Source organism: Gasterosteus aculeatus, chromosome 7, assembly GCF_964276395.1.
Source record: "Gasterosteus aculeatus chromosome 7, fGasAcu3.hap1.1, whole genome shotgun sequence".
Taxonomy (NCBI): domain Eukaryota; kingdom Metazoa; phylum Chordata; class Actinopteri; order Perciformes; family Gasterosteidae; genus Gasterosteus; species Gasterosteus aculeatus.
The window spans coordinates 23237378-23379657 of NC_135694.1; the positions used below are offsets into that span (position 1 = coordinate 23237378).

The following is a 142280-nucleotide window of genomic DNA, read 5'->3' on the forward strand; positions in this document are numbered from 1 at the left end:
CTGAACCCCCTCACCACTGGTTACTACCCAGCCAAAAAGAAAGGTAAAACATAGTGAAAAGACAACCAATAGAAGCTTAGCAGAGACGGTATGAATTTCTATATTTGCTGATGAGCAAAATAGGAGTACAGAAATGCTGAAAACATGTTAAAGGTTATTTAAGAACATTGTCTAATTATAGTTTGTCCACCAGAGAGCATTTGCATGCAGTCAGTAGATATCTTAGTCACTGGCGTATCGTTTATTTAATAAAATCTTAAAGGACAATCATTTGCTTTGCGATATATATATATATATATTTATACTGTACATATGAGAGAGAGAGAGAGAGAGAGAGGGAGAGATACTTTCATGTAACAATTTTTCTGACTTAAATATATGTATATTTTGATCATTCAAATTATTCAAAACAATCCTCAGTTTTGTTTTGATTGATCAATTATTGCATCAATAGAGTCTTGTTAAATGATGTCCCCTGAGCAACAGCTGAAAGCTTTATCTCAAGAGATCAATGAGGAACGTATATTTTTCACCGTACACAGTTCAGACACATGGACATCGGTTTGTTGCTCTTAGACTCAGCATCAAATCAAGCTGCTGCTGAACAACCACTGAGAGAACATCAGGTACGACGCTTATGCTGATTGTTTTTTAGCACATGTAGATATATGTGAACTTACTGGTGTTGCATATTGCTATGTTTTCATGTGCTTAGTCAAGAGGAAGAACATTTATTCATGTGTTTTATTGTCACTGTTGAGGTTTAATGTGTAATAACTTGATTTCACTGTTCTGTAGACTGTGGAGCTTTTAAGCAGAGGCCTTCCTCCAGTTCAACTATGACTTTTCTCAGGACTTCTTTAAACAACTCTCTCATCATTCGTCCTCCAGGCTTCTACATAGTCGGATTTGAGACATTACCCTTCATTAGTGTCTACTTCATCTTTCTATCGTTTGTTTACGTGGTTACAGTGATGTTCAACAGTTTGGTGATCTATGTCATTGCTTTCAATCACTGCTTACATTCTCCAAAATTTCTGGCTGTGATCAACCTCGCAGTAATTGATATAGTCCTCAACACGACTACTATTCCTGGCATGGTAAAGATATTCCTCGTTAAGGACAATTTCATTCCATTCAACTTGTGTTTGGTACAAATGTTCTCCTACTATTGTTTTGCATCTATGGAGTCATTTGCACTTGCTATACTTGCCTACGACAGGTTGATTGCAATATGTTTCCCTTTACGTCACAACTCAGTCAACACTTTGCAGAGCATGTCTTGTATTATTGGCTTTACTTGGTCTTTTTCTGTGGGAGTAATAGCATTTTCAACAGGTATAATGACTCAGCTCTCATTTTGTAAATCTGTCAGAGTGTTCAGCTATTTCTGTGACTATGCACCTGTGTTCAGACTTGCCTGTAACGATTACGCAATGCAGTGGTCTGCAGCCTCTTTTCTCTCCTTCATGATACTCGGAGGACCCTTTGTTTTTATCATCCTGTCTTATGTCACTATCCTGGTGACAGTGTTTAGAATGAAATCTTTGGACAGTCGAGTTAAAGCTCTTGCCACTTGCACTGAGCATGTCATCCTTGTTGCTGTATTTTATGTTCCTATCATCACTATTTTCACTCTTGGGTTTTATCTGCGTCTGACTGACCCGGACCAGCGTGTGCTTAGCCTGTCGCTGGCCTCTTGCATCCCACCCTGCATCAATCCAATAGTCTATTCTTTGAAAACCAAAGAGATCAAAATGAGAGCCGTGGCCCTTATGAGAAGAAATGTCATCGGTACGGACCAACGTAAGAGGAAACCTTTGAGGGTTAAAAAGTCTTTCAGGCTCTAACAACATGGGTGTTTTTGTTCCCACATCGGTTTCTATTGGAATAGGTTTAATAAAGCCGCTGTGACTTTACACATGTCCTGTCTTAGTCTGTTACCCTTTAACTTAACCTAAACACAACCTATAATAATATAATAACAAAACAATAATTTGTCTCTGCTATGGATACAACAATACCCGGGTCAAGGCCCTTAGACTATTACTGCAGTAAGAACTATTGTTAACGGGAGGGAAACACTGAGGAGAACGGACTTAAACACAGGATCCACATGTAGCTTTTACAGCTTGAAAATGACTAAGTATTGTCTACTTAACCCCTAAAACTGAAACTAATCTTTAAGTGTCCCATCTGGATATTTTAATCAACACCCTCTGCAAAGAATGTACATGACTTCATTTTTGTTCAGAAAATAAAATACATTTAAGTCCATATATGTGAAGTATGATCCGCAGGAAGAAGAATCCTTTGAGTGTGTTTGTAGTGAAAAGACAATTTGTGATTCATCAACCAATAGAAGCTTAGCAGATACTGTTTGTATTAATTTATATATTTGCTGATAAGCGAAATGGGAGTACAGACATGTTAAAGGTCATTTAAGAACATTGTGTTATTATAGTTTGTCCACCAGATAGCATTTGCATGCAGTCAGTACATATCTTGGTCACTGGTGTATTGTTCATTTAACAGAATCTTAAATGACAATCATTTTTTCTTGCACTATGAGGTGTCTGTGATCTTCTATGAACGATGTCAAGCTTCACCACTATAACATGAGCTAGTGACTCCAAAGAGCACTAAGTATTTAGATGACAGTCAACGTTTTCTTTGTGAGAAATTACAAAGTCCGTCAGAAAGGAGGATGTCACAACAAAGGTAATCAAAATTAAAAGTGTGAATTCACGTCAGTGATTTAAACACCAAAAAAGGCCTAAACATTAATAAATCATAAACTTTGGGACAACAAAATAAGATATTTAGTCAGTCAGAGGATGTTGAATTTGAGACTTTTCACCTGATTTATGAAAAAAAAAGCGCCAGAGGAGATTCAGGCTCTCTTTTGTCTTGCGACCCATCTTACGTTAGTGCCTGCGGGCAATCTCATGAAACCATCCCTCATCAGGGATTTCTCCAACGTTTTCCTGAGCATGCTGGGGCTCGGTCAGGGGGGGAGGGGTACTGTGACGACTCGGAGAGACGGATAAGACTAACTTCCTGTTTTATTCTTGTAACCACTGCACTTCCTGTATATAGTCGCTCTTTTTTGACAAATTGCTCACTACTGTTTGAACTGAATCCTTTATCCTATACGTCACAGAGAGAGCAAGGGTGACCACAGTCATTACCCACTTGACTGGCAGAGCTCGGGAATGGGCCACAGCTGAATGGGCTAAACAGTCACCGATCTGCCAGACATACGCAGATTTTTCATCGGGCCCTGCCCATGGAGAACACCACGAGGTTACAGTTGCCCGAGGCGGTGCGTCAGCAAGTGCTGTCTTTATTGAGCCGATGCAGTTGTCCTGTACCGCGGCGAGCGACAACGCCGGTTCAAAGAGGGGAGTTGCTTTTACTGTGGACAACCTGGCCATCTCCTAGCCCATTGCCCAGTAAAAGACAGGGCTCATCAGTAGATCGGAGAATACTGGTGAGCTCCGCCATGTCCGAACCTCCAAAATCCAGACCTCTTACTCGTGCCCGGGTGGTCACCGCTACCCAGTCACTGAGTCTGTCAGTCTTCATGGACTCTGGGGCTGACGCCAGCTTTATGGACTACAGTTTGCCTAAGGAACTAGGGCTGACTACGGAGCCCCTTCCTCAACCCCTTGTGGCTAACTCACTGGTCCTCCATAGACTGCTCGAGAATCATCTCTACGTCAAGGCAGAGAAGTGCGTATTTCATGTCCCAGAGATGTCATTCCTGGGCTTTATTGTGTCCTCAGGGGGTGTGCGGATCAACCCTGCAACCCTGCAACCTGAACTCGCAAGCAATTGCAGAGTTTGCTGGGGTTTGCTAATGTGTCAGTATGCAGTGATTAGTCCTAATAACTTTCAGCTGTGTCTGGACCACAGCCAATCGCTGCATGACAATGGGGTATAAATCAGGAATCAGGAAACATTTATTACCAAAATATGCCAAACATACAAGGAATTTGTCTTGGCGGTTGGTGTGCGACAGTAGACAATGTGACAATAGACAAAAGACAGCAGTGCACAAGTAATAAAATAAAGTAAAATTAAATGCTAATGCAATGGGTTAGTATAATAAGGCTATGGGTTAGTATAAAACAAGGGAATAAAGTTAAACATTTTAAATATTAAAGTTTAAAAAAGATATATTAAGCATAAAGTGCACTAACGAACAAGTAACAAAGTGACGAGTGACGACAAAGTGATGAATTACAGTTAAAGTGACATGTGCAGTGTGAAGGGGAGTGACCGGTGGAATGTTATATGTCAGTCAGTCAGTGGGGGGACAGGGCTCTGTTGATGAACCCGACTGCCGACGGGAAGAAACTGTTCGTGTGGCGGGAGGTCTTAGTCCTGATGGACCTCAGCCTCCTGCCAGATGGAAGGGGCACAAACAGTTTTTGTCCGGGGTGAAAGGCGGCTTCAGAGCACCTGTCTGCATTTCATTTGCCAAAGGCTCGGGTTACAACACATCCTGGGGTCTTTCCCGCTGCTCTGTGTGGTGACAGGTAGGCTGTCGCCAGCAACTGTATTCCCTCCCACGTTGTCCGTCCAGTGCTCATTTAAGTGTCTTTTGTGTCCCAGAAGCTCACTGGTATGGCTGCATACTATTCTCCAACTGATGCACTTAATGTCTGCCGTTGGTAATTCTCGTGGTAGCGTCGATCCCTCCGACCCACGCTGATTGTCTGAAGCGGCCTGACCGGTATGTAGCGCAGTGGCTTTAGCTCCCTCCTCCAGCTATAGTAAGGCTCTATGTCTGTTTTCCTCTGCAGGGCAAGGATCATTGAGCATCAGCTCTACACCCGCTAACCTGCCAGAGACCACTGCTGCTTTGCCTTTTGGCTAAACTGCTTTGCTTTTCCTTCGTTAAACTCACCCTGTTCGGGTTTGCTTTGTTAAATTAACCCTGTTGCTTTGCCTTTTGGCTAAACTGCTTGCCTTGTGTTGGTTAAAGTAACCCCGTTTGGGTCTGCCTTACTTTTAGCTGTGTTTACCCTGTTTGAGTTTGCTTTGTTTTGGCCTCCTAACTGGGTCAAGACACATTTTAACTGTGTACGAGAGACAGGCCTTACTTATTTGTTTGGATCCTTTGTTATTTGTCTGTTTGTTTGTCAATTTGTTGTTGTTTTGTGATTTTGTTAAGTTTTGGATAAGCCGTTTGTCGGTGTTTTATTAGTATAGTTTTGGTTAACTAATTATTTTCTTTCTGTTTTGGTTCAGTTTCTTATTTTAAACCGGTTGCTCTCATCTTCCCCCCCCATTCAGGTGCTGAGTCTGCGGTGGTGGATTGGTGTCCCAGGTGGTGGTGTCCCTCTTATGTTATGTTTTTGCATGTTTGAGTTTGCTTCACTTTTAGTTGTTTCACGTGTGGTGCTTCTAGGGTCCCCTTTTATTTGGACAGTCCATCATCGTAAGTCTCGGCCCTGATTGGTTCCCCCGTTGCTTGTCCCAGAGTGAAGAGGTTTTTTTACCGTTGTTTTAAACTGTGAATTTAATAAAATTACATTGTGTTTTAGATTAAATCTCTGCCTCATTTGCAACGAACCTGAGTGCCTTCCCTTAGTTTTGTTTGGAAGATTTAAAACAATTCCCTGGGTGTGTCACGGTGTGGTTCACTTCCTGTCTTATTTTGTAGTTTTCTGCCACTCGTGTCCCTGGGTAACTTCACTTCCTGCCTTGTCCTGTCATCCCCTGTGATCGTCTAATAGCTTCCACCTGTGTCTAATCACCTGCACCTCCCTTGTGTATTTAAGCCGTGTGTCTCTTGTGTCACTTGTCGCGTCATTGTTTTTCGTCGTGGATGTTTGTAGTTCCTGTCTGCCGTTTTTCCCCTGGTTCCTGTGTGTTTTTGCCCCTTGGCCTTTTGCTTTTGCCTTTTTGACAATTAAAGTCTTTTGCTTTCCAAGAAGTCTGCGTTTGAGTCCTGCCTCCTCCACGCATCCTTGACAGGGTGGCGTTGTCTGGCAACATTATAATATTTGAATTGCCCTCACCCATCACGACATTATAATATTTGAATTGCCCTGCAGAGTGTCAAGCTGGCCCTAGAGGAGTGGAGGCACTGACTAGAGGGGACCGAGCATCCGTTTTTGGTCTGCACTGACCACAGGAACCTGGAGTACATCAGATCAGCTAAGAGACTACTCCAAACAAACCAGGTGGGCCTTATTCTTTACCCATTTCAACTTCTTTCTTATTGTTCAGGATCCAAGAACACGAAACTGGATGCCCTTTCCAGACTATTTGACCTGGACGCTCCATTGACCGCACCTTCCACCATTTTGCCCCCTTTTTGCACAGTTGAGGCAGTAACATGGGCAGTCGAGGAAGAGGTCAAGGGTGCTCTCAAGAGGGTAAGAGTTCCCAAGGGTTGCCCACCTAACCGCCTATTTGTTTCCAAGTCGCTTTGGTCTCGGGTCATCCACTGGGGACATACCTCAACTTACCTGCCACCCAGGCAGCGGTCAAACCCTGAGTTTTCAACAGCAACGGTTCTGGTGACCCGCCATGATCAAGGATGTGAGAGTATGTTGCCGCGTGCCCTGTCTGTTCCCAGAGCAAGGCCTCTCATCGCCCGCCCAGCTTACTCCAGCCTTTTCCCACCCCTCGGCGGCCATGGTCCCATATCTCCATTGATTTCGTCACTGGTCTCCCAGCCTCTGAAGGTAATACAGTCATTGATCGGTTTTCTAAGATTGCCCACTTCATCCCCCTGAGTAAATTACCCTCCGCCAAGGAGACTGCGGAGGCTCTCCTGTCTAACGTTTTTTGGCTACACTGTCTCCCGCAGGACGTTGTTTCCGACCGTGGCCCGCAGTTCACGTCGCACTTTTGGAAGGAGTTTTGCTCCCTGGTTGGGGCCACGGCCAGCCTATCATCTGGGTATCACCCCCAGTCCAATGGCTGGACAGAGCGATACAACGAGGAGATGGAGACGGGATTACGTTGCATAGTCCCGCAGAACCCCACGGCATGGAGTAAGCCTCTCATTTTGATTGAATATGCCCATAACTCATTGTCCGTTTCTTACCACAGGTTTTTCGCCCTTCCAGTGCGTGTATGGCTATCAGCCCCAACCTGGAGGGGGAGGTTTCGGTTCCTTTGGCCCATGCCCTTGTCCGCAGGTGCTACCGCACCTTGAAAAAAGCGCGGTGCGCCCTAATTTGTACAACGGCGCAGTACCAGAGGCAGGATAACCAACATCAGAGTCCTGCCCCCCATGAACCGGACAAAGGACTTACCTCTTCGGGTGGAGTCTCTGAAGTACATTGGCCCATATCCAATCATCAGGGTGATCAACCTGGCAGCTGTCTGTCTTCGCCTCCCCAAAACCATAAGGATTCACCCAACGTTCAATGTTTCCCGTGGCAAGCAGTCGAGGAGAGTCCACTGGTCCCATCCTCCAGACCCCTCCGCACCCCTGACTCATCGACGGGAGTCCCGTGCATACCGTGAGGCGACTGTTGGCAGTCTGACGGAAGGGTAGGGGTTGCCTACCCTTAGTGGACTGGGTGCGGTATGCCCCAGAGGAGAGGTCATGGGAACCTGCAGGCAATATCATGGACCCATCACTCATCAGGGATTTCCGTTGATGCTTTCCTGAGTATAACAGTATTTTGTTTCTCGCTCGTTTAGTTTGCAATTACCTCCACCTGTATTTAAGCCCCAGTCCTCAGTGTCAGGTTATTTTGTCCTATCCTGAGTGGCATGTCCGTAGTAAAGTATTCCCGGTGTTTGTTTATTGCCAGGCCCTTTTTTCCTTTTTTTTTTTTTTTTTTAAATTTATTTCGAGAGCGTGTGAAGTCTGCTTGTGCCTGTGCTGCCTTTTTGTTTGTCTCGTACCATTGATTCTGCAAGTAAAAAGTTCTAAACCTGGACAGACGTTTGTGTTTGCCTTCTTGGTCTGCGCCTGAGTCTTGACCCCACAGTTAGTTAATAGGTGCATTAGAGATTATTCATTTCAAATTTAAGCGTTAAAGGTTGTGTTACTGCAAAGGTTACCAAGCAGCATCCACTGGTGATTGCATCATAAACTGGGCTCATTAGAACAACTGTGTTCCGTCTCACCAATGATAAACTCACAATGGTGGTGTAACACCCAGACTGGGGATTTTGGCCACAAAGTGATTCCTGTGTATCTTCTGTCAATCACCCTTCTCTCTCATTTCAGACACCGCCTACCTGTATGCCGCCGCCCCCGTGATTACAAAGCCCCACCCTTATTGGTTACACCTGTGTCTCATTCCCCTGTGTATTTAGCCCTTGCCGACACATGGCTCTGTGCCAGTTTGTCTCTTGTCTCCCATGAGCTTACCAGCGATATCCTCCAGTGTGCCTTCCCGTGTTTTGAACCTTTTCTGTCCACCCGTAACCCTTTGCCTGCCGACTTGGATTTATCTGCCGCCTCTGCCTGATTACCCGTGTACCGAACCTCCGCCTGGATTAAAGACAAGAATTGCTTCTAACTACCTCGTGTCAAGTCTGCTTTTGATTCCAGGTCCTTGTGGCCCTAGCTTCCCTGACAGTACAAACTGGCCAACATGGAATCAGCGGACCCAGATTCCCTCCGTCAGGCTGTCGCCTCACAGGGTACCCTCGTGGAGCACCACGACCAACTTCTCCGAGGGATGATGGAGTCTCTTCGAGCTCTTTCTGCGGAGGTGAACCAGCTGGGACAGCAGCTTCGTCAAGCCGCCCCGCAGCCACCCCCCCCAGCCCCAGAGGCGGCTACTCCTCCTTTGCAATCTGCCCGACCCACCTTTTGCTCCCAGGAGCCAAATGTGCCTGCACCGGAGCGCTACGCCGGAGACCTGGGAACATGCAAGTCTTTTTTGATGCAGTGCTCATTAGTCTTTGACCAACAGCCTTCGAGATATGTCACTGATAGAGCTAAGGTTGCCTTCATGATGGGCTGCATGACTGGGAGGGCGTTGGCCTGGGCTACCAGCATATGGGAGAGCCAGTCTCCTATACTCTCTTCATATCAGTGCTTCTCAGATGAAATGCGTAGAGTTTTTGATCACCCAGTTAGAGGCAAAGACGTTGCTTCACGCCTACTCTCTCTAAGACAGGGGTCCCGCAGCGTGGCAGAGTTCGCAATCGACTTCAGAACCATAGCGCAAGGGTCCGGGTGGTCCGATGCGTCACTCCAGGGGGTTTTTCTCAGAGGACTTAACAACCCAGTGAGGGAGGAGTTAGCATTGAGGGATGATTCCGAGAGTCTTGAGGCCTTAACCGCCCTTGCTGTAAGGTTAGAGAGCCGCCTAGGTGAGTTCAAGAGAGAGAGACCTAGCCGCCTGTTTAACTCACCAGCCTCCCGCTCACCCCCTCCCCCACCCCCTAGGAGACATGGCACAGGTCTCAACTGGAACTCGCTCCACAGCGATCCCACTACTGACTCACATGCTCGACACCAGACTTCTCCCGATCACCCCGCACTCCACCACCCAGCCGAGGAACCCATGCAACTCGGGAGGACCAGGTTGACCCCCGAGGAGCGGCAGCGTCGCCTGCGGGACGGTAGATGCATCTACTGTGGCCAGAGGGGCCACCTCATCGCCTCCTGTCCACTAAAAGATCAGGCTCACCAGTGAGGAGGACGTCACTGGTGAGCCGTACCACACTGTCCGTAAGTCCGCCTCGGGTTCTTCCCAGAGTTTCCATCTCCTCTCAAACCGCCTTTCTCAGTCAGAGAGTGCTGGTGGACAACCTGATGGACAGCGGATTGGGATTAGAGAGGCATCCTCTCCCGAAGCCCCTGGAAGCTAGTGCCCTCGATGGGCGCCTACTCTGTAGAGTCACTCACCACACATCCCCTGTGCAGTTAACCTTCCCGGACCACCACACAGAGACTATTTGCTTCCACGTGTTCCAGTCCTCGCAACACCCCCTCATTCTGGGCTTTCCCTGGCTGTCCCAACACAACCCCCATATGGACTGGTCTTCGGGGACAGTGATTGCATGGAGGAGGGAGTGTTCGACGCGATGCTTTTCCACGACACCGTCTCAAACCACCCCACTATCTGCGCCGCAACAGCTGCCGCCATTGGACTCAGACTACCCGGACCTTTCCAGGGTACCGGCATGTTACCACGACCTTAAGGAGGTATTTAATAAGGCCCGAGCCACTTCTCTGCCTCCACATCGGGAGTATGATTGCGCCATTGATCTGCTCCCAGGATCATCTCCTCCTAGAGGGAGAATTTATTCCCTGTCTGCACCTGAGACACAGGCTATGAAGGATTACGTAACCTCCTCGTTGGCGGCGGGCTTAATCAGACCTTCATCATCCCCAGCGGGTGCAGGGTTTTTTTTTGTCAGCAAGAAGGACAAGACACTGCGCCCCTGTATCGATTACAGGGGATTAAACAACATCACAGTCAAGAACAGGTACCCTCTGCCCCTTATTTCGTCAGCATTCGATTTGCTACAAGGGGCCAAGATCTTTACTAAGCTCGACTTGAGAAATGCCTATCATTTGGTCAGGATTAGGGAGGGAGACGAATGGAAGACTGCTTTCAACACTCCCAGGGGGCATTACGAGTATCTGGTGATGCCTTTCGGACTAACTAATGCTCCAGCTGTTTTTCAGGCTCTGGCGAATGACGTCCTCCGAGACCTGCTCAACATTTCTGTGTTCGTATATCTGGATGACATTCTGATCTTCTCCCCCGACGAAGAGACCCACCGGATGCATGTTAGGCAGGTTCTCCAGCGGCTCCTTGACCATCAGCTATTTGTGAAGGCGGAGAAATGTGAGTTTCACGTATCTACCGTTTCGTTCCTGGGGTTCATTGTGTCGGAGGGCAAAGTGCAGATGGAGCCAGGGAAGGTGGCGGCAGTCACAGGCTGGCCCACTCCCAGCGATCGCAAGGCGGTCCAACGATTTTTGGGTTTCGCCAATTTTTATAGGAGGTTCATTAGGAACTTTAGTTCAGTAGCTGCCCCGCTGCATGCACTAACATCTTCTGTGGTCAAGTTCCAGTGGAACCCTGACGCCGACGCTGCCTTCAAACACCTCAAGAAGGCATTCACCTCGGCCCCGATACTTATCCTCCCCAACCCTAATCAGCAGTTTGTGGTGGAGGTTGACGCCTCAGACGTGGGAGTGGGAGCAATACTTTCCCAAAGATCAGAGAAGGATGACAAGCTGCATCCTTGCGCCTTCCTCTCCCGGAGCCTTTCTCCTGCTGAGAGGAACTACGACATTGGGGACCGGGAACTGCTAGCAGTCAAGGTAGCCCTGGAGGAGTGGCGGCACTGGCTGGAGGGTGCTGAACACCCATTCCTGGTCTGGACAGACCATAAAAACCTGGAGTATCTGAGGACGGCCAAAAGACTAAACCCTCGTCAAGCCAGGTGGGCGCTTTTCTTTAATAGGTTCAACTTTTCCCTGTCTTATCGCCCAGGCTCTAAGAACGCGAAGCCAGACTCTCTTTCCCGGCTTTTTGACCCTGTCTCCCCACCCAACCCACCCTCCTGCATTCTGCCCTCGTCTTGCCTAGTTGGCGCCGTCACCTGGGACATTGAGGAGAAGGTGAGACAGGCTGCCGCAAGTATCTCTGTTCCTAACGGTTGTCCCCCCAGCAGGCTGTTTGTTCCCCCTTCTCTCCGCTCGCAGGTCATCCATTGGGCCCACTGCGCCCGAATCTCCTGCCATCCCGGAGTTCGGAGGACAATGTTTGTTATAAGACAGCGGTTCTGGTGGCCCGCGATGGAGAGGGAGGTAGGAGAGTACGTGTCGGCTTGCCAGGTGTGTGCAAGCTGTAAGGTCCCTCGACGCTCCCCGGTCGGGCTCCTTCGCCCCCTGCCGGTTCCACATCGCCCCTGGTCCAACATCTCGCTGGATTTCGTCACAGGGCTTCCCCGGTCCGAGGGCAACACCACCGTCCTCACGGTGGTCGACCGGTTCTCTAAGATGGTCCATTTCATTCCCCTGCCTAAGCTGCCCTCCGCCAAGGGAACCGCGGAGGCGGTGCTCTCTCACGTTTTTCGTCTCCATGGTTTCCCTGCAGATGTGGTGTCTGATCGGGGCCCCCAGTTCGTGTCCAAGTTTTGGAAAGAGTTCTGCAGCCTCTTAGGAGCAACGGTCAGTCTATCTTCTGGCTATCACCCGGAATCCAATGGGCAGACTGAGCGTCTGAACCAGGAGCTGGAGACGGGCCTTCGCTGTTTGGTTTCCAAAGACCCAACCTCCTGGTGCAAGAACCTCATCTGGATTGAGTATGCGCACAACACACTCCCTTCTTCGTCTTCGGGCCTCTCCCCGTTCCAGTGTGCCTATGGCTATCAGCCACCCCTGTTTCCTGCCCTAGAGAGGGAGTCCAGGGTGCCCTCGGCGCTGGCCATGGTCCGGCGTTGCCGCCGCACCTGGGACCGAGCCCGCCAGGCCCTCCTCAAGAGCGCTGCACGGTCGAAGAGGATGGCGGATCGACGACGGACCCCAGCCCCTAACTATCGGGTCGGCCAGAGAGTGTGGTTATCTACGCGCGACCTGCCCATTCGTGTGGAGTCCCGCAAGTTGGCGCCAAGGTTCGTTGGCCCCTTCCCCATCTCTAAGGTGATCAACCCTGCGGCCATGAGGCTTAAAATCCCTAGACCTATGAGAGTGCATCCCACTTTTCATGTAGCCCGGTTAAAGCCAGCCATGGAGAGCCACTTGGTCCCTGCCACCAAAGCCCCACCACCCCCCAGACTCATTGATGGCGGACCAACCTACACCGTCAAGCGGCCCTTGGCAGTCCGACGCCGCGGTCGGGGCCTCCAGTATCTGGTAGATTGGGAGGGATACGGGCCAGAGGAGAGGTCGTGGGAGCCAGCTCGCAACATCTTGAGGCCTAACCTCGTCAGGGACTTCCACCTCAAGTTCCCTGATGAGCCTGGGCCGTCTGGTGCCGGCCTTAGGAGGGGGGGTACTGTAACACCCAGACTGGGGATTTTGGCCACAAAGTGATTCCTGTGTATCTTCTGTCAATCACCCTTCTCTCTCATTTCAGACACCGCCTACCTGTATGCCGCCGCCCCCGTGATTACAAAGCCCCACCCTTATTGGTTACACCTGTGTCTCATTCCCCTGTGTATTTAGCCCTTGCCGACACATGGCTCTGTGCCAGTTTGTCTCTTGTCTCCCATGAGCTTACCAGCGATATCCTCCAGTGTGCCTTCCCGTGTTTTGAACCTTTTCTGTCCACCCGTAACCCTTTGCCTGCCGACTTGGATTTATCTGCCGCCTCTGCCTGATTACCCGTGTACCGAACCTCCGCCTGGATTAAAGACAAGAATTGCTTCTAACTACCTCGTGTCAAGTCTGCTTTTGATTCCAGGTCCTTGTGGCCCTAGCTTCCCTGACAGGTGGTACATCACGCCACACATAGCTACTGCAATGAAAGCACATGGGTTTGTTCCCGTTGATTCGCTTAGTACAAATATTTTTCACAAAATGTCATGTATATGCCTACACTTCTGTAATAGAAACACACATTTGATGTGCTATAATCATTCTGTGGACTCAAACTATGGCCTCGTTAATGATGTATGTATCCATAAAAAAGCTTCACAAAGTGCTTCTACTTTTAAATAGTAAAGTACCAAAAAAATCTGAGTCCGTCTAAGTCAGGGACATATTTATTCAACAATTTTTGTTGCTACTAAACCATGTCAGAAGCCATCAGTGAGTGGCGACGTCATTGTAAGCTCTCACATTGACTGGCCTCTAATTTATGCAGATGTTTGTTTAATGAAAAAGTTATTGTATTTGTAGAATTATTAGTGCACTGCAGAAACATATCCATAATCCAGAAATTGTGTGAGCAGCGGGTGTACTTTGTTTTGTTTAGATAACCTTTCCATATTTTAAAATGAGCGTTGCACGAGGCTCGACTGCTTAATTATTCAAAAGAATCCTCAGTTTTGTTTTGATGGATCAATTATTGCATCAATAGAGTCTTGTTAAATGATGTCCCCTGAGCAACAGCTGAAAGCTTTATCTCAAGAGATCAATGAGGAACGTATATTTTTCACCGTACACAGTTCAGACACATGGACATCGGTTTGTTGCTCTTAGACTCAGCATCAAATCAAGCTGCTGCTGAACAACCACTGAGAGAACATCAGGTACGACGCTTATGCTGATTGTTTTTTAGCACATGTAGATATATGTGAACTTACTGGTGTTGCATATTGCTATGTTTTCATGTGCTTAGTCAAGAGGAAGAACATTTAATCATGTGTTTTATTGTCACTGTTGAGGTTTAATGTGTAATAACTTGATTTTACTGTTCTGTAGACTGTGGAGCTTTTAAGCAGAGGCTTTCCTCCAGTTCAACTATGACTTTTCTCAGGACTTCTTTAAACAACTCTCTCATCATTCGTCCTCCAGGCTTCTACATAGTCGGATTTGAGACATTACCCTTCATTAGTGTCTACTTCATCTTTCTATCGTTTGTTTACGTGGTTACAGTGATGTTCAACAGTTTGGTGATCTATGTCATTGCTTTCAATCAGTGCTTACATTCTCCAAAATTTCTGGCTGTGATCAACCTCGCAGTAATTGATATAGTCCTCAACACGACTACTATTCCTGGCATGGTAAAGATATTCCTCGTTAAGGACAATTTCATTCCATTCAACTTGTGTTTGGTACAAATGTTCTCCTACTATTGTTCTTTAGGTCTGGAGTCATTTGCACTTGCTATACTTGCCTACGACAGGTTGATTGCAATATGTTTACCTCTGCGTCACAACTCAGTCAACACTTTGCAGAGCATGTCTTGTATTATTGGCTTTACTTGGTCTTTTTCTGTGGGAGTAACAGCATTTTCAACAGGTATAATGACTCAACTCTCATTTTGTAAATCTGTCAGAGTGTTCAGCTATTTCTGTGACTATGCACCTGTGTTCAGACTTGCCTGTAACGATTACACAATGCAGTGGTCTGCAGCCTCTTTTCTCTCCTTCATGATACTCGGAGGACCCTTTGTTTTTATCATCCTGTCTTATGTCACTATCCTGGTGACAGTGTTTAGAATGAGATCTTTGGACAGTCGAGTTAAAGCTCTTGCCACTTGTGGTGAGCATGTCATCCTTGTTGCTGTATTTTATGTTCCTATTATCACTATTTTCACTCTTGGGTTTTTTCTGCGTCTGACTGACCCGGACCAGCGTGTGCTTAGCCTGTCGCTGGCCTCTTGCATCCCACCCTGCATCAATCCAATAGTCTATTCTTTGAAAACCAAAGAGATCAAAATGAGAGCCGTGGCCCTTGTGAGAAGAAATGTCATCGGCACGGACCAACGTAAGAGGAAACCTTTGAGGGTTGAAAAGTCTTTCAGGCTCTAACGTTTTTTTGGTGTCAAAAGCGATGGCTCTTTTTGTTCCCACATTGTTTTTCATTGGAACAGGTTTAATGAAGCCGCTGTGACTTTACACATGTTCTGTCCTAGTCTGTTACCCTTTAACTTAACCTGAACACAACCTATACTCAAATAATTTGTCTCTGCTATGGATACAACAATACCCGGGTCAAGGCCCTTAGACTATTACTGCAGGAAGAACTATTATTAACGGGAACACTGAGGAGAACGGACTTTGAAACAGGATCCACATGTAGCGTTTACAGCTTCAAATTAACTTAGAATTGTCTACTTAACCTCTAAAACTAAAACTAATCTTTAGGTGTCGCATCTGGATATTTTAATCATCACCCTCTGCAAAGAATGTACATGACTTCATTTTTGTTCAGAAAATAAAGTTAATTTATGTCCATATATGTGAAGTATGATCCGCAGCAAAAATAATCTTGCCCTGGACTATTAAGTGTGTTTGTAGTGAAAGACAATTTGTAATTCATCAACCAACAGAAACTTAGCACAGTTTGCATCAATTTCTATATTTGCTGATAAGCGAAATGGGAGTACAGAAATGCTAAAAGCATGTTAGAGGTCATTTAAGAACATTGTCTCATTATAGTTTGTCCACCAGATAGCATTTGCATGCAGTCAGTACATATCGTGGTCACTGGTATATTGTTCATTTAACAGAATCTTAAATGACAATCATTTTTTCTTGTGACATATATATAGAGAGAAAGAGAGAGGGAGAGATTCTTTCATATTCACGTTTTTATTTGAACTTGAATAGTAATCTGCCGTTGAAAGATATTTTGATCCACGTTCTTTTTATTTCATTTTATATTTTATAAAGAAAGTGATTTAAGTGAACCAACCGCGTAAACAATATATGAACAGTTTGAACTCCCTTTGTGGTATTTGGCTTGACTGTCTCAGTGAGAAATTTCTGGTCAATAGTTCAGATCTCAACCTTCTTTCAAAATAACTTAACCAAGCTCAAATTAATATCAGGTAAATGTAAGATTTAAGGTGGATAAAAATTGTCCAATGGACATTCACAAACTCCATCCCACTATCATTATTCTTGTTTAACCTGCTCCTTCAATATGCCTCAGTGACTGAATGCACCAAGTTAAGAAAAATCTATCTCATCAGTTAAAGGATTATCTGTCCAAAATAACATTAAAAAAATATCTCCCTCTACCAAAATTTAAAATGCGATCTACATTTTCTAGAAGCACTATGAGGTGTCTGTGATCTTCTATGAACGATGCCAAGCTTCACCACTATAACATGAGCTAGTGACTCCAAAGAGCACTAAGTATTTAGATGACAGTCAACGTTTTCTTTGAGAGAAATGACAAAGTTTGTCAGAAAGCCCTGAAGACGTCATGACAAAGCTAAGCTAAATTAAAACTGTAAATTTAAGTCAGTGATTTAAACAGCAAAAAAGGCCTACATATTAATCAATCCTAAAATTTGCGACAACAAAATAAGATATTTAGTCATTCAGAGGATGTTGAATTTAAGATTTGTCACCTGATTTATGAAAAAAAAAGCACCAGAGGAGATTCAGATTGTCTTTTCTCTTGCGACCAATCTTATGTTAGTTAAAAGGTGCATTGGACATTATTAATTTCAAACTTAAGCGTTAAAAATGTGTTTGTCACTGCAAAGGTCATTAAACAGCATCCACTGGTGATTGCATCATTAACTGGGCTCATTAGAACAACTGTGTTCCATCTCACCAATGATAAACGCACACTGGTGGTACATTACGCCACACATAGCTACTGCAATGAAAGCACATGGGTTTGTTCCTGTTGATCCACTTTGCACAAACACTGTACACAAAATGTCATGTATATTCTTATACTTCTGTAATAGAAACACACATTTCATGTGCTATAATCATTTCTCTGGACTCAAACTATGGCCTCGTTAATGATGAATTTATCCGTAAAAACAAGCTTCACAAAGCACTTTTTAAGTGCTTCTTCTTGTAAATAGTGAAGTTCGGTCCGTCTAAGTCGGGGACATATTAATTCAAAAATGCTTGTTGCTACTAAACCGTGTCAGAAGCCATCAGTGAGTGGTGCCGTCAGTGACGTCATTGTGAGCTCTGTGTCACATTGATACTATTTAACTGACCTCTGATTCATGCAGATGTTTGTTTAATGGCATAAAGTTATTGTATTCAGTGCTACTGCAACATTGTATCCATGATCCAGAAATCGTGTAAGCAGTCGGTATACTTTGTTTTGTCTGAATAACCTTTAATCTATCTGTATTTTAAAATGAGCGTTGCACGAGGCACAAGTAATGAAAACAACCCTCAGTTTTGTTTTGATGGATCAATTATTGCATCAATAGAGTCTTGTTAAATTATGTCCCATGAGCAACAGCTGAAAGCTTTATCTCAAGAGATCAATGAGGAACGTATATTTTTCACCGTACACAGTTCAGACACATAGACATCGGTTTGTTGCTCTTAGACTCAGCATCAAATCAAGCTGCTGCTGAACAACCACTGAGAGAACATCAGGTACGACGCTTATGCTGATTGTTTTTAGCACATGTAGATATATGTGAACTTACTGGAATACGTGTTGCATATTGCTATGTTTTCATGTGCTTAGTGAAGTGTTGTGTCGTCACTGGTTTTATGTGTAATAACTTGATTTCACTGTTCTGTAGACTGTGGAGCTTTTAAGCAGAGGCTTTCCTCCAGTTCAACTATGACTTTTCTCAGGACTTCTTTAAACAACTCTCTCATCATTCGTCCTCCAGGCTTCTACATAGTCGGATTTGAGACATTACCCTTCATTAGTGTCTACTTCATCTTTCTATCGTTTGTTTACGTGGTTACAGTGATGTTCAACAGTTTGGTGATCTATGTCATTGCTTTCAATCACTGCTTACATTCTCCAAAATTTCTGGCTGTGATCAACCTCGCAGTAATTGATGTAGTCCTCAACACGACTACTATTCCTGGCATGGTAAAGATATTCCTTGTTAAGGACAATTTCATTCCATTCAACTTGTGTTTGGTACAAATGTTCTCCTACTATTGTTTTGCATCTATGGAGTCATTTGCACTTGCTATACTTGCCTACGACAGGTTGATTGCAATATGTTTCCCTTTACGTCACAACTCAGTCAACACTTTGCAGAGCATGTCTTGTATTATTGGCTTTACTTGGTCTTTTTCTGTGGGAGTAACAGCATTTTCAACAGGTATATTGACTCAACTCTCATTTTGTAAATCTGTCAGAGTGTTCAGCTATTTCTGTGACTATGCACCTGTGTTCAGACTTGCCTGTAACGATTACACAATGCAGTGGTCTGCAGCCTCTTTTCTCTCCTTCATGATACTCGGAGGACCCTTTGTTTTTATCATCCTGTCTTATGTCACTATCCTGGTGACAGTGTTTAGAATGAGATCTTTGGACAGTCGAGTTAAAGCTCTTGCCACTTGTGGTGAGCATGTCATCCTTGTTGCTGTATTTTATGTTCCTATCATCACTATTTTCACTCTTGGGTTTTTTCTGCGTCTGACTGACCCGGACCAGCGTGTGCTTAGCCTGTCGCTGGCCTCTTGCATCCCACCCTGCATCAATCCAATAGTCTATTCTTTGAAAACCAAAGAGATCAAAATGAGAGCCGTGGCCCTTGTGAGAAGAAATGTCATCGGCACGGACCAACGTAAGAGGAAACCTTTGAGGGTTAAAAAGTCTTTCAGGCTCTAACAACATGGGTGTTTTTGTTCCCACATTGTTTTTCATTGGAACAGGTTTAATGAAGCCGCTGTGACTTTACACATGTTCTGTCCTAGTCTGTTACCCTTTAACTTAACCTAAACACAACCTATACTCAAATAATTTGTCTCTGCTACCGATACAACAATACCCGGGTCAAGGCCCTCAGACTATTACTGCAGGAAGAACTATTGTTAATGGGAACACTGAGGAGAACGGACTTAAACACAGGATCCACATGTAGCTTTTACAGCTTGAAAATTACTAAGAATTGTCTACTTAACCCCTAAAACTGAAACTAATCTTGAAGTGTCCCATCTGGATATTTTAATCAACACCCTCTGCAAAGAATGTACATGACCTCATTTTTGTTCAGAAAATAAAGTTAATTCATGTCCATATATGTGAAGTATGATCCGCAGGAAAAAGAATCCTGACGTAGACTATTGAGTGTGTTTCTAGTGAAAAGACAATTTGTGATTCATCAACCAATAGAAACTTAGCAGATACTGTTTGTATCAATTTCTATCTGACCACCAGAGAGCATTTGCATGCAGTCAGTACATATTTTGGTCACTAGTGTGTTATTTATTTAATAAAATCTTAAAGAACAATAATTTTTTGTTGTGACATATGCCAAGCGACTCCAAAGAGCACTAAGTATTTAGTTAATGTTTTCTTCGTGAGAAATGACAAAGTTAGTCACAAAGCCCGGAGGACGTCACAACAACAAAGGTAATCTAAATTAAAACTGAATTTAAGTCAGTTACGTGTCAGTACTGTCTGTTTTCCCCTTCAGGTGCCAATCTGGCTGCACCTGCGTTCCTGAAGGGAGCAGGCCAATCACCTGAGTGGGCCTTGCTGTTAAAAGGAAGATTGAAAAGTTCTGAGAATGGCGTCCTTTTCGTTGTAATGCACGCACTGCCACCACACCACACGACGTGCAGGTTTGTGGTGAGAGGTTGAGCACAGTAGGCAAGTCTGGAGTGCCCTGTACATTTGTACACTCCCGTAGGTACTTTGTGTCTTGAAGCATTAGGTTATTAGTTGGTGCTCCCTCTGTATTTTGGTGGGCGGTATTAGAGAATTAAGGGAAGCCATTTTGTTTGTTTCTTTCCCAGAGGTAGTTAGCTAGGCCTGATTTTGTTATCTTAATTTGTTTGGCACAGCCACAACTGTCGCAACCTCTCCCACTTAATAGAAGCTTTGTATTTGTTTTGTTAAACATGTGTAAATAAATCTTATTTAAAAACCGCTACTCCGTAACCGTAACTTTTGTCTCTTCACATAATGTTTGACTGTCCTGTGTTCGTCCCCCCCCATGCCACCTACACAGTCCCAAAAAGAGGACATAACAGTGATTTAAATCCCAAAAAAGACCTACGTGTTTATAAATCATAAACTTTACGACAACAAAATGAGATATTTAGTCAGTCAGAGGATGTTGAATTTAAGACTTGTCACCTGATTTATGAAAAAAAAAAGCACCAGAGGAGATTCAGATTGTCTTTTTTCTTGCGACCAATCTTACGTTAGTTAATAGGTGTATTGGAGATTATTTATTTCAAATGTAAGCGTTAAGTTGTATTTGTATTCATTAGAACAACTTTGTTTTGTCTCACCAATGATAAATGCACACTGGTGGTACATCACGCCACACATAGCTCCTGCAATGAAAGCACATGTGTCGTGTAGGGCTCCTAACTTTGCCCTTTTAGTTTAGATCTCCGGGGAGCACAATCACCAGACTGAAGGATTTGGAAAAACCCTTATTATAATAATTCTTACCAATAAAGGGAGCATTGACTTCTGGGCAGGAGGAGTTATTGGTTTAGCCCGTGCCCTCACATACATGACCATGATTTTAGCCAGGCTACTATACCCACTCCAACAACACAGCACCCCAAAGTGCACAACACGTCAGCTCTATAGCACATTAAATGCACAGTAATTCATAGTACAATTATCCGCCCAACAATTCAATAACTAATAAATGGCACGGCAGTTCATGGCAAGAATAATTTGTCCTCTGCCTTTTTTTGGTGTCAGTTATTTTTAATATTGCTTAATGACTCTAAAAACACATTCAGTTGGCCAAATCTAAAATTTATATTAATTCCTACTTGACAGATTGTTTGTTGATTGTACTTTAAGATTTTGTGCATTAAATGTTTGCAATTTAATCTCTGTGTTCTCTGATTTTTGTTCGGGGAAAGAATTGTCTCTCATTTTAAGGAAGCTAGAACAAGCAAAGCTAAAACTTCTTATCATTCACTTATGGCGCTTTGTAAGATGGGGCAGTTTCAATGTATTATCAGCTTCACAAGAACAATATTAATGCGCACATCCATCAGGATGGAATCCAACAGTAAAAGTTTTGGTTTAAGTGAAGTCATTCAGTCATTATTTATTTTATGTGGATTGTTTGTGTGAAAGTCAATAACCACCATTTTCTGGTCATGTCCATACGGTTGTGAAGAAAAACAAAAATAACATAATGAAGACTGGAGAATTGTTATTTCACTAAACCGCTAGTACAAATGGCATCGTTTGCCTTAAAATATTTTGTGTTAACTGTTGTTGAGAGTCAACTGAATGTCGGGAGATTTCAATCAGAAAATCCACAATTCTCGGAACACGATTGACACCCTCCAGGGTTTAAAAAAACAAAACACTGTGTTTGTGTGCGTGTGCGTGTGTGTGTGTGTGTGTGTGTGTGTGTGTGTGTGTGTGTGTGTGTGTGTGTGTGTGTGTGTGTGTGGTAGGAATCCCTCCCAGATTGTTCTGGGGGGTTGGAGACTCAATTCGGTTGTGGGAACTACAACATTAAATAATAGTATTATGATCATTGCCTGCCCTCTGGTGGATGTATGCGTGCATTGCAATAGCACTTGTACAACAGTTATTAATGTACAACAGTTGGCCTTCTGGTCGTTCATAAAACTGTATTGTCAATTATTGTGTCTAGTTCAAGAGTATATGCTTACTTGTGAATATCATCTGTTGGACTACTTCATTTCAGCATACTTTAAAGGCAAAATGAATGTTAGCACTCACTGTGGCTCCAACAACGCAAAATAATATCCCTCTACTTTGCTGTGGGTTTCATGTCACTCAGCAGTGAACAGTACAAGCTCAACAAACATCAATACTATGCTGGGATAACACATAAAAATGGAATCTCTGACTTTACACATGAAAGATAAATCTGATACCGTTCTGCATTCGCTCTGTTGTCGGAAGCCACTTCAAAAGCATAGACCCTTGGTATATTTTCATCCATCTGAAAGTGCGTACAACATAAATAATCTTATCTTCAGCCATTTTACCGCCGTTTAAGACCAAGCACTTATGCTTAACTTGTTAGCCTTTACTGTGGTTCCCCAAAGCGTAGCTGTATGGCCACTGGCAACGAAATACGGTCGTGATATAAACAGCAACACGTCCTGTGTCTCTTTTGTGTGTATACAGTGGATTTCAACTGAAATCCATTATTCTCATATACTCCAAGTACAAACCACTAGATGGTGCAAGCCTACTACCTATAATTGCAGAGTCCTGCGTGTTTGATTTTCAACCTAGAGTTTTGACTGCCTGTTTTTTTATCAAAGTGATTACATCATAATAATTTGTCATCCTTTTCCAAGATTTTTAAAAAAAAAATAATTTCCATTTAGATGTGGTTACCTTTTTTATGCACTACAGGGATTTTTTCAAACCTTTATTTTATGATTTCCTATATTAAAAAAATATTTGGCAACACAGCCACAGTCCTCAAAGTGTGTATATAAGTCAGAACAATTTATCTATGTTGTGTTTTTCACAAACAACGATCAAAAGAAAACATAAATAATACACTGTAAAACATGCAAAAATGTATGAGAACAATTTTAATATATTAAAGATGCATTAAAGAAGGAAGAATAAAATACACAATAAAAACATGAATTAATAGCAGGCGTAGATCATGAATTTTAAGTTACGTTTAAGTTTGTCTTAATATCTGCTGACCGCGTAACGGTCTGAAAGTCATCCTGTCAAATGATATGAATCTTTGCTTGAAAATAGCAAAACGTCTGATCACTGTAACAGATCAAACTCAAGATAAGATTCCAAACTAAATTTCATGTTTATGTAGACTTACCAAATGTCTCTATGAGTGCCCAACCGAAAGGATGTGTAAACTCTCTCACCATTTATTACAGAATAAACACCTTGATGATGTTTTGAATAGGAGATTGTTGTATAGTATTGCTACTGAAGTAATATGAAATACAAACAACTGATGTGGTTTGGTCACATTGCAATGTACAGTAAATAAAACATCACCACTCTTAATCTTTCATCAAAGTAGAATAATAGTGCCTCTGAATGACAGGTAAATAGAGAAAGGTCATAAATATTTATTTTAACACTCCTACATGTTTCATTATAGCAGTGATAAAGAGTTCACCATTTTGTCGTGTTGTTGATCCTGCTTCTTTTACAAATCTTCTTGATAGAGATAATCACTTCTTCTGTTTTTAAAGAGTATATAATAGGATTGAGCAGAGCTGGTATGACGTGTGTCATAGATGAGTTTATGATCCTTGCATTAGGATGGATGTAGGAGGTCACTGATGCTATGTTGGTGCCCATAATCGGTAGGAAGAAAATAGCCACAAGAATCAGATGAGAAGTACAAGTTTTGGACGCTTTGAGTCTTTCTTCTCTTGTTACGATCCTGCTCAGCGCTACGGAAATGCAAACATATGTCAATGCTATTATTATTAAAGGAATACAGAGGACCAGAACAAAAGCAACGTACGCCATTATGTAATTAAAAGAAATGTCATTACAGGCCAGAAGAAACACTGGAGCATGATCACAGTAAATGCTGTTTACCACCAAAGACCTGCAAAAGGAGAGGCGGTCAATAGACCTGACAATAAATACAAGTAGAAGGAAAAAGAAAGCCCACAAAAAAAGCAGCATGGAAGCAATAACTGGCTTAGTCACAATACTGTGGTATCTCAAAGGAAAGCAGATGGCTATGAATCGGTCGTATGCCATTGTGACAAGTGTCCATGACTGAATACATACAAAGAAAAGAATAAAGAACATTTGACTCAAACAAGCCTCATAGGCCATGTATCTCCTGTCAAACACCAGTGTGTCTAGGAGCTTTGGGATGAGAGCAGTGCTCCCACACAAATCTGTAAAAGCCAGGTTAACGACAATCAAGTATTTGGGAGTATGAAGAGTCTTGACAAGGTAAATGATTGACAGAAGGAAGGTATTTCCAAGAACAGTTATGATATAGGAGAAACAGAGGAAGACATAGTAATACTTAATGTGAGGGACGTTGGAAAAACCACTGAGATAGAATTTGGCCGGGCGAACAAATGTGTCATTAAAATTGGAAACAGCTTTCTCCTCCAGAGTCATTATGAGTATATTTTTTCCTGGATATAGAAAGAGAAAACAAGATTAATAAGAGTATGCAACGGCAGATAGAAACTACTGAAACCAAACTCACGCAGCATCAAGTGTGCAGGTCACCAGAGTGAGTTGAGCTGTGAGAGACGCGTCATTTATATCCCACTTTGAAACACAAGTGGCGGCGTCACATGTTCAGTCAAGGAGTGACTGTCTCATAGTTTGGTAATTTAATGGGTTGATGCAGTTGACTCAGTTAACTTAAGTCGCCAGGATAACTGATTACCATGATAAGAAAATATGTTTGTTTGCATCTACACAGAAAAAGTCTGTGTTCATTTTCCGGTGTTAGGCAAAAGTGTTGACGCGCAGAGTTGAAATCATACTGCAAAAAGTTGATTCAACTGTTACAGAGTCAATTGTACGAAAGAGCTGTAGTCATTATTCAGTGTCAAGAACTTGGGTTTTTAACTCTACAGACTGTATTTAACACTGATCAGATTTATTTGTGACACGCATTTAACACTTGTATAATTGTTAACACTTGAGTGTTGAGGGTTGATTTAACACTGACAAGATTGGGCCAATATAAACACCAGCTTAGAGTTCAAATTTAATCTCAGTCAATTTGACTCTCTGAAATTTGCTGTGTATAATCAGTATAGCAAAAAGAATAATCTAGAAAAGTGCTCTCAGTAGAGTGCAGATATGCACCAGGTGTGTCTCATCATCGCAGTTTCACAGGTCAGTTTCACAGGTGCGCCCGCCACCTGAATAGTTTATTTATGCTTCAGGTGCAGCATTTCTCAGTCAAACTTTCCATAAGTTCACAATAAAAATGTTGCAGCAGAATTCTGATATGAAAGAGCCCGGTAAAACATCCAAGCATTTGGATTATACTGTAATGCAGCAATTCCCAAAGTGTGGAGCGCGAATTGGTACTGCAGGTGGGCAATAAATAAAATAAACAATAAATAAATTAAATGTTTTTAATTTTCAATTTTGAAAAGTTTGAAATTAATATGAAAATATTTATGATTTAGATTACGTGTTATTCTTTTATCTGACCTATTTTTGAGCCATTCGCTCGAAACGGCTGCTCTTGTCCGCCTGTCGTTATTCAACAAAAGGCGCCCCCAAACAAAACAATGTCAAATGGGGCGCCCTCCAAATGGGGGGGGGGGGGGGAACAGCAGGCAAGAAACCACGGACAAGAAACAAGAAACCACGGACATCCACGACAAAAGACAATGACGCGACAAGTGACACAAGAGACACACGGCTTAAATACACAAGGGAGGTGCAGGTGATTGGACACAGGTGGAAACGATCACAGGGGATGACGGGACAAGGCAGGAAGTGAAGTTACCCGGGGACACGAGTGGCAGAAAACTACAAAATACAACAGGAAGTGAACCACACCGTGACAGCTGTAATGTAATACTAGAAAAGGGATTATAGTATGACAGTAGTCCAAAACCTTCCTCTTCCATCCACTAGTTACAAAACGTTAAAATGAGGGAGGTCGTAATACAATATAGTAAAAGCCAAAGCGCAGGGGCATCAATGTGTAACGTCACAATGTCTGTGCCTGCTTCTTACACGCAATATATGGACTCTCCCCTCGTATACACCATGGACCACATGTAAAGATGGACGACATGACAGATCCGAAAAAAGTGAAGCCCAAAAATATTGATTGCCCCTTGGGGTCTGGCAGTAGCAGAGGTCTTAAATTGCACACTGCCAAACTAAAGAGGTCAAATATACTTCTGATAATAATAATAATTAAGGTAGTTCTTATCTTGTCTATGTTCTAGTGCTGATTTCATATTGTATAAATTAGGCATTTTATTCCATAAAAGAGGATGAGACGTGATGATTGATCCTGTTATTCCCTTCTTTAGGTAACCTAGTTGTAGAGCTAAATGCTCTGCAATTATTTGTAAATTAATTACTGAATAGATGGAATGTACCTTGAACTTTTACTAACATCACGATTCTCTGTAGTAGAAGACAATCTTAAAACATACGGAAATATTTTGGCTTCACCATTTGTACTGAGGAAGCAGAGACACGTCATCCAGTCCACACTACACACACACAGACACCGCGTTGACAAGTTGTTATTAAGTGGGTATTTTATTTATTATTTCTTTTTTATTCTAATCTTTGATATTTTTTATTAAAAATTCAAATTGGATGGTTGGTTGAAGCTAAAAGAATTATAATTGAATTCAGTCTCACAGATCAGGAAGCATGTTTTAATACAGTCAGTAGCAGATACAAAATGACATTCTAAATTAATCGTGATGCAAAAAAACAACCCAGTCTCACAGCAAAATGTGTAATAGCGACGTTGGTCCAACGTAGTATTGTCACAATTTCTCCTCAAAATTGTGACAATACTACATTTTATTTGCAACTAGGTCACGTGACTATCAGGTTTCCCTCAGATAAAAAAAGAAAATGGCGGACTGTCTGTTATCTGTGAAAAACACAATATTTTAAGAAAGCATCAGCATTTGTATGCATTTCGATGGCATTTCTAGTATGCGTTATATTTCCATAATCTTCTATCAGAGAATGTAGAAGACCTTCCGTTTATTAGTTTCTAGTGACCTAGTTGCAAGGCAATGTAAATAAATGGGCCAAATGAAACATAGTATTTTCACAATTTTGTGGAGGAATCAGGACAATACTACGCTGGACCACCGTATTACACATTTTGCTGTGAGACTGGGTTGAAAAAAACAAATAATAATAATAATTTCAGATTTTTTATTCTGTAATCTAAAAAACAAAAACATTAACCAGATAATTAATAATTACCAGCATATAAAAAAAAACAATAAAACAAAGATCTGTACAATTATTTAATCCACTTTTTACAGGTATCTACATTTTCTTTCATTACATTTGATGTCTTTGTAGAGAAACAAGTTGATTTTGATTGTGTTGATTACCTCAATGATTGGTCTCACAATTCATAATCAATTTAAAAAAAATGTATGACATCATAAATGATTTACAGCGAATGAGTCATGTTAGGGGTGCATTTCTTTATCATTTTGGATTTTCTTCTGATTTTCAATAACTTTTTAACAGATTTTTTGATTTCTTGTGTCTGCAGGACATAAATGATTGGGTTCAATGTGGGAGGAAGAATACAAGTCAAAGACAAGTTCATGATCCTGGCATTTGGATTGATTTTTTCCATCAGAGTAAATGTGATTAACACTGGAATGAAATATATTGCCACCAATGAGAGATGAGCTGTGCATGTTCTAAAAGCTTTCAGACCTTCCTGAACAGTTGCCACTTTAGCCAAAGTACAGCCAATATATAGATAACTTAACAAAATAAAAATGAATGGAAGCCAAAAAATAAGAACAGGGAACAGACAACTAAGAACATAGTTGGGAAAATTGTCATTGCAGGCCAGCCTGTATATCTGACCATGGTCACAGAAATAACTGTTAATAGCCACAGACCTGCAGAAGGAAAGTCTGGTAATAAGACCAACTGCAATTAGTACAGCAGTTGTAGCAAACACCCAGAAAAAGGCAATCAAAGACAGCATGAACCTGTGAGTCACCTTCACTTGATAGTGCAGAGGGTGGATGATGGCAATTAATCTGTCATAGGAGAGTGCAAGAAGATTAAATGATTGCATGCAAAGGAAGGTGTAGCTGAAAAAAAGGAAAGTCAAGCAGTCGTTGTAGGAGATGTAGCGATGGTTAAACAGAAAGATGTCAAGAAGCTTCGGCATCAGAGTAGAGCTACCCAACAAGTCCACAAATGCTAAGTTAAAAACTGCAATATATTTAGGAGTTCTCAGATTATGATCCAAGTATATTACTGCCATCACAACTGTATTTCCAAGCACTGAAACAATATAAACAAAACAGAGAAAGACGTAGTAATGTTTCATCTCCTGGATGCCGGATAAACCACTTATTACAAAATATGCAGGACGCACAAACGTGATGTTTTCCCCGAGTGCTGAGTTGAATAAGTTCATTGTAAAGGTATCTACATCTCAGTTGTATATATCGTAAAGTTACCTCTTCTGAGCTCAGCACCAGCACCTCGTTGCGTCTCTTTCTCTGGAGGCAGAGCTCTGTCAAGCTTTAAAGGATTATCTTATCTTAACTGTTCCAACAGGAGTGGCAACTCAGAGAAGCTCTTTCCCCCTGTGTCTATTGTATGTGAGCAACTCATCATTAGACATTACAACAGTTTGTATCCATCTTAACTCCAATTCACTAGAGCATACCCTTATAGTAATGATATCTTAACTAACAATGTCAATGACCATGCCCCTGCTGATGAACATAACTATGAGCAACATAGAATCTCATAATCATCGCCTGAAGAGTTTGAGCCGATTGTTCAGCTGTCCGGCCACAACTTTACTGTTTTGGTTCACTGTAATCGATCTCCTAACTCTTAAAAACTCACTCGCTTGACTCTCCGATTCTCTGGCCCGGCCTCTTTCGTAATCAATCCAACTCTTAATGTTAATTACAGTGACGTTATTATTGTATTACAACGTGTTATTATAAAGTTGTGTATACATAGTATCTTATTGCATTATATAATAATTTCATGTTGTCATTCAACAATTTATTATGATTTTTCTTATTACCATGATTCTGCTATTACATCCTTTATTTATTTTCACCATAAAATTAAGGGAAAATCTTGTTCTTTCTCTCCACCAATGACTGGGTTCAGCATGGGAGGAAAAGCAGATGTCGGAAAAAGGTTTATGATCCTGGCATTTGGATGAATTTTTTCCATCTGGGTGTATGTGATCAATATTGGGATGAAATAGATTGACACTAGTGAGAGATTAGCTGTGCAGGTTTTAAAGGCCTTGTATCTTTCCTGAGCTGTGGCCACTAGACAAAGCATAACCAATACACACATAACTTAACAGGATGAATGAGAGTGGAAACCAAAGAACTAGAGTTGCTATGAATAAAGCAAAGAAATGGTTGTGTCACACCTGTATGTCAAGTTGGGTTTTTGTCCTGACTCCACGTTTGTTTTCGTGACTTTCTGTTTTATTTTGGAAATTAACTCCTCGTTTCAGGTTACTTGCCCTTCCTGATGTGTCACCAGTCTGATTGTCTTCCCTGATTCCTGATTGTGTCCACCTGTTCCCTCTTCCCCCATGTGTTCATATAGTCTGCGTCTCCCTTTGTCTTGTCACTGCATGAAAAGTGAGATTTTCGTCCCTGTAAACTTTCCGACAGTTTCCGACAATTTGCAACCCGCGCACGTCACGTTTGTCTGTGCCACAAATTGTCGGAAACGAACTATGATGTATGTGGAGAGCTAGCGGAGGTGGGAGTGGCCCTAAATAGCATATGAATGCAGCGAAACCGCGGGTGGCCGAGCCGAGCGGGCTTGAATATCCTTACTCCTTATTGGATGAAACCACAACTTTCAAACAAGAAAAATCACTCGTGATTGGCAGCAAAACCACACCTGGCCAGACCGGGCTTGAGTTTCCTTGCTCATGATTGGATGAAACCACAACTTTCAAACAAGTAAAATCACTGATTGGTTGGAAGATCTGTCGCTATAGGTCACCCGCCTCATTTTATTTATATATATTCATATTATGCTGTATATTCATTTCATTGTTATCCTATGTAGTGTGAGATGCATTTAGTGGTAAAAACATTCTGTAAACAATTGTCTTGTGCTAAAAGCCAGGTCGCAGTGGTTGACCCTGAGATGGAGAGAGATAGAAAGATTTAGGGTTTGCAGCTGTGTTTGGGGAAGGGAGTCATCTCACGGACCTTCGATCAGAGGAGCATTGTGTGTTACCCTCAGCTTCACCTGAGTTCTTATCTCAACTTGATTTGTGGCTTCTCGAAACTGGCGCTAAGAACTGTCTTCAAGTGCATAAAAACTCAGCGTTTTGACTGCTCGGGGACGCCATTACACAGAGTGCTGGAATACGTGCTGGTGTGTTGGACCTCCTGGTTGCAAGCAATAGTTAGAGCCATATATCTGCAGAGAATTGCTCATGTAATCTTTTTCTCTTCTAAATAAATGTTAAATTTTTGACTTTAATTGATCAACGTGCTGGATCCTTCTCATCAATCGACTCCCGAGAGGAGATCCCGACAGTAGGCTACCACACTATTACTAGGATACCATCTAGGACATTAATGAATTAATAGAGGAAATGATCATTTGCCAGGAACATGTTTATGCAAAGAAAGAGCTTTATTAACAACATACAAACAACAACTATATACAAAGTGAGGATCTGCCCACACTTGGGTAAAGGCGGTTTAAAAAATTACAGCTCAGTAAACTGTCCGTTTGCCTCCTCGGGGTTGTAGACTGTCACTGGCGGCGTGTTTTCCGAGGCAGGTCTGTTGTGCAGGCGCCTAGTGTGTGTGGCTCTGTATTTCTGAGTCGCCTCTAACCGGGACTGCAGCTTTGCACACAGTTCCGAGAGCTCAGGCCTACGAAATGGCGGCGACCGTACAATCCACCCTGAGACCCCACCAACAACACCATCCTCTTCGTCCGACATGAGCTCTACGGTGGCGGATTTCCAGAGTTCCACCGCGTCATCAGCCAGCACACTTTGTCCCGATTCCAGCAGCTGTAAAAACAACAATGAATTAGTACTGTGCGATGCGATGCGTACGGACACAACACATCTATCAATGCACCTGAAAAAAGTCAGCAAATAAACTCTTACCCTCTTTCTTCTCGCTTGACTCCGCGCTGAATTCTTCGCAGCTTCCGCCCGCAATGAGTGCTCCTGCGTACTGTCTCAAAATACAAGTCCGTCTTACAGGCGGCTGGAAAACAATTAAATAAGTGTGGTATGAATAAAAAAAAATCAAACGCAAGTCACAGTAACATTTAACAAGGATGGAGAAACAGCAAACAGTGTCACTTACACACAATGACGTCTTTATCTAAATCGAAATCTGGACTTGCAGATATTTCACGAGGTCACTGCCTCATTATGAGGCGAGATTAGTCTGTGAAAACAAAATGTACAGTTATGATCGGTATCCATCCTATGGTATCTATTTCCTTATACCGCAGAATGAAAGCATATTCTTTAAATCTTACCCTTGCTCCGGTTCGTAGCGCCTGTAATTCGTCTCGGAGTTGTGAAGATGGCCCACCGCTTCCTGTAAACGACACGGCAAAGAAAATACACTTTAATAAAGCTGTTTCTGCTCACTTGTAAGGCTACTAGGCTACTCTTAGCTTTCGTTTTAGGCTACGCTACTTTTAGCTTAGCTTGCAGTCATCGAACATATTCTTACCGCTATCTTGGGATTGTGCGCCCGTCTCCTCTTCTTTGAGTCAGTTCCTCCCGCGCAGTTGTGCGACTCCAGAGCCGCCAACCTCTCCTCTATGGACAGCAACCTGGAGAGTACCGAACTCTCCAGTTGAGCAAACCGCTCATTGATATCGGCAGTTTGTTGTTGGAGTTGACGAGAAAATCCACTGAGAGCATTTAGCAGTTTCTTCTCGTCTGTCTGCGGACTGGCTGAAAGTTGCTGACCGCCAAGAGGAGTTGGAGGCGAGTTGAACGCGAGACGTCGTCCAGCCATTATTCACGAACCAGCAAAAACCAAACAAAGGAACTGTGAATGTGAAGAATGGAGAAAGCGGAAAATACCTGAGGGTGCGTTAGCAGACGTATATGATGGACAAGTATGGCAGGATTACCAGTATGTGAATGGAGAGCCTTTTTTAGCACAGCCAAATAATTTGGCATTGATGCTGAATGTGGACTGGTTCTAACCTTTCAAAGATGCACCATATTCAGTTGGAGCCATCTACTTGGTAATTTTGAATCTCTAGAGCAGCCCTGCTTTGTCTTTCATCGGATATCCCCGCAACTCGAAAATGTGGAGGCTTTGTTGGACATGGAGCCTACAGAGGTAATTTAAATATTACTATTAAATATTACATCAACAATAATCATTGAATCAGTAAAATCAATAGGTAAATGTTTACATTGTTTGTTTAATGGATATTAGTTGGTAAATTTCATTAAATCCTGAAAGATGAATGTGTACTACTCAGGATTTGAACGGTCGTCGTGGGAGCCACGCACGTCAAAGGATCACATACACTATGCTGGATTATCCAAAAGGGCAAAAACTAGGGCAGAGCAGAAAAGAATTGAACGGGAGTATGGAGCTAGATGGTCAGAACTTTTCCGCTTGAGTTACTTTGATGCCATCAGATTTGTCGTCATAGATCCAATGCACAACCTTCTCCTTGGTACGGCAGGACATGTATTCAGACTGTGGACAGAACTAGGAATTTTAACAACAAAAGGCCTTGATGAACTACAAGCTAGAGTGGAAAACATCAAAGTACTGTCAGGGATGTTGTGTGGGGAAAAAGGCAGGACTCAAACGCAGAGTTTGCGGGAAACAAAAAGGACTTTAATAGTCAAAATGCAAAAACGCAAAAGGCCAACGGGCAAAAACACACACAGGAACAAGGGGCAAAAAGGCAGGCAGGAACGAGGAACATCCAGGACGATAGACAGGGACATCCGTGACAAAAGACAATGACGCGACCAGTGACATCAGACACACATGGCTTAATTACACTAGGGAGGTGCAGGTGATTGGACACAGGTGGAAACAATCATGACATGACAGACAATCACAGAGGACGACAGGACAAGGCAGGAAGTGACGAGACCCAGGGAGAACAGAGGCAAGAAACTACAAAATAAAACAGACATTAACCCAAACCGTGACAGAACTCCCCCCTCAAGGGCCAAATTCCAGATGGCCCCTAACCAGACCAGTAAACGGCCGTGGAGCCTCCTGGGGTCGGCCCGACGGACAGGCAAACGGCCGTGGAGCCTCCGGGGGTCGGCCCGGCGGATGGTAAGTTGGCCGGCCCCGGAGCGCCGACTGCAGGGCACTGATCGCTCTGGGATGGCCGGCTGGGGAACACGGGAAACCTCTGGCTGGAGGACATGGGAAACCCTACGGGGTCGTCGGCGGCTCGGGGACACCGAACACCGCCGAGTCTCCGGCTCAGCCCCCGCCATAGACACCAAAGGGAGGGTGGGAGAGGACCATGGGAAGGGAGGGAGGGAGCCTGAGTCCGTGAGCGAGTCTCGGGGCCAGTACAGGCCGAGTCGGGGCCATGAGCCTCGGGGCCGGTACGGGCCGAGTCGGGGCCATGAGTCTCGGGGCCAGCACCGGGGTCGGGGGCTTGGAACGTGGGGCCGCTACTGGTCGGGTCGGGGGCATGGAACGTGGGGCCGGTACCGGGGTCGGGGGCATGAATCGTGGCGCTGGCTCGGGGGTCGGGGGCATGAATCGTGGCGCTGGCTCGGGGGTCGGGGGCATGGATCGTGGGGCCGGTACAGGCCGGGTCGGGGCATGGATCGTGGGGCTGGCTCGGGGGTCGGGGGCATGGATTGTGGCGCTGGCTCGGGGGTCGTGGACCTGGATCGGGGCGTCGGTGGCCTGGAGCCGGACCGCAAGGTCCATCATTACCTACAATTCTATATAAGGGCTGGGTAAATGCATTGAACGAAACCACTGGACGTGCCAAAACTTTCTTAGATAACATTAAACAGAAGTCATTGTTTTTGCAACGTATGAACGATTAGAAAGTCAGTGCTGAGCTTCAATTATTGATGTTAAAAACCACAAACCAAGCCAAAAATCTAGGTGTAATTGTAACGGTTATTTGTACCGCTGCACAAAGGAACCCAAAAGCACGACTCAGACAACGATGAGAGAGACAGGTGGATTTACACTGAAAAAAATGATACTTTGGACCAACTTTAAAAAATTGCTCTAATTTGTTACAGGTAAATTTATTAATTTTTCTCAAACTGTATTTTATATTTGGTTTAAACCTAAAATTTTAATTTAATATGAATAATAAATATTTATTTTACCCAAGATAAAAATGTACTTTTATACAAAGTAAAAAGATACAACCGTACACCATTTTAGCTTACCACTTGTTACCACTTGATTTTTTCATTTTGGAAAAACCTAGCATTTAATATTCCATCAAAGTCAAGGTTTTTACTTTAGTGTAGTTAAAATGCCCTTATTTTGTTACAGGCAAATATATCAGCTTTCATCAAGTTAAATTTCTCATTCAATGCAAACTAAGTTTTATAATTTTGTTCTGGCAAATTTATCAGCTTTCATCAAGTCAAATTTCCCATACAGTACAAACTAAAATTTATAATTTTGTTACAGGCAAATTTATCAGGTTTCATCAAGTTAGATTTCTCATTCAGTACAAACCGAAATTTATAATTTTGTTACAGGAAAATGTATTAGGTTTCATCAAGTTAGATTTCTCATTCAGTACAAACTAAAATTTATAAGTTTGTTACAGGAAAATTGATTAGGTTTCATCAAGTTAGATTTCTCATTCAGTACAAACTAAAATTTATAATTTTGTTAAAGGCAAAGTTATCAGGTTTCATCAAGTTAGATTTCTCATTCAGTACAAACTAAAATTTATAATTTTGTTACAGGAAAATTTATTAGGTTTCATCAAGTTAGATTTCTCATTCAGTACAAACTAAAATTTATAATTTTGTTAAAGGCAAAGTTATCAGGTTTCATCAAGTTAGATTTCTCATTCAGTACAAACTAAAATGTATAATTATACCTTAATTTATAAATGTTCTTCTGACATGCAAAGACAGTAGTCCAATACAATTCTATATTTTGCTTTATTTCAAATAAAATTTCACAACAAACTGTATTTTCTGTGATAGAAAAGTCGAATGTCCATAGAAGATGAAACTGAAAACATTTTGTCATAGTCAATGTTTGATCTTGTTTACATAATAGAAATAAAGACAGGAAAATTCTCTTCAAAAGACCTTCAGGTTTACTCGTCTTCCCCGAGGTACAGAATGATGCACTTCAGCAGACACTCCCTTTTCAGATTCACACTCCCTTTTCAGAAGGCTCTACAGTGCAAACACTGTACAATATACAAATAGATTCTTGGAGTTACAATAACCGAGGTTTATAGAGGCTTTCAGCTACTACTGGGAAGTATACTGGTTAATGTAGTGTACTGCTTCTGCACAGTCTAACTGATGCAGTGTTGCAAATAACAATCCACCTGTGCAAAACCAGCGTCCTGCTACATTGAGTTCATAGACATGATCTGAAAAAATGTTTTGTCAGACCTCTCCGCTCTAGTTTGAGCTAACCAGATAAAACCCCTCTCGCAATAGATAATGTGCAGTATATCTTCAAACATGAAAATGAACAAAATTGCTTCTTTTTTAAATTATTATTGATGTGATAATGATCAAGTATGACTTTGTATTTGAACTGAGAGTCAACATCGTCTTGTTTGATCTATACACAGCATTTCCCTTTTCTAACTGCAGTTTTCCAGGCTTTAAGTCACTCACTGAACAACCCTTATGATGAATTTAAGTGTAGTCAGTTCAGTATGTCTGGAGGGCTGATGACATCTTAACAAGTGGCTTAAAAGTGCATTCCAAGTCTTGCAGGCACACGGGCACTTGGCATAGATGCAGGGACAGGATAGATTTTAGAATATATACATTATAAACATTTTAAAAGATATGTGAAGAAAACCTGTCACTAAATGTTCATACAGCTAATTATTTTCCACTAGATTTAAAAATGTGAACTTTTGAACTTAAAACTTAAATTATTGATTACATTTACTTACTACATTAGCAAGTATATGTTGTAGGTTGGAAATGCTACACGTTAGTTGTTATTAAAACACCCCCCCCCCACCCCCCCTTTTTTTCCTTGTTAATAAATGATGCACTCTTTAAGACGTTATATTAAGATATTATATGATCACGTCAGTAGAGGGCGCTGTGGTGCTGCTGTGGATACATTGGAGAGAACGTAGCTACAGGCTCCGCTCATGCGCAGCTCAGAATAAAACTAGCTCTGGCTTGAGCATGACGCTAACGTGTGTCCTCTCTCCATATTAATCCACAGGTATGCTAAAGTTGTTTTATGTCTTTCACTTGGGTTAATATCGAAGGTAAATGCGTGTAAATGTCCCGTAATGTGTTAACATGACTGTAGGTGTGTGACCAGATGTAGTTAGCTGTATTTTGTAGGGAATTGGTCTGACGGATGTTGTAATGCTAACTAGCTAGTTTTGTCCGTGAGCACTACAGACAAATTCATTGCCTAAAGGCTGGCGCATGCTTCTGCGTCGTTGCGTTGACGCACTCGTTTCAATTCATGGTTCGAAAAGTCTTGCGTGTGTTGCAGAGCAAGACTTTGCAGAGCAAGACTTTGTGGAAGTCATTGGTTTGTTTATTTATTTATCATAGACTTTATTGCCCCGTACATCGCCACTGCTTTTCATCGCGGACACATTTGTGCCGTATTTTCCTCCAACTTTGTGCACCTCTTGACTGGCAAACAGGCGTTTGCAGCGATCTCCCTCCATGAATCCAACTCGCTTATACAACCCGCCAATGACGGCCTGTATAAGCGGTCATATATACGCATTTCTTCCGACAAAAGTTCTTAAATCTGATCCGTTCTCTCGTAAACATTCTTTGTTTCAATAATGGCGGTATTGCGCTATGAAAGCGGAAATGTGAGAATCCGTAAAGGATGTAGTTAGCAGACCAATCGCAACCTTGTGCGCTGCGGGAGGCTTGTGTCGCTTGCCTAGAAAAATGTGTCGACACACGCAAGGAGGTGTGAAAAGGCACGCAAGGAGGTGTGAAAAGGCACGCAAGGGACACGCATGGGGGTCTTGCGTCTGCGTCGCTCTGAAAACGCAGAAGCATAAACTAGGCTTAAGCCTTAGATACACTGGTGGTATTGTATTATACTGCATTATCCTGACAAGAATCAATATGAATTCTTATCACTCAGCACTTCAATATATGGAAATATGAAAATTAAGAAAGAAAGTTAAAGTCGAAATTACGAGATAATGTATAGACTTGCGCAGGCTCCTTCGTAGTTTGGTTCATCGACTTTCCAAAACCTCTTGGCGACTTTTTGTCAAAACGACTAGTGACAAATTCAGCGACCTTATCTGGTTTTATTGGAGACTTTTGCGGTGTCTGACGTGGAAGCACGTAATTGTTTCACGTTTAACTAGGCTTCTCACAGCGCGTCTCACAGAAGTCCAGCTGCAGTCAGAGCACAGAGGAGACACACGTCACTCCAGACTGAAAGTCGCATGCGCAGAGCCACCGCTGATCCTGAGTTGGCAACACTGGTTCAATAACATAACTCTCTTCAGGACTTCTCAATCGTCACTAATCACGACTGCTACACAATAAATACCACTCAGAACGTATTTTATCTCCCAATAAGTTGATTTATCAAGGACTCTGAAATACCGAAGATAATTTAGACTCCGCTAAAAGCCTCTACGTCAGACGTCCCTCCTTGTTTGTTTAGAGGTGTGGAGTGAGTGGGTGCAAGTGTCCGAAACTTTTACAGTTCGGTAAAGGTGGCAAGATATTCACAGGCTTCCCGGTTCGTTCAATAGCTCATCAGCGAGACGTTGTAAAACCACGAACCCCACCTCTCTGTGACCGTAGTGACGTCAACAACCAGCCTGCGCATGCGAATATCTTAATCATAGTCATAATTTCGACTTTCAAATCTTTCATTTTTTTTAGCGGCGGAAATGGGCTTCCATAGGAAAACACACATTTCTCAGAAAACAACAAAAAATTGAACTTACCTTATCGAAGGACGTTTTGTAGTCCTGCAGAAGGTGTTCAGCTTCACAACGCAGCTTAGTAAATACGACGGGCAAAATAAAGGAGGATTTGGTGATGTAATTTAGTCACGTGACATAAATCTCTGGTTTAAAGTAAAAAGATACACTTTAGGTAAAAGTATTGCTGTTCATTTACTCTGAGGGGCGTATGTTTTAGTTTCAGGCAAACTGAAAAACCCTGGTGTGAACCAAAAATTACAATTTTCACTTCGACCTAAGTACAAATTCACTTTAAGCCAATGACACGAAGATTTACTTTTTTTCAGTGTACAGCAGTCTGCTAGTTAGCAAGTTAGCTTGTTAATTGGCATGGCATTAAAAAAAAGGTTTCTTTTTAGTTTCAATCATTTTGTGTTTTTCTTTTCTTTTTTAAGTGTCTGTTTAGGCACCGGTGTTGTTTTAAAAGTACCCGTTTAGCATCGGTATTGGAAAAAACCCAAACAATACCCATCCATGGTCAGGGGTGGTGGTGGGTTGCCTTTGGCGCGTGCTGAAATGACAACTGACAGCATGTTTGGAGCATATGTCGACATTGCATCCCTAAACATATGTGAGCATGGTGCTTCGACAAAATACCACAATTGTGGTTTAAACCCGGCCATACATTTACATTACATATTTCTCATATGACTCGTGACATTCTTAACCTGTTGACATCCATATGATCCAAGTCACAGCGCCACAGTATCAACAGGAAGTTAAATGTCCTTTATACCCTGCTCCTCGCAGGTTAATCAGATCTCTCTCAAAAGTTGTCCGAAAAGACTGAATCCCTTGATAATGTGAAAGCTAAAGTTCACAATGCTTCATTCTAGTCGTCGCTCCACGCGGTTAACAACTTCTGACTCACGGACGCTTTGTCCAACAGCCAAAGGCGTTCGGCGGGCGCATTTGTAGCTGTCCGGCCAGTGCCCCAACGTGCCGGTGTAAGGGATTAGGACTGAGACTTTAGGTGCAGAGGAATGAAACTACAAAGGTGTGGGATCTTCAAAGACTAAAAGTTAACTAGTTAAACAAACCAAAAAGTAGCACAAGCGGACTTAACACGCAAAGAAAAAGGCCTGGCAATAAAAGACAGGAACACTTGGAACACTGGTGGCTTGAAACATACAATCTGAGGGTTGTTACTGCAAAACCGTCACTCTTGTGTCATCTGTGTATGACTTGCTTTGAGCTGATCTAATCGGAGAAAGTCAGCCTGCTACAAAGGGTCAGATTGGCTACAGTAGACGAAGAACGGATGACACTTTAACCATCCTGTTCTAATACAATGTTTATTCTATAAGTATAACACAAGAAGCTGAACTAAAAGAAAATTATTTCATAACAATTTACAGTAGGTTCAGAAAAGAGAAGCAGACAAGAAAACCAGATGCTGTGATTTATTAATATGAGATATCCATTGTCCCTTAAAAGAAATTAAATGAAAAATCGGCTTTTTGAATGTGTTGAAAATTATATAAATGTTTTAATGTACAGTGAACATGAAATAGGTCATCAGCTGATGACCTATTTCAAGCCAGTCATCCTAAAAAATGTCATTTAAAGTTTTTTATTTGTGCTTGTGTGCTCTTGCATTTGTGACCCTGCACATGTTGTCTTGTCTGTTTCATAGTAAACAAAGTAGTAACTTTAAAGTGTCATCAGAAAAACAGTTCAACTGACGTACAGAAAAAAAAACAGACCACACGAAAAAAAAACAGACCACACGTATATTGGAAATAGTAAAATCAATAAAACGCTTAAATCACCACAAAGTCTCCACGGAAAAGTTGTTATTGTTATTATCATAAATATTATTTTAATGTATGAAATCACAATCCTCAACACTAAACCAAAAATGTAAACAATCCCCAAAACAATGGTTGTCAGTCATTTCATGATAATTTTCTTCACTTTCATGTTGGATTTAACTCTTGACTTTAAAAAGCTTTTTCACTGTTACTTTGATTTCTTGTGTCTGCAGAACATAAATTATTGGGTTTAGCATGGGGGGAAAAACAGAGGCCAGAGAAAGGTTAATGATCCTGGTATTTGGATGTATTCCTGAACTCATAGTAAATGTTACTAACAATGGGATGAAATGGATTGTCACTAGTGAGAGATGAGCTGTGCAGGTTTTAAAGGCCTTGTATCTTTCCTGAGACGTGGCCACTTTAGACAAAGCATAACCAATACATACATAACTTAACACAATGAATAAGAGTGGAAACATAAAAAATAGAGCTATTAAAAACTTAGCAAGGATATAGCTGGGTGTGTTGTCATTGCAGGCCAGCCTGTATATCTGGCCATGGTCACAGAAGTAACTGTTGATGACAATAGACCTGCAGAAGGAAAGTCTGGTAAGAAGACCAACTGCAACGAGAATAGCAATTATAGCAAGCAGCCAGAAAGAGGCAATCAAAGAAAGCATGAACCCGTGTGTCACCTTCACTTGATAATGCAGAGGGTGCATGATGGCAATTAATCTGTCATAGGAGAGTGCAACCAGATTAAAAACCTGCATGGAAAGGAAGGTGAAGCTGAAAAAAAGGAAAGTCAAGCAGTTGTTGTAGGAGATGTAGCGATGGTTAAACAGAAAGATGTCAAGTAGCTTCGGCACCAGAGCAGAGCTACCCAACAAGTCTACAAATGCTAAATTAAAAACTGCAACATATTTAGGAGTTCTCAGATTATGATCCAAGTATATTACCACAATAACAACTGTATTTCCAAGCACTGAAACAATATAAACAAAACAGAGGAAGACATAGTAATACTTGTTATTAATTATGCCAGAGAAACCGCTTATTATGAAATAAGCAGGACGCACAAAAGTGATGTTTTTCCCGAGAGCAGAGTTGAATAAATTCATTGTAAAAGCTGTGAAGCCTTTTCTGTCCTCAGTGCAGCAGATGATGTTGTCCTCTTGGGTGTGTCGGTTCTAAGTCATCTACGGTCCTGCTTGTGATGATGAAGCCCTGTTGAGCTTTAAATGTTTGGATATGAGTGGCTTATAAATCCTCCTCTGATTTTGTGTCTAATGAGGTCAACAACTACTTGTCAGTCTTAAAAACCTTTTGCACTCATGCAAACATTTAACTTGCTTCTCAGCTGACCTGCTCCGATTACTAAGAAAATATAAAGATAAAGTGAATTATTTGAAAGACTCACATCGTCTCCTTTCCTGACTCACCCCTCTGAGCCTGAAGAGTTGCTCATGTGCCTTTATTACTCTACGGCAGTCTAATAGTTAGCAAGTTAGCTTGTTAATTGTGCCATGCTTTAATAGTATAGAGAGGTTACAGAAAATAAGCCAAATAAAGTCATCACTAATCTGGCTCTAATCAGACATTAAGTTGTTTAATATGACTAATTTACTGTGGCTTTCTATTAGTGGGGCATTAATATTCCAATGCTAATCAGGGTCCTCGCTGGGTTCCTCTCCACTCATCGATAGATTATTCCTTGATCACAATGGTAGTGAATCTCGGCCCTCTACACCATCCTTAAACTAAAGAGTTTGTATTGTATTTTCTGTTTTTTGGTATTTTCCAAGGGCGTAACCACGCATTCTTTGGGGGGTTCGTGAGTCCCCCAATATACAGCAGAAAATATGTGTTCTCCTATTATGAACCCTGTCAATGGATCGGTCTTTTGCTATGTTTTATTTATATTTAATTTATTTCCGTTTGTTACGAAAAACGCACCGGGACCGGCGGACCTTCTCTGAGTGCCCACTCGCTTCGCTCAGCGGGGCAGCTGCACCCCGTTCCCCGCATCTGTTCGTTGCCAGATTGTCTTGTGTGTTTTGCCAGCGTTTTCCTAGTTGCCTCTGTTCTGAACTCGCCTGGCTTTCGACCCCGGATTCCATGCATGCTCCTTTTCGGATATGTTAGCCTCCCTGATTGCCACCTTGGTTTTGACCCTGCCTGTTCTCATCCATGGATTCCCTGCCTGCCCCTCTGGATTTGTTTGCCTACTGACAGATCTCCCGGTTTTGACTTTGCCTGAACTGTTGATTAAATCTACCAGTCTCCCCCATTGTTTTCTGAGTCGTTCTTTTGGGTTCCATCGTGCACCGGTACCAGTAACTGTTACAGTACAATCTTGCCAGAAACATGAACCCAGCCGACTAGGCACGTCCCGAGCCAGACCCTCCGACTCCGACCAGCGTGTTACAACGCCATGAACAGCAGCTTAACCTTATGCCAAAGGTCATGCAGACGATGACCGCCCGCCACAACAACAGCTTGGAGTCTCTCCGCGACCACCTGCAGAGTTTATCTGCTGCGGCACGTAATACGGAATCGCTCCTGCTCCCACCCCGTCACCGGTCAGCAATGGGAAGGGGCTGTCTCTCTCTGGCAGAATGACAGCGCCGCCTGCAGGAGGACCAATGCATATGTACTGCAGCCAAAGCGCAGCCTGACTTAGTGTGATCCTCTCAATCGGTTGCACGTTTGCCGAGCCAGGATGAGAAAGTGGAGCTATGTCAATCCAGGTGTACACAGCTAGGATAAGTGCGCGTTCACGGCTTTCTTAAATAGACCACGCTATGGATCACAGATTTACTGATGCAGAAATGGAGAAGACGCGCGCAGCATATTTTTGACCCGCTGAGCAGCAACTAATCATGGAAACGTATGAGAAGGTAAAGCATATAATATGCAAAAAAGGAAACACAGCTGATGTAATTAAACAGAGAGAAAAAGCCTGGCAAACAATCGCAGACCGACTGAATGCGTGAATTAAAAAAGATCTACTTTGCCTTAAAAGCGAGCAGAGGGAGTTAATGTTCTTCGGGAAATTTACCCTAAAGACTAATTTCAAACCCTTATTCACAATGTGAAAATATGTTTTACAATCAAATCCACAAATCTCTATAAGCTGTGTCACACACACTTCTGACAGTACGGCAAATAGTGCCTTTATTCACAGTTTCGGCATCTCCCCAGCATATAAAAACATGCCGTTTGCCAAAAGAGCGCAGTGCAATACAGACCATCTATTAGTTAGCAAGTTGGCCTGTTAATTGTGCCATGCTTTGATACCATTAATAGTTACAGAAAATAAGCCAAATAAGTAAAGTTGGCACTGATCTGCCTCTAACAATGTGATCCCACGCTGTGACAAGAGGGTGAGGATCAAATATTAAATTGTTTAACATGACATTTTTTTACTCTGGCTTTTTAGAGGTGCAGCACTAATGGCGCGTTTCCACCGAGCGGTACAGTACCGTATGGTAAGGGTCGGTACCCTTTTATTTGTGTCTCCACTGCCAAAAGTTGAGAATAGTACCAAAAATTCAAACCGCACCGTACCACTTTTTGGGTACCCTTCCGTTGGGGTACCTGGCACAGTTGTTTGGTACTAAAGGGTGGAGAGGGTACAGAGCGTTGATTGGTTGAGAGAGTGTTGTCATTTGCGCGTGAGAGGCGGAGGATTGCAGCGGCTTTCTGCTCCAAGTTTCCCTGTATTTTCAGATACAAGCCCATCCCTTTAACAACGACTCGGCCCGAGTGGCTTTTGTAATCTCCCTGCTGTCGGGCCGTGCTCTCCAGTGGGCCCAGTCGGAATTCGAACTCCCAATTAGTGACGTCCGACCTTTATTCAGCACTTCAAGGAGGTTTTCGGGCAGGTGGCGGAAGATCTCAATGAAAACTTTACCAGCTTTGCCAAGGAATGTCGTCTGTGAGTTCCTTGATGCTACCCACCTGTCACCGGCTGAGCATCAACGCCACATACGACTCAGGCTCTGTCTGTAACACTTACTCAGAGACTGCCCTTTCCGTCCCCAGAACACAGCGGTGAGTTCCATTCAACTCCCTCCTAAAGTTGCTACTCTGACCCGTACTCCCGTTCAATTGTTGACTGCATGTATCTGTGTCACAGCGCACAATCTCATCGACTCAGGCTCGGCAGGGAACGTCATCTCCACTCCACTCTTACAAACGTTGGGGGTCCGCACACGGTGGAGCCAGCAAGAATTGAGAGTCCACACCATCCAAGGGAAACCGCTGGGTAAGGGACAGATTCGCCACCTCTCCTCCACACTTACACTCCGCATAGGCAGTTTACACTCAGAAGAAATCACCTTCATGGTACAGGAGGACTCCACTGCTGAGCTCATCTTGGGCCGGCCGTGGCTAATGCAGCATCAACCCACCGTCAACTGACAACTGGAGAAATCCTTCGATGAGGTGAGGACTGTTCCCATTCGTGTATCACACCGCTTCAGAGGATTCCCCAGTCTACCCTTCCTTCTTCATCCACTAGGGATAGACCTTGGTAGGGATACCAAGGTCTAGCCGTCTGTTCCACTTCCATCAAAAGTCCCGACGTCCAATCCTAAGTGACCCTCCTCGTGGAATACAAGGACTACGAGGACGTATTCAGCGAACCATTGGCAACGAGGTTACCTCCTTACTGACCTTGGGACTGCGCGATCGACCTGCAACCCAGAGCCATTTTCCCTATAGGCCGTGTCTATCCCCTCTCAATACCTGAACAGAAAGCCATGGAGGAGTAAGTGAAGGAGGCTCTTCAGCAGCAGTTCATCCGCCCATCCATGTCTCCTGCCGCCTCCAGCTTCTTTTTTGTGGCCAAGAAAGACTGGGGTTTGAGACCATGCATTGACTACCGATCCCTCAATTCCCAAACAGTTAAGTCCAGATATCCCCTTCCGCTGGTTCCGGCGGCCCTGGAACGGCTATGGGGAGCCTGTGTCTTTACGAAGTTGGATTTACGCAGCGCATACAATCTGGTCCGCATTCGTCGAGGAGATGAACGGAAGACAGGCTTCATCATACCCTCATGACATTATGAGTACAGGGTCATGCCTTTCGGATTATCCAACGCGCCAGCGGTGTTCCAGGGATTCATGAACGAGATCCTACGGGAGTTCCTCAACCGATTCGTAGTGGTCTACATAGACGACTGTTACGGCTGCCGTCGGCAACCTCAAGTGGGTAGTTTAAAGATATGCAAAGCAGGCTGTGACATCCCCCACTCATGATTGGAAGATCGAGAAGACCCGCCCAGCAGTCCCGGCCAATCGGAGGATCGCCATCGCCAGGTCCCGCCAGCTCAAAAGGCCTGTCTGATCGCAGCTGAGGGCGGCTGACAGACCAGATTGTGGAAGAGCAGGTTGGAGGGTGAGAAAGCGGGCCTAGGAACAAGAGTCAGAAATACTGATACCACCTGTTGCACTTAACATAATTTTGTTGTCTAGTCCCATTAGGTTCAGGGGTGCTGTGAGTATTGTACCTTCGGTTATTAAATAATTAGTTAGTGAGGACTTTTTTGTCTGTTTTTGTCTGTTTCTTAGACAAGGATAATCTTTTTGAGGATCTCTTTTGGTTGTATTCGGTTTTTGAGATCCACAGCACCCGTTGGACCTATTCTCTTTTTGTAAGCTCTGTTCAGTTCTACCCAATTAACAATAAATATTATTTTACAAATACCAATTCCAACTGGTTTTATGTTTATGTCCGTCTACCCCTAGCTACCGGGACGTAACACGACATTCCCGTCTACTCTTCCTCCCTATCCGAGCATCGACGACACCTCTGCCTGGTTCTGGAGAAACTCTGAGAACAAACTGTACCTGAAACAGGAGAAGTGAGAGTTTCACACCCCCTCTGTGCAGTTCTTGGGATACGTGATTGACCAACACAGAGTCCATATGGATCAGAAGAAGGTGGACACCATCCGAAACTGGCCTCTTCCATCTACGGTCAAGGACCTCCAGCGGTTTCTGGGATTCGCCAACTTCTATAGACGGTTCATTCATTACAGTCTCATCAGCGCTCCTCTAACCTCAGCCCTCGTGGGGCAGCCCAAATCCCTGTCCCGGTATCAGGATGCCATCACCGCCTTTTCACACTTTAAGGAGGCCTTTGTGACCGCTCCCATCCTGACTCATCCCAGGCCAGACCTACCCTTTGTTGTTGAGGTTGACGCGTCCTCCACTGGGGTAGTAGCGGTGCTTTTTCAGCTGCAGGGGATGCCCCTTCGACTCCATCCTTGTGCCTTCTTCTCAAAGAAGCTTTCCTCGGCGGAACAGAACTATGACATCGGAAACCGAAAACTCTTGGCCATAAAACTGACCCTCGAAGAATGAAGGCATTGGTTGGAGGGAGCCAATCACAAGTTTGAAGTGATCACTGACCATCGCAATCTGGAGTACATCAGAGAGGCAAAACGATTAAACCCCCAGGAGCCCTGGAGCAGTTCATCTCCAGGGTTTGGAAAGCTTTCTTCAGGCTCCTCTGGGTTAGTCAGTCTGTCTTCAGGATATCATCCTCAGACTAATGGACAAACGGAACGGAAGATCCAAGAAATCTGACGTCATCTGCGGACATACTTCCACCTGGGCACAATGTGCCCAGAACTCCCTTTGTCAGGCCAATACGGGACTCACACCGTTTCAGAGCATGCTGGAATATCAACCACCTCTCTTCCCCTGGTCGGGCGAACCCTCAGAGGTGCCAGCCGTCAACTACTGGTCTACAGCTCCAACAGGCAGTGTGCAAGCACAAGATACAAACAGACCGGCATCGGTCCGAAACCCCGCTGTATTAACCTGGCCAGAAAGTGTGGCTTTCTACTCGGGACATCCGCCTGCCTTGCCGTGGGCTGAGTCCTCGGTACATCACAATACAGAAGCAGTTGAACGACGTCACCTACAGGCTAAACCTTCCCCCTCACTATAAGATCTCGCCATTATTCCATGTCTCGCTTCTGAAACCCTTCACTGACCCGATCTCTCCTCCTCCCACAGACCCTGACACCATGGTACTTCCTCCTCCCGTTCCCGTCAACGAGGAGGCTACCTATCGAGTCCGCACCATCCTGGACTCACGGCGGCGAGGTCCGCGTCTCGAGTAACCTGGTCGACTGGGAGGACTACGGTCCAGAGGAGCAGTCGTGGGAACCACGTGATAACATACGGGACCCTGATCTCCCTGCCCAGTTCCATGCTGACCACCCTGATCGTCCTGCCCCTAGGTGTAGGGGCAGACCTCGTCGCCGTGCATGTCCCACTTCTCAGCTGTCGGGAGCCGCCTTGGGAGGAGGGGGTACTGTCAGGGTCCCACCTTCACCAGCACTCACTCCTCCCACTCATTCACATTCCCCATCACCCACTCCTCTCAGCCGTTCACTATCGACTCAGTACTAATCACACGCACTTGCACGTTGTCACACCTCATCAGTCACCACCTTTATAAACTGTACTGACACACTCACTCCTTGTCTAGTCTTGTTGGTATCACAACACTTAGACTTCGGGTTAAACTCCTTCGCTCTCTATTGGATTATTGACAAATAAACTTGATTCTACTACCTCCTGTCGGTCTCCTGGTCATTCCGTGACAGCAATGCTATAAAAAAAAAGACTTTGGTTACAATAACAATTAAATTAGTCACTGTACGACCGGTACCTGGTGCTTGATTTTGGTGCCTGAACTTTATCTACACTACTCTGATGACTCCGTCCTCGCAGCCGCTAAAAGATAGCTAGTGCTGTAGCTAGCTAGTCAGTGTTTCCCCTCCATTATTAAATTCTGCAAGTTTTTTTGCAGCGCACCGCACTACTGCCCCGACGAACGCGCGCACACAGGCACGTGCGCGTACACAGGAGAGCATGCGCTCACCAGCCGACACGTACTCCACAACCGTACTAAACAACAAGTATTAAACCGAGGGTGTAGCGTTGTTGCTGCGGTTTTGTTTGTCTTTCAGCCACATTAAGCTGCAGACGCGTGACTCCATGTCCTAACGCGAATGACGCAGATTTTGATTCTTTTCGTCTTTATTTTACGTGCTTACCAGCCCTGCCCCTCCCTCCTCCTCTTATTGCTCGTGGAGTGCTGAGCACCAAACGGCTGCAGCATCGGACACACAGGTTATGACAGTGTTTGTGCAAACCACCGACGTTGTTGTGGTTATTAGTGTAAGGCTGCTTATGTTTCAACAGAAATGGTGGATGGTTCTGATGGTGGTTGTCCCTGCAGTGGTTCTGCCGTACACCTGGCTGGCGACTCACAATTATTTGAATAATTTCTGTTATAGGAATTGAATGTATTGTACATCTTTTACATTGTTCATTCTGTACACATGACATCCATTGTAGTCTGTCCATCCCGAGAGAGGGACCCTCCTCTGACGTTCTCCCTAAGGTTTCTTCCGTTTTTTCTCCATGGAAGGGTTTTCAGTTTTTTCTGTGCCAATGTGAGGGTTTCGGGACGGAGGATGTCGCATTTTTACAGACTGTAAAGCACTCTGAGGCAAAGTTGTAATTTGCGATTTTGGGCTATTTAAAATAAAATGAGTTGAATTGAATTCAATGCCAAGAAGAGAGACTCCAAAAGCAGAAGGACAGGAAAAATATCCTATTGTGTTTATTTATTTTATTACATGAAGAATTTTTGCGATTGGTGGCCTTTTGTCTTGGTTTGAGCACCTCCCACCCAAAATGTCTGTGCACGTTAACTAAAATAATAACTTCTGTCACACGGAAGATAAACGATATGCTCTCGTGCCTCGTGCCGTGTTTGTAGAAACAAACAAGGAGAGTCAATCCAACATAAATGCTTTTCAATATATGTTGCATGAATCTAAAGTTAAGTGATTAATATTCCCCAAATTCCAATGAACTAATAGATCCACTTCAAGCTCTTACAGAGGGAAAACATTAAGTATACTGTTCATAGTTAAAAAGTTCACACTATACACACAGACACCCAAGCGGATTAGGTGGGGCTGGTATTGATAAAGTTGTTTTTATTCTAACCTTTCATATTTTCAATTAAACATTATAATTGAATGTTTGGTTGGAGCTTAAAGCATTATACTTAAATTCAGTCTTACTGTTAAACACATCAGAGAACACAGATCAGAAAGCATGTTTTAATACAGTCAGTAATAGGTAGAAAATTACATTCTAGAAAGGATTGTGATGCATTTTGCAAAATAACGACAAAATTAGTTTTATTGCAGATAAATGATTTCAATGTAGACTGTTTTTTTTATTCTGTAATGCCTTTCAGAAACAAACATTAAACAGATAACATAACTACGAGCAGTAAAATAATTTAAACCACCTTTTACAGGTATCTACATTTTATTTCTTCTATTATTACATTTTATTTCTTTGTAGAGGAACGAGTGGATTTGTGTTGATTACCTCGATGATCGATCTAACAATTCATAATCATTTTTAAAAAATGTGTACGACATCAGAAATGATTTTTCACATTTACAGCGAATGAGTCATGTTAGGGGTGCATTTCTTTATCATTTTGGATTTTCTTCTGATTTTCAATAACTTTTTAACAGATTTTTTGATTTCTTGTGTCTGCAGGACATAAATGATTGGGTTCAACGTGGGAGGAAGAATAGAAGTCAAAGACAAGTTCATGATCCTGGCATTTGGATTGATTTTTTCCATCAGAGTAAATGTGATTAACACTGGAATGAAATATATTGCCACCAATGAGAGATGAGCTGTGCATGTTCTAAAAGCTTTCAGACCTTCCTGAACAGTTGCCACTTTAGCCAAAGTACAGCCAATATATAGATAACTTAACAAAATAAAAATGAATGGAAGCCAAAAAATAAGAACAGGGAACAGACAACTAATAACATAGTTAGGGAAATTGTCATTGCAGGCCAGCCTGTATATCTGACCATGGTCACAGAAATAACTGTTAATAGCCACAGACCTGCAGAAGGAAAGTCTGGTAAGAAGACCAACTGCAACAAAATTAAGAGTATTTGCAAAGACCCAGAAAAAGGCAATCAAAGACAGCATGAACCTGTGAGTCACCTTCACTTGATAGTGCAGAGGGTGGATGATGGCAATTAATCTGTCATAGGAGAGTGCAAGCAGATTAAATGACTGCATGCAAAGGAAAGTGTAGCTGAAAAAAAAGAAAGTCAAGCAATTGTTGTAGGAGATGTAGCGATGGTTAAACAGAAAGATGTCAAGAAGCTTCGGCACCAGAGTAGAGCTACCCAACAAGTCCACAAATGCTAAATTAAAAACTGCAATATATTTAGGAGTTCTCAGATTATGATCCAAGTATATTACTGCCATCACAGTTGTGTTTCCCAGCACAGAAACAATATAAACAAAACAGAGAAAGACAAAGTAATGTTTCATCCCCTCAATACCGGATAAACCACTTATTACAAAATATGCAGGACGCACAAACGTGATGTTTTCCCCGAGTGCTGAGTTGAATAAGTTCATTGTAAACGTATCAACACCTCAGTTGTATATATCGTAAAGTTACCTCTTCTGAGCTCAGCACCAGCACCTCGTTGCGTCTCTTTCTCTGGAGGCAGAGCTCTGTCAAGCTTTAAAGGATTATCCTATCTTAACTGTTCCAACAGGAGTGGCCACTCAGAGAAGCTATTTCCCCCTGTGTCTATTGTATGTGAGCAACTCATCATTAGTCATCACAACAGTTTGAATCCATCTTAACTCCAATTCACTAGAGCATACCCTTATAGTAATGATATCTTAACTAACAATGTCAATGACCATGCCCCTGCTGATGAACATAACTATGAGCAACATAGAATCTCATAATCATCACCTGAAGAGTTTGAGACGATTGTTCAGCTGCCCGGCCAACAACTTTACTGTTTTGGTTCACTGTCATCGATCTAAATTACAGTGACGTTATTATATTACAATGTGGTATTATAAATTTCTGTATCTTATTGCATTACACAATAATTGGATGTTGTTATTTAACAATTTATTATTAAGCCCAGATGGCCCTCAGATCACCAAGGGGAGGGTGGGAGAGGACCATGGGATTGGGGGGGGCCTTAATCGTGGAGCCGGTACCGGCCCCAGGGCCCAAGCCCCCGACCCCGGTACTGGCCCCACGACTCCAAGCCTCGACCCCAGTACTGGCCCACGACTCCAGGCCCCCGACACATCAATTTATAATAGCACATTATAATATGATAACGTCGCTGTAATTAAGATTGATGACAGTGAACCAAAACAGTAAAGTTGGGGCCGGTACCGGGGTCGTGGGGTTGGGTCCTGGAGCCGGTACCGGGGGCGGGGGCCTCGAGTCGTGGGGCCGGTACCGGTTTCGGAGGCTTGGATCGGGGGGCCGATACCGGGGTCGGGGGCTTGGATCAGGGGGCCGGTAGTGGGGTCGGGGGCTTGGATCGGGGGGCCGGTACCGGGGTCGGGGACTGGAGTAGTGGGCCAGTACCGGGGTCGAGGGCTTGGATCGGGGAGCCGGTTTGGGGGTGCAGCTGCTGCGGCGCAGCGCTGGAGGTTGTGCGCTGCGACCCAGCAGGTTCCGGATGTTGCTGCGGCCCAGCGCTGGACGTTGTGCGCTGCAACCGAGCGGGGTCGGGATGACGCTGCGGCCGATCGTGGAGAGTGTAGGTGGCCTGAAGCCGGACCGCAAGGTCCATCACCCGCTCCCAGTGTGATCTGCCTTCTAATTATATTTCTTTAAGTCAGTGTTTCCCTCCGTTATTAAAGTCTGAAAGTGTTTTTACAGCGCACGGCACTGCCGCCCCCGCGAATACAGGCAGGCAAAAACAGAGGCCAGAGAAAGGTTTATGATTCTGGCATTTGGATGTATTCCTGAACCTGATAGATTGCCACTAGTGAGAGATGAGCTGTGCAGGTTTTAAAGGCCTTGTATCTTTCCTGAGCTGTGGCCACTTTAGACAAAGCATAACCAATACATATATAACTTAACAGGATGAATGCCAATGGAAACATAAAAAATAGAGCTATTAAGAACTTAGCAAGGACATAGCTTGGTGTGTGGTCATTGCAGGCCAGCCTGTATATCTGGTCACAGAAAGAACTGTTAATAACCACAGACCTGCATAAGGAAAGTCTGGTAAGAAGACCAATTGCAACAAGATCAGCAATAATTGCAGACAGCATGAACCTGTGAGTCACCTTCACTTGATAGTGCAGAGGGTGCATGATGGCAATTAATCTGTCATAGGAGAGTGCAACCAGATTAAAAACCTGCATGGAAAGGAAAGTGTAGTTGAAAAAAGGAAAGTCAATCAGTCGTTGTAGGAGATGTAGCGATGGTTAAACAGAAAGATGTCAAGAAGCTTCGACATCAGAGCAGAGCTACTTAACAAGTCCACAAATGCTAAATTAAATACTGCAATATAGTTCTCAAATTATGATCTGAATATACTACTGCAATGACAACTGTATTTCCAAGCACTGAAACCGTATAAACAAAACAGAGGAAGACATAGTAATACTTGATATTAGGTATCCCAGAGAAACCTCTTATTACGAAATAAGCAGGACGCAGAAAAGTGATGTTTTTCCCGAGAGCTGAGTTGAATAGATTCATTGCAAAGGCTGTCAAGCCTTTTCTGTCCTCAGTGCAGCAGTTGATGTAGTCCTCTTAAGTCTGTCGGTTCTAAGTTATCTATGGTCTTGGCTGTTATGATGAAGCCCTGTTGAGATTTAAAGGTTTGGAAATGAGTGGCTTATAAATCCTCCTCTGACTTCATGTCAAATAAGGTCGATGTCTGATCCCACGTGTCCATCAGACCAGTGTTTTTCAACCTTTTTTGCGTCAAGGCACACTTCAGACACAGAAAAAAATCTCTTAAGCCTAGTTTATGCGTCTGCGTTTTTCACTTGCGTCGCTTTTCACACCTCCTTGCGTCCTTACGTGTGTCGGGACTTTTTTCTAGGCAAGCCTCCCGCAGCGCACCAGGCTGCAATTGGTCTGCAAACTACGTCCTTTACGGAGTCTCACATTTCCGTTTTCATAGCACAATACCGCCATTATTAAAACGAAGAATGTTTACGGGAGAACGGATCAGATTGAAGAACTTTTGTCGGAAGAAATGCGCAAATATGACCGCTTATACAAGCCGTCATTGGCGGGTTGTAGGTTGGATTCACGGAGGGAGATCGCCGCAAACCCTGGTTGAGAGGTGCACAAAGTTGTGGAGGAAAATACGGGACAAATGTGATGAAAAGCAGCAGTGGCGATGCACGGATGCAAAGTCTATGATAAATAAATAAACAAATAAATAAATAGACGTGACTCTCTAGGTCGTCTTCAACAAAAACACGTTACTCTGCCTGTTGTTCTGGCGGTGAATTGCTCTGCAACACACGCAGAACCATGAATTGAAATGAGTGCGTCGACGCAGCGACGCAGACGCAAACGCAGAAGCATGCGCCAGCCTTAAATCTCACTTTTTTTAAATTGTCGCTTCAGCAAATCTGCTTATTAATTACGCTGCGTACCGCCACCCACAGGCAGAGGGGAGTATTGAGCCTTCTTACCACCAACAGCGCGACGACACACACACACACACACACACAAACACACAAGTTGGCTCTCTTTTTTTTCACCAATGAAGTGACAGTATGTAAAAAATGATTTTTTTTTCACGGCACACCAGTGTGCGGCACACTGGTTGAAAAACACTGCATCAGACACTCGGGATCAGACCAACTCCTCTCCAGTCTTAACATTTTTTGGCATAAATTTAATTTGCTCTGATTACCAACAAAACATAAATATAAAGTTAATTATTTGCTATTACTCCTGCCTGTGCCGGTTCGCATCGATGCATCAGCGTAAAAGCTCACAATGCAATGGCCCGGATCAAAAAAGTGTGCACCGGATACCTTGTGGGATGAATCGCGGTGCATCGTTTCGAACATTTTTGCATCGGTCCAATCCGATGTATTGATATAGAACCGTGTGTAGGCGAACACCATTTAATATTTAGAAATGTGTCCAATGATTTGTGACCAATACTTTTATATTTAGATAGATGCCTCCTCTCTGTTTCTAAGCGCGCTCATCTCCACTGCTGTCAGTGGCCGATTCTCGTGAAGTCTCGCGCGAGTTGGAGGGGAGAGCGTTACCATGGCGGATGGAGAGTTTGCTTCATCCTGATCATGTGGATCAACTCATATTCCTTAAGAAAAACCTCAGAATCGGACAAATGAGTGTGATTTAATAAATTTAGTGTGTGAGGCAGTTGATCCACATGTTTAGAATGAAGCAAATTCTGTTGTGACTGCCAGGTATAATTAAAAAAAAAAGTTACATTAAGAGAACACTTACTTACACACACACACACACACACACACGTTATCTTTTGTCAGAGACCTATAAATCATTATGTACCATATTAAATTGCATAGAATTATATTATTTTGCATCGCATCTCGTTGAATCGCATCGTGTCGAATCGCACTGCATCGCAATAGGGGTGAATCGTATCGTATCGCATTAGTTGTCAGGGGATTGCGGGGAGGTAGGACGCAGAGTTCAAAACAAAAGGGACTTTAATTGTCAAAAAGGTTAAAGCAAAAGGCCAAGGGGCAAAAACTCACAGGAACCAGGGGAAAAACGGGAGACAGACACTACGAACGTCCGCGACAAAAGACAAGGACATGCGTGGCAAAAGACAACGACGCGACAAGTGACAACAGACACACAGCTTAAATACACTAGGGAGGAGTAGGTGATTGGACACAGGTGGAAACTATTAGACGATCACAGGGGATGACGGGACAAGGCAGGAAGTGAAGTTACCCGGGGACACGAGTGGCAGAAAACTACAAAATACAACAGGAAGAGAACCACACGGTGACATTAGTAGCTGCTTTTATGTATCTTTAATGTATTGGATCGTTGGCAGTGCATCGAGATGTGTCTTGCATCGTCCTCAGTGATGGAAATGCACATCCCTAATAAGGCTATGGGTTAGTTTAAAAATAAAGGAATAAAAGTTAAAGTTAAAAAGTAAAAAATGTTTAAAAATTAAAAATAAAGTGCACCAGCGAACAGATAGTGTAAGTGACCGGTGGAATGTCAGTCAGTGGGGGACCGGGCTCTGTTGATGAGCCCGACTGCCGACCGGAAGAAACTGTTCGTGTGGCGGGAGGTCTTAGTCCTGATGAACATCCTGCCAGATGGAAGGGGCACAAACAAGTTTTGTCAGAGGTGAGAGGGGTCGGCTACGATATTGCTGATGGTCCGAGAGGCTGAGACATGTTTCCCCAGCTTCACGTGCTGCTTCCTGTCAGACAGGAAGTCTGTGATCCACTTGCAGGCTGCTACGTGGCATGTCTCCAGGGAGGTGTTGAAGATGTCAGTGAACACCGGAGATAGCTGGTCAGCACAATGCTTCAGGATGTGAGGGGAGACGGAGTCCGGGCTGCCTTACGGGGGTTTTGTCTTTTATAGAGCCGGTTAACGTCTCTCTCCAGAATAGAGAGGGTCATTGTTGGTGGGGGAGGGGAAGGTGATATAGATGTAGAGGCGTGAGCACCTGATGGGGGTGGGGGACTGCAGCAGGCTGGTGGAGCTGTGGGGGGATGGGATTCGGACATTATCTATCGAATCTGCAGTAGAACACATTCAGCTCGTCTGCCAGGCGGAGGTCATTCAAGGAGTGGGTTTTTTTTGGCTTGTAGTTAGTGAGGTGTTTGAGGCCTCTCCAAACCGAAGCGGAGTCACTTGCTGAGAACTGTTGTTGGAGTTTCTCAGAGTACAGTCATCTCTCACCGCCTTGCTAAACTTGTATTTTGACTCTAGTCTGTGTCCCCACTCTTGTCCCCACTCCTGATCCTTCGGCAGACGCAGTGTTCTGAGTTCTGCTGTGAACCAGGGTGTGTCGTTGTTAAACTCACCCTGGTGCATGATGGTACACAGCTGTCCTCACAGAAGCCGATGTAGGAAGTTACAGCCTCTGTGAACTCATCCAGACTGTTAGTAGCAGTCCTGACACCATCCCAGTCTGTGCAGTCAAAGCACGCACGAAGATCCTCCAGCGCCTCACTGGTCTGGTTCTTGAATTCCCTCACCACAGGTTTGCAGAGCTTTAGTTTTTGCCTGTATGCAGGAATCAGATGGACCATGACGTGGTCAGAGTGTCCCAGTGCAGCACGAGGGACGGCGTGATAAGCCCTGCTTTACTGTGGTGTAACAGTGATCCAGCGTGTTCTCCTCTCTGGTGGGGCATTTAATAAACTGTCTGTATTTAGGAAGTTCATGGCTGAGATTTCCTTTGTTAAAGTCCCCGAGGACAATAACTAAAGAGTCCGGGTTGGTCCACTCCACACGCCGTATCTGGTCGGCAAGTGTCCGCTGTGCCTCGTGCACGTTGCCCGCCGGCGGCATGTAAACACTGACCAGGATGAATGAAGCGAACTCACAAGGGGAATAAAATGTTTTGCAGTTGATGAAGAAAGTTTCCAGATCAGGAGAACAGTGTTTTAGCATCACCGTTACGTCGTTGCACCTGCTGCTGTTGAAGAAGCAGATTCCTCCACCCTTTGTCTTGCCGTGTCGCATTCCGCTCTGAGCAGCTGGAAGCCCGCCAGCTGGAGCACGGAGTCCGTTATCGATCCGCAGAGCCACGTCTCCGTGAAGCACAAAACGGAGAATGTAGAAAAGTCTCTGTCTCTCCTCACCAGCAGCTGAATTTCGTCCAGTTTGTTGCACAGTGAGCGCACGTTGGAGAGAAAGATGCCCGGCAGCGGAGTGTGAGAACTACGCTTGCGGAGTCTCACCAACGAGCCGGCCCGTTTTCCTCTCCTACGGCGTCTCACCGCGTGACGAAAGGTGAGCGCACCTTTGACTAGAATGTCCAGTAATTCCACGGAAGCAGGAAAAGTTGGAAGTAACTCCGCTGGAGTTGTTCCTCGGATGTTCAAGAGCTCATCTCTGGTGAAAGAGCTCCGGGAATCGCAACAGGAAACATCATTAACAACAAAACCAACAAAAACCGAAGCGCACCGAAGCAACGTGGCAGCCATCGTCGGCGCCATCTTGATCATGATATCACAATCCTCCGCAAAAAAAATGGTTGTCATTTTATGATAACTTTCTTCAACATTTAACTGCTTCTCAGCTGACCTGCTCTGCTTTCTACCTTTAAAACACGCCTTAAGACCCACTTGTTTACCTTGGCCTTTGGCTGAGTTAAGTCACCTGTATTGGATCTTTTATTTGTTTGCCTTTTACTGTTTTGCTTGTTTGTTGTTTTACTTTTGCTCATATTGTTTATTGCTCCTGATTATTGTTATCCTGTAAAGCACTTTGGCTGGCCATTGGCCTCTAAAACTGCTATAAAAATAAAATTGACATTGACAAATGTAAAGATAAAGTAAAAAATTTGAAAGGCTCATGTCGTCTCCCTTCCTGCATTACCACTCTCAGCCTAAAGTGTTACTAATGCTCCAGCAGAGGCCTTTTTACCATACAGCTGTCTGCTAGTTAGCAAGTTAGCTTGTTAATTGTGCCATTGATACCATAATAGTAGAAAATAAAGTAAATCACTCATCTGCTTCTAACAATGTGATCCCACACTATGACGAAAGGATGAGAATGAACATTACGTTTTTTAATATGACTGATTTGCTCTGCCTTTTTAGAGATGGAGTATTTTTTTTGTGATCAAAAGTTTTTATTGATTTTCAGATATACAATAAAAATCAATATACATACCCCTACATAGAAATGCACATATACATGCATAAATATAGACACAACACACCCTCATATACTCACATGCATACACCGACATACACTCATACCCAGTTGAACATGTAGACAAAACAGAATTAAAAATACCGAATAATAAACAAAATAAAAAACGGAAGAAAATAATAATATCCAAAAATTAAAAACAAAAAAATAGCAGCCAAAATGAGAAAAAAATAATGATAGTAATAATAAAGAAAAATAAATAGTTCCATAAATTTTTCACACCTACTACTCCTTTAAGAGGCTGTAATGTGGGCCATCAGATTTTCCCACATGTGCTTTTCTGGTTGAGGTATTCTTTACCCTGGCTAACCAGATGCTGTGATTTATTATTATGAGATATCCATTGTCCATAAAACTTTATACATTTTTTTTATTTACAGTGAACATGTGCAGGGTCACAAACAAAAGCACACCACCACAAATACATTTTTGTAGGATGAGTGGCTGCAGATAGGTCATAAGGTTTTCATATGTTTAATTGACATACAGAACAAAAAGAGAACACACTCTAAAAAAAGTAGCCATGGACAGTTTGTTATTTGTGTCAATTAGAACAAAGTTAAATTTATGTTTAAATATTCAAAAATATATCCTAAATAATACTCAATGTAAGAATATTGCCATGTTCAACACATAGGCCAAATATAAACAATGTTTGTCATTTAATGATAATTTTCTTCACCTTCCCTTTGGATTCCTTTCTGACTTAATATTTTTTTCACGGATGCTTTGATTTCTTGTGTCTGCAGAACATAAATGATTGGGTTTAGCATGGGAGGAAAAACAGAGGTTAAAGAAAGGTTTATGATCCTGGCATTTGGATGTATTCCTGAACTCATAGTAAATGTGATCAATATTGGCATGAAATAGATTGCCACTAGTGAGAGATGAGCTGTGCAGGTTTTAAAGGCCTTGTATCTTTCCTGAGCTGTGGCCACTTTAGACAAGGCATAACCAATACATACATAACTTAACATGATGAATGCCAGTGGACACAAAAGAATTAGAGCTATTAAGAACTCAGCAAGGAGATAGCTGGGTGAGTTGTCATTGCAGGCCAGCCTGTATATCTGGCCATGGTCACAGAAATAACTGTTAATAACCACAGACCTGCAGAAGGAAAGTCTGGTAAGAAGACCAACAGCAACGAGATTAACAGTAATTACAAACAGCCACAAAGAGGCAATAAAACACAGCATGAACCTATGAGTGACCTTCACTTGATAGTGCAGAGGGTGCATGATGGCAATTAATCTGTCATAGGAGAGTGCAACCAGATTAAGAACCTGCATGGAAAGGAAGGTGTAGCTGAAAAAAAAGAAAGTCAAGCAGTCATTGTAGGAGATGTAACGATGGTTAAACAAAAAGATGTCAAGTAGCTTCGGCATCAGAGCAGAGCTACCCAACAAGTCCACAAATGCTAAGTTAAAAACTGCAATATATTTAGGAGTTCTCAGATTATGATCCAAGTATATTACTGCCATCACAACTGTATTTCCAAGCACTGAAACAATATAAACAAAACAGAGGAAGACATAGTAATACTTGATATTAGGTATGCCAGAGAAACCGCTTATTATGAAATAAGCAGGACGCACAAAAGTGATGTTTTTCCCGAGAGCAGAGTTGAATAGATTCATCGTAAAAGCTGTCAATCCTTTTCTGTCCTCAGTGAAGCAGTTGCTGTAGTTCTCTTGAGTGTGTTGGTTCTAAGTCATCTACGGTCCTGCTTGTGGTGATGAAGCCCTGTTGAGCTTCAAATGTTTTGAAATGAGTGTCTTATAAAACCTCCTCCGACTTCATGTCAAATAAGGTCAATGTCTGATCCCACGTGTTCATCGGACACTCGGGATCAGACCAACTCCTTTTTAGTCTTGATAACTTTTTGCACTCATGCAAACTTCTTCTCAGCTGAACTGCTCTGATTACCAACAAAATGTAAAGATAAAGTGAATTATTTGAAAGGTTCATGTCGTCTCCCTTCTTGCATTTCAAGTCTCGGCCTGAAGTTTTTGCTCTGCGCCTTTTTTTTACTTCTACAGCAGTGTCGTAGTCAGCAAGTTAGCTTGTTAACTGTGTCATGCTTTAGTGGTTATAGAAAATAAGCCAAATAAAGTCGTCATTAATCTAGTTCTTACAAGGTAATCCTATGCTGTGACAAGAGCGTGAGGATTAAACACATATTGTTCATTATGATTCATTTACTCTAGCTTTTTAGAGCTGCAGTATTAATATTCCACTCATAATTCTAGTTCATACATTAAAATGTTAATTTGTGTGTCAGCTCTGTGACTCATCTGATCTAGTAAGAGGAAGTCAGCTTGCTACAAAAGGTTACATTGGTTACAATACACATAAAGAACGGATGACACTAACAACCCTGATATGTTTATTTAAATAGTAATGTTGACATGAAAGCTGCAAGGAAAGTATTTCATAAAAATCTGGTTACATCAATAATAATGTGCATACTTGCTGCAATGACAAAATAGAAAGACAAAGAGTTTTACAATTGGATTTAGTAGTCATTATTGGATTGCATACCTTAATGACAACTTCTCTTTGTCTTAATAAAAATTTCAAAAATTTGTGAAAATGTCCATTGTTCATCTTTGAATATTTTGAAATATAGGTATTTGGCTTCGAACAATCTGCCAATTCTGTAGGTACCTCAAAACATAGTTGTTTAATAAAAGTTGGTACGTCCTTGAATGGTTGGAGAAGTTTAATGGGAAGGAGAGTTGAGATAAAACAAACTTTACAGTGGTTCAAAAAAAAGAAGCAGAAAACAACCAAGATGCTGTGATTTATGAAAATGAAACATATTTTCAATGAAATTAAAATCAATGAAAAATCTGCTTTTATGAATGTGTTGAACGGTAAAATGAAAACTTTTCTTTGTGTCCATGGTCTCATTATCTTACTGTCTGATGTTATGCACTAACCGCCAAGTCAAATTCTTTGTATGTCTAACATATTTTGGCAAAAATTTTCCTGATTCCTGAACAAATTATTTTAATTTACAGTGATATGCAGGGTGAAAAACAGAAAAGCACAACAGTACGAATAAGAAAGAAATATGTAGTTTTTGAGGATGAGTGCCTTGAGATGGGTAATCAGATTGTGATAATAAACTAAGTAGAAATGTTAAAGGGTCCACAGACAGTTTAACTGACATAAAGAATTAAAACACACGTATATTGTATGTGCCGTGGAAAAGTTTGTATTAGTGTCACTTGAAACAAGCTTACATTTATTTTTAATTACTAAAATTAGGTCCTAAATATTATTTTATTATATAAAATTGTAATCCTCAACACAAAGCCCAAAGTATAAAAAAAGGGTGGCATTTGATGATAACTTTCCTCACCTTCACTTTGGATTCAATTCTGACTTTTAACATTTTTTTCACTGATACTTTGATTTCTTTTGTCTGCAGAACATAAATGATTGGGTTTAGCATGGGGGGAAAAACAGAGGTCAGAGAAAGGTTTATGATCCTGCCATTTGTATGTATTCCTGAACCTGCAGTAAATGTGATTAATATGGGGATGAAATAGATTGCCACTAGGGAGAGATGAGCTGTGCAAGTTTTAAAGGCCTTGTATCTTTCCTGAGCTGTGGCCACTTTAGACAAAGCATAACCAATACATACATAACTTAACACGATGAATACAAGTGGAAACCAGAGAACTAAAACTGTTAAGAACCTAGCCAGGACAAGGCTGGGTGTGTTGTCATTGCAGGCCAGCCTGTACATCTGGCCATGGTCACAGAAATAACTGTTAATAACCACAGACCTGCAGAAGGAAAGTCTGGTAAGAAGACCAACTAAAACGAGAATTGAAATTATAGCAAACAGCCAGAAAGAGGCAATCAAAGACAGCATGAACCTGTGGGTCACCTTCACTTGATAGTGCAGAGGGTGCATGATAGCAATTAATCTGTCATAGGAGAGTGCAACCAGATTAAAAACCTGCATGGAAAGGCAGGTGTAGCAGAAAAAAAGGAAAGTCAAGCAGTCGTTGTAGGAGATGTAGCGATGGTTAAACAGAAAGATGTCAAGTAGCTTCGGCACCAGAGCAGAGCTACCCAACAAGTCCACAAATGCTAAATTAAAAACTGCAATATATTTAGGAGTTCTCAGATTATGATCCAAGTATATTACTGCCATCACAACTGTATTTCCAAGCACTGAAACAATATAAACAAAACAGAGGAAGACATAGTAATAGTCGATATTAGGTATGCCAGAGAAACCGCTTATTATGAAATAAGCAGGACGCACAAAAGTGATGTTTTTCCCGAGAGCAGAGTTGAATAAATTCATTGTAAAAGCTGTCAAGCCTTTTCTGTCCTCAGTGCAGCAGTTGATGTAGTCCTCTTGGGTGTGTCGGTTCTAAGCCATCTACGGTCCTGCTTGTGGTGATGAAGCCCTGTTGAGCTTTATATGTTTCGAAATGAGTGTCTTATAAATCATCCTCTGACTTCATGTCCAATAAGGTCGATGTCTGATCCCACGTGTTCATCGGACACTCGGGATCAGACTAACTACTTGTCAATCTTAAAAACCGTTTGTACTGATGCAAACATTTAACTTGCTTCTCAGCTAACCTGCTCTGATCAACAACAAAAAGGAAAGATAAAGTTAATTATTTGAAAGGCTCATGTCGTCTCCCTTCCTCCATTTCAACTCTCAGCCTGAAGTGTTACTTATGCGCCTTTTTACTATACAGCAGTAGAATAGTTGGCAAGTTAGCTTGTTGATTATGCCATGCTTTAATAGTATAGTGGTAACAGATAATAAGCCAAATAAAGTCACTAATCTGGCTCTACGCTGTGACAAGAAAGTCAGAATAAAACATTAAGTTGTTTAATATTACTCATTTACTCTGGCTTTCTATAAGTAGAGCGTTAATATTCCAGGGTCCTCACTACAACTAGTCGTAGAGGAATTGTGTTATTAATATTATTTCATATTATATTTTGTTCTCTTTTAGGGGTCTTTGTTATTACGTTTTTTTAATTTTATATATTTCGGGTCTCGTATTTGGGTATAAAAAATGTCTCTTTGGCTTTCCCCAGAAATTTGGCACACATGTGCTCTTGATTATGTTCTACAAAAAAGTAAATTGTGGCATTTAAATTAGATTTTCCACCCTTTTGAATCTTGTGAAAAACAGATTTTGGCCCACTCCTCCAAATTATGAGTCTGATTCTTACAAAATTTTCTCTGGATCAATGAATATTGGTTCAATGTCATCAGAAATCATAATAATGTTGTTGATATCTCATTGTAGACCAATTAACGTCTATGGGGTGTGGCTTAATATGTCAAGACACATAACTTCACTTGGCCAGCTCTCACCAAATTTGTAGCACATGTCAATATCCCATCCCTAAACACATTTTTTTACCAAATTTAAACACTGGGGTGTGCTGCAGTTAATTTCTCAATATCAGCATTTTTAGCCTAATTCTAACCCATTTTCATCGTTTTATGGAGTCGTAAAGAACAAACTCCTACCAGAGATGAATCCAGAGATTAATCAAACATTTGATAAAGATTGAAAAAATACTGAACTATGTGAGCGTGGTGCGTCGACAAAATACCACAATTCAGTATGACAATTGAATTGGTTTAAAGTCGTTCATGCGTTAGTTAATCTGCTCCATCTGCTTCCACTTTAGTACGACAAAAGATCTGTGCTCTTTCACACTGAGGCACATGATATCCTGGGTCAACCTGATAATCAAGATGTTTGTGAGTCGATGTTTATAATCTTGTGGTGCCAAAGATGATTGTCTACATCCGAGGTCGACGACCAGCACTTAGCCCCTCCCCAGTTTTAGCATGTTTATCTTCCAACTATATATTCCTTCTCCGAAGATGAAAACCTTTAGCCTTGATGCATGATTTGCATGTGTGTCAACTTTCAAACAATAAATATTCTGTTTTGATGATTTTACACCGGTGTCGTTACATGTTTTTTGTTATCTGCCCCATCACAGCACAATCAGATCTTTCTCAAAAGTTGTCAGAAAAGACGGAAGACCTTGATAATGTTTAAGATAAAATTTGCAAATCGTCATTCCCGGCATCGCTCCACGCGGTTAATCATTTCTGACTCCCGGAGTAGCAAGGACAGTCACTGCTCAGCAGCTTTGATTCTAGTTGTTACTGTGTCACAACCGGGGTCTTAGGTAATGACAACTATGGCGCAGACACCACTGTTAATGAGAGTTTATTTTCACTTACAGAATGAAATAGTTAGCGTTGTGGAGTGTGGAAATTAGTAATATCAGTCACGTCAACATGCATGCTTGTGTAAGAAAGTGTAACTGTCAGCAAAGCCAAACTCAAACTCAAACTCAAACTCAAAGTCTAAGCCAAAACCAAAATAACAACCAGCAGTAGCCGGGTATCATGCCGGAGAGAAACCCCACCGAGCAACGCTGGATCGGTGCTTTTATGCCCCTCAATGGTCTTGGACCTGGTGCTCCGCATCAGCCAATCTGCTCCCTAGGAACAAAGGGACAAAAGCATACTGGCCGTGATTAGAGACAAGAGATGTCACAACTGCAAAACCGCCACTCGTGTGTCATCTGTGTGTGACTTTCTTTAAGCTGATTTAGTCCAAATAAGTCAACTGGGTACAAAAGGTCTGTTTGGCAAGAGTACAAATAAAAAAGGACGACAATCTAACCATCCTGATATATGTATTTAACTGAAAATGTTTGTTCTATTCCAATGTTTCTTCTATTAATATAACACAAGAAGCTATGAAAACCGCAAGAAAAGTATTTCATAACAATGAGGTTGCTTCATAACAGCCATCGAGGCATAGAAAATAATTTATAATACAAGCTGCAATTAAATAACAAAAAGAAAGAGTCTTACAATTGACTGAAAATGTAGGTTTTCACCTTAAAAAAATCTGCCATTTGTGTAAGTGCTTCACAACAAAGTTCTTTGATAATAGTTAGCACGTCCCTAAATGGTTGGAGAGGTTTAATGTGAAGCAAGGTTTAGATAAAACAAAATGTACTGTAGATCAGAAAAGAGAAGCTGACAAGAAAACCAGATGCTGTGATTTGTAACTATGAGATCCATTGTCCATAAAATGAAAACAAATGAACAATCTGCTTTTTGAATGTGTTGAAAGACGAAGCTACAGTATATACATGTTTTAATGTACAGTAAACATGTGCAGGTTTACAAACACAAAAGCCCCCCAGTACAAATAAAACATGTGAGTTTAGTCTTTTAGGACGAGCGCCTTAAGATGGGTAGACAGGTTTTTATAGTAAACAAAGTAGAAAAATGAAAGTGTTAATAGAGAATTAGTTTAACTGACACAGAGAACTAAACAGACCACATATATATTTTAAATAGTAAATCAATGAAACCCTTAAATCACAACAAAGTAGCAATGCAAAGGTTGTTATTGGTGTGACTTAGAAAATCATCCTAAATATTATATTCATGTATGAAATCACAATCCTCAACAAAAACCCATAATATAAACAACAGTTGTCATCTAATAACTTTCTTCACTTTCATTTTGGTTTCAATTCTGACTTTTAATAGTTTTTTCACTGATACTTTGATTTCTTGTGTCTGCAGAACATAAATGATTGGGTTTAGCATAGAAGGAAAAACAGAGGTCAGAGAGAGGTTTATGATTCTGGGATTTGGATGTATTTGTGAACCTGCAGTAAATGTTATTAATAATGGGATGAAATAGATTGCCACTAGTGAGAGATGACCTGTGCAGGTTTTAAAGGCCTTGTATCTTTCCTGAGCTGTGGCCACTTTAGACAAAGCATAACCAATACATATATAACTTAACACAATGAATTCTAGTGGACACGTAAAAATTAGAGCTATTATCAACACAGCAAGGACATGGCTGGGTGTGAAGTCATTGCAGGCCATTCTGAACATCTGGCCATGGTCACAGAAATAACTGTCGATAACCACAGACCCGCAGAAGGAAAGTCTGGTAAGAAGACCAACTAAAACAAGATCAACAGTAACTGCAAAGACCCAGAAAGATGCAATCAAACACAGCATGAACCTGTGAGTCACCTTCACTTGATAGCGCAGAGGGTGCATGATGGCAATTAATCTGTCATAGGAGAGTGCAACCAGATTAAAAACCTGCATTGAAAGGAAAGTGTAGCTGAAAAAGACAAAAGTCAAGCAGTCGTTGTAGGAGATGTAGCGATGGTTAAAAAGAAAGATGTCGAGAAGCTTCGGCACCAGAGCAGAGCTACCCAACAAGTCCACAAATGCTAAATTAAAAACTGCAATATATTTAGGAGTTCTCAGATTATGATCCAAGTATATTACTGCCATCACAACTGTATTTCCAAGCACTGAAACAATATAAACAAAACAGAGGAAGACATAGTAATACTTGATATTAGGTAAGCCAGAGAAACCGCTTATTATGAAATAAGCAGGACGCACAAAAGTGATGTTTTTCCCGAGAGCAGAGTTGAATAAATTCATTGTAAAAGCTGTCAAGCCTTTTCTGTCCTCAGTGCAGCAGTTGTTGTAGTCCTCTTGGGTGTGTCGGTTCTAAGTCATCTACGGTCCTGCTTGTGGTGATGAAGCCCTGTTGAGCTTTAAATGATTGGAAATGAGTGGCTTATAAATCCTCCTCTGACTTCATGTCAAATAAGGTCAATGTCTGATCCCACGTGTCCATCAGACACTTGGGATCAGACCAACTCTTTTTCAGTCTTAAAAACTTTTTGCACTCATGCAAACATTTATCTTGCTTATCAGCTGACCTGCTCTGATTACCAAGAAAATATTTAGATAAAAGGCTCATGTTGTCTCCTTTCCTGCATTACCACTCTCAGCCTAAAGTGTTACTGATGCTCCAGCAGAGGCCTTTTTACTATAAAGCAGTCTGTTACTAGCATGTTACCTTTTTACTTGTGCCATGTTTTGTTACTTTAGTAGTTGTGATGTTCATGATGTAACCACCTCACCTGCGGATATAGACGCCCAAGACACGTGAGCAGGACAGTAACGGTCTAAGCAAGAGCCAGAGAATAAACGCCCGTGGATATGAATCAAACTGTGTTAGGTCTAGTGTTTAAACCCATATAACGCAAACACTACATTGCCGACGAGGAGTAACTGGAAAGTCACTCGAAGAATCGACCCGGACAGCGTGTTTTTCTTTCTTATTTTCGGGAGTGGAAAAAGAAGAGGGAGGAGAAAAACGGACACGAGGGTGAGAAGCTAGCTAAGCTAACGCGGACAAACGTGAATGGCACTCGGCGCGCCGCAGCAAGCATGGCAGGAAACACCGCTACGCTCCCACATTTCGACACGGAAACTGATCCTGGCTCTGTTGGACCTCGCTGGAATAAATGGGTGCAAAGGTTTGAAAATTACACCACTGCAATGAACATTACTGGAGATGCTAGGCTCAAAGCATTTTTGCTACATATAGCAGGAGAACGAGTGCATGATATCTACGAAACATTATCACCAGAAGATGACAAGTATGCAGAGACGAAGCAGAAGTTATTTGGATATTTTTCTCCTAAGAAAAACGTACAGTATCGAGTATACATCTTCAGAGAAACGGTACAGGAACTAGGAGAAAATATGGAGAGTAATCATACGAGGCATACAAGGATGTTAGCTAGGAACTGTGAGTTTTGCATATGTCGACGCAGAGATTAAAACGCAAATCATACAAAGCTGCGCATCATCCAGGCTGCACAGGAAAGCGCGAAGGGAACCTGGACTTGGCTTAGAAGAGCTTCTTGATCATGGAAGAACACTTGAGCTGTCTGAAATGCGAGCGACCGGCATAGAAAGAGGCACAACAGCTGCAGTCAACATGCTGGATCAAAAGACCGTGCAAAAGCATCCAAACAGCAGACGATGGTCAGAAAAACAACGTTCAGACAACAGCTGCAGGAACTGTGGAGGTAAATGAAGGAGAATGTCCTGCTGGAAGCAAACAATGCAGAAAATGTGGTAAGCTGAATCACTTTGCTAAACAATGTCGCTCTAAAACCAAGGACATTAGCACAAAACAACCATAGTACAAGGCAAACCAACACCATACAAAAGTCCATCACATAACAAGGACAACAGGTGAAGAACAGAAATGCAACTTTTCTAGCAGAGATGACGCTTATGTGTTTGTAATAGATGATGAAAAGATCACAGAGCTGCCACAGACACACATCAAGTTAAATGGCAGTAGCATGGTAGTTTTAATTGATTCAGCAGCCTCTGCAAACTGTGTTAGCGAAACAAGTTCCGATAAACTGATGCCATGTCCTCAACTGAACCACACCAGCACCAAGATTTACCCGTTTCGCTCCAAAGTTCCATTACCACTCAAAGATAGTGTAGGATATTAGAAACAAATTGACGATCCGGTTCATAAAATTAATAAAAATGCATATAGTGTACACCAGAATACAGCCATGATTCTGGAACTGTGTAATCAATAAAGTAATGACAATATTGTAAAACCACTGTAATTCTGCAACTGTAATAGAATAATACCAATGTACAGTTATGATTGTATTTAATGTAATGTAATCAACTGGAATGCATGCATGTAATACTTGCACAACAACTGATATTGAGTATGGGCCATTCGAAATCCCGAGTTACATTGAACTCACCAGAAGACCACTCCCAGAGGTGTGGACACTAACTTTCACACCTTTAAGCATTGTTATAAATACCTGTAGGAACCATTGTTCTCGGGTTCGCTTGTGGAGGCGACAAACGGGCACTAGGGATGGTCAAAAGGACTGACCTGGGGCCTGTTGGTTGCTAAGACCAGCGGCTCCTCAGCTGAGATGTTCTTTTTACCACAACACCATCTCTTTTATTAAATACATTTGATTTTAACCTTTTGATCAGCGATCACCTCTGTCCGTCCGGCGTTTCTTCATTTTTGAACACAACAGTAGTTTCAAGTGCAGTGTGGAGAAAGGACAGGAAAAGACAACATGCATATTCTTTGTAGTTAAAGGGGATGGATTCAACGTGCTCAGCTACAAAACACCCAAAGCACTGGGACTGAATAAAATAGTCACATCCGGAACGGTTTCAAGGGATCGGAAAACTAAAGGACTTTCAGGTAAAGTTTCACATAAATCCTGACATCAAGCCTTCATGCCAACCACATTGACGTGTACCGTTTCACATTCGCCAGAAGTGGAAGCTTCAGAAACTCGAGGCAGAGCAGATGACATCATTAAGGAATTTGAAACTGTGGGTCTCACCTATCGTTGCACCTCCCAAGCCTAAAGACCCTGACAAAGTCAGACTTTGTGTTGATTTGCGCCAAGCTAACACAGCTATAGAGAGAGAACGGCACATAACTCCCAGCATGGACGACGTGATACACAAGCTAAATGGAGCAATAGTGTTTACCACCAGCTAGAGCTTCATCCAGACAGCAGGTACATCACTACCTTCACCACACACATTGGGTTGAGGCGCTACAAGAGACTGAGTTTTGGTATATCCTCTGCTGCGGAAGTATTTCAAAATGCTATATGCCAGACACTTCAAGGTCTCTCTGGTGTGAAGAACCTCAGCGACGACATCATTGTCTACGGAGCCTCCCAGACTGACCATGACAACAACCTCCGAGCACTGTTCCAGAGTCCTCACACTCAATCGAGAAAAATATGAGTTCAATAAGTCAAGGCTTGAGTTCCTTGGTTTCATCTTCTTAGCAGGGGGTGTTTCAGCAGATCCCAAGAAGGTGATTGCAGTTCAGCAGGCTGCAGACCCCCAGAATCCAGGAGAAATCAGGAGTCTGCTGGGGATGGCTAATTACTGCTCCCGGTTCATCAAAGATGTCTCCTCAATCTCAGAACCGCTGCGCAAGCTGACCAGACAAGACACATCCTGGGTATGGGGCCCAGACCAGAAAGTTGCATTACAGACACTGAAAGACTAAAGTCTTTCTAGTCTTTCTTTACTCTAGATTAAAATGGCTCATTTGAATTCTGCCGAAGGCATTTAGAATATGTGTGCTACCCAAATAATTACTAAAAGTAAGTCTTTGAGAACAGGTTTCTCAACCCAGGTAGCACATTAGACCAGGGGCGTGCTGGTCATGTATTCTCCTCATGATAGTTTGCCTAGCAGGTAGTTTATAAGATGGATCACCTGTGGCCGCCTGAAGAACAAGCTCGAGCCCGTCATCTTCTACCACGCTGATGGGCCGGCAGCTGGTGGCAATCCACTGAGCGAGGAGATTCGTTAACTTGGCCGATAGAGCTGTGCTGATGGGCTTGCCTCGGTTGCACTCAAACATAGTAGTTTGACGACGACTCTTCCCCTGCGCTACATCAGTGCTTGACCCGGCATCTTCCGCGTTAGCTAAGCGATGCTTTGCTTTGGTGGTATTTGAGACTTGAAGAACTTCTACAGTAAACTAATTCCTGTTTGCACAAGGTGCAAACAACCTTCGTCTTGTCGAGGTTTCCGTTGGGAAGCTTCTTAAAAATAAATTTTCCCTGAAGCAAACCTGGTGACTTCGTAGCTGCATCCATGCTAGCACGGCTCGTTCTCGCCCCCTACAGTGCAATTTGGCTAGGTAAACATCCGCGCTCGTAGGTATACATCCGCGCTAGAATATCAAGGTGAAAATCCTCATAGCTTGCGTAGTATAGACCCAGCTCCCAACCCAACTTTGAGAATAGATTATCGGCGCTATTTTTTCTTTATTGCCGATAAGAGTCTCACCATAACGCAGCACGTTACCACCGATAACGGCCCACCACTATTATTTACTTTTAATTTGTTCATTTTGCACGGATTTTCTTAAAAGCTAACATTTTTTAATTTGGCAGTTTAAGCTGTTTTAGTTCAGAATTCAATGAAATTACGTTTTTAAGTTCTTTGTATTCTTACAATGTTATAGTTTTCCCTATATTTGACAGCACACGTGTTCATGTTTATGATCGGTCATATGATGCAACCACAGCATCTATCTGTGAACATGCTGATAACCAGATTGAGAAACCCAGTGGGGGGGTTGTACGGGTCAATTAAGCCAGAAAACCAAAAGATTTAAAGCTTGCTTCTCAGGCCTCAGGTATAAATCAAATGGTTATGTAAACTAAATATGAATGATATATTGAGATGCACTATGTGTACAAAGTATATTGCAGTATACACTGCATGAAAAGTGGGATTTTCGGCAGTATGCGGCACTGTAAATTGTCGTGGAATTTCAGGTTTGCGGCAATTTGCGGGCAACGCCGAAAACTGCCGTAAATTGTCAGAAATTGACGTGGGCCTCCCTTGGCAGTTGTCCCCCCATGACCCCCCTCCTCCTATTTCTAGGGGAGGCTTTGACATGTAAATGAAAATGCTGTGAGCTATACAAATGCAAATCAGGGTCGCAGAGGGAGTTTTAGCCCAGGTGACATTTTTTTAAAAGGTAAGAAAATCTCTGGTACAAATAGATCAGGCTCAGTAGCCTAATTATAGACTCTTACATTTTAGCTTGAATTGATTAATTTAATTCAAATATGCTAGATTACTGTGTACGCCATTAGCAATGGCAAATGTTATGTAAAAAAGATACACAAAATAACTTCTTTAAAAAAATTGTTTTAATCAAGGTAAAATGAGCATTTCATGCAAACAACATTTGAATCAGCATGAGGGGTCTGCAGAGATCACAGTCTCCTAGAGCTCAACTACAGTGCGTAGTGGCAGGACTACAGTGACCTTTTCTTTGGTCTTAAATGCACAGAGGATGTATTAACCACACTCCTTCTAGCAATGCGCTCAACTGGCAGAAATGATGCTGGGTATGACGTGTCTGTTCCCTGCAAGGCCCAAACTTCTATTGGCTTTCCATAAAAATGTCTGTCCGGGTGGGGATGAAGCCAGGAAACTTGTGCAAGAACATGTTTAAATGCCGTACCCTTTGACACAACATTAACAACTATAATATGCTTTATAATGGCTGGTCGTAGTTCTGCTAGAGGGTCAAGGACGGGTTCCTCAAAACTGTTAGTGTTTCCACACCACTTAGCATAAATATACGCTGACCTTTCTGCTCTGCATCTATCGATTGAGTAAGTTACATTCATATATGTTACCCGTTTACATGTCATGGCAAAACATTCAACCTCAGTGACACAAGGGTACATCTGATGATACATTGTCAACACTGCATGTCTGTCAGACTCAAGATTGTCTGGTGGAATGGAGAAAGAGGCACCACTGTACAGTTTTCTAGGGAAAGTCGTTCTGCTGACACCAAAACAACCCTTTGTCTTCCTAAAATACTGGTCCTTCCGTATAACAATAACCTTGTATGTGATTGGAGGACCCTTAGACTCCTCGTCCAATCACGTGTGAGGTCATAGGCATGACTCAGACAGCAGTACTTGCAAGACGAGCATACAAACAGACACGCGTGTGTTACTATAGTCAGAAGAACTGTATCTCCAGTTCCTTTGTTTGGTTTTTGCTGCTTCGTGAATAATGGCGGGACGACGTCTCGCGTTCAACTCGCCTTCAACTCCTCTCCGCGGTCACCAACTTTCGGCCAGTCCGCAGACAGACAGAAGAAGCTGCTGAATGCTCTCAGTGGATCGTCTCGTCAACAACAAACTGCCGATATCAACGAGCGGTTCGCTCCACTGGAGCGTTCGGGACTCTGCGGGTTTCTGTCCATGGAGGAGAGGAACCGACTCAAAGAAGAGGAGACGGGCGCACGATCCCAAGATAGCGGTAAGAATACATTCGATGACTGCAAGCTAAGCTAAGAGTAGCGTAGCCTCAAGCTAAGCTAAGAGTAGCCTAGTAGCCTTACAAGTGAGCAGAAACAGCTTTATTAAAGTGTGTTTTCTTTGCCGTGTCGTTTACAGGAAGCGGTGCGCCGTCTTCACAACTCCGAGACGAACTACAAGCGCCACGAACCGGAGCAAGGGTCAGATTTAAAGAATATGCTTTCATTCTGCGGTATAAGGAAATATATACGTATAGATACCGATCATAACTGTACATTTTGTTTTCACAGACTAATTTCGCCTCATAATGAGGCGGTGACCTCGTATTTGCTCCGGTAAAAGTCCAGATTTAGACGACGTCATTGTGTGTAAGTGACACTGTTTCTCCTTCCTTGTTAAATGTTACTGTGACTTGTGTTTGATTTTCTTTTTGTATTCATACCACACTCATTTAAGTGTTTTCCAGCCGCCTGTGAGACGTATTTTGAGACGGGACGCAGGAGCTTCAGGTTCAGGCGGAACACTCATTGCGAGCGGAAGCTGCGAAGGATTCAGCGCGGAGTCGAGCGAGAAGAAAGAGGGTCAGAGTTTATTTGCTGACTTGTTTCAGGTGCATTGATAGATGTGTTGTGTCCGTACGCATCGCACAGTACTGATTCATTGTTGTTTTTACAGCTGCTGGAATCGAGACAAAGTGTGCTGGCTGATGACGAGGTGGAAATCCGCCACCGTGGAGCTCACGTCGGACGGAGGGGATGGCGTTGTTGGCGGGGTCTCGGGGTGGATTGTACGGTCGCCACACGCACACGAGCCGCCTGCACAACAGACCTGCCTCGGAAAACACGGCGCCAGTGACGGTCTACAGCCCCGAGGAGGCAAACGGACAGTTTACTGAGCTGTAGTTTTTAAACCGCCGTTACCCAAGTGCGGGCAGATCCTCACTTTGTATGTAGTTGTTGTTTGTGTGTTGTTAATAAAGCTTTTTCTTTGCATAAACATGTGGCAAATGTTCATTTTCTCTATAAATTCATTGATGTCCTGGTTGGTATCCTAATAATAGTGTAGTAGCCTGCATAGGATAACCATGAAATGAATATACAGCATAATATGAATATATAAATAAAATGAGGCGGGTGACCAATAGCGACAGATCTGCCAACCAATCACGAATGATTGAAAGTTGTTCATCCAATCATGAACAAGGAAACTCAAGCCTGGTCTGCCCACGTGTGGTTTTTCTGCCAATCACGAGTGATTTTATTTGTTAGTAAGTTGTGGTTTCCTCCAATAAGGAGTAAGGATATTCAAGCCCGCTCGGCTCGGCCACCCGTGGTTTCGCTGCATTCATATGCTAATTCGGGCCATTCGCACCTCCGCCAGCTCTCCACCTACATCATGGTTCGTTTCCGGCACAGACAAACGCGACGTGCGCGGGTTGCAAATTGTCGGAAATTGTCGGAAATTAGGGAGATTTCCGGGCGTTTACGGGGACGAAAATCTCACTTTTCATGCAGTGATAGCCGAACAATACTGGTATACCATCTTCATATCGCCAAGCCTACACAGTGCACAGTCCAGTGCAAGTCATCATAGTCAGAAAAGTGAAGTACGTCAAGATTTTGTTTGTGGATGAGCTCAACAGGGAGCTTGGGATTCGCAGGTAAATTGGTGGAGTCTAATGCTGCAGTGGACTTTCATCGTAAAATGTGATCCAACAGTTGTTTAGTTCCTGCTAACAAACTTTTACCACGTATGTGTTATTACAAACTACTCTGTATCCATAAAGTCAGAATGCAAAGTCATAATTTCTTTTTTTCAAACTTTCATTTCTGATTGTTTTGATTCTCGCAGTCCTCCAGAGTGAGAAGTTCGCAACTGAAGTGTGCTGTACTCCCTTGCTGAAAGCTGGAACATCTCAGTCTAATGAGGCTGTTAATGAGTTGTTAGTCGACACTGCTCTTGCAGGATCACGACATATCCCGAACTGTTTAGGTTAACATTTTGTCCCAAACATTTGTATTACTGTTGTTATCTGAATCATGAGATAACAACTCTGAATTAAGTATTCGCCAATGGAGTAAAACAAAATGTTTACTTGTTTTACTCCCCATGTTAAAACACAACTAACTTTAGTCCCTGAACTGGGGTTAAATGGATTATGTAAAGGAGGCATTTGCATTTATTAACATTGAGTAAAAAATGTGATTGATAGATACCAAAAATAGATTCTGGTAATTAAGTGCATCGCAACATTGTAAAACCCTGTAAAAATCCTGTAAAACCATAAATCAAAGTTTATACATGCCGTGATCCAATTTTATATTAAACAAGCATGACGTTACCATTACCATGTTAATGAGCCAGTTCTAAAATGTGCAGTTAAATAAATGTGATGTTGATTCTTGCTCAAAAGTTGAACAATTTTTCACACCTACCCTGATTACCAACAAAATGTAAAAATACATTATAAGTTTAGCATCTGAAAGTCTCATGTCGTCTCCCTTCCTGCATTACCGCTCTCAGCCTGAAGTGTTACTGATTTTAACGACAAGCTATTGAACCGGGAAACCCAAATCTGTGAATATCTTGCAAACTTAACCAAACTAAGACGCCATCGCATGGATGCTACGCCGTGTTTCCAGTTGTATGTGTAAGTGCATAACTTCAGAGATTCATGTGTGGTTGATGAATGGTAGAATCTGAGATAGTTGATTGCTCTTATTCTGTGGTCATGGCGAGTAGGGTCCAAAACAGCTTGCTATCCAGAACTTTGTCACTAGCGTTTGGCGATGGTTTTACATCAAAATTCCAAATATAGTGTATATAAAATGTTGATTCATAAGTCTCCCGTTGACTACATTTCCTGAAGGCAACGCTGTTGCGGAAGGTTTTCAGCCTTATTTGTTAAGCTGTCACTCATGATTACACGGCCCTCTCAGTTGTTGCTACACCCCCTACACTAGGGCCAAAAGTCTAACTTGTGTCATCTCCCTTCCTGCAATATCACTCTCAACCTGAAGTGTTACTGATTCTCCAGCAGAGGCCTTTTTACTATACAGCAGTCTGCTATTTAGCATCTTAGCTTGTTAGTAGTGCCATGCTTTAATACTATAGTAGTTATAGAAAATAAAGCAAAATAAAGTAGCAATTCATCCGGCTCCAACAGTGTGATCTTATGCTGTGACAAGAGGGTGAGAATCAAACCACAAGTTGGTACGTCCCTGAAGAGTTGTAGAGGTTTATTGTGAAGGAAGGTTGAGCTAAAAGAAACTACAGTAGTTTGCAAAGGAGAAGCAGACAAGAAAACCACATGCTGTGATTTGTTAATATGAAATATACATTGCCTATATAATTAAATAAAATGTAAAACACGATGTGCTGAAAGATGTTTTAATGTGTTACAAACGCAAAGAAAACAGCCATCTTTTAAGATGGTTAATCAGGTTTCCATAGTAAACGAAGTAGAAATCTTTATAGTGGAAACAGTTTAACTGCCATACAGAACATAAACAGAGCACACGTAAATTTTAAACAATCAATTTAACATTTAAATCACTGGAAAGTAGCCACGGAAAGGTTGTTTCTAGTAGCAAATAAAACGTTCTTAAATTCATGTTAACTGAAATATTATTCTAATGTATGAAATCGAAATCCTCAACATAAAGCCTAAAGTATAAACAAAGGTTGTAATTTGATGTTAACTTTCTTCACTTTAATTTGGGATTCAATTCTACCTTTTACTATTTTTTTCACTGATACTTTGATTTCTTGTGTCTGCAGAACATAAATAATTGGGTTTAGCATGGGAGGAAAAACAGAGGCCAGAGAGAGGTTTACGATTCTGGCATTTGGATGTATTTGTGAACTCATAGTAAATGTTATCAACAATGGGATGAAATAAATTGCCACTAGTGAGAGATGAGCTGTGCAGGTTTTAAAGGCCTTGTATCTTTCCAGAGCTGTGGCCACTTTAGACAAAGCATAACCAATACATACATAACTTAACACAATGAATGAGAGTGGAGACATAAAAATTAGAGCTATTAAAAACACAGCAAGAACATAGCTGGGTGTGTTGTCATTGCAGGCCAGCCTGTATATCTGGCCATGGTCACAGAAATAACTGTTAATAACCACAGACCCGCAGAAGGAAAGTCTGGTAAGAAGACCAACTAAAACAAGATCAGCAGTAATTGCAAACACCCAGAAAGATGCAATCAAAGAAAGCATGAACCTGTGTGTCACCTTCACTTGATAGGTGAGAGGGTGCATGATGGCAATTAATCGGTCGTAGGAGAGTGCAACCAGATTAAGAACCTGCATGGAAAGGAAGGTGTAGCTGAAAAAAAGAAAGGTCAAGCAGTCATTGTAGGAGATGTAGCGATGGTTAAACAGAAAGATGTCAAGAAGCTTCGGCACCAGAGCAGAGCTACCCAACAAGTCCACAAATGCCAAGTTAAAAACTGCAATATATTTAGGAGTTCTCAGATTATGATCCAAGTATATTACTGCCATCACAACTGTATTTCCAAGCGCTGAAACAATATAAACAAAACAGAGGAAAACATAGTAATACTTAATATTAGGTATGCCAGAGAAACCGCTTATTATGAAATAAGCAGGATGCACAAAAGTGATGTTTTTCCCGAGAGCAGAGTTGAATAAATTCATTGAAAAAATTGTAAAGCCTTTTCTGTCCTCCGTGCAGCAGTTGTTGTAGTCCTCTTAGGTGTGTTGTCACCTATGGTCCTGCCTGTGATGAAGCCCTGTTGAGCTTTAAATGTTTTGAAATGAGTGTCTTATAAATCCTTCTCTGACTTCATGTCTAATAAGGTCGATGTCTGATCCCACGTGCCCATCAGACACTCTATATCAGCCATATTAAGACAGTTACATAATCAGCCTAATATCACCTAGAGAATAGCACACACATACCCACATTTGTTTTTCATATGACAAGATTTTGGGCATGTATTTTTCTAAAAACAGATCTGCTGAATCCCTTAGCTGTTTTAAATACAGATTAAAGACTAACTAAACCATTTCTGCATTCTGGAATTCTTTATTTTGGTATGTTTTTAATGGTTTTATTATCACTTTGAAATCCCTTTTTACTATTAAAAAAAAAAACATCACTTGTGCGTCCTGCTTATTTTATAATAAGCGGTTTCTCTGGCATACCTAATATCAAGTATTACCATGTCTTCCTCTGGGCCTTCAAGTGAAGGTGACTCACAGGTTCAGGCTGTCTTTGATTGCCTCTTTGTTTGCAATTACTGCTGATCTTGTTGCAGTTAAGTCTTCTTACCAGACTTTCCTTCTGCAGGTCAGATCAAGGATGCGTCAGGGGTGTGTGGTAGTGTTGTTACCTCCCACCCTCCTGCTTCGAAGCTTGTGTCGAAATATGAACCAGTGCAGGGCGAAGCAATTGTATCGGTGCTCGGTTCGTTCGCTGCTGATCACGTGATCAGTGACGTCCGAAGCTTTGCTCCGGCTCAGTGACGTCATCAGTGACGTCCGAAGCTTCGTTCCGGCGCACAGTCACGTGACAGCTTCGAATTGATTCAAATGGGCGCGAAACAGGGTTGGGGCTTGTCTGTTTGATACAGTCAAAGTCAGTGTTGTTGTAGTAGTATTAGCAAATTTACAATGGAACCTGTGGCAAAGAGAGGTCGCTCCGAGATGTGGGAGCACTTCAATTTGATTTCCTCTAACAAGGTTTGTAATAGGCAGACAAAGTCTGTCATTTGTATTGTGTAATTATGGATGTTTATTTTTATTGTGGAGACCACCAGATATTTGGCTGAATCAAACATTCCACGGAGTGAAGACCCGCTAAAATATTGGGTCAAACACAAACATGTGTACCCACATCTATTTGTATTAGCACGTAATCTTTTGAGCATTCCTGCCTCATCGTGTCGTGTAACCGCCTTTTTTGTAAGGCAGGGGAAACAGTATCTACAAAAAGAAACCGACTCAACCCCAATTCTGTGGAGAAAATTGTGTTTCTCAATAAAAATCAATAATAACTTCATGCCCCATCCCATGTGTCCACAAGCACTTCAATATCCTGTCATAAGAAACCTGTCCAAAAGCACAATCACTGCCCCACTGACCTTTCCTCTGCAAATCACTTCCCACATTCAAACAATTCACATAAGTCCCTATGACTGCCATGAACTGCACAGTAGGAAGCACTTGCTGATATTTTAAATTATATTGCTTACATGCTATATATATATATATATATATAATCTTCTATTATATATCTATCTATATATATTACATATCTTCTATTAATTATTCTGCTAGTATGATCACAAACATACATGCACAAAGGTGCAGAAAGATATAGATAAGTGTTTGTTAAACTTCTTTCCAATGTACAGAGAATTGAAATACACAAACAAGGACACAATTCAAACCTGAAAAACAATAGTTTTATTCATATAGGAATCCATGTATTTATTAGATGATTTATTGGTTCAACTTTTCATAATCATGTTCAACCCACAGAGACTGGGCCAAAATATACTGGTGGGCTATTCGATACATTTGCACTACAAGTTTTCAACAGCAGAGGTCATCATAGAGTTTGCGATGCATTGAATGAATTAACCTTTTTCCGATACAATTGGCTGGAAAGCTTCACTGGTTCAGAAAGCTTCACTTTGCCACTAGTGTGTGGGAGGCAGGACTCAAATGCAGAGTTTTTAGAAAACAAAAGACTTTTAACAGTCAAACGGCAAAAGCAACTCCTACACAAAATGGCCAAGGGGCAAAAACGCATACAGGTACCGGCGAAAAAGGCAGGCAGGAATGAGACACATCCAGGGGGGCTGAAGACAAACATCCACGACGATAGACAATGACGCGACCAGTGTCAGGAGACACACGGCTTAAATACACTAGGGAGGCGCAGGTGATTGGACACAGGTGGAAACAATCAGACAATCACAGACGATGACAGGACAGGAAGTGAAATTACCCAGGGAGACAAGAAGCAGAAACTACAAAATAAGACAGGAAATAAAACCACACCGTGACAGTACCCCCCCCTAAAAGACATGAGAGATTGTCTCTGGCCTTTTTTAGCCACTTGTCAGAAGTTGGGTCCTGTTATTGCTTGTGCAATGCTAGATAGCACCATGTTACGTCATGCTAGCTAGTGCGTCCGCGTGTGATTCTCGGACATAGATAAGCAGCGAGACGGATTGTTCAGATTGGTTAGGTTTTATTGGGAAGCAATTTGTGGCAACAGTGTACACAACAGATCGCGCTTTTCACTCCTATCCTTCCTCCTGCTTCTCAGTCCCTGTGGTAATTGGTGTTACAAATGAACATGGAGAACGGCATGTCTTTAGCCTGCTGGCATATTTACTGAACTGCCTTGCATGACAACACACAGATACATTTATACAGCCCCAGGTACGGGGCGTCCAGAGGCTCATACTACATATCCCCTTTCCTAAAGATATTGATAAAGCCTTAAATAAAAATGCCCACACTGGCAGAACTGCCTTAACTGTAGGTCACCTAGTCTATTGAAAATATTAAACCTGAACCAAAGATATCAGACAGATTGAACATGAACATGGCACGGTCTTGTTAAACTCTAGGTGCTAGATATTATGTTACAAAGTCTTTAAGCCACTCCGGGGCTTTCATCTCTCTATTCGGGTAGGCCCTCTGAATCCTCTCTCCCTTCCCGTCCCCTTCTTCGGGCTCTGCTGCTTGTTCTGTGTCCTCCACAGCCGGTGGTGGGGCTTGTATTTCCGGGAGGGGTCTGAGGTGTGCTTTATTTCTCCTAACCTCTTCAGAGTCTGTTTCCACTACATACCAGCGGGGAGTGTCTGCTTTTCTCAGCACGGTGGCAGATTCCTTTGTGTTTGTGATCCAGACTCGTTGACCTGCTTGTAGTTCTGGTGTCACAGTAGCTCTGTGGTCAAAGTCAACTGCCTGTGTGTGTTTCAGCTGTTAGTCCTTTAGTCGAGTTAGAGTCTGCAGAGGTGTGTCTTTAGTTTGCGGCGGAAGATGTGAAGGCTCTCTGCGGTCCTGGTGTCTTCAGAGCTCGTTCCACCATTTTGGAGCAAGGACAGCAAAGGGTCAAAGCGCCAAGAGAGTTGGTGTAGAGCGAGAAGAGGAGGGGACTCAGGACAGAACCCTGAGGAACTCCAGTAGTAAGAGGACAAGTTTCTGACACAGATCCTCACCAGGTTACCTGGTAGGTGCGGCAGTCGAGGTAGGACGAGAGAAGGGAGAGAGCAGAGCCTGAGACACCAAGTTCCTGAAGGGAGGAAATAAGGATCTGGTGGTTGACTGTGTCAAATGCAGCAGAGAGGTCCAGAAGGATGAGGACAGAGGAGAGAGAGGCGGCTCTAGCAGTGTGGAGTTGCTCTGAGACAGCAAGGAGAGCAGTCTCTGTGGAATGGCCTGCCTTAAAGCCTGACTGGTGGGGTTCAAGGAGGTTGTTATGGTGGAGATAGGAGGAGAGTTGGTTAACGATCGCACGGTCAAGGGTTTTGGACAAAAAGGGAAGAAGAGAGACCGGTCTGTAGTTATTTTCTTCAGAAGGGTTGAGGGTAGATTTCTTCAGGAGTGGGTTAACTCTTGAGAATTGGGAAAACAGCCAGATAACAGAGCATTGTTGATGAGACAGGTGAGGAAAGGAAGAAGGTCAGGTGTGATAGATTGTAGAAGATGTGATGGAATGGGGTCAAGAGGGCAGGACCTAAGTTACCTTGTATGTGAACCTCAGCAGTCTGAGGTGGATTCGCTGCACTCTGGGAGGTAAATCATCCAATGCTTTTGTCATCAACAGAGCCAGTAGTGGTTTATGGTGTGTCTCTATTGTGAATAATAGGCCTATGAGATATGTATTCCTTTCACATGCCCAGGTGACGGCTAACGCCTCCTTTTCAACCTGGGCGTAACGTTGCTCTGTTTCAGAGAGGCTTCGAAAGATGTATGCGATTGGACGCCACTCCATGTGATTTTCTCGGGGTCAGGTTCTATGGCTTCTGCACTGATTTTGTGCCCGATGCGGTGATTTAGCTTACGTCCAAATCTGGTTTTCCTGAAGTTGAGTTCCTTATCCCGTCAACTATAAATCCTTGTCGAAGGCTGAGTTAGTCTTAACAACAAACACTTTCGACACCATGTGGTAATTGGCGTTACAAATGAACACAGAAAACGGCATGTCTTTAGCCTGTTGGCATATTTACTGAACTGCCTTGCATGACAACACACAGATACATTTATACAGCCCCAGGTACGGGGCGTCCAGAGGCTCATGCTACAGTCCCTACTGCCCCTTATTGGGGAGAGTGACACACACACACACACACACACACACACACACACACACACACACACACACACACACACACACACACACCGATTAAGGCCAGCTGAGGCTGATTAAACCTCATCCCTGCACCGTTCCGTAAACCACCTGCTTACTAGGTTTAAGTTAGGTTCTTAATTATGCCATGCTTTAATACTATAGTAGTAACAAAAAGCCGGACTAATGTCATTATCTGGCTCTAACAATGTTATCCACGCTTTGACAACAGGGTGAGGAGCAAACTTTAAGTAGTTTAATAGGACTCATTTACACTGGTATTTTAGAGGTGGTGCATTAATATTCAACTGCTGATAGAGTGTGGCATGCGAAGCATGCGAAGCAGAGAACACCCTGTATTGTGAGGGGTCAGGACTTTGACTCAGAGCAGAGGTGCAGAGCAATAAGGCAACAAAAACTTTTTTCCAGGTTTGGAATATTTTACTTGGAGAATAAACTAATGCAAAACAAAAAGGGTGCACAGGCAAATGCGGAATTCACACGCTCTTGTAGTAACAAAAAAGGAAGAGGGCCTGGCAACAAAGTAAAAACAAGATAACCAAAAACAGCACTGGGAATTTCTGACTACTAACATGCACCTCTGGGAAAGACAAAAGATAACCTGACACAGACAAGTGGGGAACTGAGGCTTAAAATACAGGTGGAAACTAGATACAGGTGCAGTGGTTACAAAAATAAAAACAGGTTAATCTTCACTGTCTCTTCGAGTCGTCACATGTATTATCCGGCGTGCTTCTTCTTTATTATTCTCCTTCCGCACAAAAAGTTTGGCACGCTACTCCTTTGCTTTGCTTTGCTCGCACATGACTCAAAAAGTGTTGGAACTCATCGTGTACTATGACTTTTCTAAGAGAAATAACTGACCGTTTCCCCAAAATCCCCAAAATCCGAGGCAAAATGCGCCATTGGAATGGAGTTGTTTTTTAAACCACCAAAAGACACTTAACTTTGGAGTCATAATGAGTTGCTATACTTCAACATGAAAAACTATGGGAAGGAAAATGTCTTGACTTTATTGAGCCAAAAGGGCATACGCACACCTTCTACCTACAACGGCAATCACAGTTCAAGTTTTTGAAAAATGTGAGACCATTTCTGCGTTTATAATGTGTGTGTGTGTGTGTGTGTGTGTGTGTGGCGTAGCTTAGAGCGCATGGGATGATTGCTGAGTGAAGAGGACCTTGAAATCTTGTAAAAAATGTGTAAATCGCAACCGTGTCCACAATGATTACTCCTCATGCGTCATTTTTGCAGAAGAAGGTTTGGTCCTGAATATCTGACTTTTGGAATCAACAGACTACACATTTGACCACAGAACCTCGAGGGGAGACAAAGTCCAACTCTCGCTCCATAGGGACTGTAGGATATTAGAAACAAATATATGACCCGGTTCATAAAATTAATAAAATGCATATAGTGTACACCAGAATACAGCCATGATTCTGAAACTGTGTAATCAATAAAGTAATTACAATATTGTAAAACCACTGTAATTCTGCAACTGTAATAGAATAATACCAATGTACAGTTATGATTGTATTCGATGTAATGTAATCAACTGGAATGCATGCATGAAATACTTGCACAACAACTGATATTGACTATGGGCCATTCGAAATCCGAGTTACATTGAACTCACCAGAAGACCACTCCCAGAGGTGTGGACACTAACTCTCACACCTTTAAGCATTGTTATAAATACCTGTAGGAACCATTGTTCTCGAGTTCGCTGGTGGAGGCGACAGACGGGCAATAGGGATGGACTGGCAAAAGGACTGACCTGGGGCCTGTTGGTCGCTGAGACCAGCGGCTCCTCAGCTGAGATGTTCTTTTCACCACAACACCATCTCTTTTATTAAATACATTTGATTTTAACCTTTTGATCAGCGATGACCTCTGTCTGTCCGACGTTTCATCATTTTTTAACACAACAGGACCAATGCAAATCAGGTGACATATTTCTCAGAGAAAGCAGAAGGTACAGAATTTGGAAACTGTCATTCAAGCCGTATTTATGACCCACAGAGACATAGTTACATCACTGTGGTGGTGGGGCGGGGTTAGCTCAGCTGCAGAGGGGGAACCTAGTGAGAAGGTGGTTCAGGGAACCCAGGATGAGGTCTAATCAGCCTCAGATGGCCTTAATTGGTGTATGTGTGTCTCTCTCCCCAATAAAGGGCAGTAGGGACTGAGAAGCAGGAGGAAGAATAGGAGTGAAAAGCGTGACCTGGGGCCTCATTTATAAACGTTGCGTACGCACAAAAGAAGGCGTACACCGCTCTCTACGCAATAATTGGTATTTATAAAAAGCAAACTTGACGGAAAAATGTGCGGTCCTTCCCGCAAGCTCGGACCCATGCATACACACAAAAACGGGTGAAATGAGAACCGTTGGCAAATGCAAGAAACACGCAAACATGTGTAAAACTGTTGTGACTGTAAAAGAAATGCCAATACTGCCTCTCACAAATAACACGAACACCTGTTTGATCGATCTTCAGCGTAAAACAAACAGAAATAAAAAATTAACACATTTTCAAAAAGCTCTAAACACTTTTTGGCATCCACTTTGATGTCAGACCATTTTTTCTTTATTTCAGCCACGGCCCGAGTTTGTGAGGCTGCAGGGTTGCTCTGCAACCTTTTGCAAGTGCCTTTTTGGCATTAGTAATGCCCATATTGTGCCCTCCAAAAGGCATTTTACTTCTTCTTTCCACCTCGCCAATGATAATTTTGACACTGAGTGAAGTTACGTTTCTTCGTTTTCTTCTCTGTGTTTGTCATGATTTCGCAATCGATGAATATTAATTTGTGGGCGTTCCACAGACTATATATGGGCAACTATGGGCGTGGCATCAAGCCGCAAAAGCTGCGCTGCATTTAGAAGTGATTGTGATTTATTAAGGGAAAACTGCGTAGGACGTGCATGCGCACGGTTTTATAAGACTGAATATATCTGTGCGTACGCATATCCTATGTTTCATCCGTACGCCACTTCTGGCGCAAATCCTACGCAAGGTTTTATAAATGAGGCCCCCGGTGTGTACACAATACGTGACGCTGCTTATCTATGTCCAAGATTCACGGGGTAACGCAGAAATCATTACAATCACATCTAAGCATTCACTAGAGCAGTGGAGTCTTGGGTCTCTAAACTTCCCCTTATCTTTTAGATTGGTATTATAGTTTTGCGGGTACAGTAACTTGTTTGAGGTGGAGGTTCTAGGTAAAATCCCTGTTTACCCTTTGATCAGCATGGGAACACAGCAGCTGCGCTGTCTCCACGACAACCACACAGCCTCCTCACTCTCTGTCTCTCCCCTAAATAGTCTGACACAGGCACACGTGGGCAGGCACGACGTCCACACGCACTAGCTAGCATGGCGTTAGCTAGCATAACGATAACATGATGCTATCTAGCATTGCACTAGCAATAACAGGACCAAACTGCTGACAAGAGGCTAAAACAGCCGAAGAAAATCTCTCATGTCTTTAGCTAGTTAGCCTTTTTGGCTAACCTCCACTTGCCTGCGTGGCACCGACTCATGCACAGACATAAACAGATGACTTAGTCAAGCCATTGCTTTCCTTCCTCTGTGTCTCTCTGTTAGATCAGAGATCTGCTGTTAGCTAGCTAGTTTAGAACATTTAGAAGCTGTGAAAACTGCAAGATAAGTATTTCATAACAATCTGGTTTCTTCATAACAGCCTTCCAGGCATCAATAATATGCATACATGCTGCATTGACATAATAAAAAGACAAGCAGCCTTACAATCAGTTATTGTAGTCATTATTGGAATTCATACATTGATGAAAACCTCTCTCTGGATGAATATGAAAAAACATTTGAGAGAATTTGAATTGTTAATCTTTAAATATTTAAAAATGAATTCAGCTTCAAAGGATCTGCCATTTCTGTAGGTGCTTCACAACAAAGTTCTTTAATAAACATTGGTACGTCCATGAATGGTTGGAGAGGTTTAATTTGAAGGAGGGTTGAGACAAAAAAAAAAAAACATTACAGTGGTTCATAAAAGAGAAGCAGAGAAAAAAACAGATGGTGGTCCATAAAACAGGTCCATAAAATAAAAAATCCGCTATTTTGAATGTGTTGAAAGATAAAATGAAAACCTCCATGAATGTTTTAATATACAGTGAACATTTGGAGGGTGAGAAACGCAAAAGCATGAATAATAAAAGGTTTAACTGACATACAGAACAAAAACAGACCACACGTGAATTGTAAATAGTAAATCAATAAAACCCTTAAATCACCAAAAACTACCCATAAAAATGTTATTAGTTTCACTTACAACAATTATGTTTAAATATTTAAAATATTTCAATAATATTCCAATGTAAAAATTGCACAACAACACAAATCCCACATCTATGAACAGGTCATTTGATGATAACTTTCCTCACTTTCAATTTGGATTCCTTTCTGACTTTTAATATTTTTCTCACTGATGCTTTGATTTCTTGTGTCTGCAGAACATATATGATTGGGTTTAGCATGGGAGGAAAAACAGAGGTCAGAGAAAGGTTTATGATCCTGGCATTTGGATGTATTCCTGAACTCATAGTAAATGTGATTAATATTGGGATGAAATAAATTGCCACTAGTGAGAGATGAGCTGTGCAGGTTTTAAAGGCCTTGTATCTTTCCAGAGCTGTGGCCACTTTAGACAAAGCATAACCAATACATACATAACTTAACACAATGAATACGAGTGGAAACCAAAGAACTAGAACTGTTAAGAACTTAGCAAGGACATAGCTGGGTGTGTTGTCATTGCAGGCCAGCCTGTATATCTGGCCATGGTCACAGAAATAACTGTTAATAACTACAGACCTGGAGAAGGAAAGTCTGGTAAGAAGACCAACTGCAACGAGATTAACAGTAATTGCAAGGACCCAGAAAGAGGCAATCAAACACAGCATGGACCTGTGGGTCACCTTCACTTGATAGTGCAGAGGGTGCATGATGGCAATTAATCTGTCATAGGAGAGTGCAACCAGATTAAACACCTGCATGGAAAGGAAGGTGTAGCAGAAAAAAAGAAATGTCAAGCAGTTGTTGTAGGAGATGTAGCGATGGCTAAACAGAAATATATCAAGAAGCTTCGGTATCAGAGCAGAGCTACCCAACAAGTCCACAAATGCTAAATTAAAAACTGCAATATATTTAGGAGTTCTCAGATTACGATCCAAGTATATTACTGCCATCACAACTGTATTTCCAAGCACTGAAACAATATAAACAAAACAGAGGAAGACATAGAAATACTTGATGTTAGGTATGCCAGAGAAACCGCTTATTATGAAATAAGCAGGGCGCACAAAAGTGATGTTTTTCCCGAGAGCAGAGTTGAATAAATTCATTTAAAAGCTGTCAAGCCTTTTCTGTCCTCAGTGCAGTAGTTGATGTAGTTCTCTTATCTGGTGTGTTGTGTCCTGGTTGTGATGATGAAGCACTGTTGAGCTTTAAATGTTTTGAAATGAGTGGCTTATAAATCCACCTCTGACTTCATGCTAATAAGGATCCCACGTGTCCATCAGACACTCAATACACAAGTGTCTTCCCACAATCCCTAAAAACCCAACGCGCAGCGGAGGGCCTATCAACACCACCGAACTCGTACATTATCGGACGATAAAGTACAGCCTCCCGGACCTTATTGCTTAAATATAAAACTTGCCTTTCTTCATCAATCCATCCATCTTCAGCCGCTTTTCCGGGGTCGGGTTACGGGGGCAACAGCTCCAGCAGGGGACCCCAAACTTCCCTTTTCCGGGCCACATCTACCAGCTCTGACTGGGGGGATCCCAAGACGTTCCCAGGCCAGTGCAGAGATATAATCTCTCCACCTAGTCCTGGGTCTTCCCCAGGGCCTCTTCCCAGCTGGCCGTGCCTGGAACACCTCCCTAGGGAGGCGCCCAAGGGGCATCGTCACCAGATGCCCAAACCACCTCAACTGGCTCCTTTTGACGCAAAGAAGCAGCGGCTCTACTCCGAGCTCCTTACGAATGGCTGAGCTGCTCACCCTATCTCTAGCCACTCTCCTGAGAAAACCCATTTCGGCCGCTTGTACCCGTGACCTAGTTATTTCGGTCATGACCATAGGTGAGGGTAGGAAAGAAGATTGACCGGTAGATCGAGAGCTTTGCCTGCCCGCTCAGCTCTCTTTTCGTCACAACGGTGAGGTAAAGAGTGCAATACCGCCCCGCTGCTCAGATTCTCCGGTCAAACTCACACTCCATCTTCCCCTTACTTGTGTTACGTTCTGACTCCCCAGGAGGGGAGTGGGATTCACGCCACTGCCCGAGGACGTCCTGTGGCCAGTAAACGGGTATGGCGTCGTAGGTGCAAGAAAAAACATCACCTGAAGTTGGGGTAAGCAGGCTTTTATTTAAGCGCAGTTAACAGGGGAAATGAGGAGGGCTGGCGGTACCAAAGCAAAGAAAAGAACAAAATACCTCCCACCCCCTTACCTGTCCTATCTCCCAACGAAACTCACTAACTAACTGGCACACTAACAAGGCGCCCTACCCAAACTTACAGTAGGTGGCCCAGCCAGGTGTAGCTAGTGTGGTTAGACAGGAGAGTAACCCTACGTGCAGGTATGTAAACTCCGGAGCAGGGCTAAACTACTCCTCATCCCCCTGTAAGAAAAAGACAAAAAAAAACAATTAATTGAATACACAGTACAGCAAATCACCAGAACTAATAACTACCCCACCATACACCAGCACTCACATACACACAACCAGAGTAACACCCCCCCGGGTGAAACAAACACAGGGGTACATATACCGACAGAAGGGCATGATGGGATTGGAGATGAGTGGAAACAGCTGAACCGGGTAACGAGCGGGGGTGGAGCCAAGATGAATGGAGATCGTGGATGATCAGTACCACCTGTATGAACACACACACACAAAACAGAACACATACACAAACCTATACACAGAACAGGGGACGTAACACTGAGGTACTTGAACTCTTTCACTTGGGGTAAGGACACATTCCCTATCTGGAGTAGGCAATCCATCGGTTTCCTGCTGAGAACCATGGCCTCAGATTTAGAAGTGCTAATCCTCATCCCGACTGCTTCACACGCGACTGCGAAACGCTCCAGTGAGAGTTGGAGGTCACAGACATAAGATGCCATCAGGACCACATCATCTGCAAAAAGCAGCGATGAGATCCGCAGCCCCTCGAACTGTAGACCCTCCTCCACCTGACTCCGCCTCAATATCCTGTCCATGAAGACCACGAACAAGATTGGTGACAAGGCGCAGCCCTGGCAAAGGCCAACCCCCACCGGAAACACCTTTGACTTACTGCCAAGCAGCCAAACACAGCTCTCGCTTCGGAAGTACAAGGATTGGATGGCCCCAAGCAAGGACCCCCTCACCCCATACTCCCGCAGCACCCGGTCATACGCCTTCTCCAAGTCCACAAAACACATGTAGACTGGATGAGCATACTCCCAAGCCCCCTCCATGATCCTGGAAAGAGTAAAGCGCTGGTCTGTCGTTCCACGACCAGGACGAAAACCGCATTGTTCCTCTTCAATCCTTGGTTCGACTATTGGCCGAACCCTCCTTTCCAGCACATTGGAGTAGACTTTACCCGGGAGGCTGAGTAGTGTGATACCCCAACATGTCTCCTGCCCCACGAGAGGAGACAAGACTTTGGACAAGGTCGATACCAACATGGCTGATGCCTACAAAGAAGCCCCCCTCCCCCTCCTAGGACAGTCTGACCACCTCTCTTTGTTTCTTCTCCCTAAATACACACCACTCATCAAACGTGTTAAACCCACAGTGAGGACAGTTAAAGTGTGGCCAGAGGGAGCAGACTCTGCACTACAGCTTCGGTTTGAACACACGGACTGGAGAGTGTTTGCCACTCACGCCACACTGGACTCCCACATGGACATTGATTCCTATGCCTCTTCCGTTCTGGACTTCACCAACATCGACAGTGTCACCACACTTAAACGAATCACCAGAAGCCATGGATGAACAAAGAGGTCCGCTTACTGCTGAAGGCACGAGACACCGCTTTCAGATCAGGTGATGCTCAAGCCTACAGTTCATCCAGGGCTGACCTGAAGAGGGGCATCAAGCAGGCCAAGCACTACCTCAAGCTAAGCTAAGGCGCAGTGAGCCTAAATGACTTCCGCCCAGTTGCACTCACTCCAACCATCATGAAGTGCTTCAAGAGGCTGGTCCTGGCTCACCTCAAAACCTGCTTACCACCCACACTGGACCCCTTCCAATTCGCCTACCGCAAGAACAGGAGTACGGAGGATGCCATCTCCATGGCATTACACTCCGCCCTTTCTCACCTGGACAATAACAACAGCTATGTGAGGATGCTGTTCATAGACTTCAGTTCAGCTTTCAACACTGTCATCCCCTCCAAACTAATCACAAATCTCAGTCACCTGGGTATCAACACTTCCCTTTGTAACTGGATACTGCACTTCCTATCCAACAGACCCCAGTCTGTTAGGGTAGAGAACCACACCTCCTCAACCCTCATCCTGAACACCGGCGTGCCACAGGGCTGTGTGCTAAGTCCTCTCCTCTACTCCCTCTTTACCTACGACTGCACACCTGTACATGGTTCTAATACCATTGTCAAGTTTGCAGACGACGGAACGGTGATTGGCCTCATCAGTGACAACGATGAATCGGCCTACAGAGAAGAGGTCCAGCACCTGGCGGTGTGGTGCGCCGACAACAACCTGGCTCTCAACGCCAAGAAGACCAAAGAACTAATTGTGGAGTTCAGGAAGAAAGCTGGCACACACATCCCCATCCATATCAACGGGATGGAGGTTGAGCGTGTCGCCAGCTTCAAGTTCCTGGGTGTCCACATCTCTGAGGACCTCTCTTGGACCCTCAACACCTCATCCCCGGTAAAGAAAGCACAGCAGCGTCTCTTCTTCCTGAGGAGACCGAAGAAGGCAGACTGTTTGCCCTCCTCCCCTCTGGGAGGCGCTACAGGGTGCTCCGTTCCCAGACCAGCAGGTTCAGGAACATCTTCATCCCTGCGGCTGTCATTCTACTGAACTCTGCCCCCCACCCCCTCACACATCTCCCTCAGTGACTGTACTTCCCCCCTCCACCCTGGCTTGACTGCCACACCCTCCTCCAGCCACTGAACATTTGCACCAGAATGTTTTTTTCTACCACTTATTACTGTAATAATCGGACTTATACCTACAATACCTCTTAAATATAATATTACTAATACCTCTTTCACTTCATCTCACTTTTTTACCCCCACTCATACTTACACCTGCACTTTACATATACTTATCATACCTACACTTCTTACCTCAATTGCTGCTATTCTTGTCCCAATTACTGTTCATATTGCATATCTATTTCTGAACTGAATTTCGTTGCCTCAGTACTTGTACTCTGCAATGACAATGAAGTTGAATCTAATCTAATAACTGGATGTGCCAAAACTTTCTTCAATTGAACAAAGATTAAACAAAAGTAAATGTTATTAGTTGTTTGTTTAAGTATGAACGATTGAAAGTCTGCTGAGCTTCAATTACTGATTTTAAAAACCACAAACTAAGCCAAAAATCTATGTCTAATAATGGATTGGGACCTCACTTTGAACAACAATATTGTTACAATATCAGCCTACTATCACCTAAACCATACAACAAGGATTAGAGGATTCATGTCTCAACAAGATTTGGAAAATCTTCATTTATCTTTAGTAGATTGGACTACAGTAACGGTGTGTTTGCATGTCTCCGTAAAAAGTCAGAAAGCTACAGTTGATCTAGAATGCTGCAGCTTTTGTCCTCGCTAGGACCAGGAAAGTGGATCATCACTCCAGTTCTACTGGCTTCCTGTAAAACAAAGAATTGACATTAAAATCCTGCGGTTTGCTTACAAAGCACTGAATGGTTTAGGGCCAGTACATTTCTGATTCGCCGATACCGCCACAAACCCTTAGATCGTCTGGGGACTGGTCTCCTCTCTTTTCCCATTGTCAAAAGTAAACATTGAGAAGCAGCCTTCAGTATTTTCTGCTCCACATATCTGGGAAAAGGCCAAGAAAGCTGTAGGTCTATGGAGCCAAATCCAGGCCATTACCATAGTCACAGATAGATGTCGTTTATGTTTTAACAACATTTTAATGACAAGCTATTGAACCGGGAAACCCAAATCTGTGAATATCTTGCAAACTTAACCAAACTAAGACGCCATCGCATGGATGCTACGCCGCGTTTCCAGTTGTATGTGTAAGTGCATAACTTCAGAGATTCATGTGTGGTTGATGAATGGTAGAATCTGAGATAGTTGATTGCTCTTTTTCTGTGGTCATGGCGAGTAGGGTCCAAAACAGCTCGCTATCCAGAACTTTGTCACTAGCGTTTGGCGATGGTTTTACATCTAAATTCCAAATATAGTGTATATAAAATGTTGATTCATAAGTCTCCCGTTGACTAGATTTCCTGAAGGCAACGCTGTTGCGGAAGGTTTTCAGCCTTATTTGTTAAGCTGTCACTCATGATTACACGGCCCTCTCAGTTGTTGCTACACCCCCTACACTAGGGCCAAAAGTCTAACTTGTGTCATCTCCCTTCCTGCAATATCACTCTCAACCTGAAGTGTTACTGATTCTCCAGCAGAGGCCTTTTTACTATACAGCAGTCTGCTAGCAAGTTAGCGTGTTAATTACGCTTGTTAAAAACTGTAGTAGTTACAGAAAATGTAAAGCCAAATTTTGCAGCGCGCTACAAAAGGTCACATTGGCAACAGTACACATGAAAAATGGACAACACTAACAATCCTGTTTATTTATTTATTTTATTTATGTTTATTTAAATGGAAAATGTTTATTCTATTTCATTGTTTCTTTCATAAATATAACACAAGAGGCTATGAAACCTGCAAAAAAAGTATTTCATAACAATCCGGTTTCTTCATAAGTCTTCCAGTCATCAATTATAATTTCCAAACATGCTACTAATGATATAATAAAAAGACAAAGAGCCTTACAATTGATTATAGTAGTCATTATAGGAATTCATATATTCATACATTGATGACAACCTCTCTCTGGATGAATGTCAAAACATTTGTGAAAATTTGCATCCTTAATCTTTGAATATTTTGAAATTGAGGCTTTAAAAAATCGACCATTTCTGTAAGTGCTTCACAACAAAGTTCTTTAATAAAGGTTAGTACCTCCATGAATGGTTGGAGAGGTTTAATGTGAAGGAAGGTTATGATTAACAAAAATATATTACAGTGGTTCATAAATGAGAAAAATTATGTTATTTTAATGTACAAAATCACTATCTTCACCATAAAGCAAAGTCGGTCATTTTATGATAACCTTCTTCACTTTAATTTTGGATTGCTTTCTGACTTTCTGACTAAATATTTTTTTCACTGATGCTTTGATTTCTTGTGTCTGCAGAACATAAATGATTGGGTTCAGCATGGGAGGAAAAACAGAGGTAAGAGAGAGGTTTATGATCCTGGCATTTGGATGTATCTGTGAGCCTGCAGTATATGTGATTAATATTGGGATAAAATAAATTGCCACTAGTGAGAGATGAGTTGTGCAGGTTTTAAAGGCCTTGTATCTTTCCTGAGCTGTGGCCACTTTAGACAAAGCATAACCAATACATACATAACTTAACAAGATGAATGAGAGTGGAAGCCACAGAACTAGAACTATTATGAACAAAGCAAAGACATAGTTGGGTGTGTTGTCATTGCAGGCCAGCCTGTATATCTGGCCGTGGTCACAGAAATAACTGTCAATAACCACAGACCTGCAGAATGAAAGTCTGGTCAGAAGACCAACTAAAACGACAGTAGCAATTATAACAAACACCCAGAAAGAGGCAATCAAAGACAGCATGAACCTGTGATTAACCTTCGCATGATAGTGCAGAGGGTGCATTATGGCAATTAATCTGTCATAGGAGAGTGCAATCAGATTAAAAACCTGCATGCCAAGGAAGGTGTAGCTGAAAAAAACAAAGGTCAAGCAGTCGTTGTAGGAGATGTAGCGATGGTTAAACAGAAAGATGTCAAGAAGCTTTGGCACCAGAGCAGAGCTACCCAACAAGTCCACAAATGCTAAGTTAAAAACTGCAATATATTTAGGAGTTCTAAAATTACGATCCAAGTATATTACTGCCATCACAACTGTATTTCCAAGCACTGAAACAATATAAACAAAACAGAGGAAGACATAGTAATACTTGATATTAGGTATGCCAGAGAAACCGCTTATTATGAAATAAGAGGGACGCACAAAAGTGATGTTTTTCCCGAGAGCAGAGTTGAATAAATTCATTGTAAAAGCTGTCAAGCCTTTTGTAGCCGTTGCTGTAGTCCTCTTGGGTGTGTCGGTTCTAAGTCATCTACTGTCCTGCTTGTGATGATGAAGCCCTGTTAAGCTTTAAATGTTTGGAAATGAGTGGCTTATAAATCCTCCTCTGACTTTGTCTAATGAGGTCAATGTCTGATCCCACGTGTTTATCAGACACTCGGGATCAGACTAACTCCTTTCCAGTCTTAAAAACTTTTTACACTCAGGCAAACATTTAGCTTGCTTCTCAGCTGACCTGCTCTGATTACCAACAAAATATTAAGATAAAGTTAATTATTTGAAAGGCTCATGTTGTCTCATTACATAACATTTCATTTAGCTGACACTTGTACCCAAAGCGACATACAATAATTGCATTTGTATAAGGATACAAACTCAAAATAACAAGAAAGACGAAAGTACAATTTCATTAAATAAGCCGATTTACAACTTGCTATAGATAAGAGCCATTATAAGTACAATTTAAGTGCTAGAATTTGTCACTACACACGGTACGTGAGCTCCAATGTTTTGAACTGGAATGCGGCAGCCACCGGTAGCCAGCGAAGAGAAGTGCAGTAGTGTGGGAGAATTTCGGAAGGTTAAAGATCAGTCGAGCTGCTGCATTCTGGTTGAGCTGCAGAGGTCCAATGGCGGTGGCAGGAACACCTGCCAGGAGAGAGTTACAATAGTCGAGGAAGGAGATGACAAGAGCCTGAATCAGTACCTGTGCCGCCTCCTGAGTGAGAAGGGGACGTATTCTCCTGATGTTGTAGAGCGTGTATCTACGTGTTGTGGGCTGTCAAGTGTGACACCGAGGTTCCTGGCAGTCAAAGTGGGTGTTAACAGGGAGTTGCCAAAGTTAACTGTCAGGTCCTGTTCAGTCAGGAGAATCTTTTCCCAGAAAGAGAAATAATTCAGTCTTGTCGGGGTTGATTTTCAGATGGTGAGCCATATGGGGCGCCGTTTGTAAAATGTTACACGTTCTAAAATCCTGCTCAGTTTTGGTACATTTAGCATTATCTAATGAAAAAAAAAGCACGGCAATATTTGTATGTCACTTTTTCAGCCATTTAGTTAGAAATTCATACAGTAACTTTTCCAAGGAAAATGTTTGGCAGTAACACTGTTGAGTTGGGTTGCAGACCGAGCCCCTCTCTGGCTGTGAGGTAGGTTTAGGTGTGTCTCTCAGGCTGGAGGCGGGAGATTTGAATGCACCAGGTGGAGAGGATCTGGCGATCAGGGGGGTTGGAGGCACTCACTCACAGGACAGTGAAGAGCGAGCAGTGTGAGAAAGCGAGATTGAAGAGCTTGGAAAGAGGAGACTGCAGGAATAAAGCTTGCAAAGACTGAAGAAGGAGCCGGTGAGCTTTTGAGTGGCTGACTACTTATGGCATCAAATGCAAGATCAAATGTCCATATATTTAATGTGTGTTTTAAAAAGTATTCAAGCTACAAGTAATTGGATAAAACTTGATTTGTGTGTATTCAGCGGAGTTAAAAGCTGCTAAAGTTTATAAAGTTAAAATCATCAAATAGTGTTTTGAAAATGTATTTAATTTAGTCTTGGGATACTTTAAATTTGGGTTGTCTTTCTACTTATTTTTGAGGTTAATTTCCAGTAGATTATAAATTAAGTATGTGATGTTAGGTATGTGAATTGATTATGGTTTCTTGGGTTATATTTCTTTGACCTTCCATTCATGTTTGTATTTCAAGGTTTTTCACCTGGTTTGACCTGGACAATTTTAAAATTAAAAAGCAAGAAAGCAAAGAAGTCCGAATCTTGGTCATTGAGTGGAATCCAGTCTACACTTCTTAGCAAGCTGCCCTTTCAAGTGGGGAGCTGCAGTTTGAACCTCACAAAAGTGAGACACTTGACAAACACAAAGTTGTTAAATAGTGTAAATGCAAATGTAAATATGAACATTACTGTTTTTTCCGCACTATAAGGCGCACTTAAAAGCCTTTTCGTTTTCTCAAAAAACGACAGTGTGCCTTATAATCCAGAGCGCCTCATATATGGATCAATTGGTTAATTGGTTGATCCATACTGGTTGTACACGGCGCTCAAGGCGCTCGGCCAAACATGCCAAAGCTCGGTCTACAATGGCGAGAGCGTGTGAGATATGGAGCTTGTTTCAGGGCGCGTCGGAGAAACACAGCTGTCGTTCTTGCCGAGCACTTAATGAGATTAAAGAGCGAGAGACGGTGCCCTTTTCTTTACAGTAGCTGAACCATCTTAATGGGGAAAATAAGTTATTCTAAAGGGGGCCCTTGGCAGGCGGCGTGGCTGGAGAGCAGCCGAAGATTTAAGGTGTGGATGGCGAGGGGGGCGGCGGGAACAACATCGATCGGACCCTGAAAGCACAGTGTTGATGTTGGTCCTCCAGTTCAGTCTGTTGTCGATGGAGACACCCAGGTACTTGTAGTCCTCGACCATGGCCACCTCCTCTCCCAGAACCATCAGCGGTAGCGGAGCCGTCGTCTTCCTCCCAAAGTCGACCACCATCTCTCTGGTCTTGGCCACGTTCAGGAGCAGGTGATTTCTGCCCGCCCACACCACAAAGTCCTCCACTATCGTCCAGATGGCAGGACTCCGAGTTGTATAAGGTGAACAGGAAGGGAGACAGAACAGTTCCCTGTGGAGCTCCAGTACCACTGACCACTGTATCAGACAGCACGCTGCCCAGTCGGACAAACTGTGGCCTGCCTGTCAGGTAGTCAGTGATTCAGGAGACGGTGGATGAGTCCATCCCCACCATCCGCAGCTTCTCACTCAGCAGCAGTGGTTGGATGGTGTTGAAGGCACTGGAGAAATCAAAGAAAGTTATTCTCACAGAGCCACCCTTTCCATCCAGGTGCGACTGGGCTCGTTGCAGCAGGTAGATGATGGCGTCATCCACTCCCACACGAGGCTGGTATGCAAACTGCAGCGGGTCAAGTGAAGATTTCACCTGCGGCCTGAGGCGGGCCAAGACCAGCCTCTCCAGCACCTTCATCACATGGGATGTGAGGGCGACCGGTCGATAGTCATTAAGGCCAGATGGAGTCGTCTTCTTGGGGACCGGAACCAGGCGCGACGTCTTTCACAGCACCGGGACCTTCTGCTGCTTCAGGCTCAGGTTGAAGAGGGGTTGAAGGACCTCAGCCAGCTGGAAAGGACAGGTCTTCAGGACCCTGGGGCTGATGCCATCAGGTCCTGCAGCCTTGCGTTGGTGGAGTCTCCTCAACTGTCTCCTTCCCCCCTATCGCCAAGCCTTGCCTCCACAGTGCACACCGTGTGGAGCAGTCCAGTGCAAGTCATCATAGTCAGAAAAGTGAAGTACGTCAAGATTTTGTTTGTGCATGAGCTCAACAGGGAGCTTGGGATTCACAGGCAAATAAGTTCCTGCTAACAAATTTTTCAGAACATGCTCAACAAAAGGAGGAAGCAGACGAGATGTGTTATTACAAACTACTCTGTATCCATAAGGTCAGAATGCAAAGTCATCATTTTGTTTTTTCAAACTTTTAATTTCTGATTGTTTTGATTCTCGCAGTCCTCCAGAGTGAGAAGTTCACAACTGAAGTGTGCTGTACTCCCTTGCTGGAAGCTGGAACATCTCAGTCTAATGAGGCTGTTAATGAGTTGTTAGTCGACACTGCTCTTGCAGGATGACGACATATCCCGAACTGTTAGTTAAACATTTTGTCCCAAACAACAACTTGCCAAACATTTGTAGCACTGAATCATGAGATAACAACTCTGCATTAAGTTTTCCCCAATGGAGTAAAACTCTTGTTAAGAAGAGGTCAGAATTTTTATTTTAGGACAAAAAATCTTGTAAAATCATTAATCAAAGTTTCTGCATTCCTTAATCCATTTTTATATTGAACAAGCGTGACATTACCATCACCATGTTATTGAGCCAATTCTAAAATGTGCAGTTAAAGAACTGTGATGTTGATTCCTGCTTCATATGTATTGCATGGGCAAAAGGAAGGATTTCTCAAAATGTTGAACTATTTTTCTGACCTGCTCTGATTACCAACAAAATGTAAAGATAAAGTTTACTTGTTAAAGTCTTGTGTCGTCTCCCTTCCTGCGTTATGGTGAGAATCATATCGTATGTGATGCTACGCTGTGACAAGAGGGTGAGGATCAAACATTAAGGTGTTTAAAATGACTAATTTACTCTGGCTTTTTAGAGGTGCAGCATTTAAATTCCACTGCTAATTCCAGTTGTTACCTCAAATCCTTCACTCGTGTGTCCCCTGTGTGCAACTTGCCATACCTCGATGACAACCTCTCTGGTTAAATGTTAATCTTTTGAATATTTTGAAACAAGTGTTCAGCTTCAAATAATCTGTTATTTGTTTAGGTGCTTCACAACAAAATTCTTTAATAAAAGTCGGCACCTCCCTAAATGGTTGGAGAGGTTTAATGTGAAGGAAGGTTGAGATAAAAACGTTACAAACATTGAAAAAAAAGCAGAAAAAAAACAGATGCTGTAATTTATTAATATTGAATATTCATTGTCATTCATTGTCCAAACAAAATTGAACAAAGAATCAGCTTTTTTGATGTGTTGATGGATGAAATGAAAACTATATGAATGTTTTAATGTACGGTAAACATATAAAACCCTTAAATCACCAGAATGTAGCAATAGACAGGTTGTTATTAGTGTCACTTAGAACAAATTTCAATTCATGTCTAAATATTATTGAAATGTACAGAATCACAATCCTCAACACAAAGCCAAAGATATGAGTAACGGTTGTCATTTGATGTTAACTTTCTTCACTTTCATTTTGGATTCTTTCCTGACTTTTAATATTTTTTTTACTGATACTTTGATTTCTTGTGTCTGCAGAACATAAATGATTGGGTTCAGCATGGGAGGAAAAACCGAGGTTAAAGAAAGGTTTATGATTCTGGCATTTGGATGTATTCTCGAACTCATAGTAAATGTTATTAATAATGGGATAAAATAAATTGCCACTAGTGAGAGATGAGCTGTGCAGGTTTTAAAGGCCTTGTATCTTTCCTGAGCTGTGACCACTTTAGACAAAGCATAACCAATACATACATAACTTAACAGGATGAATGAGAGTGGAAACCAAAGAATTAAAGCTATTAAGATGTTAGCAAGGACATAGCTGGGTGTGTTGTCATTGCAGGCCAGCCTGTACATCTGGCCATGGTCACAGAAATAACTGTTAATAACCACAGACCTGCAGAAGGAAAGTCTGGTAAGAAGACATACTGCAACCAGATCAGCAGTAATTGCAAGGACCCAGAAAGAGGAAATCAAAGACAGCATGAACCTGTTAGTCACTTTCACTTGATAGTGCAGAGGGTGCATGATGGCAATTAATCTGTCATAGGAAAGCGCAACCAGATTAAGAACCTGCATGGAAAGACATGTGAAACAGAAAAAAAGAAAGGTCAAGCAGTCATTGTAGGAGATGTAGCGATGGTTAAACAGAAAGATGTCAAGAAGCTTCGGCACCAGAGCAGAGCTACCCAACAAGTCCACAAACGCTAAATTAAAAACTGCAATATATTTAGGAGTTCTTAGATTACGATCCAAGTATATTACTGCCATCACAACTGTATTTCCAAGCACTGAAACAATATAAACAAAACAGAGGAAGACATAGTAATACTTAATATTAGGTATGCCAGAGAAACCGCTTATTATGAAATAAGCAGGACGCACAAAAGTGATGTTTTTCCCGAGAGCAGAGTTGAATAAATTCATTGTAAAAGCTGTCAAGCCTTTTGTAGCCGTTGCTGTAGTCCTCTTGGGTGTGTCGGTTCTAAGTCGTTTACGGTCCTGCTTGTGATGATGAAGCCCTGTTGAGCTTTATATGATTGGAAATGAGTGGCTTATAAATCCTCCTCTGACTTCATATCAAATAAGGTCAAAGTCTGATCCCACGTGTCCATCAGACACTTTTTACACAAACATTGAACTTGCTTCTCAGCTAACCTGCTCTGATTAACAGCAAAATCTAAAGATAAAGTCCAAAATTTGAAAGTCTCTTTTCCTGCATTACAACTCTCAGCCTAAAGTGTTACTTTTTACTATACAGCAGTCTGCTAGTTAGCAGGTTATTTGTTTCATGCTTTAATGCTACAGTAGTTACAGAAAATAAGTCAAATAAAGTCGTCCCTCATCTCAATGTGATGCTACGCTGTGACAAGAGGGTTAGGATCCAATATTAAATTGTGTATTATGACACATTTACTCTGGATTTTTGGAGATACAGCGTTAATATTCCACTGATGATTCTAGTTGATAATTCAAAACCTTCACTCGTGTATCGCCTGTGTGTAACTTGCCATAAACTGATATAGTCGGAGGAAGTCAGCCAAAAGGCAGCAACAGTACACATAAAGAACGCACGACACTAACACTCCTGATATGTTTATTTAAATGGAAATGTTCTTTCTACTCGAATTTATCTTCTAGAAACATAACAGAAGAAACCATGAAAACTGCAAAAATGTTTTTGATAACAATCTGGTTGCTTCATAACAGCCGTCCAGGCAACAATAATAATGTGCATCAAGCCATAGTGCATTGACATAATAAGAGACTTACAATCGATTATAGTAGTCATTTTTGGTCTTCATACCTTGATGACAACCTCTCTCTGCGTAAATATGTCAAAACATTTGTGAAAATTTGTATCCCTCATCTTCGAATACTTTGAAATGTAGGTATGCAGGTCCAAAGTATTTGCAATTTCTGTAGATGCTTCATAACAAAAGTTGTTTGATAAAAGTTGGTACGTCTTTGAATGGTTGGGGAGGTTTCATGTGAAGGAAGGTTGTAATAAAAAAAACAACAGTGGTTCAGAAAAGTCAAATGTTATAATATTTTAATATACAAAATCCCAATTCTTGACACAAAGCCCAAAATACAAACAAAGGTGATCATTTTATGATTACTTTCTTCAATTTCATTTTGGATTCTTTTCTGACGTTTAGTATTTTTTTCACTGATGCTTTGATTTCTTGTGTCTGCAGAACATAAATGATTGGGTTCAGCATTGGAGGGAAAATGGAGGCCAGAGAAAGGTTTATGATCCGGCCATTTGGATGCATTCCTGAACCTGCAATGAATGTAATTACTAATGGGATGAAATAGATTCCCACCAGTGAGAGATGAGCTGTGCAGGTTTTAAAGGCCTTGTATCTTTCGTGAACTGTGGCCACTTTAAACAAAGCATAACCAATACATACATAACTTAACACAATGAAAGCCAGTGGAAACCTAAAAAATAGATTTACTAAGGATTCAGCAAGGACATAGTTGGGTGTGTAGTCATTGCAGGCCAGCCTGTATATCGGGCCATGGTCACAGAAATAACTGTTAATAACCACAGACCTACAGAAGGAAAGTCTGGTAAGAAGACCAACTGCAACGAGATGAACGGTAATTACAAAAACCCAGAAAGAGGCAATCAAACACAGCATGAACCTGTGGGTCACCTTCATATGATAGTGCAGTGGGTACATAATGGCAATTAATCTGTCATAGGAGAGTGCAGCCAGATTAAAAGGCTGCATGGAAAGACATGTGAAACAGAAAAAAAGAAAGGTCAAGCAGTCATTGTAGGAGATGTAGCGATGGTTAAACAGAAAGATGTCAAGAAGCTTCGGCACCAGAGCAGAGCTACCCAACAAGTCCACAAACGCTAAGTTAAAAACTGCAATATATTTAGGAGTTCTCAGATTACGATCCAAGTATATTACTGCCATCACAACTGTATTCCCAAGCACTGAAACAATATAAACAAAACAGAGGAAGACATAGTAATACTTGAAATTAGGTATGCCAGAGAAACCGCTTATTATGAAATAAACAGGACGCACAAAAGTGATGTTTTTCCCGAGAGCAGAGTTGAATAAATTCATCGTAAAAACTGTCAAGCCTTTTCTGTCCTCAGTGCAGCAGTTGATGTAGTCGTCTTAGGTGTGTCGGTTCTAAGTCATTTACGGTCCTGCTTGTGATGATGAAGCCCTGTTGAGCTTTAAATGTTTGGAAATGAGTGGCTTATAAATCCTCCTCTGACTTCATGTCAAATATGGTCAAAGTCTGATGCCACGTGTTCATCAGACACTCGGGATCAGACCAACTCCTTTTCAGTCTTAAAAACTTATTGTACGACATTTACACAAACATTGAACTTGCTTCTCAGCTAACCTGCTCTGATTAACAACAAAATCTAAAGATAAAGTTCAAAATTTGAAAGTCTCATGACGTCTCTTTTTCTACATTACAACTCTCATCTCAACTCTCAAGTGTTACTTTTTTACTATACAGCAGTCTGCTAGTTAGCATGTTATTTGTTTCATGCTTTAATACTACAGTAGTTACAGAAAATAAGTCAAATAAAGTCGTCCCTCATCTGGTTTTAACAATGTGATGCTACGCTGTGACAAGAGGGTGAGGATCCAATATTAAATTGTGTATTATGACACATTTACTCTGGCTTTTTGGAGATGCAGCGTTAATATTCCACTGATGATTCTAGTTAATTCAAAACCTTCACTCGTGTGTCGTCTGTGTGTAACTTGCCATAAACTGATCTAGTCGGAGGAAGTCAGCCAAAAGGCAGCAACAGTACACATAAAGAACGCACGACACTAACACTCCTGATATGTTTATTTAAATGGAAATGTTCCTTCTACTCCAATTTATCTTCTAGAAACATAACAAAAAAAGACATGAAAACTGTAAAAATGTTTTTTATAACAAACTGGTTGCTTCATAACAGCGGTCCAGGCAGCAATAATAATGTGCATCAAGCCATAGTGCATTGACATAATAAGACACTTACAATCGGTTATAGTAGTCATTTCTGGTCTTCATACCTTGCTGACAACCTCTCTCTGCGTAAATATGTCAAAACATTCATGAAAATGTGTATCCCTCATCTTCGAATCCTTTAAAATATAGGTATTCAGGTCCAAAGTATTTGCAATTACTGTAGATGCTTCAGGACAAAGTTCTTTGATAAAAGTTGGTACGTCTTTGAACGGTTGGGGAGGTTTCATGTGAAGGAAGGTTGTAATAAAAAAAGATAACAGTGGTTCAGAAAAGTCAAATGTTATAATATTTTAATATACAAAATCCCAATTCTTGACACAAAGCCCAAAATACAAACAAAGGTGATCATTTTATGATTACTTTCTTCACTTTCACTTTTGCTTCAATTCTGACTTTTAATATTTTTTTCACTGATACTTTGATTTCTTGTGTCTGCAGAACATAAATAATTGGGTTTAGCATTGGAGGAAAAACAGAGGCCAGAGAGAGGTTTATGATTCTGGCATTTGGATGTATTCCTGAACTCATAGTAAATGTTACTAACAATGGGATGAAATAGATTGCCACTAGTGAGAGATGAGCTGTGCAGGTTTTAAAGGCCTTGTATCTTTCCTGAGCTGTGGCCACTTTAGACAAAGCATAACCAATACATAAATAAGTTAACACGATGAAAGCCAGTGGGCACATAGAAATTAAAGCTATTAAAAGCACAGCAAGGATATAGCTAGGGGTGTTGTCATTGCAGGCCAGCCTGTATATCTGGCCATGGTCACAGAAATAACTATTAATAACCACAGACCTGCAGAAGGAAAGTCTGGTAAGAAGACCAACTGCAACAACATCAACAGTAATTGCAAACAGCCAGAAAGAGGCAATCAAAGACAGCATGAACCTGTGATTAACCTTTGCATGATAGTGCAGAGGGTGCATGATGGCAATTAATCTGTCATAGGAGAGTGCAATCAGATTAAAAACCTGCATGGAAAGGAAGGTGTAGCTGAAAAAGAAGAAAGTCAAGCAGTCGTTGTAGGAGATGTAACGATGGTTAAACAGAAAGATGTCAAGAAGCTTCGGCACCAGAGCAGAGCTACCCAACAAGTCCACAAATGCTAAATTAAAAACTGCAATATATTTAGGTGTTCTCAGATTACAATCCAAGTATATTACTGCCATCACAACTGTATTTCCAAGCGCTGAAACAATATAAACAAAACATAGGAAGACATAGTAATACTTGATATTAGGTATGGCAGAGAAACCGCTTATTATGAAATAAGCAGGACGAACAAAAGTGATGTTTTTCCCGAGAGCAGAGTTGAATAAATTCATTGTAAAAGTTGTCAAGCCTATTTTGTCCTCAGTGCAGTAGTTGATGTAGTCCTCTTGGGTGAGTTAGTTCTAAGTCATCTACGGTCCTGCTTGTGATGATGAAGCCCTGTTAAGCTTTAAATGTTTTGAAATAAGTGGCTTATAAATCCTCCTCTGACTTTGTGTCTAATGAGGTCAATGTCTGATCCCACGTGTTCATCAGACACTCGGGATCAGACTAACTCCTTTCCAGCCTTAAAAACGTGTTGCACTCAGGCAAACATTTAGCTTGCTTCTCAGCTGACTTGCTCTGATTACCAACAATATACGAAGATAAAGTTAATTATTTGAATGGCTCATGTCGTCTCTTTACATAACATTTCATTTAGCTGACACTTTACCCAAAGCGACAGACAATAATTGCATTTCATCATAAGGATACAAACTCAAAATTACAAGAAAGACGAAAGTACAATTTCATTAAATAAGCCGATTTACAACTTGCTATAGATAAGAGCCATTATAAGTACAATTTAAGTGCTACAATTTGTCACCACAGCAAGGTACGTGAGCACCAATATTTTGAACTGGAATGCGATAGCCAGTGAAGTGGAGTAGTTTGAGAGAATTTAGGAAGGTTAAAGATCAGTCGAGCTGCTGCATTCTGGATGAGCTGCAGAGGTCCAATGGTGGTGGCAGGAACCCATGCCAGGAGAGAGTAACAATAGTCGAGGAAGGAGATGACAAGAGCCTGTGTCACAATCCAGCGCTCCCCTTCCCCGGAGTACTGAGGCCTTCAATATCTGGTCCCCAAACTCTCCCCCGGTTTACTGTCCAGTTGGTCTGTCCCGTTTTGTGTTGGTTTTTTCCACTGTGTGTCTGTCTGTTGTGCACGCCCACTCATCCGTACACACCTGTGTCTGGTTCCCCATCAAGCTGGTCTGTATATATACACCCCTCATCCCTCTGTGTTCTTTGCGAAGTCTCGTGTAATTGTTATCGCATTCTGAGCGTTATTTGGATATCCTGTTTTGTACTCTCGTTGAAGACCCCTTTTTGTTCCAGACCTCATTGCCTCCTGCCTGATCCCTGACTGTACCTTTGCCCTTCTCCGTGCTCCTGGATATCGAACTCCTGCCTGTCTTTTGTATACGACTAAGCCTAACCCCTGTATACCTGTTCTTCATTAAATCTGCGCTCTGCTCTTGGGTCGACTCCTGTCTCCTGTGATGCGTTACAGAAGACTTTGCCTCAACTAGACTCAGCGGAGTGTGTGTCACAGGCCTTCGTCAGCCTTTGAGGATGTTGGAGCCGGATCAGCAGACCGTAAGAGGCCCCAGTATGCAAAAGGTCATTGACCACCTTGCCGGCGTACAATCTGAGCAAGGTCATAGACTCGGCCAAGTCGGGGACTCTCAACAATTTGGCAGCAGTCTTTCAAGATTTCAACCATCTAGTGATGAACCTTTCGGCTCAGACCCCTGCTCCTGCTGTTCCAGCCGGGGATTCTGGTGCCGTAGCCCCCCCCCCCGGCACAAGCCACTCTGCACTCTATCTAACCCCACCCCAGCGATACGATGGCAGCCCTGAATCCTGTAGAGGCTTTCTAACCCAGTGCTCTTTGGTTTTTGAACAGCAACCCACAGTCTACCTCAGGTTGTGCTCACAGGAAGAGCCCTGGAGTGGGCCACAGTGTGGGATCAACAGAACCCTGTTTGTTCAGACAGTGTGATGTTCATGCAACAGTTAAAACGTGTGTTTGGTCATCCTACTAACATGCAGGAAGCGGCTAAACGCCTCCGGAATCTACGCCAGGGACAACAGTCAATTTCTGACTTTGCCATAGACTTCAGGACCCTGGCTGCAGAGAGTAGGTGGGAGAATTCTGCTCTGATGACAACCTTCTATCACAGCCTCAACGACATCAAGGATGAGCTGGTAAATTGGGAGTGGGGTACTACCCTTGAGGACCTCATCGACCTGGCTGCTCAACTGGACCGCCGCATGAGAGAACGACAGCTGGAAAAGAGTTCCAGGCGCAGCAATGTCTATTGCCCCAGGGTCTCTCCACATCCCGTCTCTATTTCGGCCCCCGTCCCGGAGGAGAAACCGATGCAACTCGGGGGGCACCCGATTGTCTCTTGAGGAGTGTTTTGACTGTGGAAAGCTGGACACTTTCGGATCACCTGCCCACGTCGGATGACTGGATCAAAACAGCCTCTACGAGTGAGTACGCTTCTCTGTCCGAACATTTCGCGGCAACGTCTGTTACCTGTCACTGTCTCTGGGAGAATGGGTCAGGCAACCGTTTCAGCCTTTATAGACTCTGGGTCTGCAGGAAACTTCATAAGTCAACGCCTGGTTCAACAACTTCAACTGCCACCCTGTTCTCCTCCACCACCGATTACATCCATTGACAATCAGTGTTGCGCCCGGCTGCTCTATTAGTGTTTTCTCCTCCCCCATGTCTTTGTTTCCAGTCTGTTCTTCACGGGTGTGGTGAGTTGATGCAGGTGTGGCCAGCTGTTCCTCCAGCTCTTAGCTCTGCTCTTTAAAAGGTTTGTTTGTGAGAGCTTGAGGAGGCTTGTGTTGGGAGAGATTAAGAGTGACATTGAAAGAATATATGGTTTATGTTGTTTGTTAAACTGTGGTCTATTGTACACCAAGGTCTGTGTTTATGTACTTACCCCAAGAGTGCTGTGAAGCAGGGCTAGGTAAGATACCCTGGGGTCTACATACACCCGAAGGAAAAACCTCTGTTAGATACATACTAGATTAGAACCCAGTGGCTGTCACCCAGTGTATTGTAGCAGTAAGGCAAGTGGTGTGATAGGTTAGATTGTGGTAGGTAGGTTTAGAGGATTAGGGAAGCTCAGGGTCCTTTGTTTTGTTTCTTTGCTTTGACAGACCGCTGGCACCGACCTACTCCACAGGCCTTGTTACCGGTTAGTCCTCCAATCCCGTGTCTTTGTACTTGTGTAATTGTTTGTGTTAATGTTTGTATTGTTGTTGTGTGGAAAATAAACCCACCATAGCCATCCATTGGAGCAGCGTGCTTTACTTATTGTGGTAGCAAGCTGGTGCCTTAGCGTACAGGTTCATAATCATCCGGTGGTCGGGGTAGTTACGCCTTCCTCCTCTCCCGAGCCGGGACGAAGGCGTAACAATCAGCCCCTTGGTTCTGGCTTCATTACCCAAGCTACAGTCCCGGTTACTCTGGTTGTGAGTGTTCTTCACTCTGAGAAATTCTGTTAGTTATAGATCACACACTGCATGAAAAGTGGGATTTTCGGCAGTATGCGGCACTGTAAATTGTCGTGGAATTTCAGGTTTGCGGCAATTTGCGGGCAACGCCGAAAACTGCCGTAAATTGTCAGAAATTGATGTGGGCCTCCCTTGGCAGTTGTCCCCCCATAACCCCCCTCCTAATTCTAGGGGAGGCTTTGACATGTAAATGAAAATGCTGTGAGCTATACAAATGCAAATCAGGGTCGCAGAGGGAGTTTTAGCCCAGGTGACATTTTTTTTAAAAGGTAAGAATCTCTGGTACAAATAGATCAGGCTCAGTAGCCTAATTATAGACTAATTCAAATATGCTAGATTACTGTGTACGCCATTAGCAATGGCAAATGTTATGTAAAAAAGATACACAAAATAACTTCTTTAAAAAAGTTTTAATCAAGGTAAAATGAGCATTCCATGCAAACAACATTTGAATCAGAATGAGGGGTCTGCAGAGATCAGTCTCCTAGAGCTCAACTACAGTGCATAGTGGCAGGACTACAGTGACCTTTTCTTTGGTCTTACTTAAATGCACAGAGGATGTATTAACCACAATGAAGCCAGGAAACTTGTGCAAGAACGTGTTTAAATGCCGTATCCTTTGACACAACATTAACAACTATAAACTGCTTTATAATGGCTGGTCGTAGTTCTGCTAGAGGGTCAAGGACGGGTTCCTCAAAACTGTTAGTGTTTCCACACCACTTAGCATAAATATACGCTGACCTTTCTGCTCTGCATCTATCGATTGAGTAAGTTGCATTCATATACGTTACCCGTTTACATATCATGGCAAAACATTCAACCTCAGTGACACAAGGGTACATCTGATGATACATTGTCAACATTGCATGTCTGTCAGACTCTAGATTGTCTGGTGGAATGGAGAAAGAGGCACCACTGTACAGATTTCTAGGGAAAGTCGTTCTGCTGACACCAAAACACTGCTTTACACAAAGCAAATCAGCTGTTTCAAAGTCCCAACCATTTGTCTTCCTAAAATACTGGTCCTTCCGTATAACAATAACCTCGTATGTGATTGGAGGACCCTTAGACTCCTCGTCCAATCACGTGTGAGGTCATAGGCATGACTGATACAGCAGTACTTGCAAGACGAGCATACAAACAGACACGTGTGTGTTACTACGTTCAGAAGAACTGTATCTCCAGTTCCTTTGTTTGGTTTTTGCTGGTTCGTGAATAATGGCGGGACGACGTCTCGCGTTCAACTCGCCTTCAACTCCTCTCCGCAGTCACCAACGTTTGGCCAGTCCGCAGACAGACGAGAAGAAGCTGCTGAAAGCTCTCAGTGGATCGTCTCGTCAACTCCAACAACAAACTGCCGATATCAACGAGCGGTTCGCTCCACTGGAGCGTTCGGGACTCTGCGGGTTTCTGTCCATGGAGGACAGGAACTGACTCAAAGAAGAGGAGACGGGCGCACAATCCCACGATAGCGGTAAGAATACGTTCGATGACTGCAAGCTAAGCTAAAAGTAGCGTAGCCTCAAGCTAAGCTAAGAGTAGCCTAGTAGCCTTACAAGTGAGCAGAAACAGCTTTATTAAAGTGTATTTTCTTGCCGTGTCGTTTACAGGAAGCGGTGCGCCGTCTTCACAACTCCGAGACGAACTACAGGCGCCACGAACCGGAGCAAGGGTCAGATTTAAAGAATATGCTTTCATTCTGCCCTATAAGGAAATGTATACGTATAGATACCGATCATAACTGTACATTTTGTTTTCACAGACTAATCTCGTCTCATAATGAGGCGGTGACGTCGTATTTGCTCCGGGAAAAGTCCAGATTTAGACGACGTCATTGTGTGTAAGTGACACTGTTTCTCCTTCTTTGTTAAATGTTACTGTGACTTGTGTTTGATTTTTCTTTTTGTATTCCTACCACACTCATTTAAGTGTTTTCCAGCCGCCTGTGAGACGTATTTTGAGACGGGACGCAGGAGCTTCAGGTTCAGGCGGAACACTCATTGCGAGCGGAAGCTGCGACGGATTCAGCGCGGAGTCGAGCGAGAAGAAAGAGGGTCAGAGTTTATTTGCTGACTTGTTTCAGGTGCATTGATAGCTGTGTTGTGTCCGTACGCATCGCACAGTACTGATTCATTGTTGTTTTTACAGCTGCTGGAATCGAGACAAAGTGTGCTGGCTGATGACGAGGTGGAAATCCGCCACCGTGGAGCTCACGTCGGACGGAGGGGACGGCGTTGTTGGCGGGGTCTCGGGGTGGATTGTACGGTCGCCACGCACACACGAACCGCCTGCACAACAGACCTGCCTCGGAAAACACGGCGCCAGTGACGGTCTACAACCCCGAGGAGGCAAACTGACAGTTTACTGAGCTGTAGTTTTTAAACCGCCGTTACCCAAGTGTGGGCAGATCCTCACTTTGTATGCAGTTGTTTGTGTGTTGTTAATAAAGCTTTCTTTGCATAAACATGTGTCAAATGTTCATTTTCTCTATAAATTCATTGATGTCCTGGTTGGTATCCTAATAATAGTGTAGTAGCCTGCATAGGATAACCATGAAATGAATATACAGCATAATATGAATATATAAATAAAATGAGGCGGGTGACCAATAGCGACAGATCTGCCAACCAATCACGAATGATTGAAAGTTGTTCATCCAATCATGAACAAGGAAACTCAAGCCTGGTCTGCCCACGTGTGGTTTTGCTGCCAATCACAAGTGATTTTATTTGTTCGTAAGCTGTGGTTTCATCCAATAAGGAGTAAGGATATTCAAGCCCGCTCGGCCACCCGCGGTTTCGCTGCATTCATATGCTAATTCGGGCCATGTCATGGTTCGTTTCCGACAATTTGTGGCACAGACAAAAGCGACGTGCGCGGGTTGCAAATTGTCGGAAATTAGAGAGATTTCCGGGCGTTTACGGGGACGAAAATCTCACTTTTCATGCAGTGACATAAGTAATGATGTTATTTTAGGGTTACCATGGCTCGCTTATCATGAACCACAGATTTCCTGGCTACTAATGAACTGCTCCGTTGGGGTAGCAAATGTCTGGCTACACCCATCAGAGCAACCACCATCGAGAGCCCGTCAGTCGCTGTCACACCAGATGTCCCCTCAGCCTATTTAGACCTGGCAGCGGTCTTCAGCAAGAGGAGCGCCACCTACCTGCCACCACACAGACCGTGGGACTGTGCCATAGACTTGGTGTCTGGAGCTACTCCACCCAGGAGGTAGGATCTATCCATTATCATTGCCTGAATCACAAGCTATGGAAACCTATGTGGAGGAGGGTCTCGCCAAAGGTTTTATCCGCCCATCCACATCCCCCGCAGCCTTGAGTTTCTTTTTTGTTGGGAAGGACGGTGATCTCGGGCCATGTATAGACTATTGGGGTCTGAATTCTGTTACTGTTAAATATCTCTATCCCTTTGGTGCCTGCAGCAGTAGAACAACTCCGGGTGGCTTGGATATACACCAAACTATCTTCGCAGGCCCTACAACCTCATTCGCATCAAGGACGGTGACGAGTGGAAGACGGCTTTTCACACGACAGGCCATTATGAGTATGTGGTGATGCCTTTTGGATTAGCCAACGCCCCTCCAGTGTTCCAGGCTTTTGTTAACGAAGTTCTCCGTGAATACATTGGTAAATGTGTGATTGTGTACATTGATGACATTCTGGTCTACTCCTCAGAGCTGGGGGAGCATGTCAAGCATGTACGCCAAGTCCTCAACAAGCTCCTGGAAAACCGTCTATGTTAAACTGAAGAAGTGTGAGTTCCACAAGACCGAAGTACCGTTTCTTGGGTACAGAATATCCTCCCAGGGGGTCCAGGTGGATGAGGCTAAAGTAAGGGCAGTGGTAGACTGGCCCGAGCCCCAGACTGTTAAAGACCATCAGCGTTTTCTGGGCTTTGCTCGCAATTTTAGTTCAGTTGCCGCACCCCTAACGTCTGTTAAAAGGGGCCACAAAGAGGCTCTGTCGGAATGATGCGGCCGACCGGGCCTTCCGGAAGTTAAAGAGCATGTTCACCTCAGCGCCTGTCCTCAAGCATCCGGATCCGAATCTCCCCTTCGTTGTTGAGGTAGATGCATCGGAGTCGGGGGTGGGAGCTATTGGGAGCCATGGTAAGCCCGCCAAGTTACACCCATGTGCCTTTTTTTTCTCGCAAATTGACCTCCGCAGAAAGAAATTACGATGTAGGAAACAAAGAGCTCCTGGCGATCAAACTTGCCTTTGAAGAATGGCGGCATTGGCTTGAGGGCACCAGGTTAAATCCATGCCAAGCTCGTTGGTCTTTGTTTTTTTACTGTTTAATTTTTCTCAAACCTTTAGACCAGGCTCAAAGAATCAAGGCAGATTCCCTCTCGGCTCCATGATTCCTTCAGAGCAAACACCCCGGAGCCAATCTTGTCACCTCAACACATTGCCCCCATCAGATGGGATATCCTGGAACATATTCAACAAGCCTTGCCAGCTGATCCTGCACCCCAGGGGACTCCTGGTGACAAGACTTATGTCCCCACAGCTGTCCGACTTTCCATGTCTCCTTGCTCAAACCGGTTGTCAGAACCCAGGATGGCCAGTCAGGCCCTGAGGCTCAGTCGGCACCACCCCCCATTTGCTTCTGGATGATGGTGTGGCATATATGGTCAGATCTCTGCTGGACTCCCGTCGCCGCCGGACTGGCCTTGAATGCCTCGTGGACTGGGAAGGTTATGGGCCGGAGGAGAGGGCCTGGGTTCCAGCCTCGGACATTCTTGACCCTTCCCTCATGGCTTACTTTCATCTGGCCCATCCAGAGTGCCCTGGCCCGCGCGGTAGTCCGCCCCGTAGAGGTCGGGCTTGGGCTTCTGGAGCTGCCCGTGGAGGGGGGGGGGGTTCTGTCACGATCCAGCGCTCCCCTTCCCTGGAGTACCGAGGCCTTCAATAGCTGGTCCCCAAACTCCCCCCCTGTTTACTGTCCAGATGGTCTGTCCCGTTTTGTGTTGGTTTGTTATACTGTGTGTGTCTGTTGTGCACGCCCACTCATCCCTACACACCTGTGTCTGGTTCCCCATCAAGCTGGTCTGTATATATACACCACTCATCACTTTGTTCTTCGCGAAGTCTCGTGTAATTGTAATCACATTCTGAGCGTTATTTGGATATCCTGTTTTGTACTCTTGTTGAAGACCCTTTTTTGTTCCAGACCTCGTTGCCTCCTGCCTGATCCCTGGCTGTACCTTTGCCCTTCTCCGTGCTCCTGGATATCGACCTCCCGCCTGTCTTTTGGATAAGTCTAAGCCTAACCCCTGCATACCTGTTCTTCATTAAATCTGCGCTTGGGTCGACTCCTGTCTCCTGTGATGCGTTACAGCCTGAATCAGTAACTGTGCTGCCTCCTGAGTGAGAAGGATAGTCATGAAAATTCAGTCTACAGAGTTGACGACTGAACATTACAATATTTACGCTAAGTCACGCAGCAAGACAAGATAGCAAGTTATAATGAATTAGCTCCTGTTAAAAAAAAAAACAGGGGCGGGGTTGTACAGGCCAATTAAGCCAGAAAACCAAAAGATTTTGAGCTTGCTTCTCAGGCCTCCGCTTTAAATCAAACATGTAAACTAGAAAATGCGTTGGAATGCTGAAAGCTGAAATGAACTTAAGAAAATTGCTGAAATTACAGAAAGCCGAAGGGAATTTTAATACATTTGCTGAAATTACAAATATTAAAAGCTTAAATTTGAAATTGCTGAAAATACAGAAATGGGAGAAGCTGAGGAATTAATTGATTTGCTGAAAAAGTAGAAATGAAGACAGCTGAAATGAATTTGAAAAATTGCAAAAAATACAGAAATGATTAAAACATTGTTAATACAGGCATAAGAAAAGATTAATTATTTTAAAGAACTGGAAATACAGAAATGGGAGAAGCTACTAGTGAGAGATGAGCTGTGCAGGTTTTAAAGGCCTTGTATCTGAGCTGTGGCCACTTTAGACAAAGCATAACCAATACATAACTTAACACGATGAATACGAGTGGAAACCTAAAAAATAGATTTACTAAGGATTCAGCAAGGACATAGCTGGGTGTGTTGTCATTGCAGGCCAGCCTGTATATCGTGCCATGGTCACAGAAATAACTTAAGAACCACAGACCTACAGAAGGAAAGTCTGGTAAGAACAACCGCAACGAGATGAAGAACAATTACAAAAACCCAGAAAGAGGCAATCAAACACAGCATGAACCTGTTGGTCACCTTCATATGATAGTGCAGAGGGGGCATGATGGCAATTTATCAATGTCTGATCCTACGTGTTCAGACTTGGGATCAGACCAACTCCTTTTCAGTCTTAAAAACTTATCGCACTACATTTACACAAACATTGAACTTGCTTCTCCACTAACCTGCTCTGATTAACAACAAAATGTAAAAATAAAGTTCAAAATTTGAAAGGCTCATGTCGTCTCCCTTACTGCATTACCACTCTCAGCACTAAAGTGTTACTGATGCTCCAAGAGAGGCCTTTTTACTATACAGCAGTCTGCTAGTTAGCATGTTATTTGTTTCATGCTTTAATACTACAGTAGTTACAGAAAATAAGTAAAATAAAGTCATCTCTCATCTGGTTTTAACAATGTGATGCTACGCTGTGACAAGAGGGTGATGATCCAATATTAAATTGTGCATTATGACACATTTACTCTGTCTTTTTGGAGATGCAGCGTTAATATTCCACTGATGATTCTAGTTGATAATTCAAAACCTTCACTTGTGTGTCGTCTGTGTGTAACTTGCCTTTAACTGATCTAGTCGGGAGAAGTCAGCCAAAAGGCAGCAACAGTACACATAAAGAACAGACGACACGAACACTCCTGATATGTTTATTTAAATGGAAATGTTCCTTCTACTCCAATTTATCTTTTAGAAATATAACAGAAAAAGCCATGAAAAACGCAAAAACCTTTTTGATAACAATCTGGTTGCTTCATAACAGCCGTCCAGGCAAAAATAATAATGTGCATCAAGCCATAGTGCATTGACATAATAAGAGACTTACAATCGGTTATAGTAGTCATTTTTGGTCTTCATACCTTGCTGACAACCTCTTTCTGCTGTGGTGAACCAGGTGGAGGAACCAAGCACAGGAGACGGATCTCCAAGCTCCGATTGGGGGAGGTAATAAAGGGGATATATTATCCTGTGCAGGTGCTGCAGCCACTGGGAACGTGGCATTGGTCACACCTGCGAGCCATCAGGTAATTAGAGGTGGAGGATACATGTAGGGAGCGAGGCCGACTCAAGGACACACAGAGGAGACCCAGTAGCAGAGATGAAGTAACCACAGGACTCACTCCTCGTCTCTTCTCTACCCCTCACAGGACGTAGGAGGGATGGAATAAACTGGAGTCACTAGCCCAGCGCTGGAGAGCTACTTCTACTTCAGTTTGGCGTAAAGAGCCTTTATTTTGACCATAATATTAAAAGGACCCTTTTTGTTTTGCACTTCCTGCCTCCGAGCCGCTTATTTTATGCAGGGAGCTGGCCTCCCTCCCCCTGGGTTGCCACACTGCGTAAATATATCAAAACATTTGTTAAAATTTGTATCCCTCATCTTAGAAATACTACCTAATAATATGTAGGTATTCAGGTCCAAAGTATTTGCAAATTCTGTAGGTGCTTCACAACAAAGTTCTTTGATAAAAGTTGGTACGTCTTTGAACGGTTGGGGAGGTTTCATGTGAGGGAAGGTTGTAATAAAAGAATAACAGTGGTTCAGAAAAGTCAAGTGTTATATTATTTTAATGTACAAAACCAAAATTCTCAACACAAAGCCCAAAATATGAACAAAAGTTATCATTTTATGATTACTTTCTTCACTTTCATTTTGGATTCCTTTCTGACTTTTAGTATTTTTTTCACTGATGCTTTGATTTCTTGTGTCTGCAGAACATAAATGATTGGGTTTAGCATTGGAGGAAAAATGGAGGCCAGAGAAAAGTTTATGATCCTGGCATTTGGAGGAATTCTTTCCAACTGGGTGTATATGATTAATGTGGGGATGAAATGGATTGCCACTAGTGAGAGATGAGCTGTGCAGGTTTTAAAGGCCTTGTATCTTTCCTGAGCTGTGGCCACTTTAGACAAAGCATAACCAATACATACATAACTTAACACGATAAATGAGAGTGGAAACCAAACAACTAGAACTATTAGGAACAGAGCAAGGACATGGCTGGGTGTGAAGTCATTGCAGGCCAACCTGAACATCTGGCCATGATCACAGAAATAACTGTTAATAACGACAGACCTGCAGAAGGAAAGTCTGGTAAGAAGACCAACAGCAACAAGATCAGCAATAATTGCAAAGACCCAGAAAAAGACAATCAAAGACAGCATGAACCTGTGTGTGACCTTCCTATGATAGTGCAGTGGGTACATAATGGCAATTAATCTGTCATAGGAGAGCGCAACCAGATTAAAAACCTGCACGGAAAGACATGTGAAACAGAAAAAAAGATACGTCAAGCAGTCATTGTAGGAGATGTAGCGATGGTTAAACAGAAAGATGTCAAGAAGCTTCGGCACGAGAGCAGAGCTACCCAACAAGTCCACAAATGCTAAATTAAAAACTGCAATATATTTAGGAGTTCTTAGATTACGATCCAAGTATATTACTGCCATCACAACTGTATTCCCAAGCACTGAAACAATATAAACAAAACAGAGGAAGACATAGTAATACTTGAAATTAGGTATGCCAGAGAAACCGCTTATTATGAAATAAGCAGGACGCACAAAAGTGATGTTTTTCCCGAGAGCAGAGTTGAATAAATTCATCGTAAAACCTGTGAAACCTTTTCTGTCCTCAGTGCAGCAGATGATGTTGTCCTCTTGGGTGTGTCGGTTCTAAGTCATCTACGGTCCTGCTTGTGATGATGAAGCCCTGTTGAGCTTTAAATGATTGGAAATGAGTGGCTTATAAATCCTCCTCTGACTTTGTGTCTAATGAGGTCAATGTCTGATCCCACGTGTTCACACTGAATATTTTCTTGTATTTATATATTTTTGTTTTCCATGTCTTTTTCATATTTGTAATGACTGTTTTTTTTTGTTATATTTCAGTCAATGTTCTTAACTGTTTTTAAATCTCCTTGCTTTTATTTTAGTATGTTTTTAATGGTTTTATTTGAATCACTTTGAAAAACCTTTTTACTATCATCGTTCTGCTTGTGAACAAGTTAGGTTCTTAATTGTGCCATGCTTTAATACTATAGTAGTTACAAAAAGCCAAACTAACGTCATCACTTATCTGGCTCTAACAATGTTATCCGCGCTGTAACAGCAGGGTGAAGAGCAAACATTAAGTTCTTTAATATGACTCATTTACTCTGGCTTTTTAGAGGTGGAGCATTAATATTCAACTGCTGATTGAGTGTGGCCTGCGAAGCGGGAATTGTGTACTATGACTTTTCTACAGTGGCCCTGTGCAAAACACAACGGCAAATAGGAAACACATTACACATTAACTTCTTACGGAAAGGGTAGGGCCTTATAGCAGGAAGCAGAGGACGGACCCTTCTGATTGGACAGACTGTCTGTCTGTCTTTTAACCCTGTTAATTCGAAGCCTTGTGTGTGTGTCGGGAGTGCGTGACACTTGAGAGCCCTGTATCATTTCCTGTTAAAGACAGACAGTCCGTCTGTCCAATCAGAAGCGTCCGTCCACTGCTATGAGGCCATACCCTTAATTTCGTTGTGTTTTCCTAGTTGCCGTTGTGTTTTGCACTTCAGAGCCACAGTATTACGCACACCTTCCACGGCTTTCTTGTAATCACAATTTTCTGCGTTTATTATATGTGTGTGGCGTAGCTTAGAGCGCATGGCACAGGGCTGTAGTGGAGGGTAAACGCACGTAAACGCCGTTTACGCACCTCTGGAATTTGGAAATAGCGTTTACGCACCTATAAATAGCGTTTACGCACCTATAGATAGCGATTACGCAACCCTAAGTGGCGTTTACGCACCTCAAAGTTCCCTGCGCCTTGTATTCTTCCGTTGGAATAATCCGAAATAAACTTGGTGTAATTTTAAAACAGCTAAGACTACGTTTCCTATTGTTGAACATATAAACGCCGTAGTCTGAATCATGTTCATCTGCGCTGTATTACGGTCTGTGAGCATCCAATCAGTGCCTTGCAGCTGCAGCAGCGACCACACAGGATCCAGGAGGTGTGTAAACACACGTTGTGGATCAGCCCAGTGATCCCCAACCTTTCTTACCTCACGGACCGGTTTCATGGCAGACAATATTTCGCGGACCGGTCGAGAAGGTCCGACGGGGGGGTAGTCGTCGTTGCGGGCGGAACGACCGACAGGGGGGGGTAGTCGTCGCGCGCTCTGTGTTCGCTGGTCGTGCACGGTAAAAGAAAAACGCCTGGTGACGCGTAGATTAGAAAACAAGTCAGTTCTCAATGTGAAAAAAAACATGCTGTATAGGCTATTTATGATGACATAGGTAGTACATGAGTGTTCCTTTAACTCATGTTGTCAGTGTAATTGACAGGCTGCTTAACTGGTTAACTCTTAAATTCAACATATTTTTTCAGGCAGTGATAGGACAGGCAATGATGCAGAGAGCACAGTGAGAGGAGAAACACCAGGTCCAATAGAGAGAGAAGAAGCACAGAGGAGCCATGAACCCCAGAACGCGTGTTCTGGGGTTCATGGCTCCTCTGTGCAAGGCAGGACCTGACGTGGAGGACAAGGAGGCCCTCTGGGCACTACTGTGAAAAGGAGACTCCGTATGTAGATAGTTCTTAATCTTAATAGTCTTGTTGTGTTGTGTTGACATACTTTTCTTTACTGTTTTCTTAGATTTAATAAACTACAAACTACTAACACATGTATTCATTGTCATTGATTGTATATGACTTTTACTGATAACATAATGCAATATAGCCAGGACAGCCTTACAGAGTCGCAACGCTTTGTGTTGCGTTGCTTCGCATCGCGTCGAGGTCTGTATGATCACAAAATTCAGAGTTTACCCACCTCTAATTTTACCACTACAGCACTGGCATGGCATGATCGCTGAGTGAAGAGGACCATGAAATCTTGTAAAAATTATATTTGTAAATCGCTACCGTGTCCACAATTATTATTCCTCATGCCTCATTTTTGCAGAAGAAGTCATTACAAACTACTCTGTATCCATAAAGTCAGAATGCAAAGTCATCATTTTGTTTTTTCAAACTTTCATTTCTGATTGTTTTGATTCTCGCAGTCCTCCAGAGTGAGAAGTATACAACTGAAGTGTGCTGTACTCCCTTGCTGAAAGCTGGAACATCTCAGTCTAATGAGGCTGTTAATGAGTTGTTAGTCGACACTGCTCTTGCAGGATGACGACATATCCCGAACTGTTTAGGTAAACATTCTGTCCCAAATAACAACTTGTCAAACTGTTGTATCACTGTTGTAATCTGAATCATGAGATAACAACTCTGAATTAAGTATTTACCAATGGAGTAGTTGTTAAGAAAATGTTCACTTATTCTACTCCCCATGTCACAACACAACTAACTTCCATGAGTAACTTCCCAAAGTCCATGAACTGGGGTTTAATGGATTATGTAAAGAAGGGATTTGCATTTATTAACGTTGAGAAAATAATGTGATTGATATAGATACCAAAAGTAGATTCTGGTAATTAAGTGCATCGCAACATTGTTTCCCGTAAAAGGAGAATCCTGTAAAACCATTAATCAAAGTTCCTCCATTCCTTAATCCATTTTTATATTAAACAAGCGTGACATTACTCTCACCATGTCACTAAGCCAGTTGTAAAATGTGCAGTTACAGAAATTTAACTGCTTGCTGATTCTTGCATCACATACAGTATATTGCATGGGCATAAGGAGGGATTTCTGAAAATGTTGAACTATTTAGAGCACATACATACATGACATTATATTTTCATCTTACTGTATGGTCTTGCTAAGATGTAATATTGCATCATTACTTGGACTTTGTTTTCCAACTAAACTTCAAGTGGAACAATAGCGGATCTCACAAGAGACCCAATTAAGTAGCATTTCAAGTTCGCATCGGTAGACTGAATTAGATATAGTTGAAAAGTGTCTATCAATTTTGATATTATGTGAAAACATCACATTTTTAGTTGTCAATTTATTTTGAAGGATTAATAAATCAAAGGTCAAGTGGAAGAAGTAAATAAATATAAGGCATAGCTGTTTATCCCTAAATGTATTTAAGTTTTGGAAGAATTAGACCACTACGTCTGTCTGTATTCACAAATTATACTTTTACAATTGAAAATGAAAACTAGCATCATTTAAAGAAATACAATCTTTATATGCAATATAACTGTACTCAGTTATATTGCAGTGTTTGGTAAAGTTATAGTTAGCAATATGGAGAATGACTAAACCTCCAAGACTGAACTCCAATGATGGCTGCCACGGTGCTTTGGCGCCCTTTGTTTTTCGGGCTGATAAGATCGTAGCTGACCCCTCTCACCCCGGATAAAAAAGCTGTTTGTGCCCCTTCTATCTGGCATTAAGCTGAGGTCCAGAGCCCGAATCCCCCACTGACCGACTCTGACATCCCACCGGTCACTCCCTTCACACTCCACACGCACATGCACCTGTCACCTGTCACCTGTCACCTGTCACTTTCTGTTCGCTGGTGCACTTTATTTTTTTAACGTTTTAAAAAAAAATTTACTTTATTTTTAAACACATAGCCTTATATACTAACCCATAGCATTATATTTTATTTTATTCCTCTTGCACTATGTCGTCTTATCTGTCCTGTTGTCCATTGTCAAACTGTCTGCTCCTTCGCCAAGTCAAATTCCATGTATGTCTGACATATTATAGTTATGAATGATTCCTGATTCCTGATTCCTAAGTCCTATCAGATTTTATATTGCCGGATACTCACATAAATAACTTTCATTAATTTCATCTAGCTCAGTCTATTGGGTCTAAAACAATCCAGAGAATATTAAAACTCTAGGGCCACGAGAGATCTCACTTTAAACTATTACACAGAGTATTATCCGTGGGGATTTACTATTAAGGTATTGTCGCCAAATAAATACAATTAGCTTCCTGGGTATATTAGAGGTGTTTATAACGTCCCAGGGAGAGAAATGTCCTCTGATGATACATAACAAAGAGGGCTAAATGACGTCCTCTGCCTCGGGCCTGCAGGGAACGATTCTTCACATATTTCAAATTCTGCAAAGAAAAGGAATTTGAAAAAGCTTGCAAATTAGCCTCTTGAGAAAATCCACTGCAGATACAGTAGGGCTACTACAAGCTAAGGATTTTATTCTCGTTCATTTATTTTTCACTTAATTTCTTCAACAAATCAATTGACCGTTTCCTCTGCACAAGATGTCACAATGCAATAAGTTGCCAACTTCACTTTCCCTTTTATACAATCTTGCCATTTTTTATTATGAAAATTAATGAAAAACAATAAATACATTTTCTGTCACTCAACCAATGAATAAAGTAATTATTTCAGCACTTTTAAAACTTTCGGACTTTCCTCAACTGCAAACTGTCAGTTGGTGACTCAGGGGAATCCCCCCACAGAGCCACCCCACCTTCTCATTTGCTCTCATTGGGGACCTGAACTGTTTTTCTCCTCCTGTGTCTCAGAGGACAACACTCTTAAACGTGTTATGACCAAACTGACTAATTGATCCTGAGAGTGTTCGCACAAGACAAACAAGACACAAATATTTATCACACAAATGACGCAGCTTATTGCTGTTCAAGTACTTTTGTCCCTGTAATTACTTTTTTTTACTTTTGAAAGAAAACAAAATATGAGTCCTGGCTGCGTTTTATTTAGAGTTTGTTTGTGTTTCAGTCTGTATTGGAAAATAAAAATGTCCACACTGTGAAATGTGTAAATTATACTAATTATTCACCTCTAACTACGTCTGTCTTCAAACTTTTGGGGCTTTATCTATATCAGTTATGATCCTGTTTTAAAAAGTGAAAAACAATCCGTGAAGCCGTGAATGAATATCTCACACATCTCAGCTCTGCATGCAGGCTGGTATTGATTCCCGGACAAAGACAACCCATCGTATATTATTAAGCAGAGTATTATAGATCTATTATAAAGGGAGGGTAGTCAAGTAATTATAATACGACGATAAAATCACAAGTAATTGTGACTGACAAAGTAGGCTCTAACGTGATTAATGAAAGAAAGAACAAATCAATGAACAGGAGTGAGCGGCAGTACTCAGACTGCTCGGCATTTACATGGAACACACAGAGCTCCTTAACACTGTGACAGCAAATAACTTCCAAAGAAGAAACTATAAAGAGTGGTGGTCATCAAACGTTGATGTGGTTTGTACATCTTTTAAAACCCTTGTATGGGGTTTGGGTCCGTGGGACCCGTTTTCATTTTTCATCAAAACAAAAATAATATTACTCATTATTTTTTCAAACTCAGACTTTTTGTGGCCTCGGCTCATTGTCTGCAAAGAACATATATCAGACAACATTTTCATCGACCGCACACCGTAACCCGCCCTACACATTTATATCACATACAGGGTGTTCGGGTCCACTGGACTTGGGCTAATAAAAGTGTGGAAATTGCAGGTCTGTCTACCTTCAGTCGGTCCTGCTCATGTCTGGGCCTGCTGTAAGTGTGTGTGTGTGTGTGTGTTTGTGTGTGTATACACTGGGAAAGCTGATGGAGGATGCCCTGCGAAAAATCAAGGGATGAGAGTTGTCCTGGACATGCCTGGGGGACTCAGTGGACATAACATCACAATTTCTTTTACATCGTACAAGCTGGGACAGGAGCTCCTAAAGAGGAAGCTGACCATGGTGGGAACAATGAGAAAAAACAGGTCTGAGCTCCCTCCTCAATTGCTGCTCACAGGCCTATCAACTCGTCCAAGTTTGTCCACACGGCTGACATGTCCCTGGCATCCTATGTGCCAAAGAAAACCAGGAATGTGGTACTCATGAGAACACTGCACAGGGATGGAAGAATCTGTGGCCTGGAGCATCAGAAACCAGAGATAATCATGGACTACAACGCCAGATTTTGTCATCTGGATGGCGTTGAACCCAGAGTGGAACAGAGGGAAGCTCCAGAGGAACGCCTCTTTCTCGAGGAACTTGGAAAGACACTGGTGAAACCACAATCCCTGAGAAGACAGCAGGTTCTGAGAACCTCAGCCTCTGCAGCCACCGTGAGGAGGGTTCAGGAGAACAATGCTGGTTCCCCATCCGCCCAACCTACAGAACCACCGTCTGCAGAGCCTGAGAAAAGTGTGCGATACTGTTGCAGTATATGTTTGACACTCATACCAGAGGTTTTAGTAAAATTCATGATCTATTCATCATTGTAGGTTGGCAGCAACAAAAAGCAACAAAACAAAACGCTGCGAAGTGTGTGGACCCCAGACGGACAGAAAGACGCAATATTACATGCATCAAGTGCAAGAAGTACAGTGCATCCGAAAAGTATTCACAGCGCTTCACTTTTTCCACATTTTGTTATGTTACAGCCTTATTCCAAAATGGATTAAGTTCATTAATTTCCCAAAATATATATTTTGCCAAAAACAGTTTTCACTTTGTCATTATGGGTTGTTGTGTGTAGAATGTTCCTGAAAATAATGAACTTAATCCATTTTGGAATAAGCCTGTAACATAGCAAAACGTGGAAAAAGTGAAGCGCTGTGAATACTTTCCGGATCCACTGTACATATGCAACACACACACAGGTAAACTCTGCCATGCATGTGTTGAACAGGCTAGTGTTGTATAGGCTGGTATGAAAAGGCAATGTGTTCAACAATAAGTAATGTGTTCAATGTAAACTGTGTGTTGTGCTATGTAAAATGACCTGATTACGAATGAAATTCAAATAAATATAAAAGTCAATAGTTATGAACAACCTTGCTTCATTTGTAAATTTGTTGAATTTTGTCCACTCATATCTTGATTATAATTGATTTTCTTGATTATATCCAAAAAAGAAAGAGTAGCACTTTCATTTGTAAATGTGTTATAACAAAGGGCAAATATGAACCATATCTGGTGTTTATATTGCTTCTATTTGGGATGAAAACATCTGTTGAGCATTTTAACATTAAATTGTTTGATTGTGTTGAATTAAAAACCCCAAAATACAGCGGATCCAACAGACCCACAACACCTGCTGAGTAACAAAAAAATGAACACCATACAACGGCGTTAACAGAAATTCATCCAGTTTCCACATTATTGATAATTAGGCACCTCTCTTAAAGACGACCTCCCAGGACAACTGATCCGACATTTGCCCACCATTCCTTAAGCCCCTTGTGTATCCCGCGTATCGCTGACAATGGAGCAACAGCTGATGCTTAGTTCAGTCATTTAATTGTTCATTTAGGCAGCAAACAGTTTCTTTATTCCCATGTTAATATTGAACAGGATCCCATTCTAACTGTGATAATACTTAGTTCAGCAACAAAGCAATGTCATTATCCACAGCAACTTTTAGAATAAAATTCACTCATCTTGACTGAATGCTTGACATCATAGCTTGGCCTGGATTTTTTTGTTTAGTGTTAAGTTAAGTGCAAACCTTGCTGTCGTTTCTATAAGGAATTTACTTAGTAATTGCTAACATGAAAGCATACAGTATACTTCCCATTCATGTAAATTTATAAAAGCAGTGTGATACATTTTTACAAAAGGGTTAGGTGTCACGGTTTGGCTTCATGTCTGGTTTTATTTTGTAATTTCTTGCCTCTGTTCTCCCTGGGTCACGTCACTTCCTGCCTTGTCCTGTCAGTCCCCTGTGATTGTCCGTCATGTCATGATTGTTTCCAGCTGTTTCCAATCACCTGCACCTCCGTGTAATGTGTGTCTGTTGTCACTGGTCGCGTCATTCTTAGTTGTCAGAAGCCCATGTCCGTTCCCTGTTCCTGTCTCCTGTTCCCTGACTACATCTTTGCCTTTTTGGAATTTTTGACAATTAAAGTCCCTTTTTGTTTTCGAAAAACTCTGCGTTTGAGTCCTGCCTTCATCCCCAGCACCTTCTTGACAGTTAGGGTTGTTTTCTGATTCGTCACACACAGACGTATCCACAAAGTGCATCACATATCCATTGCAGCTATTACGAATGTATAAGTGAGCACTGCATCACCGCCACGTATGAAGAAATACATTAAAGAAAATATATTAAATTAAATATTCTAACCGACTGGATCCGAACTCTGCAGAATCTTAAAAAGCCCTGAATCAGATTCGCCACCGTATCACACCTGCTGGTGGTTGTTTGGTTTATTTATGTTCGTGGAGGAAATGTTTGGGTCTACTGGTCTAAAACAACTAGTTCCCTTCCTTTGTCAACCAGGCTGCTACAACTCTTTCGACAGCGCTTCTGATTCAGGAATTTCTTCAATTTTGCTGCGGAGATTCACTTATACATTCATAATTGCTGCAATGGATTCGTGATGGATTTTGAAGATTTTCAGCAACGTATTTGTGAACGTGTGACGAATCAGGCAACAGAGGCAGAAAACAGCTGCTGCTGTTAAATAAATGCAAACATTCATGCATGTGCAAACCAGTGGGTTCAAAAACCCATCGGGACGTAACAGCGGCAGCGGTACCATACAGTGGGAGGGGGGAACCCTGAGTTTTGATCATTTGTGTTTTACATTATTTCATAATAACACAGGGGAGGAATTCCATGCAAGGCTCAAACCAAAAAGTAGTGTTCAGACATCACAAAGAACCGTACCAACTTGTGACTTTAAGTTAGAAACCAACTAGTTTGATCACCTAAAATGCATCTGAGCATTTTCAGTCAACTCTGGTGATTTGCAGGGCCTTCCATTGAAAGGTACAGTGAATCTGTACCTTTCTTCACCTTCGTCTCTCCTTCCTGACCTGACGATGACCCCTGAGACAGGCCTATAGTGCGCATTCTCCTCCAGTCTTTTCCCCACACCGAGCCACTCTTTCACCTGCTGTCTGAGAATGAGGGAAATGTGGCCAAAGGCTAAAAGTGATCCGTCATTTTTATTAAAGAAAAAAACAATGAAGAGGCCTGTCTGCCCTCCCTTTGTTCTGCTTTTGCTCGATCTGTACGAGTCCAATCATGCTTTAATTCCTAAGTATAAAAGACATTATGCATTCACTGACAGTTTCTTGCATTTAAATATAATATAGTTATCTGTAAGTCATATTATTGCAAAATGAACTGAAATTTCCTTTCATACAGAGGTCTAGAGATGTAATCCGTCAAAATACAAAGCTGTTTGTCCTCGTACTGCAATTTTGATTTGATTTAGTTTCAGAAATTAGACAATTGTGACAGAACAGCGGGGAAGTGTTTTTTGTTATGGAAGGACTTGGAGCACAATGATTGTGAGTGATTCACTTAACCTACTCTGTACCACTTGATGGAATATTTCATCCCGAGCACCCTCTGCTGTCCGTCTGCAGCAGCGGGCATTAGAGCTGCTCTGCAGGTTTTCAGCCACTAGGTGGCGACGTCCTCAAACCTGACACATGGGCCAGACCGATAAAAGAAAGCCAAATCTTGCTATGCTGTTTGGCTTATGTTTGGGGGATAATATCCCATCATTTTATGGCTCTATGATCCCAACAAATATCAGTATTAAGTATGTCAATGTGGTGTTTTGTGAGGGGGCGGGGGGGGGGGTTGTGCTGGCCTCATTTCACATGCTGTTACAGCGGGATGCACGTAATCTGTCATGTTTACGGTCTACTTTTATACCCCCCTATTGTTGATGATATAACATATATCTAAATGATACTCCAAATTGTTTACTGATGTAAACTCACTCCCCCTGACTTAATAGTGTGTCTGTACAGAGAGAGACTGGTGTGTTGTTCAGAGGCCGGGCAGCAGCAATACTGAGGGGCTCAATGTCGCACAAAGGGAATGTGCAGTTGTGAATGGTGTTACTGTAACCACAATCCTCTCTGTCGCTCTAGACTTTTAAATGGTGTGAATGCATGTGTGTGTGTGTGTGTGTGTGTGTGTGTGTGTGTGTGTGTGTGTGAATGCCAGGAGAATAGTCGCATTCATGTCACTGCGTAGACGCGGCCTGGTTGCAATGAGGGGATAAAAAAAAAAGGGAGCAGTGAAAAACTACACAGCAGTTTACTGAAGTCAACAGAAGTCCAGTCAAAGTACAGCTGTCATCTTCATTAAAATTACTTTTTTTAACCACTCAAAACACCCAAGAGGATATAAGAGATTCATTTCAGTGTTTGTCATTATCAAATGGTTAAAAGCAATGTGAAAAGGCGGCTTTTCCAGATGACGGGCTGAACTGTGCTCCATATTCCTCTTCTTCCTGCTGCACTTTGGCCGACTGAATGTTGTGAAAACTGGACGTGTGACAAGTGAGTGAGTGAGGGATGGTGAGTGCGCGTATAGTAAGAAGTACTGTGGAGTCAGTGATCGTCTTCCATGTAAATTGAGTGTCAGGTCTTAACTTAACTGACAGGAAACAACTTTAACGGCAGTTGACTTTAAGGTGAGGTCGTAATTACATGTCAGCCACCTGTCAGAATCTAATGACATGACAACCCCCCCCCCCCACACACACACACACACACACACGCACACACAAGCCGCTCTGCACGGTTACGAAGGTTCTACTTCAGTTTTACTTCTTCCTTCTCTTTCTTTTACTGTATTTGACAGAGTTACTTAACAGATTAATTCTTTATACAAAGCACGCAATGATCTTGTGGTGGAATGAACTTCAGATTGTTTTACTTCTGTGAGAAGGATGAACGTTTTTTATTTTAACTTGTTGGGAAAAGGTCATTTTGGGCTTTTAACGGTTATTTAAAAGAAACCATCTGAAGTCAAACGAGATATAAGGAAAAAACATCCGTACATATCCGTATAGAAAAAGTTATATTGAATAATATTTGTGTTCTCAGAAAGTGCAGAAATGGTAATGAATATATAGAATATACATGCAACATAAAAATAAAAGTAAGTCTTGTTAAAAGGGACATTTTGTATAGTGAAAGATTGTTGATACATCTGCTACGTTTTACTGACCACACTGTACTTTTACTTGCACTTGACTCAATTGGGTGATTTAAGTGGCATTTCTTGGAGTACTTCTTTCCGAACTTCACACGAAATGAAAAACTAACAGTAGCTAACGTGTTTGGTTGTTGTGTAAACGTGAACACGACCGTAATCCCAACTGCAGAAAGTCTCTTGTCAGTTTCCCAAAAGCCGAATAACGTCGGCAGAAATACTTCCCAATCCACTTCAACGTGGTCGTAAAATAAAATTGCTGATCTCATTAATCCGTCTGCTGAATGTGTTGTTGATGGGAGGCTGTCGGGAGTCAGGTGACCCTTGAAAAGATGTATACATTCAGTCATGACAAAAGGCACTGCACTTGAATAACCTTTATTTAGTTTACAGATGTATTCCATTTTGGAGAGGGGGGTGGGGGGGTGGGGGGGGCATTAGTGCTATTTACAATTTGTTTGAAAACACTTAGCTCTGTACATATTTGAACCCTGATCAATATAAACAATAGTTTTAAGACCTAGTGCTGTTACATAGCGATTCTTTAAAAGCAAAACAGGATTACATTAAATTATAAACAAATGCAAAAGCAGTAATAAAAGATCACAGATGAAAGTAAATAAAATACTCTATAGTCTGTTTGATGATTAGGGAAGTGTTGCTGCTCTTAAGCACAAGACATTGTCAGCGAGCGACTGTGAGCTGGCTAGAAGCTAACCGCATACACAATCATTACTGCACACCAATATACTGCGCAGCAACGAGATTAGATTGATCATGTTCTCTACAAGATTCATATTAAATATACTCTACACCTTATCATAGTGTGGAACAATAGTTCCATTGGAAAAATATAAAATAAAACAATAAAACTTTTATACATTTGTATTAATCTGATGAAGGAGCACATGCTTTGGTTGTGCAAATGAGGAGCCGAGGAGGAGCGAATTAAGACGAATGAGGAGCATTTTCATTCCGAGTGAATTCCGTGCCGGTCAGCAATGTTTCAGAGGGATCCTTCACAACACTTTTATTTTTTTAAAAGGAGCGAGAGATGATGGTGCATGAGGGAAGGAAAAAAAACTGACACGATGTTTTATTAATCACAACACTGGTCGGTCAGTAATATGCGTGGACTGTCAAAACTTAAACAAATAACCAAAACAAGACCACCAACACGGGTTGTTTGTCCATTTGTTTGTCTGTTAGGCTTGGTTTGGCTCAGCGTGTGGCGACTAAAAGACGCGTTGAGGCCTCTACAGCACTCAGCAGGAGAAAGGAATCAGTTCTCTCTTGTGACTGTTCAGGGCACATGGACAGGAGGGCAGTAAAAAGGACACGTGTGTGTGTGTGTGTGTGTGTGTGTGTCACGGTTTGACTTCTCTTATCAGGCACGTCTGAGCTCTGTCGGCTGCACCCGAGGGAGATCACACAAGCACATCTGGCTGGATCTGTAGACAGGAAGTTAAAGTGTGTGTGTGGGCGGGGGGGGGGGGTGCAATTGTGTTGGCGAGTTGTTAGTGGTTAAAGTTCTCAGCGGTCTAAATGAGAAAACAAGGCCACACACAAACTTGGGCACTGCATTACTATGATTACCAAGCTAGCATGAGGAGCTTTAAACAGGCCGACTGAGCATGGTTGCACACGTTGTTTCTGTGTATTGCAGGTACGTGTGTGTGTGTGTGTGTGTGTGTCTGTGTGCCAGAATGCTTTAAAAAAAGGTGTGCATTAAGAAAAAAAGAACAAAAAGAAAAAACCATTTGCAAATCCAGTTCATCCACTAATTTCTCAGTTGAGACAAAGGAATCAACTCTAAAGTGAATACATGTCCTGCTCCCTACCGTGTGTCCTCAAGCAGCATGTCTTTCTAAATGTGTGTGTGTGTGTGTGTGTGAGGGAAAACAAAAGGAAAAAAGGTGTGTCTGCTATGTTTGTCTGTATGCAAATCCACATTGTGGCCACGTTTCAGCACCGGGAACCAAATCAGTGGGTCCAAGATGTTGACGCGGGAACGGAGGAGAAGGATGGAGGGACGGTGGCAGCGGCGGCGTGTATTCACAGGATGACACAGCAGTTACTCTCCCCGGTCTTCTCTCTATTCCTCTGACCTGAGAACACAAACAGTCAACAAAGTGTTATGTCGGCCTGTCAAATACAGATCTACGCTAACGATAAATTATAATGTAGCTGTTAAATCCTCTCTCAGAGCAGCATTTTGTCTGATAAGCCTTTAAATGCGTGGACATGTTACTCAGACTGAGTGTTGAAAACTACCACAAAACTTCAAGGTAATCCAATCAAGAGCTTTGTTCCTGTTTTAACAGTGAGCGACGCCAACTAACATTGTACCTTCATTTGCAACTGTCCAAACAAAAGCGTGGCTCTATTGCAGTGTGCGAATAATGTAGTGGAGCAGAAATAGTGTTTTTCTAGACCACAATAACCATTTGACACACACACAATAATATGATTTATTTTGGCTGTATACTCTACACAATGTGCTGTATCTTAGGGATACACATGAAGGGCTGTGGCTGTTCCTGTGTGGGGATACATGGTGTCGGGGAGCAGAACGTTGCTCAGCGTGTGAAAAGGCCCGCTGAAAGGGAAGACGGGATGGTTACCTTGGGAATTTGGCTCAGGCAAAGTCTCTCTGGCAACTAAATGCATCACTGTGGTCCTCCCCAAGGGCAGCTTGAGAGCTAGTCGGGGAGATGAGAGAGAGAGAGAGAGAGAGAGAGAGAGAGGGGGGGGGGTGGGGTGGGGGAAGCAAAGGTTACTGAGAGAGAATCAGTACATCCATCTTTACAAAGTCATTTAACAAATAATAAAAGCTGTTTAAGAGAAAAGAAACTTTTGGAAAGCGTTTCACTCTCAGTAGGACTCGGGGGACAAATCAATATGTGTGTCGATGACGCGATCATGTTATTTATGTCGTCCAATCGATGCTCGTCAGAGTCCGTTATTGACACATGCCTCTTTCAACAGGAAGCGCTTGGGCTCAAATTGGAACACAGCAAATGCTTTGGACACCTATGATGCTGGATGTATCGCCCCTGTTGTGATATAAATATTCCTTTGCAAATCTCCACGTCTTTCTGTAACTCTTTACTTACATAAATCGAGGACAACGTTTAATTGATTTCCTATATTATAATATGTTTTGGCATTTTAAAAATAGGACTGTGATATTTGATGGGAAGCTGCCAGATGTAAAAAATAAAATCAAAATGTATGTACTTTTATTTAAAACTTGATCCACGCACCACATTGAAGTTAATACGAGGCCGCAGTACTTGCAGCTCTGTAACTCCACAAAACTGCTCATTAATCCCGTCCCTTGTGCGCCATGCGGTGTCGATGCATCTCAGGTTTGACCAAAGATAAGAGGACGATCAGATAGTTGGCAGTAATGTCGTGTGAGAACAAAACAGCCGTCAATTCAAAATTAGGCCAAGCTGACTGAAAAAGGCTTTAGGTCTAGACTACTGTCGGTCTAATGCCCCTTATCCGGACCACTCTCCCCCCTCTTTTCGGTGTTTCCTCTCTCCTCCCTCTCTCTCTCCGTCAAAGCAGACTTGTCCGGAGCACTGAGGTTCCTCTGTTCCGCTGCTTCGGGGAAAGAGACGAGAGCAGCAAAGAACTTTCCGGCAACTCCCGGCGGTGCATTTGTGTGATGAAGGGTTGTTGTACTCTCTGTGCTTCCTCACCTCCTAGTGTTACGTTGCCGTGCAGAAACCGGCCCTGGTAGATCAGCCTCAGGATGTTGGGACTGCTGACCTGCTCTTCCTCCCAGTCTGAAAGAAGAAAAAAAAGCGGGGGGGGTGTTAAATAGAACATGGAGGAAGACAAAAGACGAGCACGACACACTCATAAAAAGGCAAAGATGGGGCGTGGCTGGGGAAGAGCTACAGACCAAAAAATGAAGGGGAGAGAGGAGGCGGCGGGGGGGGGAGGGGGGGGGTGTTGCACAGCAGCAGCATCTGGCAACCAGATGTTTGTCTCCAGCTAAACAGAGGGTGTCGGTGCTGACTGAGGGCCCGCTTCGGGTTCAACTGTCTGAGGTGGGGGGGGGGGGGGGGGGGTGGACGATGCATGCTTCCAAAACCCACACCCAGATTCTCTCACATTCAAGTTCATATACATCATTTTATAGTTCTCTCCGATATTTGGTTCTATTCACAGCGCCGTGGGGAAAATCTGTGGTGCGGAGGCATCTAGGAAGCGGGTGCACTACAGAAGGGAGGTGAGTGTACGGAGATGCTAATCGATCCGAAAGGAGGCGCTCCCTCTGGTTAACCAACCAACGATTGGCCCGTTCTCACGCTGCTACTCTGACCTGCATGTAGGTCACCAGCAGCAGGTTCGACTGGGTTCGGAGAGTGAAGCACTCATCTGATTTCATCTTCAGCCCGAACAACCGCCGAGATAAGTCCGATCGCCAGGCCTGATGCTTCACGTGTTTACTTATTACAGCTTGTGCAAACAGACTGCAGCTGTGCTTATGAGATCATTTGATTTATGAACAAAAGGCCCGTGAGACTTGAAATGAATGGTGAAGAGGTACAAATACGTCGAAGTAGAAAACGCCCGGATGACCTCGGGGTGATTTGATTGGCTTTGCATTGTCACTGTCGCCACGTCATTCGTTGAGTGCCGGCGGCAGTGACTCTCACGGAGGAATCCAAACACAGCTACTCACCCATCGGCCAGTTGTCATACACGTGTTTGGCAATGTCGGCCGCGGAGTCGTTCGGAGAGAAGAGGAATTCTTTCGTCTTCCCGCTGACTAAAATAAGCCGCAGGTTTATCTGCAAAACAGATTAAGAAAATGTCCGTTAGATAGAAGAAAAATCAAATGGAAGGAACACAAGGAACTGTCATGTGTGACATTTAACACAGAGAAAAACTCAGCGCACAAGTTCAAGTGAATTAATTTAGTAGGAAGTAGGAGAAGGATGCGAGGACCCTTAGGAGTGTCCTTCAGCGGGATTAAGTCCCAGATGCCTCTCCGACTTCCTCCTCACTTTTCTCTCAAACCCCTCGAGCTCTCCTTCATTGTCTTTGGTTCACAATTCTCTCACAGTTGTCACCTTCACCACTAGTGATCCTCATGAGACAAACATTTAAATTTGCTAATTTTACTGTACATTAGACACATTATGCATTTATTGAGGATTTTCTTCATTTTCCAAATACTAAATAAAATAACAGTTAAAAAAAAAAAAAAAAATCACAATATGTTGCTCATTTATTCACTGGGAACAGTGTGGACTTCAGCTCTGCTGAGTCAGCGTACGGAAACCGGTTGGACTGGATTACTCTCACTCACAGCACACAGACAGCAATGTTGGCATCATTTCTCCACCTTCATAACCTTAATCATATCTGGTAAAAGTCAAACATGTTTTAAATCCTGTGAAGGACCAAAAAGCAGCAATTTAAGCATTATACAGTAATAGTCAACAAAACAATAACGATTCAGCACTTTTACCCTTTAGTCTAAAATATCATCTTCAACGTGCCAACTGAACTAATCACTTGTTTCCAATTGACTGCTTTCAATAAATCGGGAGGCCCAGATTTCAGTAGTTCATTTCTCATCTTAAAAGACCCCAAATACTGGGTTTAGCAGTAGTACAATTTGCCTTTAAGAGCGTGCACACAACACGGCACAAAGGTCTGTGGTGGGTGTGTGTGTGTTTGACTTGGCTGTCTATATTTGCGCGCCTGGCTTGCAGTGTGTGCACAGAACCCACGCAGGTGCCATTGTTTCTACCGGGTTCCCGTGTGCCAAGCGTCCGTTAGCCCCCCTGCACACAAAAAAAAAAAATACTCCGTTGAGCAGCACAAACACAAACTTATGTACAAAGACACAAAGTCGCACACAGGGCCGGCGATGCAACAGAGTGCAAACACCGACAGATTGAAAGCGGCATCTGCGTAAGCGCGTTAGCCAATCAGCTTATGGGGTTAAAAATGGAAGGGCCACGTAGAGGAACTCATACCATCACACACACATCGAGCCAACAAACACGTGCAAACGAGTAGAGAGATCAGACCGATGGCTCAGACTTTATATATTTATACGTGCCTGCTTCACGCAAGCGCACGCAGCCACGCAGAGACACACACAAAGGGTCTTACACACAGCGCGTGTCTGCGGAGTAAAACTGAAAGAAATTACCAAAGAAAGCAGTTTTCCGCTGTGGTTCACAAGGGACAAGTTTCAACCATAAAGGTTGGATGCAGATCATCAGAGCGAGAATCTGCGGAATGTGGGCGATTCAGCGACCGTGTGGCGAACGTGCAGCAAGTCCTCCGTTGAAGCACGCCGCCAACGAGGGTCCGCGGTGCAGAAGGAAGGCCCTCTACCGAAGCGGTAAGACTTACTCCATTACGGTCGATCACCTGGTCGTTACCGTGGCTGGACCTGATAACACCTACAACATAAGATTTAGCAGTTTGCAAAGCTTATGGAGAACTAGACCATGGTGAATGTATCACTTCCCCAAATGTTTGCATGTGAAAGTAACAGCTTGCGTGAACTTCACACAAGCTGTTACCTGGTACCAGGTATACGTGGCGCCCTCCGGTACGACAACAAACAAAACGAGATCTCTCGAACTCGTAGGAAACTTTGATTGGCAACTTCTTTGAAGGAAACTTGAGTGAATGCTAAAATGTTCTGCAAACAACAGCAGAGTAAACGATCGGCTCCCCTGATGACAACGGTCATGTGTTTCCAGGCGTGTCATTTCACTATCACTCTTCCAACTAAGACGGTGCCAGAAAAAAAAAAGCTTGTGGGATCTTTTTTTATTTTTGAAAACAAAATAAGTAGTGCCATGGCGTAAACATGAGAGGGAAGCGAACCCCTCTCGGCTGAACACCGCTGGCACGCGGTGGAGAGCAGGAAATCCAACGCCGTCTATAATTATTCCTCCCCGAGTACCACTCCCGACTCTTCCTCCAGGCGATAGAGTGCGCGCTGGGTTTATAAGTGCATTAAGGAGTATTGCTGCTCTTTGCAGCAGTCAACAAATAACAGAGAGGGAAGCCTTCCTGTGGGAATATATCAGGCCGGCTTCATATGTAAGTGTGCGTAAGCTGATGCCCGACTGTATGAATGAGAGGAGGTGGGTGATTAGTCCGAGCCGGCCTTCCTTAACTCGCCTATTAAATCTTATGGATACCCAAAGAACGTAGTTACGCTTTGAGATTACAAATCCCACACGAATTATCAGTTATTTTTATAATTACTAAAAATAAGAGACGTATTGGGTATGTTGCGGCTTGTTGAACAAACGGCGGACAAAGACACAGGAAGAGGAGAAGAGATCGAGAGGGGCAGCCAGAAGGACACCTCCTCGGATTTTACTAATTAGTCCAGAAAATGCTTTTTAGCAAACACACAAAGAGCTACTGAAGTGATTAACTGCCAATTTGCTCGTGGAGCCATTGTTTTGTTTTTTTTAATTAAAAAATGGCCTGAAAAGAAATCTGAATCGATGTACGTGATGGCACAGCGTTGCTGCCCGGAGCTCGACTTCTTCTTCACGCGTCAGAAGCTGAAGGGAAAATAAACTCTTTGGATTCGTCAAAAAGCCTAATCTTTCTTTCTTTTTTTTAAGGTTATTAGGATTTTCTTTTTTTTGTGAGAGTTCCTTTGTGTGCTGACTGATAATAGGCAGAAGTAAGCGGCTGCGGTCTCATTGTGGTTGGGAGTACGTGCGTCTCTCAGTATTGGGGGAAGCGCATTACTGCAATCACTTCTTTATGGGCTTCTTATGGGTCTTTTTACCACACCTCAAAAGCATGTTTTTGCAAAAAAAAAACCGCTTTCTAACACATTAATAACCGGAATTAAACAAACAGTTGAGGCAACCAACTGCTAGAGAAGGAGCTGAAATACGTTGACATTAAATACAGGAGATCCAAAATAAAAGCAGGGACGGATCGAAGAAAAAACAGAGACATTACTCTTAAAATCTTCTCTTTAGAAGCTCGTGAGTGAGGCCATGCGCATCCTTTTGTGCCGATTTCCAATTACTTTACGTGGCGCCGTGTCTTACCAAGCACTTCAACATCAAGGCACATGACTACATGAGCTCGGTTCAAACATCTGCGTCACTGAAGTCCGCCAAGGGATCCAACAGACCTTTTCACTGCGGCAATGATCTCAAAACAAACAGCAGGACCTTGACCCTACAGTGTGTTTATTATTAACTTCACCATCTTCTTATGGCACTTATCTACCACGGCTCGTGTGTGTCGTTGCTTGTTTTGGCCTGCTTAACAAACGGCTCGTATCACACAACGTGCGCCATATGCAACGTTAGGTAGCTGCTGTTTCCATGAGGTGGTTGAGGAAAGAAGATTAAGACAAAGAGTTAGGTATTAGTATGGATATGACAAGACAGTAGCGAACGTTACTAACGTAAAGCATGTGATCCCGGAACGTCTTGGGCCAATCGCCATTGGAGTTTCAATATAAATAATCACATGAATCATTCAAGAGAAGGTCTACTGTGAACGGCGCCGTGAAGGCCAACGCCACATACCTTTTTCCGATTGGCACTTCCTGTGGCAGAGGCTGCTAATGGCTACATTTCAGCGTTATCGGAGCTGTTAAATGAAAGCCTCCTTCCTTCAGAGTAGCATCAAAACATCCTGTGGCCATTTACTCGCACGACGCAAAGAAACGCTCCACTTTCAGCTCTCCAGCAAAGACTCAATACACATGCGTGCTGTGATCATTAGGGGAAGGTCATTGTTTGACGATGGGGATTTGGGCATCTTCAAGTCCTCTTTTCAGACTCGGGAGTGTTTGGTGGTGCAGCTTTTCAACAGGAAATGAGCCACAAAGCTCGGCCGTGCCTCTCGTTGCACACAGCCGCCCCATCGTACCTCGTCTCACCGTCTCGCTATCCTTTCATAAGCTGACATCCTCATCACAAGCGTAAACACCGCCGCGCTGCTCTCCTCTCCTTCAAACCGCCGTGATAGGCAGCTTCCTGCGCGCCGGCAGTGACAGCTCGCTCTCCATCTTTCTCCCTCTTTAAAAACAGAAAACCCTTTAATCAATCAGCTGCTTCTCCTCGTTTGAGAAACAGGTAGAGCGCCTTTTTCCTGCTGTCATCCCCCCTTCCCGGCTCACTCCTCTGAAAAACATGCCTCACACACACACACACACACACACACACACCACACACAGGCTGCCGCATTCCAGGTCTCCTGACAGGCGGCAGGTAGGTGCCTCTGATCGCACGGGCCTCCTGTCGCTTCCTCTTTCTGATCGCAAAGAGTTTGACGCTGGTTCGTCTGAAATGGCCGCCTGCCGCCTCCCCCTCTGCTCGTCGTCTCGCTTCTCCACCTTTCAAAATGGCTGTTCACACCCCCAGGGGACAATGAGTCGGCGCGCCACTCGTGAGCCGAAACTCAAGTTAATTACTGTACTGTGTCGCTCTCACTCACGCACACACACACTTACACCCACGGCCTCCCCACCTCGGACAGTAATTGTTGACTGCATGTGAATTTAAGCTACTTTTAGCAAATCAGGGAGAGGATTTATAAAAGTTAGATGTGAGAGTTTCAAACTCTCTGCGAGAAGGTGTGTCAAAGGAAAAGGTGTCGTCCAAAACGACAAAAGAGTCGCTGAGCATAAAACGCGTGTGTGTTTTAGCATCTGCAGCGCGTGAACGGGTTACAGATCATTACTGACGCCGGACTAAAAACAGGCCCGACTGAGAGTGTTTCCACGTCTCAGGTTTACAACACGGTCTTCTACACCACAAGTTCCTCAGTTTGCTGTTCTGCTACACAAACACACACACGGCAGCTGATCGATGCCTGTGCACACGTCTCAATGCTTTCCCTTTGGCACCTGAAGAAAATGTGACTACTTTGTGTTTCCACTTTAGTTTTCATCATGCGTTCCAGTTGCATTCTTAAGTCTTCTTTCATTCAAAGCAGACGTGTTTATGAATGGCTGACAGCACAGCGAACTGGGGATCTCGTTGTGCTTCTCTGTGCAAATGACCACAAAGCCGCAGACTTTGTTACGTGTTGCTATGTTGAGTCTGTCCACACACCCCCACCTGTGGCCGGTTTAAGTCCTTTTCTTCAGCTCCTCGTCTGTTCTCATCTACTGGCTTCACTGAGAACAACAGAAGAACACAAGGTTTGCACTTGTAACCCTAACCTCTTAAGTACGGCCCACCGCCACCGCAGACACCTGCATCCTGCCCCTCTTCTTCTCGACCGCAGGGCGGTGCAGCCCGGGGGCGTTTAAAGAAGTGCACCTGCACACATTTGCACACTCTTTCCCCCCCCGCCCCCCCAAAGGCCCCAGAACCAAGAAGGTGTCACTTCATTAAATTCCACCGGCAGCCTCGTTCCCGTCGGACCTCGGCTGAAAAACGAAAAGGGAAACGCGTAGAAAGCGAGCGACGTACCAGGAGACTTATCGGTTAGAAGGGGGGAGTAAAGACAACAGTCCTGTATTACGCATCCAAAGTGCTGATGCTGTACAGACGCCATGATAGTGATGACGAGGTCTGATGCTAAAGGGGGCACACAGGAAACACTGACATTTTTTTGGAAGCGAGCCTGCGGAACTGAGGGAGGGGGGGGAGGTTCGCTCATTCGCTCGTGCATGAGCAATAAACACACACACACACACACACACACACACACACACACCGCTCAAAATGGCCACCGAGGCTCAGCGTTTGAAACCATGGGACAAGAAGTGAAATCACCCCGGTAAGCTTAAATCGACTGTCGACCCCCCCCCCCATCCCCCAGTCAGCATCTAGACCGCGAGTCCCCTTCTCCCAGAGACCTGATCAGGGACGGAGACTGGTGTGTGAATGTCATAAAGCAGTACGGGTGTGACGGACTGCGGCCGATTTGCACCGATCCCCCTCGCGGTTCGACGCCCTGGTGAGCCACGGATTCATTTCACAGTTTAACCTTCGTAGAGAGAAATACTGGTTTCGCTTTAACGTTATTTAGGGCTCGATTTTACAATACATTTAGGAATGAATATGTCTCTTTGGTATAGTGTATTCAGCTCTGCACGCCACTGTGCCTTTTGTCTCGGGTCAAAAAGCACATTGAAGTACTGTTGGACAAAACAATTGTGACTGAAGAAAACATGCTGTTGTGTGTAAGTGTCGTTTGAATCGGCACTGGATAGTATTTCCTCTTATTTCGGTGCGGTACCGTTTCACAAACTAAAGTGGATTTTTTGTCTCTCCGGCCACTGCCGCCGGAGACGGAGGAGCCACGTGTCGGCGTGCCGCTGGTGTGAAGGGACCACACAGAAGGCCGACGCGCCCCGATGAAAGGACCTCCTGTCCTCGACCTCCTTCCATTTGCTCTGCTCCTCCTCCTCTTACTTCAGTCACAGTGTGTCTCACTAAGGTGACTACCTCCCCCATGTCCCCCCCTCCCCTTTCCTCCCCCCGTGTTTTCCCAACCCCCGGTGTGTGAAAAGCCCCCCAGAGTCAAGTTAAGCACCCCAATGCTTCCCCGCCCCCCCCAAGAGAACCACATCCACCCCTTTGCTCCCTGGTCTGTTTCCACATTGCCTCTCTGTCCAGTCCTTTTTCCTAGGTGGTCCCACCCCCCCGTGTAGCGAATGTCCTGCGGTGAGGATGATTTGTAACCCTTCTGCTCCATGTAGTTCATGTGCACATCCAACTAAGCATTAGGCCATTGTTGAAATGTAGTTCTTGTATTCTCATTAATTGATTTAAACAATCTGTTATAGAGAACGACGTGAAACGAGAAAAAACAGACTGTTTCTTCTCGCTGACATGAAATAAACTGATGTAACATGGGGGGAGAGAGAGAGAGAGAGCATCATCTTGAGAGAAAGGAGAAACGGCTGGGAGACGACATCCAGTTACATCCACAACACTGCATTTCCTTTTTATCCCCCAGAAAACAGTACTGCCCTGCAGTCACACAACTCACGTGATGCCATGTGTGTGTGGCTGACAAAATGAGTGTTTACATGAGAGAGAGAGAATGTGTATGTGTGTGAGTGTGTGCGTGTGTGTGTGTGTGTGTGTGTGAGAGGCCAAAGATAGAGACTTCTGGCAAGCTAAAATTCCCCCCTGTGCTAGAATTTACCAGATGGCACCGGACAGATTCAACCAGAAGTATTACTACTAACACACACACACACACACACACACACACGTTGCCTATTCAGGAATGAAGACGCATGCAGTGTCAGGAATAGATGCAGATTTCCATGCAATGAGAGCTTCTCATACATGCGCACGGTCTGCATTACATCGCGGTGAAGCCTACACTTTATAAAAGGTGTATTTTCAATAAGGTCATTTATATTCTGCACTACATTCAGCTGTAGGTGGAACAATCGAATGCAGTCACAACAGACGCGGGCCCTTTTTGTTGTGCACCACAGGAAAAAGGCGGCCTCAGTCAGGAGACAACAACAGGAAGGCTCAGGACCAAGGCGGGGGGGGGGGGGGGGGGGGGGGCGCCCGGGGACCCAATCAAGACCTTTGACAAGCATTGTTCCACTCTGAGGCGGGGATTTAAAAAAGACGTCATAACCGGCCAAAGGGTGGTGTTTAGACGTTGTGTGGACATAATTAAGATGTCCACAGCCATGTTGGACGGTGGGATTACTCCTCATACATCCAACAGCTCACAGCAGCTTGCAGAGGCAGCTTTAAAAAAAAAGGTCACGGCCACTTAAGCCGTGTTTATATTCAACACCGCGTTTTAGATTTAAGAAGATCGAACTGGACTAAGGCACCTGCCATCTTATGAGCCTTCGGGGGTTCTGGTGAGTCTGACACGACAACCGTACCAACGTCGGCTGTGTGACGGGCTGAATGGAAGTCAGCTCAACTCCGCCAAAACGCGCCAGCCTTGTTCACCGCAGCTTTCAAAGGCCCACGGGCCTAGAATGCAGAGCGTAAAGGGACGGCGAGCGCTGCCGTTGTTGTGGTTACCGTGTGTTTGGCCATGTGATCTTTGGCCCAGAGGGGCCACCAGACAGAAATGTGTAATAAAGCCGTCGCGCTGGTATCTGATGTCCTCTTTCTGAGTAAGAGTTCTGCTGGTTCCCTAAAGATAAAGAGTGCTTCCTCATTTCAAGAAAGCTAAAGAAAATAAATTAAAAAGGCCTTCAAGCATTCTTGTGCAAGGTCCAATGCTTTATTTCAGACCACTCACACACACACACACACACACACACACACACTTCTGGGATCATGAGAGAGATTTAAAGTCAGATTGCTCCACAGCATCTAACATGCAATGATACATTTGTGCGGGACAGTATGAAGGCCTAATAGACCTTCTCTATGCTTTTTCACCATTCACACTGACACGCTGACACACTCTTTTATTGATTTATTTTATTGATATCCACCATATGAAACATTCGCAGGATTATTAGTGTCCACAGTGAATGTTACCAAATCCCTGAAATCTTAAATACTAAAGCTGACTCACATTGTCAGCTGAGGATTACGGCTCTAGTTTAGTTAGTTCTTGGTGTATTTGACCCACAAGCTTCACCAGAATGACCTGTGGAGATAAATAGTCAGGTCATGGGGGTTATTGAGGATTATTTAACAATGGTGGACGGCTCTAAATGACATACACCGATGACATACGATACCTACGGATTATTTTTAAATAATTGATTCGGTCTTTTCACAAACAAAAGGCAAAACATCTTCACTTGATATCTGAAATGTCAAGATTTCTTTTTTTGCTTTTTTTTAAAATAGTTTTTTCTTACTCAAAATTCAATGTCCTTGGGTTTTGGGCTGGACATTGAACTTCTTAAATTTGTCCTGACATTTGAAATTGTAATTCTCAACTAAAATGAACAGATAAATTGATTATTTCTGTTATTAACATTTCAAATACACTTTGAAGCTCAGCTTTATTAGCTTAGCTAGCTAGCTGAACATCCCCGGCAGAGAGAAAGTCTGCGTTTAAAGGTGCGTACGTGCGATCCGGGGACCAGCTGATCCGGTTGGAAGAGCCAGTCGATGAGGCCTGACCTTTGGATGATGCTCCGTTGCTAATGTCCAACCCGTCTGGGACCTAAAGTCCTTAAACACTGACCCTCTGACGCAGGAGCCGGACGCATTGTCCGTCTGTCTGCGCTGGCACGGGGACATTCGGATACGGAGACCGATTTATGGACGCGCTTATAAATGGTCAAAAATGTATTGGGAAGAGGGACAGTTTGTTCTTGTTCGCTGGCTGCCCTGGTGCCCCTGCCCCCCCCCCTGCCGCCCCCCCCCCCCCCTCCCCCCAACACACACACACACACAGTCTGTGCTGGCAAAGGCAACGTATTAATATAAATGTCCCCTCAGC

The 142280-nt window shown here is 42.9% G+C and overlaps 17 protein-coding genes, 3 long non-coding RNA genes and 2 pseudogenes across 20 annotated transcripts in view; 6 read left to right on the top strand and 16 right to left on the bottom strand.

The window, feature by feature from the left end:
- The first annotated feature begins 621 nt into the window (after window positions 1-621).
- On the top strand, window positions 622-1919 carry LOC120822693 (olfactory receptor 2AT4-like). The gene has a single exon (XM_040182535.2). The coding sequence runs from the start codon at window positions 840-842 to the stop codon at window positions 1848-1850; it is 1011 nt and encodes a 336-aa protein (XP_040038469.2). The 5' UTR covers window positions 622-839; the 3' UTR covers window positions 1851-1919.
- A 12385-nt stretch (window positions 1920-14304) lies between these two features.
- LOC120822738 (olfactory receptor 2AT4-like) lies at window positions 14305-15390 on the top strand. Its single transcript, XM_040182601.2, has one exon. It carries the CDS (start codon window positions 14365-14367, stop codon window positions 15373-15375), a length of 1011 nt encoding a protein of 336 aa, XP_040038535.2. The 5' UTR covers window positions 14305-14364; the 3' UTR covers window positions 15376-15390.
- Window positions 15391-17800: 2410 nt separating this feature from the next.
- On the top strand, window positions 17801-19204 carry LOC120822557 (olfactory receptor 2AT4-like). Its single transcript, XM_040182332.2, has one exon. The coding sequence runs from the start codon at window positions 18125-18127 to the stop codon at window positions 19133-19135; it is 1011 nt and encodes a 336-aa protein (XP_040038266.2). The 5' UTR covers window positions 17801-18124; the 3' UTR covers window positions 19136-19204.
- A 4056-nt stretch (window positions 19205-23260) lies between these two features.
- On the bottom strand, window positions 23261-24571 carry LOC120822869 (olfactory receptor 8G17-like). The gene has a single exon (XM_040182819.2). It carries the CDS (start codon window positions 24569-24571, stop codon window positions 23594-23596), a length of 978 nt encoding a protein of 325 aa, XP_040038753.2. The 3' UTR covers window positions 23261-23593.
- A 2848-nt stretch (window positions 24572-27419) lies between these two features.
- Window positions 27420-28586, bottom strand: LOC120822989 (olfactory receptor 1F1-like). Its single transcript, XM_040183020.2, has one exon. The coding sequence runs from the start codon at window positions 28584-28586 to the stop codon at window positions 27591-27593; it is 996 nt and encodes a 331-aa protein (XP_040038954.2). The 3' UTR covers window positions 27420-27590.
- Window positions 28587-40148: 11562 nt separating this feature from the next.
- Window positions 40149-42375, bottom strand: LOC120821290 (olfactory receptor 1E16-like). The gene has a single exon (XM_040179677.2). The coding sequence runs from the start codon at window positions 41193-41195 to the stop codon at window positions 40248-40250; it is 948 nt and encodes a 315-aa protein (XP_040035611.1). The 5' UTR covers window positions 41196-42375; the 3' UTR covers window positions 40149-40247.
- Window positions 42376-43934: 1559 nt separating this feature from the next.
- LOC144410428 (uncharacterized) lies at window positions 43935-47668 on the top strand. The gene is made up of 3 exons (XR_013468476.1): window positions 43935-44130; window positions 44216-44344; window positions 47106-47668. It is a non-coding gene; the product is annotated as an uncharacterized LOC144410428 (long non-coding RNA).
- Window positions 47669-49297: 1629 nt separating this feature from the next.
- LOC120822665 (olfactory receptor 1F1-like) lies at window positions 49298-50636 on the bottom strand. Its single transcript, XM_040182489.2, has one exon. The coding sequence runs from the start codon at window positions 50577-50579 to the stop codon at window positions 49584-49586; it is 996 nt and encodes a 331-aa protein (XP_040038423.1). The 5' UTR covers window positions 50580-50636; the 3' UTR covers window positions 49298-49583.
- Window positions 50637-51166: 530 nt separating this feature from the next.
- LOC120823145 (olfactory receptor 52K1-like) lies at window positions 51167-52695 on the bottom strand (annotated as a pseudogene).
- Window positions 52696-58534: 5839 nt separating this feature from the next.
- LOC120822885 (olfactory receptor 1500-like) lies at window positions 58535-59516 on the bottom strand (annotated as a pseudogene).
- A 1673-nt stretch (window positions 59517-61189) lies between these two features.
- On the bottom strand, window positions 61190-62206 carry LOC120822886 (olfactory receptor 1f45-like). Its single transcript, XM_040182857.2, has one exon. It carries the CDS (start codon window positions 62204-62206, stop codon window positions 61190-61192), a length of 1017 nt encoding a protein of 338 aa, XP_040038791.2.
- Window positions 62207-65413: 3207 nt separating this feature from the next.
- On the bottom strand, window positions 65414-66634 carry LOC120822887 (olfactory receptor 2A12-like). Its single transcript, XM_040182858.2, has one exon. It carries the CDS (start codon window positions 66392-66394, stop codon window positions 65414-65416), a length of 981 nt encoding a protein of 326 aa, XP_040038792.2. The 5' UTR covers window positions 66395-66634.
- Window positions 66635-72318: 5684 nt separating this feature from the next.
- Window positions 72319-73633, top strand: LOC144410347 (uncharacterized). Its single transcript, XR_013468356.1, has 5 exons — window positions 72319-72643; window positions 72781-72842; window positions 72933-73010; window positions 73099-73223; window positions 73318-73633. It is a non-coding gene; the product is annotated as an uncharacterized LOC144410347 (long non-coding RNA).
- Window positions 73634-76206: 2573 nt separating this feature from the next.
- LOC120822889 (olfactory receptor 2A12-like) lies at window positions 76207-77313 on the bottom strand. The gene has a single exon (XM_040182860.2). It carries the CDS (start codon window positions 77311-77313, stop codon window positions 76309-76311), a length of 1005 nt encoding a protein of 334 aa, XP_040038794.2. The 3' UTR covers window positions 76207-76308.
- Window positions 77314-86222: 8909 nt separating this feature from the next.
- LOC120822728 (olfactory receptor 1f45-like) lies at window positions 86223-87649 on the bottom strand. Its single transcript, XM_040182587.2, has one exon. It carries the CDS (start codon window positions 87393-87395, stop codon window positions 86412-86414), a length of 984 nt encoding a protein of 327 aa, XP_040038521.2. The 5' UTR covers window positions 87396-87649; the 3' UTR covers window positions 86223-86411.
- Window positions 87650-92704: 5055 nt separating this feature from the next.
- Window positions 92705-95293, bottom strand: LOC120822890 (olfactory receptor 1-like). Its single transcript, XM_078106543.1, has one exon. The coding sequence runs from the start codon at window positions 94372-94374 to the stop codon at window positions 93385-93387; it is 990 nt and encodes a 329-aa protein (XP_077962669.1). The 5' UTR covers window positions 94375-95293; the 3' UTR covers window positions 92705-93384.
- A 3862-nt stretch (window positions 95294-99155) lies between these two features.
- LOC120822875 (olfactory receptor 1E16-like) lies at window positions 99156-100410 on the bottom strand. Its single transcript, XM_040182830.2, has one exon. It carries the CDS (start codon window positions 100137-100139, stop codon window positions 99156-99158), a length of 984 nt encoding a protein of 327 aa, XP_040038764.1. The 5' UTR covers window positions 100140-100410.
- Window positions 100411-101320: 910 nt separating this feature from the next.
- On the bottom strand, window positions 101321-102304 carry LOC120823018 (olfactory receptor 1f45-like). The gene has a single exon (XM_040183071.2). It carries the CDS (start codon window positions 102302-102304, stop codon window positions 101321-101323), a length of 984 nt encoding a protein of 327 aa, XP_040039005.2.
- Window positions 102305-103565: 1261 nt separating this feature from the next.
- LOC120821483 (olfactory receptor 1C1-like) lies at window positions 103566-104549 on the bottom strand. Its single transcript, XM_040180046.2, has one exon. The coding sequence runs from the start codon at window positions 104547-104549 to the stop codon at window positions 103566-103568; it is 984 nt and encodes a 327-aa protein (XP_040035980.2).
- A 5007-nt stretch (window positions 104550-109556) lies between these two features.
- Window positions 109557-110259, top strand: LOC144410348 (uncharacterized). Its single transcript, XR_013468357.1, has 3 exons — window positions 109557-109635; window positions 109735-109849; window positions 109944-110259. It is a non-coding gene; the product is annotated as an uncharacterized LOC144410348 (long non-coding RNA).
- Window positions 110260-114946: 4687 nt separating this feature from the next.
- LOC120821436 (olfactory receptor 1E16-like) lies at window positions 114947-118047 on the bottom strand. The gene is made up of 2 exons (XM_040179948.2): window positions 117812-118047; window positions 114947-117769 (listed from the first exon to the last, which is right to left on the bottom strand). The coding sequence occupies exon 2, from the start codon at window positions 116623-116625 to the stop codon at window positions 115642-115644; it is 984 nt and encodes a 327-aa protein (XP_040035882.1). The 5' UTR covers window positions 116626-117769; window positions 117812-118047; the 3' UTR covers window positions 114947-115641.
- Window positions 118048-128251: 10204 nt separating this feature from the next.
- ubl3a (ubiquitin-like 3a) overlaps window positions 128252-142280 on the bottom strand; it is a 21373-nt gene continuing 7344 nt past the window's right edge. The window contains exons 2-5 of the mRNA XM_040181507.2: window positions 132592-132700; window positions 131600-131686; window positions 130514-130591; window positions 128252-129997 (exon numbers count right to left, since the gene is read on the bottom strand). Of these exons, the coding sequence (XP_040037441.1) occupies window positions 129945-129997; window positions 130514-130591; window positions 131600-131686; window positions 132592-132700 (327 nt within the window). The 3' untranslated portion in view covers window positions 128252-129944. The remainder of the gene's footprint in view (window positions 129998-130513; window positions 130592-131599; window positions 131687-132591; window positions 132701-142280) is intronic.

Excerpts from the sequence above, each read along its gene's own strand:
- LOC120822989 (XM_040183020.2), bottom strand. The coding sequence starts at position 28,586 with ATGAACTTATTCAACTCAGCACTCGGGGAAAACATCACGTTTGTGCGT.
- LOC120822886 (XM_040182857.2), bottom strand. The coding sequence starts at position 62,206 with ATGAATTTATTCAACTCTGCTCTCGGGAAAAACATCACTTTTGTGCGT.
- LOC120823018 (XM_040183071.2), bottom strand. The coding sequence starts at position 102,304 with ATGAATTTATTCAACTCTGCTCTCGGGAAAAACATCACTTTTGTGCGT.
- LOC120822890 (XM_078106543.1), bottom strand. The coding sequence starts at position 94,374 with ATGAATTTATTCAACTCTGCTCTCGGGAAAAACATCACTTTTGTGCGT.
- LOC120822557 (XM_040182332.2), top strand. The coding sequence starts at position 18,125 with ATGACTTTTCTCAGGACTTCTTTAAACAACTCTCTCATCATTCGTCCT.
- LOC120822665 (XM_040182489.2), bottom strand. The coding sequence starts at position 50,579 with ATGAACTTATTCAACTCAGCACTCGGGGAAAACATCACGTTTGTGCGT.
- LOC120821483 (XM_040180046.2), bottom strand. The coding sequence starts at position 104,549 with ATGAATTTATTCAACTCTGCTCTCGGGAAAAACATCACTTTTGTTCGT.
- LOC120821290 (XM_040179677.2), bottom strand. The coding sequence starts at position 41,195 with ATGAATTTATTCAACTCTGCTCTCGGGAAAAACATCACTTTTGTGCGT.
- LOC120822693 (XM_040182535.2), top strand. The coding sequence starts at position 840 with ATGACTTTTCTCAGGACTTCTTTAAACAACTCTCTCATCATTCGTCCT.
- LOC120822887 (XM_040182858.2), bottom strand. The coding sequence starts at position 66,394 with ATGAATTTATTCAACTCTGCTCTCGGGAAAAACATCACTTTTGTGCGT.
- LOC120821436 (XM_040179948.2), bottom strand. The coding sequence starts at position 116,625 with ATGAATTTATTCAACTCTGCTCTCGGGAAAAACATCACTTTTGTGCGT.
- LOC120822738 (XM_040182601.2), top strand. The coding sequence starts at position 14,365 with ATGACTTTTCTCAGGACTTCTTTAAACAACTCTCTCATCATTCGTCCT.
- LOC120822875 (XM_040182830.2), bottom strand. The coding sequence starts at position 100,139 with ATGAATTTATTCAACTCTGCTCTCGGGAAAAACATCACTTTTGTGCGT.
- LOC120822889 (XM_040182860.2), bottom strand. The coding sequence starts at position 77,313 with ATGAATTTATTCAACTCTGCTCTCGGGAAAAACATCACTTTTGTGCAT.
- LOC120822869 (XM_040182819.2), bottom strand. The coding sequence starts at position 24,571 with ATGACTCTGGAGGAGAAAGCTGTTTCCAATTTTAATGACACATTTGTT.
- LOC120822728 (XM_040182587.2), bottom strand. The coding sequence starts at position 87,395 with ATGAATTTATTCAACTCTGCTCTCGGGAAAAACATCACTTTTGTGCGC.